At 38.2% G+C, this 144,179-nt stretch overlaps 1 protein-coding gene across 1 annotated transcript; it reads left to right on the forward strand.

Annotated features, from left to right (window-relative positions):
- Nucleotides 1–13,784: 13,784 nt before the first annotated feature.
- On the forward strand, nucleotides 13,785–98,618 carry KHDRBS3 (KH RNA binding domain containing, signal transduction associated 3). The gene is made up of 9 exons (XM_062504114.1): nucleotides 13,785–13,872; nucleotides 38,618–38,736; nucleotides 48,972–49,088; nucleotides 51,151–51,297; nucleotides 57,498–57,637; nucleotides 67,977–68,169; nucleotides 79,839–79,921; nucleotides 95,174–95,232; nucleotides 98,527–98,618. Exons 1-9 carry the CDS (start codon nucleotides 13,785–13,787, stop codon nucleotides 98,616–98,618), a joined length of 1,038 nt encoding a protein of 345 aa, XP_062360098.1.
- The last annotated feature ends 45,561 nt before the right edge of the window (nucleotides 98,619–144,179 follow it).

The raw sequence follows: 144,179 nt of genomic DNA on the forward strand, positions 1-144,179 counted from the left end.
CAGCCCAAAGCATAAACTCTGTCAGGATCCAGAAAATATGTAGAGCAGTGCCTAAGACTCAGACACCCAGTCTGGAAGATGTCTTCTGAGAACAGTCAGGAGACATACTCAAAAGGACAAAAGCTGCCAAAATACACTTGTAACTTTTCTTTATAACAGTTGAGCTGAAGCAGTATCTGTCATTATATTAGCTGCAATATTTACCCAAAAACTGTTGGGGACTAACTTGTATGCTTTGGGAAGATTTTCCTCTCTTGGAAAGCTACCCTAGTCAGCAATTCACTCTTTCACATCCATTCTCCTCTTGCCATATGAATAATTCCTCCTTTTCAACACAGGCAAACACTTTGAATGTACCCACAGGCTACCATGTTTTGCATTCAATAGACATTGGATTTGAACAAGAAATAATCTTGAGGGCAAGTTGAGACTCCAGGATTCCACACTCTAAATTCAAGGCATTAAGCACCGGTGTCAAAGGATTTCTGATTGAGTGGTAAACCCAGCAGGTTATTTTGCACAAGAGCATCACAATGATTTTAGCACAATTTTTTTCCAATTTTTTTTTTAGATTAGACATAATCCCTCACAACTGGTTTTGACTCTGGACTCTGAGAAGGTTATCTAGGATGTCATTAATGGAACTCTGTATGGCACCTAAATTGCAGAAAACACAGAAAAAATGGATTTCTCCCATACTCAGAGTTTTCCACTGGAAACTGCTGACATACCAGCAGTGCCCTAGTGAATCTGATTGTCTTCTCAAAGGAACTAGTTCTTCCTGAAGCATTGCAGAGAAGGCATATGGCAGGCTCTGGCTTCCATTTCTTGGGACCAGCCATCAAAAAAAAAAGAAATTGTGAAAAATCATTGCAGTCCTTTATCCATCTGTCTTTAGTTCATTGGTGTGAGACAATTTCACTCCAAGTTGCTCACACTGAAAGAGTCCTACTTAACTGAAATACTGCCATAGAAAATAGCTGAACAGATCAGCTCTCCTTGGAGGATAACTTTGCTCACTGAAGCAGATGATAGTCATCCACAGACTTACACAATCTTGGAAAAAGCAGGAAGACACGGAAGGTTCATTTCAGCTAAAATTTTGGCGGCTCTCTGTTCCCAATATAAATGTGCTCATTAGAGTCCATCATAAGAGGCCTTCACACATGTTTGAAGTTAAACATCTACATAACCTTTTGCACAACGAGGTCATAGCTATTACCAGTTATGCTGGTACTTAATTTATCTGCTCTCATCCTAGTTTGTTTATAAGAGGTTACCAAAGAACTGTAATGACATTAAATACCATCCAGACATGAAAAGCTTGGTGGAGAACTTCAATCCCTACAGAAAAAAAAATATGGCTAGGCCACAGAGGAACAAGTATTTACATTTTTGAAACATTATTTAAACTACTAGCCTTGCAGAGTAGATTTAATCTGTGAAAACAAATCATCTTATGATAGATTTCTTTGGGGTTAACATCAAGGAAATATCATGTCACCATTGGATACACCTCAGCCATTTAGAGAAGGATTAATATTGTGTGAAATCAATATATTTGTGTCCTTAAACACGATGAGACACCCTAATAATTCCAATTATTTTTATCTGTAGAAGGAGATGGTATTTTTTCAGGGACTTTCCATAAGCTACAAATAAATTCTCCATAGATGATAAAGGGTTCAATTCAGTTGTGCAAGCACAAGCATCTAAATGCTAAGGTGTAGACAGATAGCTAGACATATATATATATATATATATATATATATATATATATATATGCACCTTATGGAAAACATATAAATTATATGTATATATTCTATACAGCTGGAGGTCAGACATCTTATGTTTGGTCCCTGCCTCCCTGCCAAGGGAATACTGTGTCACCTGTATGCTGAAAGAGAGCTCGGTCCTTCCTGTGCACTCAGTGCTGAAGTACAGGTGGTGACCTCACTGCCCACCATTACTGATGGTCAGTAATTTAAACAAAGAAGCCAGAACTACGCCCATGATTGTCAGCAATTTTTACTTGCCCTCTATTCTCCCTCCTTCACCTCCATAAGATGTGCTAAGATCTTAGCTAGAGGTAATTATTTTTTATATATGAAATTTAAGATATAAATTTTTATTTCTCAGACACAGTTCATGCACAACCCAGTCTAGAAATGAGTGTTTTGATTTAAACATCCATTAGCAGGTTCAGATTGACAGCAAAAAGAATTCACTGAGAATTTCTAAAAACTAAGTGACACAGTTATGGTGACCCTGTTATAAAATATAAGAGATCACTGTTTCACAAAGTAAATAGCAAGTCTCATTTTCCTACAATTTCTCTTCTGTTCAGATTCAGCTCACTAAAACTGTTCTCCAGTGGTAGAGCAACACCTGCCTGCAAGAGAGCATTGCAGGAAACTGTCTTCTACAGTGTACTAAAACTACACCCTGCAGACAACAGAGGGGTATAAACAAAATCTGTATCACCCCACTGAATACTGAAAAATGGCATAAAACTGAGGATTCCAACTACTAGTACTACCAAAAAGAAAAACAAACAAACAAAAAAAAAACCCAAGAAAAAAACACGAAGCCCCACCAAATCCCCAAAAAAACACCTGTCTTAACAAGAGCTCAACAGATGATTTATTTGCATGTTGCTCTCACACCCTATTATGAAGGAAATAATGAAACCCAAACCAAATGGTCCTACATTATGTTAATAAAAAAACCCCCATGTCTTCTTTGCAGAAAGAAATCAAAACACAGGCTCTAAACAATCAGACAACCCAGATCAAACTGACCACAACAAGGTTATGGACCCTTGCTGCACTGTAATGCTCCCTTGCTTGTGCCACAGTCTAGAACTGTAAGACACAGTTTTACTACACACTATCAACTCTCTATCTCCTTTTCCCCAGGGTGTTAATAAGGTTTAACTAGCAAAATAACCATTTGCAGTAGAATTACATTTCCCAGAGTGGTTTTCTTTTTGCAAAGCAGTTATTTTTCAATACCTGTCAAGATCCATATAACAGAGAACTTCCTTCTTGAACTTTTGTCAGTGAATGGATTTTAAGACCCAATTGAATCAGTCAATATAGTTGGTATTGTAGAGCTGTTCTCAGTTCAGGGTTTTCAGGTATTTGTACACAAAGGCAGGGGCCCAGTCTTGACTCAGCTTACTCCATTGTTGCATCTGTATAATTTTTTAAATTATAAATTATTTAATAACAAAATTTAAATGAGAAAAAAAAAAATCTAAGGATTTCCTCAGCCCAGGAAATTTTAAATGACATATGGCATGGGAAATATCTAGTGTTATATTGTGAGCTTTTTTGGGGAGGGCCTTAACATTTTTGTAAAACACATAAAGGATTTTTTTTAATATGAGATAATATTTTCACATTTTTAATGCATAATAACATTTATTTAATACAAAATGTCTTCTATTGGAGCTAATGCCCTTTTTGGTGGGTTTGTTCTAAGACTCTGGAGAAGCAGGAATAGATTAAAAATTTCAGGGCTACTTTTTTCTCAGTTTGGATAAAGAAACACATTATAAATATCAACACCTATGTGTGAGGCCTTAGGGTTTTGTGGGTTTTAAGGGTGGACGCTGATGGCTTTTTTAAACCCAGGTTAGAAATTATTCCAGTAAAGAGATCTGCTGTGTCAGCAGATCTGGATAAAAGTAATCAGTACAAAATGATGTATGGGTTTCTTTTCTTTAATAAAAAACCCATACCAAACCAAACAAAGCCCAAAAGAAAACAGAAGTTGAGAGCTCAATGTAAATAAGGAAAAGCTGGCTGCTGCTGCCACAAATGAGTGGTTTAGGCTGCTTAAAGAATCACCAGCAAGGGATCAGCAAAAGCAGGTTTGATATACATTTGCAAAAGCATGACAAAGTTTGATGGCAAGGTTCACTCTACTATTTACTATATAAATAAAGCCCACAAATACAAAATGGTGGAGGAGTAACCCACAGAATCTTTTGCTGAGACCAGGGACACAAGTGGGTAAGGAGGGAAAAGGGTAAGGCATGCAAGGAGGTAACAGAGATCCTCCTGTTGATTCCCAAAGTTCAGAGTGGACACCCTTGCCAGACTTAGCCTCAGACTGGATCAGCAGTTTAGGGTTTAGCACAATAGTACAACCGAAAATATTCTCCATATAGAGTGAGAGGTACTATAGTGGGAGGTAAGTTTAGACTTTTATCTTTCTTTTGATATAAGACTGGGCACTTCTATAGATACCTAGGTTTGAAAAATACCACATAATTGTTCACAATCTTTAGGTTGGGTGAATATAACCAAGTAAGATACAGGATGCATGAAATCACCCTGCATAACCCGAACAAGTGGGATAAACTTTATTGTCTTACAGTTTTGGGACAGAAGCTCAGGTCCTGCAGCGAGCTCTCTCCTGGTGCATTCACAGCCCCCAATGCTTTATGTCAAAGGAGGTGTCTGAAGGTGCAAGGGAAGGCTGTTACTGGGGGCACTGTATCCAACTTTTGACAAGGCAGTTCAGCAGATATTAGTGTTCCCTGGACTCCTTCCTTGGGCAAACTGTTGATTAGATGACCTTGTGGGGTCTGTTTCACTATTCTTTGCTTTGGTTCTGTATCATGCAGCTCACTGTAAGATTGTACTGACTGTGCTGTCAAGGAAAAAAAAATACTCATGTTGATATTTTTCCTGCATGTAAAGGACAACAGCACCTGGCAAAGCAATGCTTTATAAAGCTGCACTTGACCACTAACTTGTTGTGTTAAGGACATTTGAATAGTCTTCCATATTGAAAAACAAGCACGACTTTAGTACCGTTGTAGATAAATACCATAAATCTTGAAATGAAAGCATGCTTCTTTCACACATTCATACTTTTATGCTTTGTCTCAGCCTACCTGAAGTGTTTTTACTGAAATTAGATCTGTTTCTAGGATAAAATTATAGCTGTTCTATTTCTGTGATATCAGAAAAAAGAAATAGAAATGTATCTGGTTATACTTAGCATTGGATATTTTTAGCATTGTTTCCTAATCTTGCTGTGGAAATCTAATGCAATATAGAATGTAAGAGATCACATTATTATACTTATAGCTATAATATAAGTAACCAGGAATAAAAAAAACAAAAACAACAAACAATAATGGATATTAAAAATCTAATTATTTGTGTCGTTTAGAGCATAGTATTTGTTTTATATACAGCCATGAATATGGCACATTTGTGTAACACATTCTGTTTATTGAAAAACAAATCCAAGATGAGATAATTTTAACTGCATATAGTATCATGGGAACAGGAGATTTGTGGCAAAACACCAGAAAAAAAGATCACAGTAATGAATGAAAAAATCAGTAGCTGAGAAACTTACAGCAAGGGACCCATTTTTTCTTTAGGATTGTTATGCTAATTTTTGGGACTTGCTGGAGCAGCAAAGCAGAGATTTTAGGACTAAGGCATCAATTACCAAATACTAATGCTATAAAGATATCATTAGCTTCTCAAGGTAATTTCAAACACCCATTCATACCCTACTTTCCAAGTGCTGCACTTTTATTTGAACTCTGTAAGAGGTAAAACTTTTCAAAAGTCAATAAAACTTAACAGTTCCCTTAAGAAAACAAAAGTGGTTTCTTTGGGAAATATTATGTCCTAATCCTCCACTAATTTGAAAAAAAAGATAATAAACTATCTAGAGGACCCTAAATAAGACCCAGAATTGAGATATTAGACTACTGATGTATTATATTTAACGAAGTGTATGCTTGGATACATTTTAAGCCTTACTAAGCAGTTCTTACCTGAGTTTACGTTTGCGGCTGTTCACTGCCAAAATAAGGCAGTGCATGAATAAAATTCAAACTATTGATTTTTAGTAATTTATTTCGACAAAAATATATTTCTCAATATAAGTCACATAACTGCATTAAGTCAGAATCCCAAATTATGAGGGGAAATTATGGGGTGAGGGAGGGACACTGCATCTAATGAAAATATTCCAGCAGGAAAGCAAAGACGTATTTTTGCCTTAACATTTCACTTTATACATTGATCTATAATGCAATAGCCCTGCTATAATGAAATAGTCTTGCTTCTTACTTTCCTTCATTTTGTGAAAACTTAATACAAAGATGGAAGTGCTGTGATATTTATGAATTCATGGTCAGGACTGTTTTTCCACTTGAGTTCTAAATTAAAAATCTGAAATCAGGCCATTACCACCCATTGAATTCCCAGACATAGTTTATAGAAATAGGTGTTCGCGGGATTTGTTGGGTTTTTGTTTGTTTTGCTTTGTTTTCCCAGTGACTTTTCTTCCTTTCCTCACGGCCATATTTCCTTTAACATTCCCCAAAGCAACAGCTCTCCCAATCCTTCTTGCAGTATCTTGCAGTGCCAACTCTTCTTGTGGTGCAGCACCAGGAGCTGGGATCAATGAGCTCTTTGGGTCCCTTCCAACTCTAAATATTCTGTGATTCTGTCTATATACTGTCTAAAGCTAAAGAACTACTAACTTAAATACATAATATATAGTTTGCTTACTGCAAAAATTTAAAGTACAGTAAGTAAACATTTTATTTCAAAATATAGGACCAAAACACAATGATTAGAAGTTTCAATAGAAATTAATCTAAACTTATGTGACAGATTTAAAGAACAGATTTATTATGAGACAAAATTAATAAATATAGAATGTGACAAAACTCTGCCTTGCTAGCTGAGGTATTTTTTCAATTTATTAATAATTGCCAATATATACACAGCTGAAATAGGTTTTAAAAACAATTGTTCATCCACCTGGCTTTGTGATATTAAAAAATTAAGTAACGAGATACACATGCAACATTCATATGAATTATGGAGATGGTATTGATAGGTAGGTTGAGAAAATTAGCCTTAGAAAACAGACCTATTTTGTGTTATAAGTGCAAATGACATTATTTGGAGTTGGACATAAAAACACAACAGGCTTCTCAGCAACTGCTGGTGGGCTGAGAAAACCTCTGATGGCAAAGGCTGATGATTCTGTTTCTTGACTCTTTGCATTGCCAGAGATACCAAGAACAAGATGCTCAGAACATTTTGTACTGCTTGATCTTTCCACTGTATCCTGGCAAAGAGGGTACATGTATAAAATCCACATTTCACAGACTGTTCTGCACGTGTGCTTGGAGTGGGAGCTGAGTCTTGCTGTCCTACATGGTGAGTTCCTCTTTCTCCTGTTGCCTTGCAGAAGGTACAGAAGGACCATGGCTCCATTTCCAAATAGAGAATGCTTTATGCCTTTTTTTTTTTGTTTATTTTTTCCCCCCATTGCTTCCTTTGGGGGTCTCCTACAGCTGCTGCTTTGCTTCATAATCTCACTTCAAGCATGGAGGCTCTTGAAGGTCCCTCAAGAGCAGTATTACTTTTGTACGCACTTGGGTCTCAACATAGGTCTGTGAAGTTTTTGTGAACTGTGTCCTGGCTCACATCCAGCTTTTTAAATAAGATTTTTTTATTCCAAGAAAAAATGGACATTTCACTGCTATCACTCCTCCCTCTTCAGAGAAGCTTAAGAAATGTTTTTTATAAGACTGCTTTATTATTACTCTGTAAAGTTTAAAAGCAAATGCAATAAACCACCACCACCAAATGCTCTCTATTATATAATAACTTCAGCTTACTCTGACTCTCTGAGGATCTGAGCAGTCTGAACAACGCCATTTTCCAATATATTATCAGAAGGAAAGAAACTGTGGTTTTCATGCAGAATAATGAAAGAAATAGGCCATGGGTAAAAAAGAAATTAAATATTGCAGAAAATAGTGGTATATAGAAAATATTAGTGCAGCAGATTTATTCCAGGGTTGGAGTAGCTAATATTCTTCACCTTGGTTCCACTAGGTAACGAGGAAAAAGGAACTGATATTTTTAAAGCTCAAGTATCCAGTAAACTCATGCAAGCAGACAGGATAACACAGATTGCAAATTTGAATCAAGTTCTGCTTCTTTTTAAAGAAAACAACACCATAAAAAGATAAATGTTGGGAGACACATCATGGTCTTACCAAGACAACGGATAACTTATGGCTGATGAAGCCTTGGTAGCTAGGAAAGACAGTCTGTGAGAGACAAGCTTTTAATGGATTGAATATAAAAAGAAAAGAAAAAAAAAATAAAAACAAACAATTTCACCCTGTAAAAAGCTGTCCTAAGAACAAAAGAGAACATTCATTAGCACACAACACAATGTGCTAGGAGATGTGAAAGCAGGAAGACTACAGGTATAGCAGAGATAAGGGTATACTGGATTTGGCATCACCCACGTTCAGAGCAATAAAAGAGGTATGTGGGAGGACCAGATGCATCAAGGTTTGTAATACACATTGATTGTCCCAGCACAAGAGAGGGTAGTCACAAAATGCTCAAAGCAAACCACTTTTGTAAGTGTACTAGGCAGGAATATAGGAAATTAAAGAGCGTGCAATTTTGCAAAAGCTCCTAGCAGAGGAATTTAGCAATAGTACAACATTCCTTTATAGCTACAGTATAAAATCAAGAAAGGAGTACTAAAAAAGTATTTATATTCAAATATGACACAAGAGAATACGACTACCTAGAAAAGGCTTTTTTTGCCATGATAATGGTATCTTTTGCATCCTTAGAACTATAGGAAGTGTGTATTAGCAAGAACATAAAAGAAAATGACAAAATCTAGATTTTTAACAAATACTTGTACAAAACAAATAACAGGGAGTAAAATCATTGCACCTTATTCAAAACAGGATTTAAAAAGGCCCTTTAAATATGGCAAAATGCTTCAGAGCAGAGAATACAAAGTTCATTAAGATACCTACAGGCACATCATTATGACCAAGGCACATGTGTGTGCAGCTCCAGGACTATGAGCCTGCTACAACTGCCATCAGCAAAATATCTAGAGGAAAGAAAAAAAAAACACTTTGGAAGAAGGCATACTGGAATATAATGACAAAGGTGGTGAGCTCACTGTGAAGTATTGACTCAATTACTGCACTAAAAATCAGAGAGACTGTTCTGATACAGTGTGTTAGCCTTTACGACCTAGAAAGAAAGAAAGTAAAATGGAATGATAAAATTTACCTGCTTCAGATGATGTAATCGTTTTGCTCTACAGGTCTCATACATTCTATGTACGGTGCTCTACCTTAACTTGGCTGATTACCTTGATTAGGTCCAAAAAAAAGCCTGAACTTTGAACTGAGGCAAAAGGTATAAAAAAGAAAGATGTGAATTTTTAGAGAAAAGCTTTTGCAAACAATTTGTCATGGATGTTTTGATATGAAAGGACACTCTTATTTTTTTTTCATATTTTGAAACGTATGCAAGCTTAAAGAAAAAGATAAAAGCCATAGGAATATTAGAGAAAGGAGTGCAATGGTACTTTCTTCATGCTGAATAGAAATGGGCAAGTAACACACTGTAATATTAAGGAAACCAGAACCCACTTAGTAACTTGCTAGTCAGAACTGTGGTGAGTCACATCAATCACTAAGTGTGGTATTTGTGACAAACTATTTCCCCAAACAGACCCTGCTTCTACAGGTCTTCAGCTGTGTGCAGTTCAGTGACTTGAATTCTCAAATAAATGATTTTGTAACAGTCTGTTGTGGTCTGAGATTTAAATCAGGAACCCAGGAGTTAATCAGAGGCAAGAACTGCATTAGAGGCATGTAAAGTGTACCACAGAATTGGAAATTACTTCAGCAGGGAGACAGCCTGTGAGTGCAGTGCCTTCTGCATCTGGAGTGAGGGTGCTGTGTCAACAGACTCCCCTTGATCGGGTGCTTTTAGTAAATCCCAACCACAAGGTTGATTTTGCCTAAATTACTGTCCACTCTGGTTTTCTCCTGTGACAAGTGCTCCATCTATTCAATGATCACACCAAGCTGCCACTTACTGTGATGTGTGTGCTCGTATCCCACAAAGCCAACCCTGTGCTGGACTGCATCCAAAGCCCCGTGGGCAGCACAGTGAGAGAGGGGATTCTGCCCCTCTGCTCTGCTCTCATGACACCCTAGCTGCAGTGCTGCATCCAGCTCTGGGCTCCTCAGGACAGGAAGGATATGGATCTATTGCAGCAGGTCCAGAGGAGGCCACAAAGACAGCCAGAGGTCTGGAACACCTCCCCTGTGAAGAGAGGCTGAGTGAGTCGGGACTGTTCAGCCTGCAGAAGAGGTGGCTCTGGGGAGACCTTACAGCATCATTTTGGTACTTTAAAGGGGGTTTATAAGAAAGATGAGAACAAACATTTTAGCAAGAGCTGTCTCATAGGAGAAGAGGTAATGGTTTCAAAGTATAAAATAGTAGACTCAGACTAGATATAAAGAAATTATTTAAAATGAGTGTGGTGAAACACTAGACCAGGTTGCCCAGAGAGATGATAGATGCCCCATCCTTGAAAACATTCAACGTCAGTTTAGCAGGGGGTCTGAGCAACATGAGCTAGTTGAAGATGTCCCTGCTCATTGCAGGAACAGAGCTGGACTAGATGACCCTTCCAAACTCAAAGCATTCAATGATTCCATGGAAATGACAACTATTTCGTTGTACTTGTAATGTTTGAAACAAAGACTTAATGGTGAAATTACTGCTTGTAATCACTGCTTCTTATGTTGATCCAACAAATAGAGAAAATACAAATTGATTAATTTGTACAAAATCCATATTCCAGACAAGGGGCATAGAGCAGGTTCTGCCTCTTTACACATGGTCCCCTCACATTCTGTTGCTACAAGAAAGTGAATCTCACTCCTGAGACTGAAGATACCAACACATCCTAATGCTTCTAGCACATATGAATATTAATTTTGGCTCCTATAACTTTAGCTCATAGATAGGTAGGCACACTGTTGGGTAACAGATAACTGGTGCTTAAAAAGGAGCAACAGATATTAATCTGACATGGTTTCTGATTGATACCCACCTACCAAACTAACTTCCTGAGACTACCACATGCGTTTAACAGCAAAACAGGCATGTACTGTTAGAGAGAAAACACATTTAAGTAATGCGTTTTAAAAGTTTGGACTCCTGGCTTTTCAATATTCATGAATCCTACAGCTAATACTTACCAGGCAGCTCCTTGAGCAAGCTGCTTTTCAAGCTTTGCATAGATTTCAGCAGTAAGAAAGCAATCAATCCTTAAGAAGATGGTGTTTCCTGCCTTTCCTGGACAGTAGAAGTGATGCTCAGCAGGCTTTTCCCAGCTAGCCACATCCTGGGCTGCTTTCTAGGGTCCAAGGCTCATAATTTCCCATCTTTTCTGCCCTTATTTTATTGCATCCTAGTGAATTTCATTGGAGAAAACAATATCCTGCACTTCTTATGTGCAGGTCCGAATTTGAACAATAGGGTACAACATGGATAATTTTATAATCCCTGTATTATTACAGATTTGGAGAGAACCAAGTCTTCAGACTTCCAGTAAGTGTTTCTCTGTTGAAAGCTGGAGGGAATTGGTATAATTTGGGAAGAAATACTGTGGTTTCTTGAAGCAGCAAATGTTTATTTAATCAGTTACCAGGGAGCATATGACTCTTCCCAAGAAAGGTGCATTGGGTTTTACAAAATTTGCAGTAACATTTCTGTCTGAGGTCCTGCATGTTTTAGTATGATTTTTAGTATATTTAGGCTAAACTGGCAAACTAGTTTGGTTTTTTATTTCTTGTTTTTTTGTGGTTTTTTTTTTTTTTTTTTTTTTTTTTGCTCCAGGTCACTCAAGAAAGATTACACTCCTACATATTGTTCTGTGTCAGAGTTGTATGTGCCTGCCTGTTTCACAACAGATGGCTGCATTTCAGTACTTTTATATAGAAGACGTATATGGAAGGTTGAAAAAAACATTCATTTTAATTCAACTTCTTCCAGCTGCTTGTATGTTTTAGTTGTATCAACTGAGCTTGATGTCATGCAAAAGAATTTTTTAAATAGAACTTTGCAATTTTTTTCTGTTCATTTTGGATCAAGATTTATTCAGAATGGTTGTACAGAGAGCGCAAATCGCGTATGTTTCATGTTGCAACATACCAGACATTGTTTGATGGGGGATTGAAATCTGTGAAATGCAACAAGGAATAAGTCCTTAAAATATAGTCTTTTGGTTTTCAGGGTGAAAGAGCACTTGCAGTTCTGAGAAGGGAGTCTCAACCTCTGCTTCCAAGCTTTGAGTGAGCATTTCTCATGCTGGTTTACCTTTTCAAAGCTTTTTTCCTCCCTGTATTGCAAGGATATGAGTAAGATAAATTGCATTTCTTTTTTTCCCATTAAATACAAAAGTAAATATACGGTCACTCAATTCACACATATAAGAGTATTTCCAGTGGTCTTTTAAGTGCAGATCATCAAAGTTTCTTATTGGCTTTTCCAGTAAACGTTGATTTAAAATGCTACTTTATGGGTTTGGTTTCAGTGATTTAGTAATTTTCCTCTGCTTTACCCGTGTGCTGTGTGATAGAGAAGAGCAGGTCTGGCTTCCTCCGGGCTTCTGTCACCCAAGATTCATTGATGAGACACTTAAGGACTAATAAGGAAGCGATGTAAAGCCTCAAAGCTAAAGAACAGAGTGAATCATCACCTAGTATAACAAATGCTTCCTCTGGAAAAAAAAAAAAAAAAAAGGAAAATAGGGTTGACCAAGGTCTTTTAAACTTTGCTTCTCTTTCCTGTTTCAGAACAGGGTGAATCCCAAACCCACTTACAGCCGCACATCTGGGCAACTCATCAGAAACAGTTTCCTGGCTGGTATTTATAAAGCGGTTTGTATTAAAAGAGGCGCAAGTACAGAACGCTGGATAGAAAACACCGCTGTTCGAGGGAGGGGAAAAAGAAAATCAAATCGCGTTTGCACTCCTTTCAATACAAGATCTGCCTTTTTCCGTAACATCTGACAGGGATGGAAAGGACGCCGTCCTGGATCCCCGACCCCGGGAAGGGCCTAGAAGTGTAGTCGTGTGTCGGAAGGGTCGCTGTGCGGTCTGAGGAGGCTCTACAATTCTCGCCGGTCCAACCACAGCCCCACTCTCGCTCCGCTCCCGGTGCGGAGCGGCTCTGGGAGCGCTCCCTCAACACCAGCCCCTCACCGGCCGCGGAGAGGCGGAGCCAGAATCAGCGACCAATGAAAAGCTGCGGCTCGTCTCTGATTGACAGGCCACACCATCCAATAGGGGCCTTCACTTGAGCAAGGCGGTGACACTTGGGGGGCTTTGTTATCCCCGCCCATTGGACGGAGCCGGGGCGGGGCTCCGCTCCCGGGCGGGGCTAAGGGCGGCTAGGGGGCGTGGTCTTGGGCGGTATATAAGCCTGGTGCGGCGCGTTTTTCCGGCTCAGTGGGCGCAGTGTTTCCCGTGGCGGTGTTTGTGTTGCGTGTGTGCGCGCAGTGCCTGCTACTGCCTAATAACCCCTCTTTTATTGTGTGCGCGGCCCCCGTCTTGCCTAGGTCAGCGGCTGCCGGGGCGCGCCTCTCCCTCGTTTTACCCCCTTGTACTCTTCCGCAGAGTGATTTGTCCGCGCCCCTTGCTCGCTGAGGGGGGGGGGCGTCCCCCCAGCCCGCGCCCCTTTTCTCCCCCTCCTGGCCGGGGGCTTGCGGCGCTTCCTTCTGGATGCGTCCCCGCAGCCCCGGGCGGGAGGCGGCCAGGGGGAAACGCTGCCTCCGAGGATTTACCGCCGCCTGGGACTCGGACCCGCTCCTTCTCCGCGGGCGCACCCGGCGCCCCGGCTCCGCTGCCGCTTCGGGCCGCCGCCGCTGCTGCCATGGACGAGAAGTACCTGCCCGAGCTGATGGCGGAGAAGGACTCGCTGGACCCGTCCTTCACCCACGCCTTGCGGCTGGTCAACCAAGGTGAGGGGCGGCGGGGCGGAGCGGGGCTCCTTGTCCCGCGGTGGGAACGGGCCGGAGTGAGCGCCGGCCGCCGCGGATGCTCATCCGGAGGTTTACCCTTCCCTATTGTACCGCTTGGCGGGGTTTGTTGTGTTCGGGCTCCTGGCGAGGTCCTCGGTGAGGGGTTCAGCCTTGCCTTGCACCGCTCGGCGGGGTTTGTTGTGTTCGGGCTGTCGGTGTTTTCCGGCTACCGGCGCCTTCCCCTTCCCCTGCCGGGCAGCATCGCCCGGGCGGCCGCGCACGCTGGATGCCTTCCCGCACTGCCTCTCTTCCATCGGGGCTTTCTCTGCCATCGCTCACTGCTCGAGTTACACATTATTCCGAAAAGAATGGCTGTGTAAGACGGCTGGGTGTGCTGTGCTCTGCTCGGGCTACACGTCAGTTAAAACCCCAGAAGGTTTTCCTATCTTACCCCGTTCCTGAACAATGAACAGCCGATTGTTTACATGTGTGTGAGCCCTCTTGAGAGCGAGCCGACTGCCGATGGCCTTTCCTCGAAACTTTGCGCTCTGCGGCTAAGATATTAAGGAACCAACGATACATTTTAGTAAACCTTTAAAAAACACAAAGCATATTTTGTTTTGAAATTATATAACTCCAGATGATAAATTACTCCCACCTCTTTCTGCATATGTCATGTCAGATGTGCTTTAAAGTGCTAGCTTTTTGCTTCAGTGGTGCAGTACTGACTATAAAAGTCATGCTATGTGAATTAAAGTATGATTTAATGTACATTTGGAGATACTGTATAATTGGCAGATGACTTTCAAATACAGCTCTAGAGAGACAAATGCTTGATCTAGTGCTTAGGATGCTCAAGTGAAATAAGTGGTGGACTGATCCTCCAATACACCAAACATAGTGACAGCCAAAATTATTTTGGCTTCAATTACAGTGATTAAAAAGCCATGCTTGGTGTACTTTAGATCCTATAACCGGAACAAGTTGAAATTGATGTGGATTCTTCAGTGCATTGTAGGTTTTGATGTGTAATAGGTGCGGATGCCTGTCTCAGAATCAGAAGGGGAATTACTGTTGTCTTGAAATACTCTGGAGTTAGGGGGTAGCTGTCACAGTTTCCACTGTGGAATGCGTATGCTGAGTGGATTGAGGGTCCATGTCCATGGGTGGCTGGTATTTTACGTATTTCCCAACTAAGAATCTGTAAAAATGTCGCTGTTGATTGTAGGAAAACGAGAATTAAGTTTAAAAATTATTTTTAACATTTAATTATTACAGTTACTTGCTGTGTTCACTGTAAATGAAAGAAATACTTCTAAAAATTAAACATTGATATTCCTCTCTAGGTAGTGAAGAGTCTTTTTGCATGTGTAAATTATTCTAAAGAGTTATAGAAGTATGCAATTGACTGTTTTGTGAAGGGTGTTAAAGGAAGTAAATATGTCCTTTTGACTGAGTTTATGGTATTTTTTTGAGGTTCTCATTGAGATGATAAATTGGAGGACTGAAACTCTTGCCTTTCATTATGGTGTCTGCATGTGTACATTCAGCTCCAAAACAATATTACATTGTCAGTGAAAAAATGTAGATGAATATGCATCCAACCTCTGTAATCTAGTAGGTCTCTTGATTTTCTGTTTACTTTGAGAGTAAAGTCTTGGATTATATCTGAAGTGTTTCACATGTTAGGGGTGGGGAAAAGAAAGATTGAGGGTGACTAATCAACTGGTTAACTGTAGTTTAAAATGGAAATTTGTGTAATATCTATGTAAAATAGTTAGTTTAATTGTAGAATCACCAAAGAGCCAGATAAAATGAAGTGACTGTATAATACAAGTGGAAAATATGACTTCAGGAGGGTATGTTTTACAAACACATCCTGCCATGACACTAACTTGATCAGGGACTGTTTTGTTCTCAATTGTATATAATTCTGTGCAGATAAATGAATAACAGTTATTAGTGGAAATAGATATGCAGTAGCTCAGGCTTGGATTTTGTCTGCCAGGTTCACTGAGTATTTTATATATTAGTTCATGTGGAAGCAAAAGAAAGCGCTTGTTTAATTTTTTGACTGGATTTGTTTATCTTTTAAGTTTAAAATGAAATGGGTTTCCAAGTTTGGCTTCTTTTGGGTATCTGTGAGAATGTCTTAGCAAGGGTTTTAAGTGCTTTAAATAACCAGCTTAATTATGTAATAGCATTTTGGTATCTTAGTGGTATTAAATTTGCTGTCTGTATTTACTTAAACTGAAATACTGTACATCAGCTGGCTTTCTTCAGAAATTCAAGACTGATTTGTGAGAGTTGTATGGATAAAGTACAGTCCTTCTGAGATGCTGAAGTAGTTCAGGTGTGTTTACTGCTTAGACAGAAGAGCCAAATTGCTAACAAATTTCCACTCATGTTGGAATTTGGTTTCTCGGGAAAATCCTGGGTCTAGACTTCTGAAATCTGGTAATTATAGTGTTCAAATGGAAGTGGATGAATTTGCATATTATACTTACAATTACACATTATAATTTGTGTACACACAAATTACGTAATTTAAATTTAAAAACTGGAGCTTGACCTGCTTCAAGTTCCTGGTTAACATTTCAGTTAGAATAATGTGGAAATAACTAAGATGCAGTAAGAATATTTTTTTGGGCAGTATTACTGGTCTGTCTTTCTGAATTAAGATATGACAGAAATTTCTCTGCCTTGAAACCTTGTTTTGAAAGCACTGAAATCAAATATCAGTATCCTTCAATGTTCATGCATAGGAAGTCCTGATTTTTCTTGTTGAGAGCTCTGGTCAAGTATTTGATGCCCCGTCTCCTTGGGACACAAATAGAATACCTATGGTGTAATTTTTGTTTTAAAAAGTCACAAACATTTAGCGGCTGCTTAAGTTTTAGAACAATAGTTATCTTTTCCAGGAGATGAGACTTTTTAATTACGAAGATGTATTTGTATACTTGAACATTAAGCCATCCTAAAAAGACAACTACTTTGCCTGTAAACTATTAAACATATTATTGATTGGAAGTAGACTTATTTGCATGTGTAGTAAAAGGTCCATGCTAATAGGATTAATTTGCAGCTGGTACCAGAGGGTGGGAATTGGAACATATTGTCCGGTTATTAGCTTATAGTAACTTCTGTAAATGAAGAACTTTGGGAAAGATGAGATTCTATGAAGGAAGAGCTTAGTACATTAGTATTTCTCTGATTTTCAACTGTCATGTGCTCATCTTTATGCAAAATCTGAAAAATATTTGTCTTGTGGGAGTGATGGTAGTTCTGAAATCAAGCCTTATTTTGAAGGCTGACTTTGCAGTTGTGGTTGTATGTAAATGTACAAGTGTAGTGTTGGTTGTCATGACTTGGTTCATGAGTGATACTCTAAAAATACTCAAAGATCTGTGAGGAAAGTTACTTTACCTTCTTTCACATTTATTTATAGTAGTGATTCAAGACGAGCAGTTTGTGACTGTTGAATGAAGTATGTGAAACTGCAGATGGAAGAAGCTAACTGTAAATAAAACATGCTGATCCTAGACACATTTCTTAGGGAACACGTGAAAACGGGTGCTTGGCAGTGGTTTGGTTTGTGTAGAGAATTGTGTCAATAATGAAAGTTAGGGCTGCTGCCGTTGCTCAAAGAATTCTTGTGCTGACTGGACCTCTGGAATTCTTCCTTACAAGCTCATTTTTGCTGCTTTGAGATTTGAGGTAATATCTGAAGTTGGCAAGGCTTTCTTTAAAATGTCAATGAGATGATGGAGAGGAATACCAAGCCTTCCTATCAGTAGATGGCTGTATGTGCTAACTGTGTGTTGAATGCCTTCCCTGAGCCATGAGTCTAGGGGTGATCAGCAGGGGCTTGCTGTGTCTTGTGTCAAATTTCACGTGGGAGTTCAATAATCAGAGTTGTACCTCACAAATATCAGTGAGGTACAGGGGACTGTACTCACTCACTGCTTTGTGGAGAATATTAGTGGTCTAATATTTTTTCTTCTCTGCGGAAATGGCTTTGAAAAAATGGTTTAAGTAGGAGCTTACCAACAAATTAAGGCTCCTTATATATTAGTGATTTTTGCTGTGGTTTAAGCCCAGCTTGGTTGGTAGGTACTGTGCAGCCACTTGTTCCCTTTCCCCTGCTGGAATCCGGGGAGAATTGAAGAATGATACAACTTGTGGGTTTAATGACTGAAATGAAGTAAAATATAATAATTATACTGGAAATGAAAAAGAGGAATAAAACCTCAGAGAAACAAGTGATGCATAATATACAGTTGTTTCCCATCTGCTGACTGATGCCCAGGTTGTCCTTGAGCAGCAGTCAGTGGCTCTGAGTCAACTCCCCCCAGTTTATATACTGGGCATCCATCCCGTGGTGTAGAATATTCCTTTGTCCAGTTCAGGTCACCTCTCCTGGCTGTGCTCCCTCTGGGATTCTTGTGCACCTGCTCCCCAGCAGAGTGTGAGACGCTGCAAAGTCCTTGATTTAGAGTCAACACTACTTAGCAACAACCAAAACATCACTGTGTTGTCAACTCTCATACTGAATCTGAAGCACAGCACTGTACCAGGCACTAGGAGGAAAATTAACTCTATCCCAGCCAGAACCGGGACAACCTTCAGTAAATCTGTCTAAGTAGTGTTTGATGTTTTTGTTTAATTTATCAAAAATAAATGTGATTGTGTAGTGACATATGTATGTTGTAACACAAGTAATCAGTTTGTCACCGAAGCATCCACTTTCCTCTGTGGACAAGTTTCATGGCACGGTGCAGACACGTGGTGCTGCTCATTCCCAGTCACTGATGGTGTGGAATGTACTTCCTCGGTGTAACCTCAAACTCTTTGTTTTGTTGTTATAGTAGCAATCACAAAAACAATACTTGTTTCAAGTGTCCTGCACTTTGAGGATTTCAAAGCAATTCATGAAGGTCATAGGTGTTTTGAAAATGAGACATGGCTGTAGAAAGCTGGTGGTGTTTTGAAATTATTCAGAGCATCTATAAAATACAGTAAGTTTTGTGCTCCTCAGATTTATTTCAGACAACTGGTCACTTTTGGTTGGCATTCTTAGAAGTTAACCAGAAATAAACTGTTTGGGGTTTAGTCTGGTTACCAGAAGACAACAGTCTAAGCAAAATGTTTTGGTGGAACTGGATATTTTCCAGGCAGAGTGTGGTGAGAAATTTAAATGACAGTAATGGGAATAAATATGATGTGATGGTTATACCATCAAGCTAGGGAAGGCTGACTTGGATTCTGTTTTCTTAAAGCAGCATGAAAAGTAGTAAGTCTTGGAGGGTAGAAGGGATATTTCAGAGTCTGTCTCTCATCTCAGCTACTTGTATTTGGTAAAACTTCACAAGTTCACATTTTTGTTATGGTTACTCTTTGCTTTTACTGTGGTGAAACTGTATTGGAACAGTCAGAAGGCTTCCTAAAAGCTAGATTTCAATCTTGCTTTCTTAAAAGGCTGGGGAAGTGGTTTATCAGATATTCCAGTCATGTTAACAGGGTTTCTGCAAAATGCAGCTGAAGATAATCATACTTTCTTCACCCCTGGGCTCCTCTGTGTTCTGAAGCCTGATGAGCCTAGAGCCACTGGCTATGATCACAGTTAGTGTAAAGCTGACTCCTAATTCATTTGCACACTCACTTTGGCAGTCAATGAGAGAGATTGAATTTAAAGCTTTCAAATGCAGGCGACAAACCTGACATGGTTTGTCACTTTCAATCCTTTTTGACAGCAGCCGTGCAAATTAAAACTGTAGCCTTCTGAGTACTTATTTACTGGGGAAGTCAGAAAGAAGGTAACAGTACTGTTCTTCTGGCCTATGGTTTGTTTGACTTTTCTTGCATGCACTTAAAATTTGTGTGTGACCTTTCTGCCCTCTGACCTTGTTACCTTCAAGTGTAATTAAAAAAAAAAAATCTAGGATGTACTTTGGTTTGAAGGAATCGTGTATCAAAGGTCAGAGTTGAGAAGCATCTATAAAGTATTCAGTGTGGTACTGCTTGACTTTTTAATTAGTATTTAGCAGGGTTCAGTAAAAAGCATGTTTAAATAGATTAACTGGTAACTGACACACCTAATATTTTATGGTGAATTAGCTGACTGTTCTTAGCTGAGCTCTGCAGGAATTCTGCAAGCTTAATGTTTACATTATTAATACTGTTTTTCAAATAGAAGATAATGAAGGACAGGGCTTCTATGCTGGGAATGTGGAATATCTTGATAAAGTGGGGTTGTCTACTCCTGAATCCTGGGAAGGTAAGTCTCACCCATGCCATGGGAACTGTTTGGTAGGGGTGGTGGTAATTCTGGGCATTATTTTAGAGCAATATATTTCTAGCCAGGTGTGATTTTTTTTTTTTTCCCAAGTGTAACACTAGCTAGAAAATTAATATCTTTATGGCCTCAAGCTAAGGCTAGAAGGGCATATGGACTCAGGAATTTAATTTTCTTGTGACATTCTAGTTACACAAGACCCTATGTCTTAATCTTTGAGGAAATAATGGAAAAATACAATGCTTTGCAAGCTTGAGAAGGTCTGTAGGCTTCTCGCTAGTCTGATTGGTGTGGGGAAAGTGATCTTGACTTGTGCTTTGAGACCCTGACTGCCTTCAGGAGTGAATAAAGGTGCGAAGAGGCCCCTTAAACTGATGGTGGAATGTCTGGCCAAGAAATACAAATGAAAAAATGCACAATGCTTTAGTAACGGATGATTAACTCTTAAACCAGATATAAGGTTCAGTAGATTTTGTATGTCTTGACATCTTTGCTTCAAAATGAGTTGCATTTATGGGCGTTTGATCCCTGCTAAATTGTTAAGCTCTTTGAACTGCCAATGATTTGGGCTGCACAGTAGCTGTAGTTCAGTTGTTTATGCCAAGGAGCAAATTAAAGAGCAGTAATTGGAGAGGTAGCATGAAGAAGCATTGTTAGACTGACTGATGTATTTTTGTACCTCAACAGCTGAGCAGTGAATGTTTTGTTCTTTGTGTTTATCCTATCTTAAAATTTTCCTTTGCTTCAACTTTCCTTTTTCATATTTATCGCTTATGGTTTTTATCTTGTGCTGTTGTTTTTCAGCATTTTACCTTATTGTCAAGGTAAAGTTATTAAGCAGCTAGGCAGTTAAATGGATTTCCTTTCTATTCTCCATCTCTAGTTGCTATTTGCTTGATGCCTTTCATTTCTTATTTTGATGTGTTTATCAGACTTTTGGCTGCCGGTAGCAACTCAACTTCAACCAAGTTGCAAGGCAGCAAAAAAAGTCAGTTTAATTCTTGTAGATGGTATATCTTTCACTTTTTTGGCTTGTATAGGTGGTCTTTTATGGGTCTTTATTTTCTAGGAAGGATTTGTTGACAAAGTAATTGGAAACCTAAAAGATTAAAGTCATTTCAGTAAACTCATTGTACTTGTTCCGACAGAAGATTTGTTATAACAACTGCTGCTGTGCTGGTCTTGGTGTAATACAGTGACAGTGAAAACCCAAAGTTGCAAATCCTTTCAGGATTTCCCGATTTTTTTTCCGACTTTAATGATCCATCAGGATTGTTCGGAAGGAATAGTCTGAGGAAGATGCCTTTGTGGTCAAGACAAAAAATATAGGAAAATGTCTTAAGTACTGTGTGCAGTTTCAAACACCACCATGTAAATCACATTGTAGTGAAGTTATAAAACAAGTAGTGGGTATTCAGAGGAGGACTCTGAAGATGAAGGGTCTGGAAGAGAAGGTATTTGAGATGTGGCTGACGTCACTTGGTCTCTTCAGCCTGGAGAAGGGGAGACTGAGGGAGACTTCATTGCAGTCTGCAACATCTGCATGAGGGGAAGAGGAAGGGCTGGCACTGATCTCTTTGGTGGCCAGTGACAGGACCTGAGGGAAAGGCCTGAAGTTGTGTCACGGGAGGTTTAGGTTGGGTATTGAGAAAAGGTTCTACACCCACAGGGTGGTTGGACACTGGAACAGGTTCCCAGGGAAGTGGTCACACCACCAAGCCTGACACAGCTCAAGAGCCATTTCAACAAAGCTTTCAGCCACATGATGGGATTCTTGAGCTGGTCTTGTGCAGGGCCAGGAGTTAGATTTCAGTCCTTCTGGGTCCCTTCCAACTCAGGGTATTCTATGATTCTTCCTCTCACTGCTGCTGCACTTGTTGATTACTTGGAGAGTCAATGTGTCTGTAGCCTTTTACTGCCTCAGATCATTCAGTAACAGTATTCTGGGAAGCAGATGTGTTTGAAAGCAAAAGGTTTTAGATGTTTTCAGCCAATTTTCCTACTGCTTTGGGATTAAAATTGTGATTTTTTTTTTCTTTTTTCAGATATAGAAACAGAAGGACTGCTTTTGATATGGTCATTCTTCCTTTCATGTCTTTTCTGTTTGCTAGTAGTGGAAAATGGTTTTTATTACTGTTTTGTTTTGATCCATGTCCTAATTGACTAGAGATGGTTGAGTACCAATCCTGGTGTGTCCCTGGTGAGAAGCCCAGTTTCTGCTTCCTGCAGTCACATCTGCAGTATTTGAAGGGTTAAGGAGATTTTTATTGCCTTTCTTCTACTATTATGCAGAAATGCTGTGGTGCCCTCTATGCCAGCTTTGGTGATACAGCTCCATGAGGTAAAGCAGTGAAGTAAAAAAATCACCCTTGCCTTCTCTACCCGCTTGTAGATTAATGCTAAATGATAAATTTCACTTCTGTGGAAATGAAAGGCACTGTGCTTCATTATGTCTGTTTGGTTATTTGACTTTTTATTGTGTTTAATGGTATCTCATCTCCCCTCCTGAGCTTGAAGGAAAGCAGATTTTTCTCAGCTGTAGAAACAGCTTGGGTATGGTGCTCTTGATCAATTTGTAGAGTCAGGAAAGTACAGAAAGCATTTTTTCACTTTACTAAGTATCCAACTGCTTCATTACCATTTCCAGCCTATTAATTTATGTTCAAGAAGTCCTGATTCTAAAGAAACTTGATCACAGATTGGTTTTCTGCCTTTCTCAAAAGGGTTCCCCAAAATCTTTGTGGTAACTGGAGATGTTTCTCAAAGCAAAAGAGTTTGTTCTTAGTGATTGATTCAGTTTCTCCATTTAAAGCCTGGTGTGTTTGGGGTAGCTATGCTGCTTCACAGCAGATGATACCTGTAGCTGAAGTTAACACTTGCTCTGTATGTAGAGTTATCCCAGTACTATCCTAGGCTGGATGGTCTGCAAGGTGAAATGCAGCACCTTAATAATAGATCTTAGGGATTGGGAAAGACTATTGTGGTCCAGTTTGTCTTGTGTTACACATATTGGTCTTAAAGATTCTTTTCACTTATCGTATACTCTTGACCTTTTTATTACACTGCGCATCCATGGTCTGGAAAAATGATTAGGTTTTTTTATTGGCCTACTGTATAAAAGCATGCAACAAAAGATTTATGTTTTTAAGGCTTTTATTGTAAGGCTTCTTGAGAGCTTTTTGTTTCTGCAGGCACTTGAGTCTTCACAGAAGCCTGTTAATACCATGTGAAACAAATACTGGGAACGATATAAGTGTTGTCATAAAGTGCTTGTGAGGGTTGTGGTGTTTTTTGGCTGGGGTTAATTTTTTATTCCTAGTAGCCGGTGTGGGGTTGTATTTTGCATTTGGGATGAAAGCACTGCTGATAGCACGGGGATGTTTTCATTACTGCTTAACAGAGCTTAGAGGCCTTCTCTGCTCCTTCAAGGTTCTTTCTGCTCCTCATCCCACCAGCGAGGAGGCTGGGGGGAACAAGGAGTGGGGTACGACATGGCTGGGACAGCTGACCCCAGCTGACCCAAGAGATGTTCCTGACCATGTGGCATCGTGCCCAGCATTTTTAAAGCTGGAGGGGAAGAAGGAAGAGAGGAAGTTTGGAGTTTGTTTTTCCAAGTCACCATTATGTCCGATGGAGCCCTGCTTTCCTGAGAATGCCTGAGCACCTGCCTGGCCATGGCAAGCGGTGAATGAATTGTTTTGCTTTGCTTATGTGCATGGATTTTGCTTTACCTACTATTAAACTGTCTTTATCTCGACCTATGAAGTTTATTTATTTTGCCCTGTGATTTTCTCCCCCATGCTTCTGGGGGGAAGGGAGCACCTATGTGGGGCTCAGCTGCTAGCTAGGGCTGAACCACGACAGAGAACTAATGGCCTCTGAAGACTTTTTCCAGCCTTTTATCATCTGTGTATTTGAGGATCTTGGGTGGTTACATACTATTATTATGGCCACACTTTGGAAAGAGCAGAAGCCTTCCACAGCAGGTTGTTCTGCAAGATTCTAATGCAGCATCTACATGTAGTACTCCTGACAATGTAGCTTATGCAGAGGGGTTTTTGAACGCATCTTTACCGTACAACTCTGTTACGATTAGGGCACTAGTTATTGGAGAAGGCGTTGTGTGTGTTTCATTTTGGGGGAGTTGTAGAGCGTTTCGGGAATTATTTCTGCAGCGGTTCCGCCCGCGCCGAGTAGTGCCAGGAGGGGGCGACAGCAGCCCGGCCCTGCGGGGCTCCCGGGAATATGGGGCGTGGGATTCCTGATGGCCTGCCCGGGACAGCCGGGATAGAGGGGGGCGTGGGATTCCTGATGGCCTGCCCGGGACAGCCGGGATAGAGGGGGGCGTGGGATTCCTGATGGCCTGCCCGGGACAGCCGGGATAGAGGGGGGCGTGGGATTCCTGATGGCCTGCCCGGGACAGCCGGGATAGAGGGGGGCGTGGGATTCCTGATGGCCTGCCCGGGACAGCCGGGATAGAGGGGGGCGTGGGATCCCTGATGGCCTGCCCGGGACAGCCGGGATAGAGGGGGGCGTGGGATCCCTGATGGCCTGCCCGGGACAGCCGGGATATAGGGGGGTGTAGGAGCCCTGATTCCTTACCCGGGAGGGCTGGGATCGGGGCTGGAGGATCGGGTGCCAGCCCCTCGGGAGAGGTGGGAGCGAGTGTGATTCCCGGGAGAAGGGGCTCGGGCGCGGGGTGCCAGCGGTGTTCTCCTGTCACAGCAGCTCGGCAGCCAGATGTGTTCTGTCTGACCCGCATCTCCAGGTGCAGGTGTGTCCCTGTCCTGCTGTCACCCCGGCCTGCAGCCGGGCAATGGGGGAGTGAGTCCGAGGAGCAAAAGTTACGGGACTCTGTGTTAAGATAGGTTACCTTGGCAAGGGAGGTACAAGCTGTGCACATAAGAAAATGAAAACAAGGAATCCATTCACCACTTCCCATGAGCAGGCAGGATTCCAAAACACCTTACTGTGGCTCCAGGAGACAAATGTTTCCATTTGAACATCCTCCCCTTCCTTATTCCTCCGACTCCATATGTCCACCTCTTCCTTCTGCCCCTCACTTTATATGGTAAGGATGATGCCATATCATACACGGGGGTGGTTTTAAACTAAAAGAAATTTGGATTATATGTGAGGAAGAAACTCTACTCTGTGTGCTGAGGCACAGGCATAGGTTGGCCAGAGAAGCTGTGAAAGCCCCATCCCTTGGAGTGTTCCAGGTCAGGTTGGATGTGGCTCTGAGCAACCTAGCCTAGGGGAAGATGTCCCTGCTCATGGCAGGGGCTATGGAACTAGGTGATTTTTTAAGGTCATTTGCACCCCACATCCTTCTATGTCCTGAACTAGCTTTGGCCTCTTGTGTTTTCTTCATGTATGCTTGAACTATTAAGCCTCCTGTCAGTCCAATCTGATGTTTTAGAATAAGCTTTCCCAGACTTTTAAACTTCAAGCTCTTAAGATATTCCTTTATTATCAGCTGATTAAATGGAGAGTATGGGGAAATTACCATAATGGTATTTATAAATTATTTATTTATAAATGCACTTGTACAGTTTGCAGGCTTGAAAAAATAGGCCTTGTTTGAGATCCTAAGTGCTAGTTCAGATAGTTCAAGATGAGGTTAATTAAAAATGCTGGTGTGTATTTCATTCGCATAAGTGGCAAGTAGCTGGCTGTGGGATCAGCTCTATAAAGAACTCTAAGCAAATTATCCTTTAGATTAATGTGCTGACAGTGGAAAATGGATGTGACTTGCTATCTTAACTGGTAGATCATAGTTTTTTTAGACTTCAGTGGCGTGTTGAGCATTGTGCTAACATAATGTATTTTCTGCCTCTGAGTAGGTTGTAGGTCCTGAAGGCACCAATCCCTTATTCCTGTTCATGTGTTCAAAGCAAAGACCAAAGCTTCCAGTGGCTGCCTGGGCGAGGAGGCCGCTTGCTATGATGCCTTGCATGAGGCTGATGCTGAGTATTTATTTAGTTCCTCTAGGCAGTAGCTAAAGTACTCAGCTTGCTGGATAGCCACCTACTTGGTCATTTTTCTGGAGAAAGCACTGAAATTGATAGGAAATAATTGAATAAAAAGTACTTTCCTTTCCCACTTGGATAAGTATAAGGTAAAACTGTAGGGTTAATTTTGTTCCAGTTCTTTCAGAATATTTTTCTTTATATTTTTGCACTAGACTAGTAACTGGCTAGAGCTCAACCCTGTTGGTTGTATTTCAGTAAATCTTTTAGCGGTAACTGTTCATTATTTCTAAGTCTGTGCAAATGATGCTAATCATGTAGGTATGTTGTGTCAGCATCTGTATGAGGTATTTTTTTGGCTCCTTACTTGGAAAGGTTTCAGTGCTGTTATTAAAGCTGAGATTTGAAGCTTTTCTGCAGAGTCATTGGAAAAGAGCTGAGTGGAGGGAATACAGAAAGCATAGTTCCTTTATACAGGTTTGGTACCTTAAACATGGCTTTGCATACTGTTAGTAATGGTTGTCAAGCTGTCCTGTAATAAAACAAATGTTAGTGGTTTTTTTTATTTCTTTTTATTGGTGACTAATTAGCTGTTTGAGCTGTATCAATTATAGTCAATCAACTTTCTGTAATAACACCTTTTCCCCTTACAGTATTTCATCCTCAAGACAGCCATCCTGACACGGGGAAAAAAATTTACATGTACCTAATTGAAATCCTAACAGAATAGTGAATGCAATTTCAGGCTAAGCCACAAAATGAAGAAATAAGAGCAGATGGTCCCTTCAGAAAAATAGATTAAACAGAATAGATACTCCTGGCCAGCTACATAGTTAATCTCATGCTTTTATGTCAAGGGGTACTGCCAATAGTTATTATTCAAGGGTAGAGTAAAATCTGTATGAATGTAGTAAAAAAAGCTTTTCCTCATTCCTAGCTCTTTCTGGTTATTTAGTGCTCTGTTCATATTTTTGTAGTTACGATTATAGCAAGAATGAGTAGTAACTTATTAAATTAGTTGTGCCTTTGCTTTAGAAAGTGATCCTGCAAAAAGAGTGGCTCTGGGATTGTAGTTCCATTTATGATCAACAAAAAATTAATTTTAGCATTTCTGTTATTTTCTGGCTCTGTGACACGCTGATGATTGAGTCTTTAAATCCACATGACAGATTTGGTAGAGGGATTTGTGAATGTGTCTCTCCTGTCAGCATGAGAAAGAGCTTATGTTCCCCATGGTTAAATGTTTTTTCAGACGTATTAGTGGACAGTCAGATTTTTCAGTTCAGTGGAGCACCTTTATTTCTTGGGTGTATGCAAAATAAGACATTCTAGCCCTTATATGTGATTATTCTGTATGTGATTTGACATAGCATTCCTGCTCTTGCTCTGAGGGCAATGAATCCAGATGGGGAAGTGAAAACTTAGCAACACATGACCCTTTCTCTAGGAAGACTTTGTCCTGGGTGCACAAGTATCCCATTGTGACTGAGTTTCTTCCCAAATGCATTATTTTTTTTTTGCATTGTTTCTCTCTAGTAGCAAGGAGCAATAGAAAAATATATCCTGTTAATTGGGTTTGCTGTCTCTATATTACCCAGACTCTAAATTTCCTAAGCAGCTGTATGTTTTTTCAAATGCATTCCCTTTGTCCTCTGCCACATCTAGAGGATAACTTCATTCTGTACTTTTGGAAAATGGAGCATCAACATTTTCTTTCTCGTATAAAAGCAATTTAAACATCACTGAATCAAGAAGTAATGGCACCTCAGGTAGTTTGCATTGGCACTTTTCTTATTGTTTCTTGGCAGACAGAAGTGATGAAAGAGCAGAAACTTGAATATATGGGGCTGTGAAGGCAGGTGGGTATCTGGTTAGAAGCAGCTTCTGCAGGCTTCTAGCACTGCTGTTAAAAATATGACCAGTTTTGTTTTTGCTATCTCACCTTGAATGTTGGTGAACTTCCCAGGCTGTGAATTGTTCCACTGCACTCAAAGGTGTCAGCTGTCTTATGCCTATGACACTTTTTAGTAGTTGATTTTCAGTGTATAATCTGTACGAATATACTGATATCTGCTATTTAAACTATTGAATATGGGAATTACTCCCCTAAGAACACAAATTCTCATCACTGGGAAAGATTTGTGTTCAGTGAAAGTAGGCATTTTGAAGTTAGTTGGATTAAAACTGAAACAGTAATATGTCTAAAGTTAATTTATCAAATAACTATGTGACATAATTTGCCTGCAGTAAAAGTTAGGCATCACATTTTAGGTTTCTATTTAAGCATTTGATTTTAAATTGTCTTCAAAACAAATTAGTAAGACAAGTGAATTTGCAATGTCTTGACTGCTGATTAGTTGCACAGGACATGCAGATTCTTACAGCTATACCATAACCATGCCTGTTGGAAATAATTAACTAATTTTTAACTTGGATGCTAGAAGTTTATAACATCCAATTTATGTTGCAGCTCATACATAAAATTAGCACACAGATTTCTTTAAGCTGTGCTTTCCCATAGGACAGTAGATGTGCAAGCTGCCTTTGTATGTTTTTCCTGCCAAGTTACATTACTGCAGCCCGAGACTGTAATGGGTGACAAAAATAACACCTTAAAGGTCATCTAGTTATAGTCCCCCCTGCCACGGGCAGGGACGCCTTCCACAGCACCAGCTTGCTCAAAGCCCACCCATCCAACCTAGCTCTGAGGTTAGAGGATTAGGGCTGTGTTAACCCAATGCAGGATGGTGTGTTGGAATTATTCCCTTTTCTTTTACATGTGCCAACTAATGTCCACAGGTTTGTTTCCTACTTCTGTGGATCAGAATGCACAAATGCTTTAGGATGCTTTAGGTTGTTACCTTTTTTCATTGCTATTGTGAAAACATTTTTAATTTATTTTTGTTTTAAAGAGTAATATACAACTCATCATGACCCATGACATCTACCTGTTTCTGTGATTTTGTATTCTTTCTTTACAAGAATACTTTTTAACAGCTTACTTGTACATCAACAGTTTGTGCTTTAGTAAACAAAGTTTCAGATGTGGAAGTTTCAGGATTCTGAGAAATTTGCATCAAAGGGCCAGGAAGCTTGTGTCAAAAATCAGCAAGATGAGAAAATTACGAACAGTAGGTTGGAACAAGGGTTACTCCAACAAGAGTTGGAACATGGTTGCTCCAGTGTATGCTGTTTTCAGTGGTTCATCTTTTAAAGGTTCTAAGCAGTGTTTGTATTTGCTTTGAGTTCACTTAATCCGTGCAATGCCACAGAATATATAGATGGTTTTTATCAATTCTGTAGTAAGATTGAGGTTGTACTTGTCCGTAGAGCTTATATAGGATCAGTTGGTGTGAGTTTGAATCATAGCAGGTCTGGTGCTTACTCTGAATTTCACTGAATTAAGTATAAGAATTTAGAAACACTATAGATACTTCCAATAGCTTTATCTCTGTTCTTTTCCCTAACTCTGTGTGAAATACAGACAGAGACAAGTTTTTATTGGACAGAAAATACATTTTGGACAATGTGACATTCTAGGAAGCAGTGGGAAGAGCTGCATGCTGTGTGCATTTTCAGCCATGCACACTGGAGAGGGAAAACAGTGGACTGCTGTACTCTGGGTCTGTCCATATCTGTTTTTCTGGACTGTTTTAGCATTCCTATGATGAATGAATAATGTTAATTTTTGCTGTGCTTTCAGGTAACAAATCATGTCTTTCTATGTTCCAGTATTTCATGAGAAATAAATCTTGGGCTGGGGAAAGAATTTATTAGAATTAGTATTTTTTAAAAGTGCCAAAGATGGAACAAATCTTTCCTTTAAAAAATGGTTTCAAAACTCTTCAGCAAAACAGTGGAAATCAATACAATTGCTAAAACTTGCATGAAAGGATGGATCACCACTTGCAAAGTGCTGGCAGTAATGTTCTCGTGCAGCCCAGGTGCAAGTGCACCTTCCTGGCTGGTGTTCAGCTTGTTTGAGTTTCACGTCTTCTTCTGCAAAGCTGCTTTCTGGCTGTTTGGTTTCCAGGCCATTCTCTTGCATGGGGTTATTCCTCCACAGGCACAGCACTTTGCACTTCCCTTTGAACTGCATAGGACTGCTGTCAGCCCTTTCCTTCACTGCTTCTAGGCACTTCCGAGTGTCATCACAACCCTCTGGTGCTTGAATTGCTCCCAGTTTTCTGTAATGTGCAAAGCTGCTGAAACTGCCCTCTGTGCCATCAGCCAGGTCATTGGTGAAGATGTTAAATATCATTGACCCTCAGAGCTCACTGCTGATGCCTGGCCCCTGGCTGGCCTGGTTGTGATGCCCCTGACAGTCCTTTGAGCCAGGCAGGTCAGTTTTCAGTCCACCTCGTGGTCCGTGTCTCTGTCCTGTGCCTCGTCAGCCCACATGAGGATGGGGTGTGGGAGGCTTATCAAAAGCCCTACTGCAGATGGGATGGACACATCCAGCCCCTGTCTCATCTCATGTTGTTCATAGTGCTGTTTAGTACGTGTGACTTTCCTGCCATAAATTTGTGCAAACTGCTCTCATCTTGTCCTTCTATGCTTGCAAATGGTTTTCAAGAGCTGTTTACTACATCACCTTCCAAGAGATCAAGGCGAGTTTTACCATGCTGTGGTAAAACACCCCCAGATCCTCCTCCCTGCTCTTGAAGATAGGACTCAGTCATCCCTGATGACCTTAAAAAAAAAAGTGGCCTATTGATGATACCAGCCAGCTCCCTCAGTATTTGTGTATGTTTCCTGAAACTTCTGCTTTAGTGATGATTTCAAGTAAATTGTGACTTACTGAAGGTGTGAGTTGTGTTTTACTGGTATTTATCAGTGGGATATGACACATTACTGAATTAAGCATTGCCAGAGTGTGAGGCTCTGCCCTGGCTTTCTGTCACTGGGATGGAGAACCTGGCAAAGCTCTAATTGCCTAAAAATTATTTTTGGAGAAGTTAATACTACTTTGTCTTGCTAGTGGCTACATAAATCTTGCATAATGCTAAGGAAACAGCTGGATACTTATTTGCGTAACTATCATTACAAGAAACACAGGGATGAGTTTTGTTAGCATAGCTGTCTTCTAGTATTAAATATTGTTTTTTTTTAATCTGCTGGCAGATTTTAAGACTGCAGTCTTTGCCTGTGCCTTAAAGTGTGGTCCTGTGCCTTAAAGTGTGGTCTTAATAATGCTCAGATCTGTCTGTTTTAAGTGTCAGCAGCTGGATGTGCAATGGCTGTTGCCTCACCTTGGCAATAGTTTAAAATGTGGTACTTGCAAGTTGAGAGCTGCAGGTTGTATCCATTTTTCCGTTGAAAAATGTGACTTAAGCATTTTCTTGTGAAAGTTGTCAGAGGATTCTCAGAAAGTTTGTAGTACTCTGCAGTGCTAAGTACATGGTAAGGAAGAAAGATTATAGGCCCTCCTTGATGTCTCACCAAAATGTCAAGTGAAATCTTATGTAAGAGCTGCCTGGCTGAGTTCATATGCATAAATGAAAAAGGTGTAACATCTACTTGTAAGGACTCTTGATAAGGAATATTAACTTCATTTTGCCTGAGTCCTATGCACCAAGTAGTGTAAGATACTCTGTATACTGGATTTTATTTTTAAGTAACAGAACAAGTGAGTTGGTTTTTTGTAGTAAATAGATGCCTGACCTTGCTAATTTAAAAATATTCATGCTTAAAGAAAGACCTGCAGTAGATAAATGTACAGTAGGTAAACCATGCAGCTGATTTTAGCATTTTGTTATAGGTTATCTTCACAATGAGGTAAATTAATTTTCAGTGGAGTAGGTTGAGGATATGGGACTGAAGTCTGTCTAAATCTTGTTTTCTTCCTGAGCAGGACTGATTAAACATCTATTAATACCTTGTATGTGATTTTGACAGTCCCTACTGTGGTACTTCATACCTTACTGCTAATATTAATCAGTCTAAAGAGATTTTAGTGGAGTCATTTTTGATGTGAAGGTAATGGGTGCTCAATTAGTTTTGAATTGCTTAAATAAAAAAGCCCATTCAAAATATTTGTCATATTGGTGACTGAAATGTATTTTCAGATCAGTTGCAGATAGTAGTACTTAAACTGTAAAATAGAACTTATAATGCCTGTGAATGCAATTTAAATAAAGATTGGTTTGAGTCCTTCAACAGGGATATTATTATTAATTTGAAGATTCTGAATGCTGTAGACATCATTCTAGCATGAACTGCTTATTTTATTGTAAATTGAAATTAGATTCATTGTCGGTTGCTTTTACAAAATTAAGGTGGCATATGAAAGACAGTTATTTGGAATTCAACTTTGTAATAATCCACATTAGTTGAAACAAATTAGTGTGGTTTTTTATGCATAGTTCATAATCTTAATGCATTACTTTCTATGTCAGTTCAGAATTAGGATCCATTATGGATACAGAACTTGCGATTTTTAGAAAGATTTTTTAAAGGATGAAAATGTTAGCTGAGGAGAACAGGTGAAGTTCTCTGAGGGTGTTAAAGGGGTGGGGGTGGGTGCAGTAATAGATCAACAGCATTAAAAATTGAAAATTCTGTTGCATTTTTTATTTGTGTTTTTGGACCATTCAGGATGAGTCTAAATGTTGCCATTGCACATATATTTAGTTTCATTATTTTAAATATTTTGAGGCTGTTTTTGTTTGCTTGATTACTTTAGTTATCTAATTTTCTCCCCCCCCCCCCCCCCCCCCCCGTTTTTTTTTTGTGAAGATACGTTAATAAATATTTACTTTGGAATTATCTTGGAGGGTGGAAAAAGGGATATTTGTCTAAGCATTTACTCATATCAGGAAATGTTTTGTTGCTGAACTTGTGTGTTTTTCTGGGAGATTGGGGTGCTATATACATTTGAAATCAGGAAATTCTGCATTTTTCTGTGAATGTCTACACAGAGAAACTGCTTTGATGCAGACTAGACTATACTAGACATGTTTTAAGATACTCAAAACTAGGAGGCTAAGGTTGCCTCTTCTGCAAAAATTGGGAAGGTTGTCCAGCTTCAAGCTGATCAAGAGGACGAGGACTGAGTAGTAGGTCTCTTAGAGGCTGTTGTAAGGAAGTCTGTGGGGTTTATTTTAGCAAGCCTTTGGAAATGTATCAAAGCCTCGGTGTGGTGATTCTAGTTCAAGTTCATGCTGTGCAGTGCTATTTTCAGCTCAAAAGATGAGAAATATTGGTTGGAGAGGTACTGATTCAAAGAAATTTGAATCATCCCCTAGTAAGACAGGGAATAAAGGAGTCCAGGGTGAAAGATGTATAATCTGAAGCACAATCAAGGCAATTTAACTACAACAATGAGATTAAGCTCTCATCAATTTAATCAAACTAGAATTACAATTGGGTTCACCATCTTGTGTTACTGTACTCTGGCTTTACAGAACTCCTGGAAGGACTGTGGATAATTATAGTCAGCATCTGGCCCATCAGAATTCCTATGACTTGGCTTTGTTGAGGAAGTTGTAATGTTTTATTAAGAATAAATATTCTTAAAATGTGTCTTCTGAGATAAATTACGGGTTTTTCCCCACTGAAAATTTTCAAGTAAACAGTATGGAATGCTGATATTGTCACTTATTGTCCATTAAGGAAAAACTGGTTTTTTTTTTTTTTTTTTGAAATTCTGCTACAGCTGGCTTGGAGTCCCCCTTTTCCCCTGGGAGCTTGTCTCTTACCAAAGCTTGAATATGTTCTTTAAAGGGGGTATTCATAAAATGCAAACTAATAAATCAAGGTCTGTTTTTTGTAGTACCATGACTTTGATTTTTTTTCTGATGTGAAACCAAAAGGAATCTTGCTGCCAGAGGAGATGGCCATCCAGCTCAGTGTTCTGTTTCTGGCAAAGGTTAAAAGCAGTAAGTTTTCAAGAACTAAAAAGAACAGGGGAAGTATATAATGATACTTAGTCTTCACTTTGACTTAAGAGCTTTATGAATTGAGGAGGGTGTGATTTTTCTAAGTCAACTGTGAAGTTTTGAGAATTCACTGAGAAATGTCATTGCTATTGGGCTATGCTTCATAGTTCTTTAACATGCTTGATTGAGTCCGTCTAAATTTTGATGTTTCCTTTTCTTAAATACAAGGCAATGAAATTGCCCAAATAAAGCAAAATCTATTGCTTCTATTGTGTGATGTTAGTAATTTTCAAACCCACTTGATTTAGGAATATTTTTAAAGGATATTGTAATTCTTAGAATGTTTTCACTTTCAAAATGAATGTGGAAACTACTTCTAGTGCAATTGCAGTGCAGTTCCTTCAATGCCCTGTTCTCTTAAACCATGATCATGTGGATATCCTTGAATGAGCCTTGCATTTTTCACTTGTTCTTCCATCCAAAGCAGGAAAAAGCCAGTAAAAAATTATTTAGATAATGGGGTGTTTGGTAAGACATCTGAATCTATGGAAATAGAGTAGAAACTTTCCTAAGGATTTTCCGGCAAATTGACCTGGTTTGTTTCCTCTGATCTTGTGTAAAGGAAATATTACCTTAAGGATGAATGCAGTAAACATTTCTGTTTACTTTGAGGCTGACATTCGATCTTATATTTATGATATTGATTTACTACAGACCAATAGGGCATCACTGTGCTCTGCATTAAACACAAGTATTTGTATTGGCTTAGCTGAGGGAGCTGGAATCCTGGATTGTAGTTCTGCCGCAGGAGAATTAATTCCAACTGAAGAATAATATGAAACAATTCTACTTCGTCATTATCTGATATATCTTCCACTGTTATTTGGTGAATTAACTGAGGGCTAATAGTTGCTTAGGTCTCTGCTATGATTAAATGTAAAGAAAAAAGTCCATGCAGTTAAATTCCTGTTGCATTAGCTGCATCCTTGGTCTGAGAACATAAGATTTTAATCTCTAGCATCACGGGAACCTTTAATCACATGTTTATTTACTGTTTGTGATCTAGAAAATGGCATTGCTTCATATAGCTAAGCAGTGCAGAATGTAATCTAAGGATTAAGAAAAGGCAAATCTTCCTGTCCATTTGACCTTGAAAATCTGATAGGATTTCCTTTTGTGATCTGGTATGATTTTCCCCAAATTATCTTAAGCTTGATATATGTGAATGATATTGCAAGAGCTGTACAGATGTGAATAAAATTCTAATGCTTAGCTGTATTTCCCGTTCATCTTAAATTTCAAGTGCAAAGAAATAAAAAAAGTGAAATGTGAGATAAAATGTGATCAGTGGACTGCACTTTGTTCGTACAAAACTGAAGTCTTTTACAATAGCAATGAAGAGTCAGGAAGTCTTAAATCAGTTTGATTAGCATCAGAGCATAACAGGAAAAAATTCCTGAATCTTACTTGGTACTGCTTTGGCAATGGGTTGTGGCTGCTTGTTAGTAAAGTAATTTGTCTTTAAAACAAACGGGGAAAAGTGTGATCCATTTTGCTGAGAGCTGATTTGCAGCCCCTTAAGGGGTTTCAGTAGTGTCTTCAAGCAAAAGGAAAGTTATTCAAACAGTGCAAATAAAAGAATAAAGGGGTTTTGCTTAAAATGTTCAATAAAGTGTGTAGATACTTGGGGTCAGAAAACTGATTTTTCAAGTAAGTAATGTGTTTCTTGTAATAATTACTTTAGTGACTTGAAGTTCAGTATCTACTAGAGGAAGAAGAGAAAAGTCTTTTTATATTTTTTATTAGCTCCAAGTAGTCCCACATTATGAGTATATTTAGCATTAATCACGTTGTTGCAACCAAGTCCTTCAAATACCTAATTCAAATAACTTTCTAAGCTAAAGTATTTAGGAAATACAGTTAGCAGTGCATTGATCTATTAAGGAATTTATGCAGCTGGCTCAGCTGAAGAATGTTACTGAGGTAGAACTCTGTGCTTAATTCTTCAAGTGCATTTTAGTGTATCTGAGATGTCTGAAGAGACTCATGTCCAGGTATAATAGTTCTTGTGAAATTTCAGGTGTAATTTCTAGGAAGTTCCTTAGACCACTGTTGATTGATAAACTTGTGGTTCTCACTTTCAGGTGGGCAGGGAGATTGCAGTGTATGCCAAGCTGTGTATTTGAGGATAACAGCATATGACTCAACAGGAGAAAACAGACTTTTAGCTTTACCAGTTCATAAAAACTTGGTGCACTTCCATGTTGAAGGCACTCTTATTTTGTAAGTTTGAATTCTTCAGGAAGAGGTCCTTTACTGTAAGTAACTACAGTGAAAGAGACTCGTAAAGGTCTTGCATCAGGCTGGGTTCAATTGAACTATCTGGGGGTGTTAGTGCACTGTTCTGTCACCAAAAAAAAAATAGCAAAATGCATTAATTGAATATAATACTGAATTGACTTTAATTGTGCTTTTTTGACTTTGAACAAATTTTAGTCCTAACATTAAAAATCAATGCTAAATCAAGTAATATCAATTTTTTGCAACTGCATTTGCTTCAATCATAACAAATGGATGTATTTTTATTACAATTTTATTAACCAGCATTTTGTGTTGTAAAATATTGCTAAAGAGCAGCAGATTTCCAGTTTTAAGCTTTGAGTATTAATATTGTATTGCCAGCAGCAGACTTAAACTTAGTGTTATGTTTTTACTTGTAAACATAAAAACTTCTAAGTACCTAATCTTGTTTATAAAGAGAAATCAAAGAGCTTTGTCACTACTGCCCTTGTTATATGAGGAAGGAGGGATGTTAGATGTATATCTGTCTTTGAATGCTGTGATAGTATTATGCTTTTGCACCTGAATGTGATATTTGCAAACTTCGACTTCTAAAAGATACCAGTCACCTGATTTCTGAGTGGGAACATCACATCCTATAAAATTTCAGTCTTAATTTCACCTGGAAATGACTTCCAAATTAAACTGATGTAACTTTACATCTGTTTAATTGCCCGCACTTTTCTAGTCTGTAATGTGGCATTTCCAAATTTCCATTTTTACCTGGATTTTGACTAATGAAATGTTCTTCAGTTGTTGTTAGCTGGTGGGATAATGGTGATGGAGGCTTTTTTTACTGAGCATGATGAAACAAGGTTGCTTTGATAGGGCTGCTCCAGAATTTTTTCATTGCTACAATCCATAGGAATCAAAAACTTCTTAGAGACTTGACTAGAAGTTTTAAAAGTACAGCTGGGGAATTCTTTCAAGAAGCCTTCAGATAGTCTGAGGCTGGTCTGACTTTCTTAGTTTTCAGCACTGAATAGTAATTTGGATAAATTGCTTATTTCTTGTTTTGTGTTAGTGAAGTTAAAACTTGCATGGAAGATAAGTTTCAGTTATTAAAAAAGATGTTGGCGTCTTAATTTCTGTAGTGATAAATGGAAATGGACTGGTATTCATTAAACAAATCTGCTAATAATGCATGGATGTTTTTCCATAGTTAGAAATCTGTTGGTTTATTCTGTTTTTCGTTGGACCTAATTTCAAACCAGATTGTCTTTGAAAATGTACCTAAAGGTTGGTTTCTCCTATATTTTTGATTGGTTTCTTTTTGTCAATTTTTTATTACAGTCTTCTCTTTGCCTAAGATCACATTCCCGTTAAAGAAACTGCAAGGTCTTGATGAATGTCCTGAATTTGTAGTGGTCGAGTAGAGTAGAAGGGTGTTTGTCATGGTGACAAATTAACAAAATATGCGGAGATGCTTGTGGAGGACATATGATAGAATCCCAAAGAAGAATTTTTGTGGCACTTCTGAAATGGGTTGGATTTTGGAGTGTGCTAACATGTTTAATACTGTAGCCCCCAGCATGATGGACACAATCCAGCAAATACCTCGAGAAATGCTTCACTTTGTCTCTCTGTATGTTCCTCATGAATCCTCTCTAATGAAATGAAATCTGCACACTGGAGAGTCAATATTTGGAGAAAAGTATAATCAAGAGTCAGTTTTGTGTGTATCTCTGGAATGAATAGAGTCATACAAACCAGGGTTTGAACTTCTAAATCCCATCGCTAATAATGTTATTGTTGGTATAGCACTAATCTCAAGACTTTTGAGTATGATCTATGTGCCTCAATTACATTCCTGAAATTCTGGAAGATTAACTTGACATTTGTTCCTAAGTGCACTGTAGAAAGCCACCATTAAAACTGCATACTTTATTTATAGAAGAGAATAAAATTGTTGAATATTAAACTATGTTATGTGGTTTTGTTTTTTCTTTTTTAATTTAAACATGCTTAAAGGTATCTAGGAATAGTGTTCACTACTTGAGCCATATTAAAAAATGTATCATAAGGATTGAATACAGTGTTTACAATGCTAATTCAAGGTGCTGATATAAGCATTAATACAAAAAAGGGGAAACGTGCTTTACCCTATTTGCCTTGTATAACCAATTACATTTATTAATTAGACAATGTCGTATGTATGCCATCCAGTATTAGCTTTGAAATGTAGTTATACTTAATTTGAAGATTCTCAGCTTTTAGATTGTTGCATTAAACTGAAAAATAACTTTTGTCTTTAACAGAAATTGAAAAATTCCAAAAAGGGGAAGGAAAGGAAGAAGAAAAGTATATTGATGTAGTCATCAATAAGAACATGAAGTTGGGACAGAAGGTTCTGATTCCAGTAAAACAATTCCCTAAGGTAAGCCAAATTTTCATATCTGATAAATTTAAGTTCTTATAAAATATATGTAACTAGTATCTTAATTTTTTTTTTGATGTAACATTTAAAACTATTACTCCTGTTACTGATGTACAATCTGTTTGGTAGAAGTGATTCTTGTTGGAATAAATGTGCAGGAAAGTGGTGCTGGTCACACAGAATAGTATGTTGAGAGCTAATAATTGAACCATCTCTTTGGGAATAGCAGGATCTTCCTCTTCAGAATATACCTGATGCAGGCTTTGAAACTTTCTTACTGTAGCTGGAAGTGCAGTTTAAAATGCACCATTGAGGAATTGTGTAAATTTTCTTCTCACCCTCTTAAGTGTCAGCCATTGTTATTCATGAATGAATTATAGCTTGACTGCTAAATTATGCAGTCTTCTGAAGGGGCAGAGACTGTTTCATTAATATCTTTGCCCACCATGAATTCTTAACTCTTCTTTACTGCCAAGTATTATCTTGCACTAAAATATCACTGCCTGGAAGCATTTATGCAACATTCAGTAGGCTGTGAAACTTCATTATTTTGGTACTGCTTAAAACTTTAAGGTGAATGTTATGACAATCCGATTATAATTTTTAAAATTTGTTTGAAATAGCTTTTTATTCGTGCTAGAAATTTTAGGACTTTCTGCTCATGGAGGGAAAACAGTCACCATTCCTTCCTGTTTAGGAAAACAGAATATAATATAATCCTTTACAATTATATAAACAATTTTATAATTGTTTTTTTTCCTGCACAGTATCAGTGTTGTTCTCACAGGCCTGTGCAGTGTAACTTGGAGGGATTTCTTTAGTGCTGTTCAAAGTTTAATGAAATGTTCCTTGAGTGAGTGCAAGGCTGCACATCATGTGGACACATCTTTGGAACTCTGTCTTAAGTCATCTTTATGACTAAATAGAGCTATATACAAGCAAAGAGAAACATAAAGATTGGGAGGTAAAATATAGGAACCTCTTACTCCACAGACAGTGTTTGCAAACAGGATGTTTTTCTTCTAAATGTTGCGATGTAGATACTTGAGCTCGGCAAGAAAGGCAAACTGGCTATTAAAAAGGGAAGCTGCCTTCTGAAAGATACTTCTACTTCATATAGTGTCAACTTTCTTTATAGGGCTAAACACTGAAATTATTTAGGATAGCTGGCAGGAAAGCTCTTGCCATATTTTGAATGGCTAGAGATGTTCAGCTCTTTGGTTCTGACCCATAGAGACACTGAACTGGGGTAAAGCCTGGTGTATGCTATGGAAAGAAGCCTGAACTTATGTTCAGGCAAATCCAAGGGTGCAAAATAAAACAGCTATGCAGAACAGACATGTCGTGTGAGTTCCTGTATGTACACTAGGACTGCTCCACAGAAAGCAAAATATTGGTATCTTTATGCACATAAGTCTCTCTTCTGCCAGAGTGACTAAAATCCTAGGTACTTAATAAGAAAATTTTTAGCACAATATTTGGGGGCTCAACTTCTATTAGAAATTTCCATTTTATTACATATGGATGGATATTTGATGAAGGTTGCTCATTAAGGATTCTGTAGCGTCAAAATGAAATAAAATTTCTCTCAGTATAGAAGTAGTCTGGAGGTGAGTATCAGTTTGGAATTATGATTGGTACTCTTCAGATATCTCTGAAAAGCAGCTGCCCTAAACCACAAACAGGCACTTGAAATTTGGGATCACTTAGTATTAGAGCGGTGTTGTGGTTTTGAGATTGAATAAATTATGATACATTGTATGAAGTGACATAGCTTCCAGGTGGTAAACTGAGAGCCTTAGGGTGACTTGGGGTGTTGGTGGAAGAGAAGCTCAGCATGATCCCAAAATGTGTTCTTCAGCCCTGTAACCAAAGGTGTACCTGGGCTGCATCCAAAGCCCTGTGGGCAGCAGCTGAAGGAGGGGACTCTGCCCCTCTGCCCTGCTCTGGTGAGAACCCACCTGCAGTGCTGCATCCAGCTCTGGCATCCCCAGAGCTTAGGACATGGACCTGTTGGAACGAGTCCAGAAAGGTCCTGAAGGTGATGGGGGCTGGAGCACCTCTGCTAGGAAGATGGGATGAGAGATTTGGAGAAAGCTCCAGGGAGACCTTACAGCATCTTCCAGTACCTAAAGGGGGCTTACAAGAGAGGTGTAAAGAGACTTCTTACAAGGGCATGGAGTGATTGGACAAGTGGGGATGTCTTTAAATTGGAAGAGGAGAGATATAGATTAGACAGTAGGAAGAAATTCTTCACTGAAAGAGCAGTGAGGCATCTGGTACAGTTGCCCAGAGAAGTTGTGGATGCTCCATCCCTGCAAATATTTAAGGCCAGGATGGATAGGGCTTTGAGTGAATGGAAGGTGTCCCTGCCCTGGGCATGGAGGTTAGAACTGGATGATATTTAAGGTCTCTTCCATCCTATACTTTTCCTTTATTCTATTCTGTGGAACTTAGCAAAAAAATATTGTGGTCCTCATAAAAATCTGGACTTGGTGTTTGACATAAATGCTTTGCGTCTCTGCACTACTGTTCTCTGTGTACATGTGCAGTTTCCTAGACCATTTTATCTGCAGTAGGTGTTGATATTGCTGTGTGTTGTTGGGAGAATTCCTCAGAAAAATAGTTAAAAGATTTGTTTCTCATTTTTGAGTTTTCTTTCTGCTGATCAGTGTTGGTGACAAATGCTTCAGAAGAAAGAAATTCCAGACTTAAATATGGATGAAATTTGAAAAAAAAAAAAATCTTCTGCCTGTCAGTATTGAATTCAGAGTTCTGCGATCATTCTGGCATGTTTGCCTGCAGTCCACACTAATGCTGTTACCTACTTCACAAGATCCTAAACAGACATTACACTTTTTCAGGAGATGAAGTTTTTATTGGGTCAGTGACTTGAGAATTAGCTGCTTGAAGCAGAAAAAATCATTATAATAATTGATATATCTCTCAAACAAGCTTTGGGTTATCAGTTTGGGTTTAGTCTAACTAACTTTGGTAACCAAGAAGTAGTGAGAAAAAACAAGTTTTCTTCAAGTTCATTAATGGAATAGTCCCCTAAATAAAAGATCTTGCTTTTAAACTAGATCCAAAAAAACCCAAGTTATTAAAATTGTTAAATCCTTAACAAGGTTAAATAGATGAAAATGAAACCAACCATAAATATAAGTGACTTTTGCTAACAGAAAAAATTCCTTTGTTTTTTTATTCCTTTGTTTATATTTGCCCGGAATGACTCTAGGAAAGAAAGATGGCCTCTCCTTGTTTATGTATATTCATATTTCATTAATCCTATCCCAATGTTTCGTTATACAAAAGGTTCTGTGAACCAAAACAACCCATCAGTGATCTGCCCCCAAGCATGACAGCTTGCTGGACCTGAAATGTATAGTACCTTGCCTTTTCCTTCCTCAAAACTTTTCTGTAACTCTGACTCCTTGAATAATCATAATCGTCTCAACACAGGTCAGGCAGTCCAGGCTCTGATCAGATCAGCCTGGTATGGTAATTAATACTTGCTCAGATTTCCTGTTCTGCCAGATACATTCTCATGAGCCCATGGCTGGGTCCTGTGCAATTACCTCTGACAGCCCTGGAAGGTGACAGGTTAAGTGCAGCAGACACTCTCCAACTAAAGTGGAAAGCAGCTGGGTTTCTGTTGGAAAAGAATCTGGTAGACCTCATGTTCAAAAGTATGTATTGTACTTTTTTTGAGCATCTCTGTTTACTGTGAAAAAACATAAGTTTCTGGTCTTCTGCTTAGTGCACAAAGAGCTGAGTGTTCCTGGTGATGTGTTTAACTGGCCTCCTGCCTAAGAGCTCTTGGTTCATTCTGTGATACAATAGAGTTATATCCTTCAGCTGGGAAATTTTGTCTTACTCAGCCCTTGGCAGTACTAGTTAACATGCTTAATGTCGTGCTACAGATTGTTGGTCTAATTCTTTTTCCCCATATTTGGACTTTGATAGAAGATGATAGAATGACCAATTTCTACTGAATTTTGCTTGTGCTATGAAATAACACAATATGGGTAGTCCTAGGAGTTACGTTCAGTTTCTCCTTGAGGCTGGTTGGGCATTTGAATAAATTTCCTTGTGTTATTTGCAGACTCCTGTAAAAAAAGTCCCTGATTTAATGTCTTGATATGGTCACAGATAACCTTACCTGGTAAGACAAAACCTTGTGGAAACTCATTTATAGATTGCAGGTCCGGTCACATCTTTTCAAAATATGATCATGCAGAGTCTTAGAGGATTTTTGGTTTGGTCTAGTTCTGCAGATACCTCCAAGAGGCCTGAAGTACTGTGATACAGAAATTAATCAGAGGTATTTAGGTGAAACTTGAATAAGCTTTGGTAATGCTGTCTGCCATTCTGTTGTGACTGGGACATCTACTACAAGTAAGGATTAAAGTGGTCGGGGCTTTTATGCAACCTTATAGGAAAAGGGCTAACTTTTTCAGATAGAGCTGATTTCTAAATCAAGTTACCTATAGGTAAGAGTCCATGTGGATTTTAGATGTCTAACCTGCAGGTAGTGGAATGATATCTTGTCAGCTTAGGACATTGAGGTTAGAGCAACTTGCTATTGGATCTGCTGAATACCTCATCTGACTCTGGGTCATGTGTGAAAATGTGACCCTTAAACCTGTATTTCTGTTGTGTTTTATGCTTGAAAATAATTTTCAAACTTGCACAGACTTGAAGGCATAAAGGTGAGCTGGCCACTCAAGGAGGGTGCTGATGTGGTTGTGTTGGTGGAGGGACTCTGGATCTGTCCCAACTCTGCTGTGAAGAATCATCACGTGTGAAAGGTGTTTTAGAGCATTGTTGTGTACTCATGAGGCAGGAAGGTGTTATCCCCCTCTCATACATTTAATGAATATGCATTGTGAAGGTCATTTAGTTTTAGAACCCTGATTGTGCTTTGACAGTTTGAACTTGGCTGTTCTGAATTAAGTGAATATAATAGTTTCTATGGATGGTAAATGGAATCATGATGGTTTTCCATAAGATGGATCAAAAATGTGGGGAATAATTATTTCCGTTTTGACAGGCTACCATTTTAAAAGTTGCTCATAGATCTACATTTAAATATTAGGTAAATCTCAGAAGTTAGGAAGAAATGGTCTGTTTTTCCCCAAAGCGATACTTTAAATATATTTTCTCAAACATTACTGGCTTGTGTAACTGGTATCCATCTTAGCCATTTAGTTCAACTTTTAAAGTGAAATACCTGGTTTAAAATGTCATTGTCTTATGCAATATATCTGTCATTGTTTTGTGAAGTCATGGAGAGATTAATATTTTAATCACGTGAACAGTTAGCAATTTTTCATAAAGGATTTTTAAAGTAGAAATGAGAAAATGTGTTCGCATAACCAGAAATGATATGGAGGAACAAGCATTAATTGTAGTAGCAGGGTAACTTTTGAGCAACTTTAGAGTAAAATTGACCAAGCTTTCTGCTGTGATTAAATGTTTAAAGACCATTATCGTGTTACATGGAGGAGAGTAGTTTGTGGTAGAATATTGGTGCGGGAAGCACTTACCTTACTATAGAAACTATCTTTCTGAGATGAATAGGAAAAACCTTGAAGTTTGCCTTGTTTCAGGTCATTCAATGGGATAATGCTCTGAATTTTAAATTAAGTTTTTTTTTCTAGTGACCCTGTCACAAAAAAAAAAAAAAATGCAGAAAACTAATATGTTAAGAAAGCTTTCTATGGCTTTAATAACAAGGGAGTGCTTAAAGATTTACAGGAAAGCATTTGGTCAAGCATTTATACTTTCACTAAGTGTTTTAAGCTGGATGAACCATTCTTAGCAGACTTGCCTTGGTTGGGGATAAACAAGGATTACTTTTTCTATTATATCCCGTTTCCTGTAATATATACATTTAAAAATGCTGCAGCACTGGCATTAATTCCTTTTTGGTTTTTTTTTGTTATATAGTTCATATAGTAGATCACATGAAGAGAATATCATGTTCTTTGAATGTTCTTTGTAACTGTTTCTACAGAAATGTTTTCAGGGAATAGTTTCAAGCAGTGATGTGGTAAGGAAAGAAATCTCTAGACAACTGTTTAGGTCATGTTTTGATTTGGTGATTGTGAAGAAATGGGTGCTATGCAGTGATGCCCATAATTTCCATTGTATGATAACTGAAAAAAATGGTTCTTAAAATTAGGATTTATGAATATCTAAGAAAGGAAACAATTTTCAGGCAGAAACCGTATAGTCAATTCTTTAGTTCTTTCTGTTGTGAAAGAGGTTTTGTATGTAAGATGCATTTTAAATTGGACATTTTTCTTAGACTACAGGATAACCTGTAAAGCAGAAACAGATACACTCTTTCAGAACAGTTAACTGGTGTTTCTCAACTAATGGACACCATATTCAGGAGAAAATGCTGTGTCCCATGAATTTGAGGAATGCCTGTTGTACTGCATGGTGTTTCCTTACCCACAAAGTAAACCAGAGGTTACAGGAGGATGAGCTTTCAGTGATCACAGATTTTAGGAGTAAGAACACCTCTCAAATCTTGTGTTCTTTTGCTCAAAGTAATGTATTACTGGATGATATTTTGTTCAGAGGGTACCATTTATCAATAGCAGAGTATTACTTGGTTAGATGCATAGCTGAGGTGCTGTTTCTTCCCATTTTATCTATTTTATTTTCTCCCAGATCTGTTGATCTGATTCTTGATATTGTTTTTGCAAAGTTGACTGTAATTTTGCTTGAGATACCATATTTGCCAAATCCTTCAGAGCTGATCTAGAAGCAAATTTGAGTTGGGGACTTTATATCCTCTTTTATATGCCATTCTCCATAGTTTACTGGTACTTTCCTAATAGATTAGAAACTAATTTAGTGCAGAGACAATTCCTGGTTTGAAAAAGGTGATCAGTGTAGAGTGACATTTATGGTTGACTCTTAAGAGCTCATCTGTCTAGTAGAACTGAAAACTTCACCAGCTTGCACTGGAACACAGTGTGACTGCTTTAATACAATGTTAGGCTGAAGGTGGTGAAAATGAGGATTATTTTTGGTATTTGCAGCAGTTTGGAGATGATTGTGCTCTGTTGAGTGGGGCAGGTAAAGAGGGGAGTCTGGCATGTCTGATTCTGATCCAGCACTAGTGAATGTGACTGGTCTCACTCAGAGCTGCTCAGATGTGTTTGTTACTATCCAGTGCACCTAATTCAGGGATATCTTATAAGCTTGACTTCAGTAATAAACCTGAATTTGCTCTCGAGGTCTTGGGGTAAATAAACCCTAAATATGGAACATGGGGAGCACCCATGCAACTTGTATGTGAGCAATCTTCTGTGAGAGCTTACCTGGATCTGCCAGGCTTACTTGCATCTGTAACACCAGCAGATAAACAGATTTTGCTAATTTTGTAAGTAAAATTAGTTTTACTGTGTGCTGGATTTGTACTTTTAGGTTTGAGTCCTTCTACTATTTGATTGAAAGCAGTGTATAAGTAATAGTAACTTAGTGACTGATACTTGGTTTCTGTATCTATGCAATATTTAAAAAAAACCCTTTGATCAGATGTTTCTATTTTAATGTAAAAGGGAGATAGACCAATAGTTTGAACAAAATGCAGGACCTGTTAAAAGTAAATAATCTGTTTTCTACTGAAAGGATTCCTTCAATATCATAAATGTATTTTATATATGGAATAGTCAATTGAAATGTTCCAAAGCCTTTTAGTTTTGTTATGTGGGAGCAAATTGCTTTACAACTGCTCTGTAAGCCATATTTTGCTAACCTTTGTTTGTGCTTTTACACTGCACCTAGACGTACTGTGCTTTCAAATCAGCAGAATTTCAGACTTGCAACACAATCTTCTTATGCTTCAGACTTGTCAAATCAAATATTTGGAGCCTCAGTGCACAGAAAAAGAATAGTTCAGTGGATCTCAGGATACAGACAATGCATTTTCATGTTCATTAAATATGTCTAGAACATGTCATCTGTGCAGTCCTTTTATAGCTTCTGTAATGTCTGATTTTGGCACCAGAGATTTCATGGTTTTTAAAATAGGAAAACTTTTGGAGGTATTAAAGTTTGGTAGGTCAAGTTTTAGATTTACACAGCATTAAGGTACTTGGCTTTAACTAAAATAATATAGCTGCAGTAAAGAGTGTTTATTTTTGTTCCCCGTAGCTTAAAAGGCTGTTATAAGTAGACATAAGTAAAGCTTGAAAAACTGAGGAGGTGTTCCACTACATGAAAGCTTTATTTACTTTGACCTTAACTATGAGCTTCCTTTAAGGAAAAGCTGGATAAGGAGTAATTGACTTCTCAAAATTAAAATTTGTTACAAATTGTTTCAATTTGCTTGCTTTCCTTAGTTATACCTTCAGAAACAAAAAAAATCAGAAGTCCAAGTTAAAAGGAATCTCAAGAGAACATCTGTGCCTTCAGATGTTCAACCTTCTGTTGAAATAATGATTGTAAATTAAATTGCACAGGACCCTCTCAGTGGCCCTGAGTCCTGAATATTCTCAGCAAGGGAAATTTCTACCTGTATCTGTTCAGTCTTTCTGATTAATATTTTTCTTGACTGTATCTTAGGACCTATATGGAAAAATGGACAACTCTAATTTAAAAAAAAAAATACTAAAGAAATTCCCTGAGAATTTTAGGGAAGACTGCTTCATAGAAGGCCTTGCATTTAATAAATTCTATGGACTATAGTAATCCATAAGCCATTTCCTCAATATTATTACGTCAGGTCTACATTAGGAATTGAATTTGCAGCTAGTAAGGGGAATAAATTGATATTTTCCTGTTTAGTTGACTTTTAATGTTTGCTTTCCATTTTGTCCAAAGCTGAAAGAAGTGGAGCTGTAGACTTTCTCCATTGTAGAGTGAGTGCAGCTGGGCCTTTGCTCCATCAGCACTTCAGTGTAGCAACAAGAGATTTAGGACTGCCATTGCCCCATTGTTAAATCCTTTCAAATAACTCCAGATGAACAGGGACATCAGTGCAGCCCATCTTGGCTCTTCAGAGACACGGTAATAGAAAGACAAGCAAAAAATTTATGAACTGTTTTGTAAATTTGAGGCCACAAAGCTTAGGCCTGCTTGCTGTTCAGCATCATTATATTTTATTTCTGCCTTAATCTATCTTTCAAGCATGATTATGTCACTTGTGCTCAGTTGTTGAGTACCTCAGCCTTCTGATCTGTAGCAACCAGTTTTCCATCATGATTTATCAGTGGGAATAAGGGTAACACCTTTAACCTTCCTTTTCTGGTTGGGACACCTGACACCTGGAGAAGCCCTTCTCTCTGTTGCTCTTTGTCCTTTGCCACAGATTCAGTTTCAGCTGTGCTTGGGCCTTCCTCACCCCAGCTCTACACAACCACATTTCATCTCTATAGTCTTCGCAAGGCACTTGTCTTAACTTCACCTGTCTGTGCATTTGTTTCTTGCCTTTTAGTCTGACCAGCCTGCCCCTACTCTGCCATGCTGGTCTCTTGCCTGAATTCTTGCTGCTGGGAATCGCTAGCTCTTGTGTTCAATAGAAGACTTCCTTAAAGATCTGCCAGCTCTCTTCCACTCCTTCATCCCTGAGGGCAGTCTCTCAGGGCATCCCACTGACTAGCTCCCCAAAGAGCTGTAACTTAGCTTTCTAAAACTCCTGAACTCCTAAAGTTCAGGAGCCCAGCTTCACTCCTTGCGTGATCCAGATCTAGTGCATGATTGCTGTTGTCCCCAGTGAGCTCATTTGCATTGGTGACCAACAGATCCATTAACCTCCCCTTGGTATGTGTTTTACCTGGGCCAGGAAGGTATCCCACATGCATTCCAGGAGTCTCCAGGCTTGCATGCAGCTCACCTTGCCACTTTTCCAGCAGATGTTGGGCTGGTTGGAGTCCCTCAGCAGGACAAAAGCTTTGGGCATCATGCCTCCTGTCCGCTGGAGCAAGAGGGCTTTGTCAACAGGCTCTGGATCTGGCAGCCTGTAGTGGACATCAAGTTATCCTTGAGTTCAGATACTTCTGTGTTTCTGGAGCCACTGACATTCTATTAATTGTACTATATGATTGTACTTAATGTTTTTAAATTTATGATCTAATCATGTGCACCTACAACAAAGTGGTTTCAGCAAAATATCCCTTTTAATTTACTTACTGTTCATTGCTTATTAATTTGCAGTTAAAAATCCAGTGAGGTTAATGTGTTTTTTTGGTTTTTCTTTTTTTGTTTTCTTACAGTTCAACTTCGTGGGAAAACTTTTGGGTCCACGTGGTAATTCTCTAAAGCGTTTACAGGAAGAAACACTGACAAAAATGTCTATTTTGGGAAAAGGTTCTATGAGGGACAAGACAAAGGTAAGGCCTGAGTATGTCAGTGGAGTTTTGTTACTTACCTTAAATTTCTGAGGAGGGGAACAAACCTTGTAATAAAAACTGAAACAAATCAAAAGCATAGGAAATCCTTATATTGATTATTGGTTAATATCTCTCTTTGGCCAGTCAAGCCAAAATTCCACATGCAGTGGGCAAACCAAGCCAATAGATGTCAAATAGTGGAAGACAGACAATTTTATGGGAGCTTAATTGTTGTCGAAGAAGGATACTGGAATGGAAACAAGTTGTGGCTTTTGTCTTGGTCTTCAGGGGAAACGAAAGAAAACCTGAAATGCTTAATGTGTTCCCAAGGTTGTGAGATGTATCCAGTGAGTGAGTGAGCTCATTTTCATTTGTGTGCTGTTATAAGAGCTTTAGTGTGTAGTATTTTCATAGATTCACAGAATATCCCAAGTTAGAAGGTACCTGCGTGGATCATCAAAGTCCAGTTTATGGCCTTGCATGTAATGGAGAAAGTAATGGAAGCATTGCCAAGTTGTGTTACAAAACTAAAATAAAATACAGTAATAAAAGTGAACTTAGCAAAAAAAGGACAGAGTGACTTTAAAAGTTTGATTATGGGAATGATTTAAAAATACAACTGTGTTGAAATTCTCTTCTGTCAAAGGTGCTGATTGAAATGCTTTTCTACCAGGTCCTACACAGAAAATTGTGACTTCTGTTGATTATTGCTGTTATCAGTGAACTTGATTGACAAACACAGAAAGGAAGTTTCTTAGCACTCTGTTTTCTGCACAAATCAGCTGTACAGTGATTTTTTTCCTCTTTAGGAGAAAAGGACAGGGAATGCATGGTGCAAATATATACTAAAAATCAGTATATGGGGAAGTCAGCTAGCTTCCAGTGTTAGTGGCTCATATGTTTTGAGTAACTGTGCCTAAAGTATTTAACTGATAATCAGCTGCTATTAAAACTAAATATTTGTGCTGTGATGTTTATATTAGGATACTTTCTATTTTTAAGATCTCTTACTTGTATTGACAAAATAATGATTTTGCTGAGAGTCTAATCCTGCTGAGTGACCTTGTAATATTCTTGCTCTGGGTGCTCTGACAGCCATCTAGACTGATCATTTTTTGGTTTTTTTTTTCTAACATCCTCATAGTTAAACACAAGTCATGTTGATAAGAATGTTATTCATGAGAAGCAGAAATAGATTGTCACATATAAACCTCAACGTGTAATTAGGGGTGTGCAGGGGAGGAGATTTCAGCTATCATTGGAACTTAAAATTTTAGTAATCTAAAGGGTGCAGTGCTTACCTGGTGCTTGCCAAATACTGGAAGCTGCAGGGTCAGGCCAGCAGTACTTCTCATTACTTGATATAATGTTATCTGGTAAAGCAGTGAAATTATTTCTAGTGCTGGTTTCATCCCTTGGACCTGTCAAGTACTCACAGGCGAGGAGCAGCTTGAGAAAAGCAAGTGCTGCCCTTTTGGTCTGTGAATGTTTTGCATGTGAATGTCAGTATTTGAGAAGTGAGCTCTGCTTCACTCCACTGAATTCAACTTTGCAGTCATTGAACTGGGTTTGGTGAAGGAAGATGAAAGAAATAAGCTTGCTTCTGAAATAGTGAACTTTTTTTGCTAATGTTCTCTCATCTCATACGCCGTTAGCTTTATGTACAAATAGCACAGTTCTGTGAAGGATGCACCCATTGGATAAACACTTCAATGAGAACAGCACAGGAATACTGAGAGCAGCATAGTAATACTGAGATTGAAATAATATTGGTTAAAAGAAGCTTGTTCTTCTGGAATATTAGATCAAACCTATTTCTGTAGACTTGGAAGGAAAGAGTGTCTTCTTCATGAAACTAGTGCACCTGGGAAAACTTGGGAGCATTCCTCCTTGTGCTACAGTTTCTGTATGTAAAGCAGAAGCTGTTGGCTCTTACTTCATGTTACTTCTTCAGCTGCAGAAATCTGAACATGAATGAACAGTGTCTGCAAATTCCTTCAGCACTTGCATTACAATGTTTCAAATAAGAATGTGTAAAACCAATCTTTTTCTTCTCCCCTAGGAGGAAGAGTTGAGAAAAAGTGGAGAGGCAAAGTATTTCCACCTAAATGATGACCTACATGTTTTAATTGAAGTATTTGCTCCACCTGCAGAAGCATATGCCAGAATGGGACATGCATTAGAAGAAATCAAGAAGTTTCTCATCCCTGTTAGTATTTTATCTTTCATGAGAATTCTGGTAGTCTTGAGTGAGAAATGTTATCTCTAAAACTGAGTAAGCTGGTCTAGTAATGGTATCCTTGCCCATTGCAGGAGGGTGGAACAAGATGATGTTTAAGGTCCCTTCCAGCCCAAACTGTTCTATGATTCTGAACAGGGCACAATAGTGGTCAGGTCACGTTGCTCGATTCCCTTTTTAAAGTAAGTGGTGCTTGTCTAATGCTTTGCATTCTGATACAGGCAATTTCTGGGTGAATCTGCAACTGTCCACACAAATCTCATGACCTGACCTACAGTACAGGAGAAACTTACTCTTGCTTAACTAGTCATATTCAAAGTATCACAGACTACAAATAATTGTAAAAATCTGTAAAATGTGTGCATTTTGTTTTCTTGGTACATGTGAAGCATCAGTTCTGTTTAAGAATGAATGCATTTGAAGCTATAGTATTCCTCTCACCTGCAATCCTGGTTTAGTGTTGAGTGCTGGGAATCAATACAGGTTTATCTTGTATCTTTTTGTTTTATCACAGTATTAATGATACATGAACTATACTTGTTTTCTGGGGTGTATTTCAGCTTCCATTGTATAGATGTATAAAATGACATCTGGTTTCCAGTACAATTTTGTACTCCACGTTTGGGATACATCTAGGTAAAGGGTTCCTAATGTCTCCTGTAAGAAGATAACTTCATCTGCTCCTCATATAAGAACTATCCATACTTCCCTGCAATATTAAACTGCTTTTAAAAATCCAGCCTCTCCTAGGAAGCTCTGGAGCACTTAAGGTGATGTTTCTGTGTGTGAAGTTCCCAACTGTTTTAGCTCTTGAGTGAACATTTCTTCAGTCTTTATTGATGATCAAAGGAATAGTGTAGAAAGTAAAGCATTCTCAAGTCCATTGACTTCTGTTTATTTTTACTGCTGAAAATGTTACCTAAGGGTTTGTCTTCATTTGTGTCAGATGTGGGAAGTTTGGGGACCTGGCTAAGGAGAAGTTTCCTGGGGCATGTATCTGAGTGGCATCAGCTTGTAAATGTCTGAGTGGAGCCAGTGTGGCTGTACTGGGGACCAGCTGGGGATGTCTCTAGCACAGCAGTTGGTTCTGATGACTTCGCAGTGCTCCTGTATGTATTTGGGAATTACAGTTTGTACCAAACCTAGTCCACACCTATGATACCACCCAGAGAGCAGTTGGGCACCAGAAAAGGCTCCCCAGGGAAATGGTCAGAGCACCAAGCCTGACTGGATTCAAGAAATGGACATTACTCTCAGGTACATGGTGAGATTCTAGGGGTCTCCTGGGCAGGGCCAGGATTTGGACTTAAATGATCCCTCTTGGTCCCTTCCAACTCAAGGTATTTTATGAAACTAAGTCTCCAGGTAACTGGAGCTGTGTGCTCCTTGAGTGTTCCTTCTGAACTTGTTTAAGTCTGGATGAAGTGAGATCATGTGCCCCAGTACAACAATGTGGTATGAACCAAAGCATGATAAACAACAGCTGTCAGGAGGTTCAGTAGGAATATGTCCTGATGTAAAATAACTCTAATGTAGATGCACTTTAAGATAGTTAAAAAACAAAGATGTGCTGGGCATTATCTTCTCATCTTATAAAAAAATCAAGCATCACATTGTACATTTGTCCACAGGTTCCAAATTGCTTTTTTTCTTTATGCATATGAAAAGAGGTGAATGAGCATACTGCTGTTCAGACCTTCTAACTGCTCAGACAGGGGATACTCAACAGAATATTTGTAGGAATGCTGGGCTGTCATAATGTTGAAGACTGCTCTGTTAGCATGATTCATGATTTAATGGTGTGGAGAGATAAGGGAGAATTAAGTTCTTGGCTATTCTAGACAGCAAGCGGCTGCCTTTTTTTAGCTAGAAATACATTTAATTTGATAAATACTTACTGCATGTGCTGGAAGGAAGGATATGTCTGATCCCCATGCCCCTTCCATCAGAGGTCGCATTTTTCTTCATTGAGCTTGATTTCCCTAATGTTGCCATAAATGAAGTAAGCTTATCAAAACCCGGTCATTAGTGTGTTGAGCCAACAGAATCACAGACTGATAATGAGCAGTTCCATTGACTGGTGTTTATACACTTTTCCATCTTTATTTTTGATCATTGCATCTTTATTATACTAAGCTGTACTGATGCTACATAATCTTTCTTGAACTGTGGGATCAAGCCAACACTGTCTTAATTTCCCTTTGGCTTTTCATATGTAAGCTTATCAGAATTGCTCTAAATGCCTTAATCTCTTTCGCCTGCCCCTCCTTGCAGCAGCCACTGGAGGAATAAGGAGCAGCTTTTTCTTCTCTAGATCTACTGTTTGGTTCACTGCTGCCAAATGCAACTTTTTTATTTATTTTCTCCCTCTGGGTCTGTTGTTGCTTTCTTAAGAAATTAGCTGTTTTATTTCAGGAAAGATGTCCTGCTGTGAGTATATATGATTATGATCGTAATTTGCATTCTTCTTACAATGTAGAGTCACTATGACTTCCTACAGCTTTAGATGCTAGACCAAATTTATGAATATGTTTATTGTTCATCTTTCAGATCAGTGCTGAATATAACATCACATTTGGAGCAAGAATGCAGAATACAGAATATCTTTGTGGCAGCTGACTATAGCAAAAACACCTCAGCCTCTTATTGGATCTTCAGATCCATGGGCAAGCATCCTTGCATAGAAGTTTAACTTCAAGCAGAGGCAATGGTGTAGTTTCATTTAAACTGTTGGCACAACTCAATCCAAAACATAAAAACCGTTTTTGAGGGTATTTTGACTGTACTTACATTGCCTTGAATCCTTTCTTCTGCAGTTAGAGTTGCAGCTTCTGACATTAAGTATATTCTTTTATCTTTCTTTAAATTAGCCAGTCCCTTTTTTTTTTTATTGCCAGACTCTTTGGTCAACACTCTTGTTTGAGTATTAGATTGGTGGGTATTGTGCTTGGTACTGGTTATCTCAGAATTGCTTCTGTCAGGGCAAAGAGCCAGGTACTTTCAACCTTGCCTGCACCTGCTATATTATACCAGGGTTTCAAGGCCAGGCTGGATGGGGCCCTGAGCAACCTGGTCTAGTGGAAGGTGTCCCTGCCCATGGCTGGGGAGTCAGAACGAGATGGTCTTTAAGGCCCTTTCTATCCCAAACCATTCTGTGACTCCATGGTTATGGCAGTTTTGGCCACTAGAACTAAGTCTATTTTGTGTAATTTTTGAGTAGTGGCAGTCATTTCTCTTCTGACGCTAATTACCCTTTACTCTTGCTTACCAGTTTCTTGTTTTCCTTAAAGCAAAGTATAGAAATGTCTTTGAGAGAACAATCTATATCAGTTATATGACAATGTATTCACAGAATATTCTGTATTCAGAATTCACAGCCTTTTTCTGTAGCCCATCTGCATATTGGTTTGTAAGATGTGATGAAATAGCTTTTAATGGCATTTTGAAGAGCTTGGTGGCATTTGGAAGCTCTCACAGACTTTTCCTTAAGCAAGCTGGCAAGTAACTGTGAGGTGTAGAAAGGTGGCTGGAAACCTGATAATGGGTTGCTCACTTGTCAGGATAAATATCTACTTGAGTGCTTTGCAAAGCTGCAAAGGGTTTTCTAGGGATCTGTCCTAACATGATATAAATAAATAGCTTTGCTAATAGTTTGAGTGATAAATTGAAATAAGGTCTTAAGCTAGAGTGATCCCAAGAAGAGCTGCTGCCAGTGTGTTGATCTGGCTGGGTGAAAATCATAGGTAAAATTTTAAAGAAGATTTAGTTAAATCATGTAAATATGGGGACTTGTGGGATGAAAATCTCTTGCATGGATCTCGATGTAAATGTACCCTCCATGGCTGGATAAGACTGTAGTTAGTCAGAGTAGTTAGAGTTTATTAATAAAATGAGAGTATACCTGTTCAGTTGAAATTCAGCAGCAGCATTTGACTGAAATTCAAGTGTTGCCACTGCCTAAGCTGTTCAGAGGAGGGATGCAGTCTAAGGCATTTCAATGTCCACCTTCTAGGTGAAAAAAAAGATTGTCTGCTTAATTGGACTTGAAGTGTGCTGTTTCCAGCAGTGAGTATTCATAAATTGACCCTCTGCTACTTTTAATTGAGGAATCCATTTCAGAGTCTAATGGATTGACACTGCAGCTTATCGTGGCTGCCTTGTCCTGGCCCTTCACTCTGCATCCTCCTGCTGCCTCTGGCCTGTGTGATAAGGGCCATGTTTTCTGTTCTGTGCTGTGCACAGTGGAGCCCTTCTCTGTGACCTAAGGCTGCTGCTGTATCTGGTAATGTGCTGCAGGAAAATGAGAAAGCATCAGGGAGAAAAGAAAAGGGACCTAACACACACAGTGGCAACCCAAGCACATCTTTGCTAAGGAATTAAATTGATAGAGTATAAAATGATCAAAGGTATTTTTCCAGGGCCCAGATCTGAAAAAGATGTCTTATGAAGAAATTATAAAGGGCTTCTGATACAGGCTGTCAGAACTTTTGATATTGTATATTGTTGGTACAGCTTCTTGGCATTTTCTGTCAAGATCAAAATTTTGTTTTATACAGGACATGGAAGTTTGCATTTGTAGCCAGTTGTGCTCCAGCAACAAATAAAAAATACAAAGTGGGTTTCTGTACAGCAGCTGGCCAGAATAGTGTACAGTTTCTTGTTTGTAGTCTACTCCCTGTGATGGATTGGTTACATATTGGGTCCTGGCTATTTAATAATGGAATCTGTTTCTCAAAAGCTTAAATAATGCCATTTGAAAGAGTTATTTCAGTCTTCTAGACTTTTTTTCATATTTGCTGTTTGGTTTCTGCTGCAAAATAGAGAATGATCTCAGGTGGCAGCTGGGAGTTAAATTGCAGAACTTATTTAAGGCAGTTTGGACAAAATGCTGTTACGGTGCTGCTTCTTTTAACAAGAGTAACTTTGTTCAGCAATGGCATAAAAAGGGCAACTTTTTTATTTCCATTTATAGAAGTCTAGGAGAAGCAGAATATTTCAAGAATAATTGAGAGATTTGAATTCACGGAAGTTTTAATTTCCTTTCAATACAGTGTTATGTTTCAAAGTCTATAAGACTGCCTGACAATCTTTTGGTCCCTATGTAGTGAATAAATGCAATAAACTCAGATTTGCAGTGAGATGCAGATTCTTTGTTTTGTGATTGAATTGTAAAATGGGTGGTGTTAGAACAAACCTCCCTTCTTGAAATGGGAGGATTTGCAGAAGAGCTGTTTTAGCAGAAGTATCCCTTTGTTCCTATGGGAGCACCTATTAATATTTTGATACTCAGTACGGATGCACCTTGGGTAAAATAGTTATCTTTAATTCACCTTTATGGCTGCATTCAGCTTGGCTCACTTCAAGTGGAGAAGAAATGATAGAAAAATACTTATTACTCTTATATCTCAAGAGTTCAATGCTGGGTCTGTTTTTATTCTTGCGTGCTCTGCTTGTTTCGGAGGTTGACTCAAGGTCCCTGAAAATTGTGCTTGAAAAGTACCATATTAATTTCGTGTGTAAAAACCTGAGCTTTCTTTTTACTAGACCTTGAGAGTAGAGGATTTGTGCAGACAGAAATAAGCCATGTGTCCTTGGCATTTTCACGATTGCGTATTATAGAATTTACTTTTTTGAGCTCTTGTTACATAACAGTGCATGTGTGTATTAAATGAATTCCTGTGTTTATTCTATAACTCATGACATTAAAAGTGTGTTTTCCTAATCTGTTCCTTCATTTTCATGTGCTTTTCTCAACAGTGTATTCTCTACTCTTTTTTCAACTCTTTGTCTCTTCTTTTTCCTTCTTTTAACACGCAGTCATTCTACAGCTGGAACTACAAACCCGATCTCAGTTCAGAATATGGGATCTTGATTTTTTTTTCTGGTTTCCTCCTATCTCTGCAGCGTTTAAACATTGCCATTTTAATGGGTAAAGCTACATAAAATATGTGTGCAAAGGGAAAGAAAAACATGCCCAAGCAAAAATGTCCGTTATTATGTAGAATTCTCTAACAATGTTTGGACTCAATATTATTCCTATCTTATTGTGCATATTAAACCTTTTTGGTGGAATGTTCAACTTTAAGAGAGAGCTTTCAGGAGCAGGGTTTGCTGAGAGTGGTGGGTAGACAGTTTAATTTTTTTTCTCACTCTGCTTCCACCTTGTTTAGGACTACAACGATGAAATCAGACAGGCACAGCTTCAAGAATTAACATATTTAAATGGTGGCTCAGAAGCTGCAGAAGTTCCAGTTGTCCGTGGAAAAGCATCAATTCGAGCAAGAGGAGTACCTGTTCCTGCTTTGTCCAGGTATGTGGAATTTCATTTGAATGTACGTACTTCAAGCTTCTCCCTTCGAAGACAGTTTCTCCCCCAAGTACAACAGTAAAATACATGAAAGATTCCCAAAAGAAGAGCAAAAGGTCGGGGGAGCAACCTCCATTGGTTGATGAAAGTTTAGTTCATTTGGACTGAATTAACAATGGTCTTGTGGAACTTAAATGCTGCATTTGTAAAGAAGCAGTGCACAGCACAGGAGATGTTCAGTCCTGCTGTGAGCAACTTGATTTTTCTACATTGAGTTGCTCCTTAGGTACGGTCTGTGTCTGGGCCCTATGGAGTTCACAGCAGTAAATCTGTCTTGCTTGATTGATGTGAATTTCAGGCAGTGTCTCTAACTTACACAGTATACTTTTCTCTTTTATGGTACTACTAAGTTTTCATGGTCATGATGAAATGATACAGAAGTACTCTGGAGGTAGCATTTGGATTTTCTTGTCTGAATGACACTTAACTCTGTGAAAGGTGGCTTTTGTTTGATTTGGGAGTAGGCAAAGTCCACTGCTTTTGCTATTTTTCTTTGTTGCGGGAGATGTTTTATTTTTACTCTGGCATTCCCCCATCTTCATTGCAGTACTGAGGTGACAGTTTCAACTCATTCATGAAAACAAAATCTAAGCTAAATTCGTAACTGTTTGTTACAGAGTACAGGGATTGTGGCTGCAGCACCTAAGTGACTGTTAATTTTGGTACTCTTCTGTGTACAGTTCTTGTTAATGCGTCTTGAAACTTGCTTTTCTGAATGAAAGTTGTAAACTAATTTCTTGTTTCAATGCATTTCTCGTAAACTAATTTCTGAATAATACCCTGAAGCATTTTGCCTCAGATGACAAATCAGATTAGGAGAAGCAGTACTAAGGAAATACTCCATTTGTATAGATCTGCTTAGTTACGTGTATCCTGACAATGATTCAAATGAATTGCAGAGTTCATCTTAATTTAAATAACTTATTCTTACTGTGGGTTGTGTCCTGGGAGAAAAAAAAAAATAAATCATCAAATTGTTGTTCCTGTATTTTGTAATTTTATGTAAATATATATGTATATATGTATATTCTGCTTTTCTTGATTTTTAGTGTTCTGAGTAGTGTTAATTATATACCAAGGTTCATTCCTTGGCACTGGAATCAGTCATACAAGAGTTCTGTCAAATTGGAGACCTCGTTTGATTTTGGAAGTTTTTTTGGTTTTGTGGTTTTTTTGTTGTTTTTGTTGAGTTTTTTTTTTGTTGTTGTTTTATTAAATATCTGTATGTAACTTTGCCACAGATGCCTGTAATGGTTCGGCTACAGATGCTCAGTACAGATATATTTGCAGTACTATTTCAAGTTTTATTTCCATGTCCTTCAGCTAATATTTCTGGGGTACAGAAGCTATTGTTTTGTCAGACCCTATCACCAAAGCTTGACAACTAATATACACTGTTAGTACCTAGTATGTGCATATGTGAATAGTTTTTTAGAGTACTGCATTTCTAATATCATTAGTTCTGTCCTCTGGATTTTGGTAAAGTATTTTTTTCAAATCTGCATTTTACACAAGAGATACACTATTGCAGCTTACAGAGCCCTGCATAGTTGGTGTACAACTACTGAAGTGCCTTCAGGGTAAATTTAAATGTTATTAGTGTTTGTTTTGGAGATGGCAGTAAAAGGTTGTGTTTTTTTCATCAGCATTTTTCACATATATTCTAAAGCAAAGTGAAAGGGTTTCTGTTTGACTTGTCCTTACTTCAAGGCTTGTCTTAAACTCCAAGACACTTTTCTCTCAAATTGAAGTGCTCTGTTACCATATTCCTTAAGTGAAGTTCAATTCTGTTGCTACTGAGATTGTACAGCCACTGCACTGAAGATCTCAAACTCAGTTAAAATGCTCTGATTCTTTTTTTAGTAGAAATGGATGTCAATGAATAATACTTTCGTTGAAGCAAAGCTTTTAAGGCTTTGTCTCAGTGTTGGATAAAACAGTTTCAATAGGCAGCATCCCTGAGCTATCCAGGAGAAGTTGAAGCAAAGCCTCAGAAGACTTGAAAAACGAAGTTTAAATCCTTGATCCTAAACTTAGTTGTAATCTACAGAATGGTTTTATGGTACCAGCCTTAATACATGAAACATCCTATAAAGTGTGTTTAAGTTCTCACTTTTGAAACCTTTTTTACTCCTGAATAGTTTTAGTTTAAAAAAAAAAATAAAATAAAAAAAAATAAACCAGGTACTGATTTTTGGCTCCTTATCAGACATCTGAGAACTGGATATATTATATCTGATCAAATCTATTTCTAGCTCCATAACAAAATTTTATTTTGTAGAAAACAGTACATTTATGTTTGCATGCAAAACCTCTAGCTTATGTGCAGACATTCCTGCATGTGGTAGGTAATTTCCTAGTGGTTGTGGTTTGGCAACTCTGTGTTCTTTTTTCTGGATTATTCCTTATTAACTAAATTTTTATTACTCTAGAGCCAAGTAAGGTTTTGTGGGTGACTGGATGGAATTTGTTCTGGAAGAGCTGTTTGTGTTTTGCAAGCTTTACATTCAGGAATGTTGTTTTCTCCATCTGCTTCCTATAGCTATTTCCTTTTCCCCCACCTTATCCCAAGTTTTTTTTCCCCTAATACCATTAAAGATGACCTTCAGATGTAATCATAGCACTTCTATTTGCTGTAGTGTTCATGCTGAGCACTTAAACTATTTTGACGTAACCCCTCTTCTGTACAACAAGAAGGGAGAAGGGTGAAAGTCTGTTATTTATTCCTTTGTTTTTATTATGATCTTAAATTATTTTCTGGAGGCAGCTATATAAAATGATCTTACCAGTTGCTTTTTAATTTATTGCTATAGCAAGCTTAGAAGGATCCATGGTGTTTAATGTGATGCTGTTAAGATATGAAACTAGAAAATGTAACTCTCTATGAATCAGTGGTTTTTTAGTGCATTTGTATTCCCATCCTGAATCAGTGCATTATAAATGATAGCAACCAAAATGTGAATTTTGATTTCTGATTAACTAAAGACTTAAAATGCATATGTTAATCTTCTAGTGGGAGGTGTCCCTGCCCACAGCAACAGAGTTGGAATTTGATTATCTCTAAGGTCCCTTCCAGCCCAAACCTTTCTGTGACTCTATACCTGTTAATGTGCACCTCTAAGGAGGCTTTTGTAACTAAAGCAGCATTTCTCTCTAAACTTCACACCATTTTAAGAATAAAAGTAAGATTCAAGGATCATTCAATTGTGACTCCAACTGGGATGTTTTAGAAAAGTGAAATTCTAGAGGATGATAATAAAAAGTTTAAGAATTTGCCTAAAAGGTCCTTTTTACGCCTCGGGGTACCGTGCGGGGAAGCATTTAATTTCATTTATGGCTAAAAATCAGGGCTAGAATCACAGAATGGTTTGAGTTAGGAGGGACCCTTAAAGACCATCTCATTTCACCCCCTGCCATGGGCAGGACACCTTCCCCTAGACCAGGTTGCTCAAAATCCCACCCTGGCCTTGAACACATCTAGGGATGGAGCATCTGCAGTTTCTGTGGGCAACCTGTGGCAGTATTGTCTCACCACCCTCAGATTTCTTCTTTATGTCCAATCTTCGATTGAAAGCTGTTGGCCCTCATCCTATCAGTGTGGATCCTGATAAAATTACTCTTTTTCTTATAAGCAGCTCCACTTAGTTATTGAAAGGCCACTGTAAGGGTAGAGCTGGCTGAGTTCACACCCCAGATTGGGAGATTCTATTTGAAACAATAGTCTCATTAAAGAAATTGAAGATTTTTGGTTTATGCTTTCAAGAGGGTGTGGAGTTTATTTTTTTGCTTTCGCATTTATTATTCATATTTCAGTCTATGCGTGGCTGGGGTCCTAATCTTTGAATGTCTGTCAATGTCTGGGGAAAAATAAAACTGCTACAGAAGCTGTGAGATAGAACTTGCTGTCTTATGTGTTAGAAGATGAGCTGATGTGGATCACTGCTTCAGTGTGCTCACAACTTCCAGCTGCTTTTCTGCCATGCCTGGAATGAACTGGTTTCTCTTCTTGAAGAATAACTTTTTCTTGAGAACATGTAGGTAGTGAAGTGTAAACGATTCTGTAGCACAAAATAAATATTGGACAAAGCCAGTTCAGGGTCTAGGCCAAGGGCAGATATTATTAATGTTCATTGTGTTTTGTTTTAGTTTTGAGATCTCCCATTTTCCACAAAATTGAAACATGAACATATGTATTACTGTTTTAAAAATGCAAATATGAAATGAAACTTGTGTAAGCATGTTTACTCAATGGTGGGGTTTTTTTATTTTCAAAAAGGTGAAAAGTCAGGAATCTTGAGTTTTGAGCTGTAGCACTGAAATAACAGGTCTGTTATTTTTCAGATGTATAATATAAAACAAAAATGTTTACTGCTTGAGGAACATTGAATGTAGCTGGCTGTGTTCAAATGAAGGTAATATATCAACATCTGGTAACCAAATTTGTTAGATCTATTTATTGAACAGTGTAAATTCCTTCAGATACATAGAATTATGAATGCTAAAAATAAAGAATTTCAAGTGTTTCCTCATTGAATAATAAAGTGTTCGAGAATCATTCCTAAATTTTGCAAGTATTTTTATTTTAAAGCTATTAATACATTTCATGTTTCTGGGGATAAATAGTGGAAAGGATCTTCTTATCATAAACTGTTCCAACTTTTTTTTTTTATGAGAAGTGAAGGAAAGCTGTGAACTGACTCTAATTCTAATTTCATGATCAGAGTAATTTTAGTAACTCAGCCATCCAGTGACTGGCTAAACTTGAAATAAAAATCAGTGTGATTCTAGAGCAGAGAAAGTGCTAAATAAAATTATGAAAATGGCTGTTGCTGAGAGCAGCTGGAGATGAGTGTGAGATGCTGTGCCTGCTACTGTGTAAAAGGCAGTAACTTGGTTTGCTGTAAATAAATCCTAGAAACACTGTGGTGGGACTACTAGAAAGTAGAAATATCAAATGTTATTGGTAATGAAGGCCAAAGAGGAGGTATCTAAGTTGTGTAAGTTGGTAAAATACTATTTCAGTGGGAATCAGTGATTAGATTAGTACTTGTGAACTACTTCTGAGTGTTCTCAAATGTTTTGAGTCTAACATTGTGTAGCATGGTTCTAAGTGGTATTGGATTTTGGTATTAGATTTTCTTGAGAATGTTTTTACGTACAATAAATTCAGGATTCAAACAATGAGATGATAATCATAAAATTCAATACTTCAGTAATACTGTAAGTGGACAGAGTAAGGTAGGCTTTGCATTTGTACGTTTTTAGACACAAACCATCTTCTGTAATTAGAGTGTTTACAAAGCATCTTTTGACACTTTGGTTAGAGGCTTTTTCTCCCCTTCTTCAGTGTGTTTATAGTTTTGTAGAAATTGTGCTTCAACTTCGTATTTTCTTTTTCCTCATATACTGAATTGCAAGTATAAGTAATAAAATAATGACATAAGAGGAGAGTTAGATTCCAGCAAAAACAGCTTTCATTACAATATCTTCAAGGGATGATGTGGTATGTGGGTTAAATTAGATTATTCTTCCCATTTTGTAGTGAAATAAAATATATTAAATGAGTTAACTGGGATTTGCTTTACTTAGTCTAGTCCATGGTACCCAGATATAAAAGCCTTTTTTAATGCAGAGCCTACAAGATAATTACTTAACTTCAGGAGTAAAATTATTCAGAAAATACAAATTTAAATTACTTGTGTTTAATGGAGAAGGGTTAACGTCTTCACTGGATTCACCACTGCCAGATTAATAAATTCAGGAAAATCAAACCCAAAGTGATTATAAAGATGAAACAAATATTTCAAATTTTCTTGAAGCAGTAATAAACTGGCAATAAAATGTTTCTCTGAGAGCAGAGCACAATGGACTGAAGCGCACAGATGTATTTTGTTGTTAAAGCCTTTTTGGAAGTGACAGTAACAGCACCTGGCTAGGCAATAGGATTTGCTGAGTGTGTTTACTGCTAATAATTAAGTACTAGTGTGTGCATGATAGAAATTGCAGTCAATAGGTACTTAAAGTTTTTTTTTTCAAAAACGTAGCAAAAAGAAAATCAATTGCTACTGTCCCCTGTGATGCTCCAGTACTTGTGTACTGCAGTGTTGTACTCTGAGGGGATATTGTCAAGGACCTTTTTATTTCACCTTTACTGAAAATAGGACTCTCTAACCCTGTTCCAAAGTATTTTCACAATCAAAGTACTCAAATTTGGAGACACATCTGAGGGAGGTTCAGTGCTTGTTTGTGCATGCCATCAGCCTGGATATGTGGACTCAGCACTGTAAGAAGTTTCTGTGGGTTCTTACTCCTAAGGGATTCTTATTGAGGACATTCCAAAGATTTCTGACAGGGACAGAGATGATGTCATGGTAGAGAGGAGAGAAAATAAGGACAGAAAATCACCTTTCTTGTATTTCAGGATATCAGCTGGTGGCCAAGGCTGACAATGGGCTAACAAACCACCCTTGATAATGTGTTACTTGTTACAAAGGTTTTACAAAGAAAATAAAACTAGTTAGCAGTGGGCTAGCAAAGACAAGGAGAGTTGGTGGCATCTGAAATTTGGCCTGCAGAAGGATGTCCTTGCGCAAAGAAGCGAGCAGTGGAAGTTGTATAGGAACCATGAGAAGTCTGATTTAATGGTAAGGCATATCTGAATGTGATAAAACAGATCTCGGATAAAATATGTAGAATAATTGTTCTAATCATTAGCAGTTGCACAAAGATTCTTTAATTTATAGGCGAGATAGTTGTAGAAGAGAAAGGGTAGAGAGCAGACCCTCTGTGCAGTTTCTTCAGAGGCTTCAGAAACAGATGGATACCCCTCAGAAGCAGTTGATTAGGAGATGAAAAGTCCAGGAAAGGATGAAATTCTAAAATAAGCTTCATTCAGTTTTGTTTGGTCCTGTGTCTGGTCACCAGAGAGGAGCCCAGCACCTCCTGTTCCACTGCTCCCCTTGAGGAAGGGTAGATTGTGCTGAGGGCATCTCTCAGCCTTCTCCATTCCTCTGATGTTTCTGTTGGATCCATCAGATAAGCCTCAGTTGTCATTTATAATATGAAGTGCCTTAATCTACTTAATTGTTCCTAATATGTGAACAGTTCTATACTGTTCATCATCTTTGACATAGTTTCTGATGCACTTCCAATTATTTTATGTTTGGGTTTTTTTTTAATTAGGAAAGAAGCTGATTTAGGAAACAAGTCTGTGAGTACACACGGCTGAATAGGGAAGTTGTGTGTACACTCATGTTTTCTAAAACTGTATTTTTAGTGTCCTGATCTCCGGGCTAATCTTAATTCTAGATGTTCTATAGGCAGTCATAGTGCAGAACCTATTAGCTGGTGTAATGGTAGGATATATAAATTTATATGTGTCTGTGTATTAACTCCCAAGTGTCCCCTCCTGTAAGATGGATTTTTTTAGCTATTTTCTTTTCTAAAACATTCAGGTTGGGATTCAACTACCTACTAGAGTAAGCATCTGAACCTCTATTGAAGTTTATTGAAAAATAGCGCTCATACTTCTTTGTTCCTTTTGTTCCATAATTTGTCTCTTAAAGCATTGGCAGCACTATCCAGTGGATTACTGTAAGAACAGCTCTGCACTGAGAAACATGTTTGGTTGTTCTTGGTTGTGCAGCAGAATCTTAATGTGCATGTGCATGCAGACATTCATATATATGAATTTATCTGCACTGGTGATTGAGGCTACCTCTGGAACCTCTTGTTTCCTGATTCTGGGACAATTGAAGGACTTCAGTATTCTTGGAACTGCTTTTCTGAGTATTTTGTTTTATTAGGATTCTTCCTCTGAGGTTAGAGTTGGGTTCAGCCTTTCATGTCATACCTCTTGTAAAACCTCTTCTAGCCTTAGTGAGCTCCTTTTGCCCTTTCTCAGGCCTTTTCTTTTTTGATAACTGTTGTGTATTTGCTGTCTTCCCATAGAATTGCTGTTTTCCTGCACCACATATGTACATTTTATTCTTTTAAAAACTTTAAAACAAAATTTGTATAGCTGTCCTTTTCAAATGTTGCAAAGGTGTTTGATGGTTCCTGTTTAAGTGGTTTCTCAATATTTTGAGTCTGTTCATTGTAAATGTCCATCAAGCTTCTTTAGTTCCCCTATAACTTCTCTAGAAATAATTCTTAAATTAAGCGCGTATACAATTTACAATATACTGACTTTAATACAATGTAAAAGAAATAACAATTTACAGTGTCTAAAAATGTCCTCTTAGCATCATAACCTGATACAGCTAAAGTCTGTGTGATGCTCATTGAACTCTCCTGTCACTGGGTTTTCTGTCTTGGTGCTTTTCCAGTCTCCCAGCCTGGTGCAGTAACCATGAGAACCACACATCTCAGATCAAGAGATTCTGTAGGAGGAATGAATGAAGTTACGAAAAGTTAAGATCATAAATAATCTCTCATAATACAAGAAAAATATTATTTCCCACCTGTCACCATTCCAGTCCTATTAACTGTTTTTGGAAATGCAGAAAATACTTCATCACATGGATCTGGTTTTCTAATATCTTCTCAAGAAAAAATCTATGCTTGCTTGAAAAACTGTATCTTTTTCTTCCCTTAAATGTTCTTCCATGTTTTTCAGGATATCCCATTTCCTGCTTTCACTTGCACCTTGCCTGAAGGATGCTGTCATGATTATGCCTTGTGATTCTTGAATCTTTTTACTGACCTTTTTCTTTTTTTGACTTGGTATTGATGACAGTCGATGCCTCTAGGTTCATTTCCCTTTCTCTGGCTTCTCTTGGAAAGTATCACATTTGCTATTTCTTTATATTGCTTTAGCAGGCTGTGTCTGGGAATTTTACTGCTCACCCCTGCCCCCACTACTGTGAGGTCAAATAAGCAACTGGTACCCTGTCCTGAGGAGGCATTCTACAGATTAGCCAAAACCAAGTAATAAGCACAGTTTTAAATCACTTACTCTCTTGGCTTGTTTGAAATACTTTGACTGTATTTTGATGGTAATTAAAATTAATAAAAATCAATCCTGGTTGTATCTTTAAATTTTTTGAATTCCTCATTCAGTGATGCAGTTTTTGAAATACTACTTATTTGTGGTGGAATGATTGCCTTATTTTCTGTTTTGTTTACTGATGTGGAATTATATAACTTGTATGAAAAGGGATAAGAAATTGGGAGGCCAAATCTGGATCTTTATAATACTGTTCAAGTTGAAAATTTCTGCTGAAATCAGGACATTTTTACTCAATTATGGTTCTTGAGATTGATTAAATAATGACTTGGTAGGTAGAAAGATAGGGTAGAGCTTGTGCCTTTTTTCCTTCTGTGTATCTGTTAGAGTGTGTAAGGGTCTGACTTCTTTGGAACAATCCTATTTGCTAACAGCAGACACTCAGACTCAATTATAGTTCATCGGCTGAAATTATCCCCTTAAAAAGAAGATGTCTATTAGCAATGTTTTAGACTGTTTAAAAGAGAGTAAATGATGCAAATTTCTCACAGATTGGGCCTCCAAGTCTCTCCCTTTACTACAGAGAGGCAGGAGGAAAAGCCACTTCTAAATGGATCAAATGTTTTTTGAAAACTGGTTCAAGTGAAGTCTCATCTTTTTCATCCATATGTTAAGTCTCCAAAGTAATGGAATGCAAGTCAGTGCTTGTTATCCTTTCAGAATTTTTTAACCAAATATACTGTCGTTTAGTGTTCTTAAATACATGTAGGACATCAGGTTATATCCTATAATCACCCTGCACATCTTGCTATGTTTGGATGTTTCCCGAAACAGATGAAAATCTCTTCAGAAGCAGAAGAAAATGTAATTTTTGTGACCCACTCAGTGTCTTGCACCCAGTCTAATTTTTGGGTTGTGTTCAGAAGCTTTCACAGGATCAGAAGGGAGTGGCAGCTGTGCAGGGTTAGAGTAAGATATAGCCTGACACCTTCAAATGAAGCTGTTGTTCTGTGCTTGTGATTTCACATACTAGAAATCAAATTCCAGTGAATTTGACTGGCTCCAGCAGATTGTCTTGGGTGTGTCTGGGTGCGTGAGAATGACTCAAGTCAGAGCAAGGTTCATCACTTAATCCCATGTCTAGTTTCTATCTTCCAGCATTTTTTTGCATAATGCATAATCGGATTTAAGCCTACAGAGAAATGACAAACTCTAAATCTCTTTTAGACTTTTTCTGGCCGTAGCAAAGCGAAACTTCCATGGAGCGGGGGAGGGAGGTGTTGGCAGGGAGGTCTGGGAATGGTGTTTAATGGTGAGCGATCCCTGTGTTCGCAGGGGCCGTGGGGGAGTGCCTCCACCCCCAGCAGGAGTGCCCAGAGGTGCACCAGCTCCCAGGGGAGTCCCTCCCAGCAGAGGACCAGTGAGTCGGAGCCGGGGACTTCTGGCAGCCAGAGCACGAGGGGTTCCTCCCCCAGCAGGGTACCGGCCCCTGCCACCGCCCCCGGCCCAGGACACCTACGGGGAGTATGTAAGTGGGGATGGGGATGGGCATGGGCATGGGCATGGGGTGGTCCTGCCACAGGGCTCGCATCCCTACAGAACTCTGCACAGTCTCTCATTAACACCTAATTAAGTCCTACACCCAACATCTGACAAATGTGGGCATCTCTCTATACCATTTCAGACGTTAACTGTTTAATTAATTAATTAAAAAAGTCATCTTATGTGTGTACACCACCATAAAGACATTTACAGTGCATTTGGCAAAATAGTTATGTACCTCTTAAATGTTTAATATTAGGTTTCTGCTTTCCAAAAAAAAAAAAAATTGAAAAATCACAGTGTTGTAGACTTTTTAATTCTCAGCTAAAACAGAATAATATTCTAATCCTCCTTCCCAAGCCTATCTTTGTGGTCATATAGTTGTTTAATTATTAGACAAGTAAAATATTTTTATGGAAGCTTCAGAACTAATCCTAAAATTTTAACAATGCACACTGTATCTTAATAAGCCATACATATTCATCTTGATTTTATTGTATTAAAATTAGAATCATATCAAAATACTTCTTATGTTGTATATGACAAAATTATGCAGTTATGAATTGTTAGGGAAAATTTAAATTGAACTTAGAGAGCAGTAAGATAGAGAAAAAAGAACATTAAATCAAAATTATAGTGATAAAAATGAATTTAGTCTTAAAGAAAAGTAATACCTTCAAGGACAATGCTTTTAGTGCTTTATATATACTAAAGGTTTTAGTGTGCTCTCTTTACAGCCCAGTGTGTCTGGACTTAATCTCTGTTGTTTAGACTAGCAAAAAAGGAGATTGTGTTTCTGAAAATATTGTTGCTATTTAGATATTTTTAGATTTTTTTTTTTTCCTAAACCTTTCTTTCAACTACCTTAATCTCTCTTCCTTCAAAGATCTCCACCAAAACTACCTGAATCAAATACCAGGGTTTTGTTTTTTTTCCTTTTGGCAGAAACCCAGCTTTTGTAGCTTTTATAGGGAAGAAGTTTAATGTTAATGTAAGCATTTATGCATATAACTGAACAATTCAGAAGAAGTTAATGTAATTCATTAATTTTGAGGAAGAATGCTTTAACAACATGCCTAAATTTCCCCTGGCTATACTTGACTAGTCAAAGTAGGTACTGCACATAAGTGGTTCTCTCAAAATGCCTTCAAAAGAATCAGTCCTCATTGAATAGTGTGTTTCCAGGACATGCATTCTAGAACACATAGAGAGATGTATAATGTAAACCTCTTTGAGTAACTTCATATTTATATATAATCTGCTATTTATGGCATGTGTCTATAGAAGTGGTGTGGAAGTAATAGCTGTTTGCATCAGTATCCTGAATTATGCTTCACATCTGGGAGAATAATTAGAAAATAGCACTGTATAGAAAAATAGTGATGTGCTAAATAACTTAGAAAAAGAATTTTCTTTAGAACTGAATCACTTACCTTTCAAAAAAGATACCTTAGCTGGGATAGATATAGATAGATAGATAGATCTGCTACTTAAAGCTGTAGTTGATAAAGCCATCCTAGGTGGTCTTTTTTTTTTTTTTTTTGGAAGAACGTTTAGCAGGGACATAAGTCATTGGTGTATTGCAAGTTCAATGTTAAATTTGATGCTTGGTATTTAACCTGTCCATTTGCAGTACATTATCCAAGTGCCTTAACTATGTCTTTTACAGGTCAAGGGAGCATGGTAGGAGTCATGAGTAGTATTTCTGTGCCTCCTTTACTGATTCCTGTTTAGTTATATCTAATACTGAACATTAGTTTGCCAACCTGAGCAGAATAAGGTCTTGTTGATTGAGAAGTGTTGTAGAATGAGAGCATCAAAAAGACTTGGGGGTACCATAAGCTATTTTAAGCACCATCAAAGCTTTGGAGACAGATATCCAGAGAGGTTACAGAGAAACATATAGAAGTGTACTGTGCTTTTGTGGCAAGGTTTTGATAGCCGAGGAGTGCAGGGGTGGCTTCTGTGAGATGCTTCTGGAAGTTTCCCCCATGTCCAGCAGGGCCAGTGCCAGCCAGCTCCAAGGTAGTTCTGCTGCTGGCCAAGCCAAAGCCCAGCAGCAATGGTGGCACTGCCTCTAGGATATGTATTTAAGAAAGAGAGGGAGGAAATACCCAGTCTGGAGCAGTCTGCTCCTATCGGACTTCATCCCATGGAAGGGACCAACAGCAGAGCTGTTCATGGAGAACTTCAGCCCAAGGGAAGGGCTCACATTGGAGGAGTTGGTGTTGGCTTGTCCCTGTGGGAAGGATCTGATGCTGGAGCATGTGAAGAGTGGGAGGTGTCCTGTCCCTGAGGAGGAATGAGCAGAGACAAGGTGTGAACTCACCACAGCCCTGTTCCCATCCCCCTTCATTGTTACAAAGGAACAAGTATAGAATTTTGAAGTGAGGTTGAGACTGGGAAAGAAGGGAAGAATGCAGGAGAAGGTGTTGCTAAATTGAGTTTTTAGTTCTCATTATCCTATTCTGATTTTATTGGTAATGAGCTAATATCCCCCAGCTGGGTCTGTTTTGCTTGGGACAGTAACTGGTGAGTGATTGATCTCTGCTTTTATCTTGAGCTTTGAGACTTTTGTTATGGTTTCTCTCCCCATCCACCTGAGGGAGTGGAGTGACAGAGCAGCTTTGGTGGGCTCCTGGTGTCCAGTCAGGGTCAACCCACCATAAGACGACTTTCTCCTGAGGATTGGAAAGTCCTGAGGATTCATGAAGCTTTTCATTCCCTTAGGCTTAAAAGCCTTCACTTTCTACTCATTAAACTAATGTGAAACTAATGTGCAAGTCCAGAAGGAAGCAAACTGTGTATGGATGGAAGCTTTGAACCACTCACTCCTGCAACTGAATATTTCAAAAGTGATTTAAGGCTTTCAGTATGTATAGTCCTTGCCCATTTCCTCTGTTGAGTGCTATTAAATCTACAATGAATTACAAACAGCTTCCCTTTTCTTCCACTCCCTTTGCTAACTCTATGTAGTCTGTGGAACCAGTGAATTTTTAACATCTATGACTAACTTCAGTTCTGCCTCCTGCTTATCCTGATGTCTCTCCTTCCTATTCTTGATTTAGTAGCTGTTTTTTTAAAGTTACCATCAAAATGGGAAGGGGAATGCCTGTTTCATTCTGAAAAATTGGAAGGGTTACTTCTGGAGGCAGTATTTCACATGGGAAAAATATCACAGGCAAAAAGTCGTTAATTTGAGATGCATTTTTGTGGGCTGAAGATCAAGCCAACTGTGTGAACATTGCTGTCCTGTGTTTAGAGCCCACAGGGAAGTGTTCCAAAACCTTGGCCAATAGAGAAGACTCAGAGTGAGCTGCCTCTGTCTTCTATCAGCTTCCAGGGGTCTTTGCACTAATGGTCTTTGAATTCTTTGGCTTTCTCTGCAGGAGTCACGCAGCACACTGGACTACCAACAATATTTGCACACCTTTCCAGTTCAGTATAAGTAGTTTTCCCACTCCACTGTTGCCACTCTTACTCACATATGAGTCTCAACCACAGGAGTCATTCCTCCTGAGTCCCCACCAAACTGTTAGTACCATGATGAAGCTCTTGAAGCCACTAAATGACAGTTTCTTAGCATTTTTTCTGAAGACTGACTCTTTTATAGCTGTAGCATCAGCTGAGACAGGAAAAATTCCAGCCTCTATAGCCAGCCAGCTTTATAATCACTGTCCTGACCTCACTGCTCTGGTTGCTGTGATAAACTTGCTCTGAAGACTAACGGGACTCTCATTTTTCTTTTCTCAACTGCTCAGGTCAGGAGAAAACATGTTGTGACTTGTGAAGCATGGCCATTACATTATTTTTGTAATAGTTGAATGAGGGAAGCAGTACTGGGTATATGCTGCATTTCTTGAAGCACTTACAGATGGTTTCAGGAGCATTTGTCTCTTAATTAAATGTGAATTTGTCTCTACTCATTGAACTATACTGTGTAATAGATAAAAATATTTTTATGGATTTTTAAGCTGACAACTTATTCCACTAAGATAAGAAATAGGAACTGTATTTAAATGCCACCTGAAATTTTCAAGCTTTTCCACAATTTTTCAATAAGCAGGGAATTAGTAGCTGTGTAAGGTCAATTCCTTAGCATATGCTGAGTCAAACATAGGTTAGAACAGAACTGCTCAGTCTCAGTTACTGTCTCATAACATTTGCTGCTCTTGGCCTCATCCTGCTGTTGTCATCTTTGCAGCTTCTAACCTGTGAGGCTTTTTTCCAAATTAGCAATGCACCAGTGGTACTGAAGCTTTTTAAGAGTAGATTTTTATTTGATGCTTTTCTCATTTTACAAAGGCAAATATTTTGCAGATAGTCTGCCAGTCTTTCAGTTCTGTACTTTGCATGACTATATTTGTGATGATCCTGTGTCAAGTCCTGTTTTGGCTGCTTAGTCGTGTCAAATGCAAAGTGAGTTTTATCTCAGTTCATAATCAGATATTTAGGGATTAAGAACTTTAAACATGGATTTAAAACCTGTTGCTCTGGCAGTGTGGAATGTCTACACTAAATAAAATAATTCATCAGTCTAGCATGTTGTGGCCAAGACTTCCTTCAACACTGCTTTGGAAGACCGTGAGATGTAAATATTTCTCCCTGTTTTGGGGAAAATTTGTGGCAGAGCTTTATTTCTTGGCCAATTTATTGATGTTTTCTGGTGGTCAGACAAGGATTAACTCAGGGGCAGAGTTTTCTGATTCAGTGACCACATGTATAATTTCTAGCAGCTAATGCTTCAATAACATTGCTTTGTGTATTAAGAAATGGAACTAAGATAGAATGTCTACCAATAAGAGACCAAGGGAGCCTTTCTAAGGTTAAGTAAATTGTAATTTGAAAAAGATCACTATGAAATATTTCCAATTGGTTTTCAAGATTATTTTAACTTGGATACAGATACAGGCCACTCAGAAGGATGTACAGAACAGTTGGATGTATAAAAATTTAATGATAACAACAAACTTCAAAACCTACACCTTAAAATCTACATTTAGTTGTTTCTTCTTTCTACAAAGCCATAAAGGTTACAGATTTTTTTTAAGATTCATAGTTCCTGAAGTATTCATTTGTGGATATTTCCAGAAATGCATTGCTATAACTGATGAATGAAGCAGACTTCAGATTCAAGATTGTAGTTCTCACACTAAGTCTGTATTGTGAGACTATAATTACTACTGTATGTGTACTGTGAAGTACATGTGTGTTACTGGTATTACAATACTATGTGACTATGCTTGTCCTGTTTCCCAAGAGAAATTAGGAGAACCCAAAACATTACCATAACCTGCTCTCTAACAAGATTTTGCCCAAAATAATGAGCAGATGGTGTTGCTCTGTCTCTCTATGTGAAATCTCAGTATTCTTCTGGTAGTGGAAGGCTTGTAGTTCAAATTCCCGTTATAGGTATTCTTGTTCCCTTGGTTCTCTCTGGAGATGATGTGCTGACCACCAGGATGCTGTCCCAGCATAGACAGTGCTTTCTGTCCTTTTGGTTTTATAGGAAATCCTACAGACTTGGTAAGCCTTAGGGAAAGTTGATTCACAAATATTTGTCTGGATGGTTAAGAAATTAATTTCATGATCCAGTGATTATTAAAAATATGAATGTAGGTATCCATTGGAGAAAAGAATGATTGCAGTCCTACTGTTTATGGGGAAGAAAAATCCCATTCCATCGGAAAACCTATAGCCTGTTATTTAGTTCACTTCCTTAGAAAGCCAGTGCAAATTCTGATTTAATCTCCGGCCTTAAGCTTGAATTCCCTGTCTCCCTATTGAGATCATAATTAATTCAGATTTTGAAAAACTGAAAATTAGGATTAATGTGGAAGCAATTTCTTGGAGCTATTAATACACTGCTGATTTTGCATGGTGAACAGTTTTTAAAGTAGAGTTTTCTCATTAACATTCACTTGCTGTTTGGGGTTGAAGAAAAAAAAGAGAAAAGTCTTTGTATACCATATAAAAAAACCCCAATTTTTTATTTACAAATAAAGACTTCTTGAAGTTGAGGTGGCAAAATATTAGTGAAAGTAAGGGCTAGTCAGATGACGTAAGATGACAGAAGACTTTGAAAAGAATTTAAATTCTTGGATGAAGTTCAAGTATAATTCGTGTCACTTTGCAAGATTTACACCATGTTTTAATTTACCTGAGTCTTGTGAATGTTGATAGCTTCCTAATGGCATGCAGCATTTTAAATCAGTGAGTTTATTTGCTTAATTGTTTTGAATTTGAAGCTTTTTATTTGAGTTCCTGGAAAAGGACTTGAATTAGCTTCAGTCTCTTAAGAACTAGAGAAATTATCTTTTGTCCATGTTGTCTCTATTTTCCCCTTTGTGTATAAAGTTATAGTTTCCATTTAGGTATTGTGCCATTTTTTAAGCAGTTTACTCACTGGCCTTCTGGCATTTTAGAAGTGCTACCACTGTTCTTAAATTCAGGGGAATTTGTGTAAGGCTTTTGGAAACCAAGTTCATAAAATCAAAGCATGATTTCTTGGCTCTTTCTTCCCAAGACAATACTCTTTTTCATAGTAAATAGGACAAGCAAGAAGAAATAAATGTGGGGGAGGGGGAAAAAAGATTTCATATTTTAAGCCCTTCAATTCACTGATTTGTTTAATTTAAAATCTTTTATCTTCTCTGGGGTTTTCAGGATGAGATCGAGAGAGAATGCAAAATGTTTCTATTTGCCCAGGAACTGGGGCTGTGGAAAAAGTGGAGTGTTTTGGAGAAAAGGCTGAAGAGCTTTCCCCCTTGCCTAAATTGGTGTTCACCTATAAAGTTCCTATAAAATTCTTTTCCAAGTATTTTAGTTGAAGCTGCTTATCTGAAACTTGGTGTTACTGAATGAGTCCTCCTGATTCTGACACTGCTCCCTGCTGTTGTGTATCGAAAACCAGACTTGTTTTGGTCTGATAGTAATTTGGCTTAAATGTTGTTGTCTATATTCATTAGCAAGTCCTTAGGGTTTTTTTCAGGTGCATGAAAAAACAATCCACTGCTTCATCTCTCATTCTAGGAAAACCTTATTTGTTCTGGTTGGATATGCACTAGGCTCCTTCTGGATGAAAACAGATGAAAATCTCCAAAATAAGAGCTTACAGTCTGTGCATGTTTGCTGCTAATGTCCTTGATGGTGGCACTCAGACTTAAGATGGTTGTAGCTACCCATATTTGTTTTGATTGGCCCATATTCTCTGTTGATTAAATGAGGGGGGATGTTATTCCCACATAACAAAATGGCTGTTCCTTCTCTTTATATTTCTAATTTGCCAGAAGAAGTTCATTCCACTGCACTGATGTTGTTTTGTGTTCTCTCCTTCAAATTAATCTCTGCACAAACTTTTTTTCTTAAATTTGATAGTTTTTATCTAAAAGGAATATGTTCCTCCAGTGTTCTGGGATAAAGTACTGGTGTAAGTATTTCAGAGAATGATGAGGAAAAGGAAACTGGGTAAGAAAAAAACATTTTAGCCGTAGTGATAACGGCCTTATTTTTTTCCTTGGATGGATTTCCTTAGATGGGAACAACTGGAAAATTGATTTCTTATTGATTTCATTATATTTTTTCCCAGTTCTGCAAATGGCCTTTTTGTAAAAGGCCACTTTTACCCTCTTCTTTCTTCCTGTTTCTCTGTGCTGCTCTGTGAAACATTGTTCATTTTCCGTAAAGAGGGTCCAAACAGTAGTCTGTCATTGTCACTGCCAGCAGATTACAATTTAAAACCACCATTTCCTGTTCTCCACTTGCAAGGGTTTGTTCAGAGTACTGCTGTAATTAAAAAGCACTGATGAGCAAGGTTTAGCATGATTTATAATGTTTTGGAGAATGCAAAGATTTTGGCAAAGATTGCTTTTATCATTTTTTGACCCATGATAGTACCTTAATATATTTGAAGGGTGCATATTTACACATTGCCTTTGATTCTGTTAATGAAAAATGTCTGTACTTTACACAGAGCAATTAGAGCTACCAGTACTGTTCTTTGGATTTTTATTTCACCTGTGGGCACCATCATTGAGACCACTGCAGGCAGATGCTCTCTTTAAGTAGAAACACTTATAGATTGGCTTAATAAATGAATTTATTAATAAAGCTGTGAGAATTTACAGAGTAATTTCATATTCTTTTTGTATGATCTGTGTTCTAACACCAGCTTTTCTGTTACTTTGGGAGTTGATTCTTAACCCTAAGGTCAAGACAGTTGCTCTTCATACCTTCCTAGTGGATACTTCAAATGCTGGGTGATAAATTCTTGTAGTTTAAAAGGACTTCAGCATTTTCTGGTTTTTAACCCCTGCATTTCTGTTGTAAGTGCAGACTGTTCAGCACACTTTGTCTTTTGATCAGACTAGTCTGAGAAGAGTTAAGTATTCTTGGTTATCCTGAAAAGTAGAATAATGAATAACAAAGATAAGGCTTCTGTTTATGGAATGAAGACATGATCTGGTGTGGGCTTTTGGGTTTTGAAGCGGTAGGTGAAGTATGGATTTTCCATTTTCATTATATATGTGTAAAAATGATAGTTATTTTCATTTAAGTTAGCATGGTATTTTGTAGCACTAAAACATGCCAGATGGCCAAGGATATTTCATCTAAATACTAAATAAAGTCAAAGAAAATATTCACTGAAGCCACTAGAGGTCTGATTCAAAACGAAAATACTCGAGAAGTATGGATTTAATTTAGAATGTAAAAAAATCTGTCTTGGTTGACCTTATTTGTAACCTCCTGAAAGAGAAAGTTTTCAAATACTGCATGACTAGGAGCAAATACTGTCAGACCTAGTTCAGGGAAAGCTCTGAAACATACTTCAGCTGCTCCTGGTACTTCAAAGCAATCGTGCAAAGCAAAGACATACTTCGGAATTTGAATCTCTTATGTCTTAACAAGCTATTGAGAGCAAACCTATTTTATTTTTGGAGCATGTTTCACATATTTATCTTGTTTTTAGTGTAAGCGTTGAGATTTATAACTGTAAACATTGGGGGAAATTTCTTTCCTGTGAGGGTGGTGAAGCTCTGGCTTCACAGACTGCCCAGAGAAGTTGTGGCTGCCCATCCCTGGAAGTTCTCAAGGCCAGGTTGGATGGGACTCTGAGCAGCCTGCTCTAGTCTGGACACATGGAAGGTCCCTGTCCATGTCAGGGGATGGAACAAGATGATCATTATAGTCCCTTCCATCCCAAACCATTCTGTGATTCTGTGAAACACATCAGTAAAAGATAATGGATCTATTTAGAAAGATTACTATAATCTCAAAAGCTCAGGTTGACAATTTTAATTCTGACAGGAGATCCCCCTACAAACTACAAATCAGATATCCTTCCATACAAGGCTTCTTATAGCCACCATCAACAATATCATAATGCAGGGCTTAATTCCAGCAGTTGCCAAGTTATTAACATGTGAAGAGGTGAATAGTAATGAATCCTGGGGAAAAATTCTCTGGAAGAAAATTTATAGTTTTCTTTTTTAATGAAAATATAGTTGTCTGATACAGAATGGACCTCCCCCAAATTTTCCTTTTGTTCTGCTGAACATCTTATGAAGGATCTTCTCATTTCAAATCCATTTTTTTTCCTCTGTTTTCAAGAAGTCGTAGAAACACCATGACTTCAAATTAGTCTCTTACCATCTTTCTTTCATGATCCATTTTTTCAGTGAAATAGTTAACAAAAATGTGAATGAGAAGATGGATTGCTCAAGAGGTTTCTAATAATTCCTTAGGGGCAAAGCTTTCCTAACACATTAAAAGGTTAAGTTCAGTCCTCTGCTGGATGTGCCCAGTTTGAAGTTTGGAACAGTCTCTTAGGGATGGCTGGTTCACAGCTTGGAGAGTCTCTGAGGGGAGACCAAATGTCATGTAAATGTTCTGGAACAGAGCAAAGAAATAGGCTCAGGCAGCTTCTGCTGTTGGTCAGTGTCTGTATTGTTAGCAGATGTCTGTGTATTGCATCAATAAGTAATAAAATGCCTGTCTGGAAGAACTGCCAGGAGGCAGTGGGGTTGGGGTTTAGTCTGTGGCTTATCAAGAAAAGCTCATATCTGATGGGCAAGAAAATTTTAAGAGTCTGGTTTAATTTTTAGTTTCAGGGCAGTGAATTACTGAAAGAGAAAATGCATTTCCTTTTCAGAGTGGCTATTTATTAATGGGTCTCCATGCAACTGACAGTTGAAAGAATCCTAGTTTCTTCTTCCAAACCAATGAATAAACTCACTCAAGCGTGCTGGCAAATGCTCACAGACACCCTTCTCCTGATCGCTGCTGGGAAACAGTCATGTGCACTGATCTAGCAGTGCTGAAGCTCTGTTGATAGGCAGGTTGCCTGTTTTCCATATAAGCAATTTCAAATGACTAGAAAACTTTCTAAAAACTCATGGGAAATGAGGTTTCCTATCAGTTTTGTTGAGGATGTCACTGGTTTCTGCTACAGAAAGCTGTCAGATTCCCATCACTGAAGATGTTTTCTTTAGACAATCCATCGTTTGTTGTTCCTATCTAAATTGATACTGGTTGTTGGTTTTGCTTTCTGTCACTGCTGAAAGATTCTTAAACGTTCCTTTTAGTGACAATGTTGGTTCTCTCATGAGAGAGATCCCTTTAATTGCCAGGGCTGGATACTCACTCAGAAAACACCAGTTTTATTTACACACACACACACACACACACACACACACATGTATGTGAAGGATGATCCTCCAGTCTTGAAAGTATCTTCTCATTATGTCATTCTCATCTGGCAGCATACTCCTAAATATCCATTGAGGTCTTTGGCATATTTAGACAGGATTTAGATATTAGGATTTCCTAGGAATCAATGCAGGGGATGAACCATTTCTGCTTTTCCTGTGTTTAGCTCAGCTAGGTGTATTATTGGACAAAACAGTAAATTATTGGCAGTTTTTTTCAGATTTCTGTAGCTCATCCTTCTCTGTGAAAACTCATAATCACTGTCACTTTTTTATCCTAAACTTTTATGTGGCTGGGGTTAGTAGTTTGTTCAAATTGGTGTTCAAATACAGCACTGATTTGGGAAGAGTGTTACAGTGTATACTTAAATAGTGTGAATAATGTGGAGAGAAGTAATAAATCATTACTTCTCGTTTCTTGTTCACTGCTGAACTCCCACAAGTTGGAGAGTATTCAGAGGGCATTCAGAGTAGAAAACTAACTTCTTACTACTCTTATCTCTAGGGAAGTTCTTTCCTATCCAAATTTACATAGAATATTGAATTTATTGTCCAGAAATAAGTCAGCTTATTGACCTAAGTCAGTTGTACAATATTTATTCAGATGTTTCGATTCCTGAGGTGCTTCCCAGAACTTTTTTGAAGATCAGTTGTTCACTCAAATTCAAGAACATGGAGACATTAAATGTTTGTACTGTCATCTGCACAAGCCAGTGTTAAGTAAAAAAATATTTTCGAAGCACATTGCTAATAGCTTAAAATACCTTTAAAGATATTATGGTCTAATATTTATAGATAGTAGTAGTCTAAGATTCAGGTTTTGCCACTTCATGGTGTACATATATTATAAATACGTTTCAGGAGAGTGTTTTTCACACATAGAAGCAGGTTGCTGCTCTGTTTCTGGAGTGTGCTTGAAGTTAATATTGCATCTTTTATATCATTTCAGGAGTATGATGATGGCTATGGAGCTGCTTATGATGAGCAAAGCTATGATTCCTATGATAACAGCTATAGCACTCAAGCACAAAGGTAAGTCTCTAAATCAACTGTAACTACACTTGCAAAATTCTGTGGTTGGCCAGTTAGTTTTACTTACAGTTTTTAAGTTTCATCTTAAACTGCAAAAAAATTATGCAAAGATTTTGGAAAAAACCCCCATGTTACTTGCCTTTAATATCACCAGTATAAAAGTTAAATTTATGAGTGGCTGAAAAGAAAAAGAATTGAGAACTTCTAACAGTTCTAGTCATGCCAAATCCTAAGTCAAAGTCTTCAAAAATTCAGGAAGTTTAGGAGAACTTAATTCAGATTCATTATGGGAGGGAGGAGTGGGTAAGGAGGGGGGAGTAGAAAAAAGATTCATAGAAAGTATTAAATTTTCTTACTACTTTTACTAAGTTATATTCCAGTATTTTACTTGTATTCGACTGTAAGAAAAATCCACCTGGAAGTTTGTTTTACTCCTCTTTGGAACTCCTTGTGACAAATTTGAATGTCTTGCTATTTGTTTTCATTTTCCCACTTAATTTTCAGCAGTATTTTTAAGCACCTTTGTTTTATTGGGTTTTTTTTGTTTGTTTGTTTTGTTTTGGTTTTGGTTTTTGTGGGGTGTTTTTTTTTGTTTTTTAATTTTGCTTTCTTCAAAGGAGTCACTATTTGGCAATTCCATGAATAACAATGTGACCAAACAATAGGAAACATGCTGTGAAGTACAAACTACTTCCTTTATGTGGTTTTAACTTCATGGCAAATAACTTAGGTGATCATCTCCACTTCTGGGTATTTCCAATGTGCCTGTCTGGAAATGGAACTTCTGTCCACATTTTACTAAGTTGTAATTTATTTTCATTCTTTTTCTCTCAGACCAAGCATTCATAATCTGCTCAATAGTAGATGTTCTAATGTCTTTGACAATTTTATGGCAAAGTTATGACCTGCCTCTGAGGTAGGGTTACTGAGGCTCCTGTTAATAAATCCCTCATGGTGAATTAAATTGAATAGTGTGTTTGAGGCAGATTTGTTATGCCTTTTGCTAAATACGTAAGATTTACAATGCAGCTTCATCTGAAATTTTGTTGAATGAACAGTTCCGTACTGTTCACAGCAAAGTTGAGAACAAAGCTGTTTACACCTGGCATCTGCTCTGCTGTAGTGTTGTCACACCCATCTTCAGTTTTGTTGTGTAAATGAATATTTTTCTGTGCTCAACAACTTAGTCAATGTGAAAAGCATACTGGAAAGTTCAAGTATCATTATCGTTAAGAACTGAAGTAATGAAATTACCTTTTGTGTCTGATAATTGGCTCCGACAGACTCTAAGCTTTATAAAAATATGACTTAAGTAATCTAAAGTGTAGAACATTCAAAATACGAGACTCTATAGAGTGTTACATTCTGAGAACCATCGATAGTAATGGATTTTTTTTCCCCAAAAGACAGTTGCCAAAGTAGTCCTCAGCTTTTATGTTGGCAATTCTGTGTTCTGCCTTCTTGCTTGTACTCTTGGTAAATGGGTATATTGCACACAACATTTGGACTTCATTACAAAGTCATTTGCCTGAGCCAAAATTAAACATTACTTGGATTTGATTTTTTTTCTACATTAAGAAGGTTTTCACTGAAATTTTCTTCCTTTGAACTAAAATTAGGAAAAAAGCAAATCTCCCAAGGAATGAAATTGCTCTTGTAAAGGATTAATACATAAGAATGTGTATAATATTCATAGATACATGTCCACGTGCTTAGCTGTCTAGGAGATATTTCATTAAATGATTGCTTTACTTTGTATTTTACCTGTAGTTTCACAATACCTGTATTGTTAGATTTTTAACTAATTTATTACCTTCTGATGATTACTTGACTTTTTTCCCCTAATTTTATTAAGCACTCTGTGGTAAAAAGAAAAGAAATTATTCACTTGCACGTTTCTCACATTATATCAGCACTCATTTTCTGGCATATTTTCTGGCTTGGCAGAAAGATTTTTTTAGGATTGTATTGGCAGGCAGAAGGTTATAACTATAAACAGCCATCTGAGTTACCTAGACAAGCATTCCTGTCTTTAAACTGAATATCAAGTAGTAGCTCATTTTGCAAAATATCATTCTGTAAGCACAATGAGATACTTGTCATATTTAGGTGCAGGTGCATTACAATGCCCCTACTATGAAGGAAATTAAAGAATAGTGCATTGTTTTCATAGTTTAGCCATATTTATTCTTGATTTTTTGCCCTCATAAAACATTGAGAGAAACTGCATTTGCACATGGAGAGCAGTGATGTGTTTAAAATGCTTTTGGTGACCAGCATGTGGAAATAACTTACTCTTTCCTTTTCTAAATTGAAAATAGTAATCTTGAAGTAATAGTATTTCTAGTATGTCTTCTGATACTGATTTCTCTAGAAGTACTGTGATATTGGTGATACTGTATATTAAAGAGGAAATGTAAGAAATAGCTAGTAAACTGAGTTGGCTTATCAAATTACTTGTGGTAGTTTTTTGGTATATGACTAAATTTGACTGCAGGAATAGGGCTTAATGCTCACAAGTGTACAATGTGTGATATGGTGGAAACAGTTAAAATTTTCACTTTTGTTTTAAACATTTTGCTTATTTAGTGATTCCTCTGTTAAAAATAGAAACTTGCAGTAGAATCCAAAATATTTTTAGGAATTTTGGAGATCTCTAAGAGCTTGCATGACAGCAGATCTTTTGCTAGAGGTGCCCAGGAGGGCATTGTCCAAATTCAGTCTTCAGCACAGCACAGTATGACAATCCTTGATTGCTCTTTCAGTCTGGATGTTTCAAGTGTATTTTCCAGAAACGGCCAAATCTGAGTTGGAGTAGGGTGAGTGACATGTTTAGATATGAAGAAAAGGAAACTGTATTTTTGTGTGCATTAAACGAGTCAGGACTTTGTTCTGCAAATGAGCTATTCCATTCAGTGTACTAACTGCTTGCTGATCCCAAATTGTGAGTGCTTAGAAGTGTCATAGTATTTTATTTGACATTGTGTGAGACTGTATCCTTTCTTGTGCCTGGTAATCTGAAGTTTGAGTTAAAACCTGCCACAGCACTAACAGAGAGAAACATGAGAGCTTTGAGTTCTCATCTGTCTTAATTCCCTGTAAACTTACAAAAAATGTTCTTTTCCTTTAGAACATTTTATTATCCACTGTTGCTTGTTCATGCAGCAAAGCCCCAAATAGTGCTTCAGGATGTCCTTTAACAGAATTATTTTTTTATGGTTGAATAGACTTAAAATATCCCTTGAAGCTGTACTGCGCTTTACTAGATACCTAATTGATTTTTAGAAGATTAAATTACATGTATAGTTTTTTGCAGAGGGATTGTCAGATAATTTTATAATTATAGACTGGGATGTTTAATCAACTGTATTGTTTAGTCTTTTTATTTAAAAAAATAAAATTTTAAAAATATTTTACAATTTCTGAAAATCAGAGGGTAGCAAATGCTTCATAAAGTCATAGAATAGTTTGGGTTGGAAAGGATCTCAAACACCATTCAGTTCCAACCCCCTTCCATGGGCAGAAACAACTTCCAGTAGACTAGGTTGCTCCCAGCTCCATCCAACCTAGCCTTGAACACTTCTAGGGATGGATCATTCACAAATTCTTCAGGCAGCCTCTGCCAGAGCCTCACCACCCCCACAGTAACGAATTTCTTTCTAATATCTAATCTGAATCTCTCCTCTTTTAGTTTGAAGTTATACCCTCTTCTCCTATCACTTCATGCCCCAATATGCAGTCAGGCTTTAGGGTTGCATGACATGCAGTCAAGGGCATGTCACATAGTCAGGAATTCCTTCATAAAATTCCTCATATATACATATGTATTAATTTCACCTGTGCAGCTGTGTGCCAAAAACCCTTTCAGGATCTTATGGTAAAATATGAATTGTAATTGTGAAAGCCAAACTCATGACTCCTGGTGCTATTTGCCTATGTCAAACACGTGTAGACTTGTCACGAGCATGTATGCATCCTTATGCAGCTTAGCTGACTCTTAAAGGACTTCCCAAGCCTGTCTAGTATTGTAATTATTTACTTGTATTTATTCCAGAAGGTAGTGGGTGCTTTAATGGCCTGGTGTTAACGCTAGACCAATTTTATTATGAAAATTCACCTAATACTACTGTGGAGGAATCAGGAGGATTTAGTTGAATCTTCATTTAAAAATGTAGTTTAAACATTTTCAGAATGAAAAAAAAATCTAGTTCTTTTAAATCTCTGAAATAGGCTTCAAATTGAGCCAAAGTGCTTTTGGTCCCTTAGTGACTCCATAGATGATCTGCACAAGTGTTTGTGAAGACAGTAATATGGCAAAGGGAAATGGATGCTAATAAATCAATTGTCGCTGTCAGTTCACTGTTTAATGTTCTCTAGAATACATAAGATTTATCACTGAGGAATTGTAGAATAATGGTGGTGTATGGAAACAAAGTCCACCAGGGATATGTACTACATCATTCGGATTTAGCGCTGCCATCTGCTTAATGGCATTGAGATGACTACAGAGGTACTTGTGATCAACCATTCATAGCAGTGACAGATGCTGCAGAGAGTTAACATGCCAGGGAACGAGCTTTGGTGCTGAAATCCAGATCATGTGGCAAGGTTGCTGAGAAAGGAGGCTGGGTTTGTTACCTCTCCAGTAGCATTAGAGGGTTTACTATTGAGAGAGAATGGCTAGCACAGTTACTGTAGAGCAAAAAAGAATGTGGACAAACCCCATCTGTCTGCTTCACCCACTCAGAAGCTTCAAAGAATTTCTACAGGCTTGTCTGCTAGCATTTTAAATGGGATACTTTTCCTAGGGGAAAAAAAGCCAAACTTTTTTCTAGATTTATTTTTCAGCCTACAGCAGAGATCAGAAGCCTAAACTATAAGGGGAACATTTTGTGTAGCTGTATGCCAGTGTCTGATCAGGGACAAGAATGAGTCATTTATGTAGTAATGTCATTTTCTGTTTAATTACAATGCATAATTTAAAAAGTATTTTAGATCTTCAGCTGAGGCGGTCTCACCTTCACTCTGTTGCAGAATTTAATCTAAACACACACATAAAATTGGGGAAATTTGGACTCAGAGAAACTGTTGGATTTGTTTAAAGTTTTCTGTATTTTTCTGTGGTTTATGTATTTACCTATTAGTGCTACAGATTTCTCTTGGCAACAGTCATTTTGCTATTGGCTTAAATAGCTTTTCTCAACTGCTCTTTGTGCATATCTAACAATAATTACTATCACTTCCAATCATACCAAAATGTGATAAATTCAAATCCCTGCAAGTTTCTTGTGAGCCGCAGAGCCACACAGTTAACCTAATCTGAGCTGAGGGAGCTGGCAAATTCTCTTCAGTACACCTAAATTTATTCAGTGCCACTAAATCATTCTCTGGCTATTTTTGATGTGTTGGGAAGTAAGAATTAAATGCTGCAACTTTGTTAGATGATTTACTTAAATGCATGAAAACATAACTGCCCCTATGGTAAGTCCTAGGCAAATAAAACTATGGTGTTATGAATTATATAATTATTCAGGTTGGAAAAGACCAAAAAACATGAAATAAAATTATCAATTACCCAGCACCACCATGTTCACCACCAAACCATGTCCCCATTCACACTTCTTTTAGGATTTTCACTGTTTCTTGGGCAGCCTGTTTCAGTGCCTGACCACCCTTTCAGTGCAGGAGTTTTCCCCCAATATCGAGTGTTTCTTACATGGCAGACAACCTTTATACAACTTCCTTTCAGGTAGTTGTAGGGAGTGATATGGTTCCCCCTGAGCCTCCTTTATCACTCATTACCTTATTTACCATTTATTTCAGAAGTGACTGATTGAAGACAGAAAATTTCTTTGTAATAGGGAAGATTATGCACAAAAATCCTGTGCTGTGAAACATTTGAGGAACTTTGTGTTTGGTAGCTTGTGGTGGTTGCCTAACAATGGAGAAACTGGATGTTGGGTTGAAAAGGACTTAGAACAACATCTTGAAATTGAGCAGTGGCCATTGTTCAACAGATGCCTGAAGAATGCAACAAAATTGGTTTGCTAAAATCCTTCAAATCTCTTAAGTACTGCTTTTTATGTTACTCCAGAGGCACTTTAGTTATAAGAGAAGCTAATATGTAGCTCTTGGAAATACCCTACTCATTTCCTACTAGGAGCTCAAGTTTTCAGGTGTCTTTTGAAACTATGCTTAATAGTCACACAAAAGATGATGACATTTCTGTTTAATAGGAGGATTTTCATGAAGGGCTGAGCATATGGATTTGAAATTGGCTTATGGAGATATTGCTGTTGGTATTTGAAAGTTAATTGCCAACAGTTTGTTTGTGATGCTCAGTGTTTTAAATTTGCATTGTTGAGTTTGTCAGCAATCATGCATTTCCAGGATGTATAAATATGCATTATATGCAAATGAGTGTCTGTTACTGTAGTTTTCCAAGATGTAATTCTCTCCATTTTAATTCTTGTAGCTGTTTGTATTTCATGCTTTGACTTATAAATCAAATCAGTCTGCAGGAGTTTGATTTCTGAGGGTTGTGCAAAGGGCTGGCATTTTGTGTTGCTGTTGTTTATGAGCACCTGGGATGTAGCAGAGTTTACTGAAGGTTATAATTCTGTAAAATAAAGCCTTAAAGCATTAGCATAAATAAGCAAAAGTAGCTTTTGAATGAAAATCCTGACATTGGTTTCCTGCTTAATTTTGATACTTAAATTATTGAAAGAGATTATTTACTGCAGTTTTTCACATCTAATTTTTCAGGTTTAGATAGATGCTTTCCTTTTGATTACATGTTGAGATGCGAGGAGGTAAACTATTCAGAAGTGCCTCATTAGCATAGATAGTTTTAATTGTGAATCTAGTGTATTTTAATTCTTTGAATTGATTTATAGAAATCATGTCTGAAATTTCAATAAAAAGGAATAAGGCTAAGATGATTCAGCTGTAGTGATAGAAAAACACAATTATATCTCATGATTCACTCATAAAACTGAAAAGGTTATTTGAATCCTCATGGTACTGGTAGATGGCTTCACTATTTTAATAAATGTTAAGTTTACTCTTCATCTGTACTAATTATAATCAATAAAATTAATTTGTTCTTCATGATTTTGCTATTAAATTCAGCTGTGTCTGTGCCTCTATATTTAGGAAACAAGTAAAAAGGCATTTGAAAATATATGTAGAAAAGTAGTAGAGAAAACTAATATGCAGGTGTTATAGTAGTACAAATAGTAGTAACATCAAATTACAAATATTGAGGAATCAAGAAAATTCCTTATTTCATAAAACTGTATTAAGTTTGCATGATTTGTTTAATTTTACTTAGGTGATTTTACAGCATCTTAAAGTGGGTGGTTGAATTCTACAATACAATTAAAGAGGATTAGTAGTTGGTAGGATTTTTGATTTTTTTTTTTCCCTTGGCTGATTACACAGTGAAAACACGAGGAGAGGTCAAAAGTGGATTTTCCAAGTCCAAAGTAGGGAAAAAAAATCATTAAGAGGGAATATTTTTTTAAACATGAAGTGCTGTATTGCACCTGTTAGTGTAACTTGTGGAATCAGTCATTGTTTAAAAAATCTTAATTATATGAAGGCTTCAGATTAATTACAGTTTGTTTTAACAATAAGGTTCTTTAAGCTTGGAGGATGGAGGTCAAAAGGGAGAATATCCAGTTGCCAGGCATTAGCAGGATGCTGTAGAAATGTTGCTGGTTATATGGGCCTTGGAGACAGAACAAGGATAATCAATCTTACAAATTAAAGTTACTCATTTAGAAAGGACTTCTCAAACATCTCACATGATAATTAACTTTCCAGCAGATTGATTAAGAGATACGAAGATAGGAAAAAGAGACCACATATTCTCTTCAGGCTAGAGAAAGGACATCTTAAATTTACATTTGCATACTAGAGAATGCCATAGATAGATATACACACACATATATATATATTTGGGGAAGACTTTTTTTTTCCCTGGTGTGAGATGAAGGAGGGACTTACTGGAAACTCACACTTGGAAGCCAGTGCCTATTAGCTGAATGAGAAATCAGGCTGCATCAGCTCAGAACATATTTTTGTCACAGAACATGTTTTTGTAGATGAAGATATGTCACTGTTTTACTCACAGTCAACACACTTTGGCTGCTTACTAGCAGTAATTGAAAGTTGCAGTTTTCTCTCTAAGGACCCTGTTGTATTCAGTTTGCTTTTCAAGGGAAGAAAAATCTTGCTTCTTTTTGTTGGTAAGGAAATAACCTATTTAATTGAGCAACTTAAAAATGGGATATGGTTGCAGGAAAACTTTATAATGGTCTTAATTGTTTGTCCTTTTAATTTTTTTTCAGTAGAAATATCGAGGGCTGTAAATTGTGCTTTTAAGCATGATTTTGATATAGTTCAGGTATTGATGGTGAAAGATAATGAATTAGTAAGCATCAGAACCCCATTTATCTTGGTGTAATTCTATCATGAGTGCTGTGTGTAAAGCACCTGAAACATGCATATGGATAGAAGTAGTGGAGCTCACATGAGGCCAGGAAATGAGTCTTTGCACTTAAATGGATTGAATTGTCCTTAGGAGGAAGAGTCCTGCCTTGTACTTGGAGATCCAAGGTTTAAACCCTGCTGGTGCAGAGTATGTTAGGGAAGTACTGAAAAGATCTTGAGCATGGTAAAGCTTATGATTATGCAGCCCTGAAAATAACTAAACCTAATCTTTCTTTTACCAAACTTACTCCTTGCTGGCACTTCCATTATTTTTGAATTATATTAAACCAGGATGGAATTAAACCCTTTCTGTCAAATGTTCTTTAATCTCAACTGGTAACGCCCCAAATTTTTAGAAAGGTGTTGAAAGTTGTACTGTTCCTTCAATAAATTAAAAAGATATGAAGGCATTATCGATATCTTCTGGAGAAGTATTTGTGATGATGGAATGGTGACAAACCACCTGTGCACTTTTTGAGGACAGTGTGTGAGAGGCAGCATTGTCTTGCACTCCAGTCTGTGACAAGTGACATCATTTTGGATCTCTGACAACACCATATGCAGAACTTGGGGGGTAACCAAGAATTAGCTGGAATAATACCCTAGGTCTGTCCAGTAGTACAGTGAATACTCTTAAGGATTTTTTTGACTGATACCTCTCAGGTCTTCACTGTTTTCTGCTGCTTCCACTGCCCAGAGTAATCTTGTCTGTTTGGAGAGAGGGGGAAGAAAACATCTTTTTCTGATGTTAATATTGTTTGATGTCTTTTTTTTTTCTCCATTTAGCAGCTGAAATAGGATTGCTACACACCTGGATAGTTTAAGACTTCAAGTTTAGATTCCTCTGGTATCAGTTCACAGCCTCCTTTGCAAAGCAGACAGACAAGGTGTAGGGTGTCTGGGATTGGTTCTAATTCAACAGCCAAACCAAAATGCTGAATTTCTGCAATCTGGGTTTTTAGTTGTTCTGTTGGCACTTTCTTATTTAATATAGTGATTTTTTGACATTAATGTAGTTAGCATTCCTCATGTTCAGGGATGCATTGTTGTTGTGTTCTATTCATAGTTTCAAGGTAAAGCTGTTGCTCTTGCTGCTGCTGCTCCTCCTGAGAAACCTTACTTGTACCACATGCTTCAGTCACCTCTTTTAATTGCTATTTTCCTTTCCTCTTTTGAGAGGTGGCACATGAGAATATAGCGGACAATACCTAATTGAGTTGAGACTACAATAACTGGACATTTCAGATGGTAAAATTGCTCTAGGCAACTGTGTAGAGTTCTGTTAGAAATACCTAGATAGGTCTGTGCCTGGTAGGTAGCACCAGAATGCAGGTGCCTCTGGGGACATCTCACTACTCAGAAGTGAAATTTCTCATTTCTGCCATAAAAAGTAGTTCCAAATAGTGATAGCTAAGAGGATCCTTGAGAGGGCATGCTGGTCACCTTTTAGGATTACAGGTAAAAGATATGCTGTTTATATGATCCATTTGAAAGTGCAGTAGGCTATAATTCAAGGAAGATTGTGTCATTTTTCTGTATTTTATAAAGCATTCACATAGGGGGTCTCGGTTGACAGATACAAACTGAGCTGTAGGGGTAAAAATACGTACTAAAGAAATCTCTACTAAGTAGTAGTAGAACTGGGTATTAACTAAAGATCTGTCTGCAAGGTCCAAGAAAAGGTGTGGTTCTCCTCCTGGTACTCTGGATTTCTGCTGTCCTGCTGTAAGCTGGGTTCCAGAATACAGTGTTCTAGTGGTCATTGAGGACAGCTACTCAGTGTTCAAGACATTATAGAGTTACGAGAAGCTTCACTGCAGTGATTGTTGTCTTGGATGCTCTTCCTGTTTGCTGTTGACAGATGATTTTTGTTATCAGAAGTAGCTGAGCATGAAGATCTGACAGGAATGATGGAAGGAGGCTTATCCTTATGGAAGAGTTCTCTTCATATGCGATCGTACTGGCAGGGTCTGTCATGTAAGAACTGTTGCTAGAGAGATCCTCATTTGCTTTTTGTTTTGTGTTGTTCTGTGTGTTCTATGTTATTCTGTGTTTCCTCTGGGGGGAAGCACAAAGGGCGGTGCTTGTTGGAGCTTCTGTTGGCCCAAAAAGAAACTTCTGTGTTTGCAAGGGTTTTAGTGCTGCTTTCTGAAGCTGCCCTGCTTTCTGCCTAAAGAGATCAAAATTACTTGTGATACTCATGTGAAAAAGAAAAAGCTGAAATTTTGCTTAGTTTTTCCCTAATAAGCATTAGTGGAAACTGAACTGTTGGCCAAGGCTGTTTTTCATTAAAAGCCAAAGAAAGTTACAGATCACTTGGTGCATATACCAGGCTTGTCAGTGCTTAAGTCTGGGATTTTCCAGTAAGCTAGAAGCTTTCAGTCAGAGACCTTTTAATCTTCACTTGGCAAGCAGGCTCCCTGCCACACTGCTTCTGTTTCAAACACAGAAATCTCATAGTAGCCATTCTAAAAGATGTCTATATCAAATAGAAAGAGCTGTGGCAATCACATGAAATAAGTGCAATATATTTTTACTACTTCTGTGCATTTCTGAAGTGTTTTTGGACTGGGTGGTTAATCTGCCTGATTTAGGATTATCCCAAAAATAACCTAGTGACCTCTTCTGATACGGAATCACAGGATCAAGGTTGGAAAAGACCTCCCAAGTCCAATCTTTGACCAAATACCACCATATCAACTAAACTGAAGTACTCAATGCTACATCCAGACTTTTCTTGAACACATCATCCATGGATGGTGGCTCCACCACCACCCTCAGCAGTTCATTCCAGTGCTTGACCACCCTTTCAGTGAAGTTCTAGCTGATGTCCAACCTGAATCTGCCTGGTACATCTTGAGGCCATTTCCTCTCATCCTGCCTTTAGCTGCCTGGTAGAAGAGACCGACGCCCCAGGAAACAGTCTCCTTTCAGGGCACTGTAGGGAGCAATAAGGTCTCCCCTGAGCCTCCTTTTCTCCAGGCTTATACCCAAACACACCCATCTCCCATCTCCCTCAGCTGACTTTCCAGACCCTTCCCAGCTCTGCTGTCCTTCTCTGGACACACCCTGGCACCTCAATATCTGTCTTGTCTGTCTCAATGAGAGTTGGGTTGAAACTACTGTTCTGTTGATATCTGACCTAAGAAAATATTCCATTGTCTCGAGGCAGAATAAACTTATAGTTAATAAAATATAAAAGGTAAATTTCCTTAAGACTTCACCATGTCAAGCAATTACTCCTATTTGGTTTTTATAAACATTTGTTCTATTATGGCTCATCAATGTATTTTCAGAAACAAATCAGCTCAGTAGAAATTTGAGGTCATTTTCATAGGGCCTTTGAAAGCTTCTGTTGAATATCTCTAAATTGAAGTATTTTAAGATACTTCTCATAGTGATTCTAGAGAAAGGGCAGGAAGCTTCCCAGTCCTCTAGTTTGCTAAATAAAGCTGTAGAGAAGCATTTCTGCTTCATCAGCACTGCTGTGCTAAAATCTGAACTTGCTCCTTTGTCTGAAGCATTTTCACTGAACACAGAAAACAGGCTCTTCCCCTGGCCTTACTTACACTATTTAAACCTCATTTCACACTTCCTCTGAACAGTGTAGGATTACTGCCCATCCCTCAACAATTAGAAGCAATGCATTTAAATTTATTGTTGTTTTCTAATCCTTCCATAGCGTTAAGTGGTTTCAAGTTTTTATGCTGACATGAAAAATCAAAGCAATTTTTCTTTGCCATCTCTCTTCTCTCTTGTCAGCCCAAAGCCATTATGCTGGAATGGGAGTATAAAAGAAGTTAGAGGGGTTATAAGCAAAAGGTCTGTGTGTACAAAAGATCTGAATCACAGCTGATTCTTCAGTGTTAATTGCACTTGTACCATTTACTTGATGGTTAGGAAGATGTTTGACAACTCAGCCAGATACAGCATGTAATCCAACTATTTATCAAAAAAAAAGTAGATGCATAGGAAATGAGGAAAAATAATGAAAGTGGTTTCATGAATACAATTCACATCTGAAAACAAAAGAACTCCAAGCAGAGTCCATGTCTAGTCTTGTTGAGTTAACTTGACATGGATTTGTCCCTTTTTTTTCTCCTTCGTGAGTCACATGAAATAAAGAAGAATATTAACTGAGTTTGTGGGGGCTTTTTTTTCCTTTCTTTGAGACAAAATGAAAGGAAGAGAAGCAACCTGAGCTCCCTGGTTAGTGGAAGGTGTCCCAGCCCCTGGAATTAGATGATGTTTATGGTCCCTTCCAACCCAAGCCTTTCTGTGATTCTATGAAAAGGCCTTTCCTTGCAGAGTAAATCCATTAAGGGAAATAAAAAGTTTAATAGTCTTCAGTCAGGCTGCTAAGATGTCAGAGAATATATATAAAAGTCTAAACACAAACCATTATTTTAAAGCAAAAATGTATATCATAGCTTCTGTCCACAGGAAGAATTATTTAATGTAGCTACTTAAGTCTTTGCAGCAGAAATGACCTCAGTTATCTCACTTATCTCAGTTAATGAGTTAAAATGTACAATTTAGAAGTCTAGTATTGCTGTAGGGTGTTTTGAATAAGTTTGCTTTTTGCAGGCAGTTGCTTTGAAAGGAAATACAGTTGTATAAACTGTAAGTTCATACACAGTATGAATTTTCTGTAATTCTAAAGGAACTCAAAAAAACCTGTTATGTCAGTCTTGGTTGCGGACACCATGGAATATTCAGACTCTAAAAAATTAAGCAAAAAAATTATCTTTTAAATGTTTTGTTTTTGTTTTCACCCAGACCTCCTTACAACCATCTCTATGTACCCTTTTCTTTGAGTAATGAGGTTTTCTAGTCTGAAGCTTTGGGTTTGTTTAACACAGAGCTGACTGGAGAATGTTGGCATTATTGATAGAACATGAAGTAGAACAGGGAGCACTGGGCAAGCTTACTTCCCATTGTACCTTGTGCTTTTCAGACAGAGTATTAATTTCGAAGAGTTTGTCTGTTAATAAAGATGATATACTTTCAATATAAGTGAAAGGTTCCTTTCATTCTGATGTTCATTTGTTTTGCAGGTTGTATACTGTAAAATGAGTCAGTTTTTTGTTCAATAGATATGCTAGATCTATGAAATGAGACCCCACAATGTCATTCTGGCAGGATTGACAGATACAGGGATATATATCTTGACTGCTTTAGATTTCTAAACATGATCACAGTCTTAATATATATAAGTGCTATGTGGAAGGATAGTCAATGTCAGTTTTCAGTTCATTGTCAGAATAAAGACTTTTATTACTGGCTGCAGTAGGGGAAAAATACTTTTTATTCAAACTTTTCTGTAATTATGGGGTCTTCATCACCTGAGAAACCATAGAGGAAAGGTTTTGTGGAGGAATTCTTTGTGGGTCTTCAAAGTGCAGTTGGTTGCATTTTTGTTTAGGAAGCATTATAGCAGCAATGAAAAGTACTCATCCAGGCTTTTTAGATAAGCATTTGCACACACCAAAACAGTATTTTTTTTTTTCTAGCCTAGTTATTTTGAGGGGTTTAAAATTTTAAGGGAAAAATAAATAAAGAAACCCAAACTAAAACCCAAAAAGCAACTCAAGTGCAACAAAGTCTTTTGTCAGTTCAGAAGTAATTGTGATATGTTGCTTGTTTTATATAAATCCTTCACCTACTAATTCATGTAAAGGCTATAAATTGTTTATTTTCACTCTGGTGTTTATTTTGTTAGCAATCACTCTAATGTTAGGAACATTTTGTCAATATCAGTAATTACTTGCTAGTGATCATATATTAGTGATTTCCTTCTCACTCAGGAGGTGATTCTATGAAAAGGTCTTTCCTTGCAGAATAAATCCTTTAAGGGAAGTAAAAAGTTTGAGTCTACTGATCTGGTAGCATCATTTCATACAGTATTTTCCAAATATTGTCAGCCCTGAGTCTGGTTGTGGTTAGAAAGAAAAGAATTATTTAGGCATTTGCTTTTCATATCCTGTGTAAAAGACTGCATGTAGCTAGAGTTGCATGAAATATGAAAGCATAATGGAATTATGTGTAACAAAGGTTGTTCTTCAGTTTCCATTTAGGGGTCTTAATACAGATATAAAAACCATTATGAAATGGAGGACTGTTTTAGGCCGTGATTATGGTATTCATGCACACTTTTGAATTCTAACAACTACAGATGTCAGCTTTTAATACAGCTTTTTTTTTTTCCTATTTTCATTTCTTCCTGTTAAAATGATAGCCTTTATATTTGTGTTGTTCTGTCTTGTTTTGAAGACACTGGAACTTCGGCACACACAGCACCTGTATAACCCTCCAATCAACAAATAGTTTGCCCTTTATTGCATTCTTATCAGTGAATTTGAAGTTATAAAATTAAATTCTAGGTAGCAGAAGGCAATTGAAAGGCATTCATAAGAGAAATAAATTGGTTCAGTGCCTACATCTCCTTTTTTTTCATTCACACTTTTAAGATCTTTAACCTCCCCAACTATAATTTTAAATGGAAAATTCCCACATCGACATTTATAATGTGGATGAGTAGCCCAGTGATGAAAAAAAAGAAATTCTAAATTAAATTAAATATAGTTTCTAATTAATAAACAAGCAGGATGTCAGTTGTCTCTCTCACATGGATACTTACCTTTCTTAGGGCATGTCCTATATCCTTTAAGCTTTCTTTTCAGATTTAGAACTTGTAATAAGTATTTCTTGTCATGTTTTCTTTCTTGCTCTCTCCACACCCCTCCTGCCCCGCAGTGGAGCAGATTACTACGACTATGGCCATGGACTGAGTGAAGACACCTACGACTCCTATGGTGAGTGGCTTTGTGAGCTCAATCCCTGCACAGTAGACTCTTGAAAAAAAACATATATATATGTAATGAAAGGGTAATTTCCATGAGGCAAGGCTTAGTCCAGCAGCAGGTAATGGCTGCTCAGGGATTCCTGAGATGTCACAAAGCTCCTCGTGTGCTTACTGAGAAAAATGCCCTCTGTGGTCCATTAGCTAATGTAGTCATGGGAAACTAAAACCACAGAAGTTGAGGAAATAAAACTTAAATCATGATACACTCAGCCTTTTCATGTCACATTCAGTGAGATTTAAGGAAGAAAATGTGGTTGGGGGACCTTTTCCCCAGATCTTTTGGCCACCAAAAGCAAATACTTCTGGTGTGGCGCAGCTTGCATTGAGACTTGGTACAAGGTAGGAATCTGCTGAAGCTCCCAGCTGAATTAGGGCCTAATTGAGTGTGTTTTAGCCTTGTATGGTCCTTTTGTTTTAGTTCATTTTCATGCATCAGTCTTGAGAAATCAAGCAGGGAGTCATTATGTAAAGGTTAGGGAAGTACTTCAGGTAGCTTATAGACATGAGGGCAGCAGGTTACTCTGTATAGAGACAAAACATTGCATAATGAAGCAAAAAAAAAAAACATATGCCAGTTCTAAAGATCACTTTATATATATATATATATGGAGGTCTGGTAGTGACAGGTTTAATTAAAGAACTCTGTTACAGGTTAGCAGCATAAAGCTTTTATAAGGCACCTTTTCTTAAGGGGTAAATGTCAAGTCTGTGGATAGAGATCAGAGAAATGCAATCTAGGTCTCTCAAATCTCAAATGTTTGAAGGGTTTTTAGTAACCTGTGTAAAAGTTGTGATTCTGAGTCCTGAATGCTTCAAGAACTAGAGGTCTGCTTGAAATTTTCTGAGGTCTGTTTCTTTAACTCCATGTGGTGGAGGTGCTTTCTGTTTTGAACTAAAATGACCTTAAGTTGTGATGGATGCACCTAATGCAGTAGTTTGCCCAATGTATCTGCTTAAACTAATTACTTTGCTTAAGGAGAAAGGCAGTTCTTCAAAAGAAGAGGCCACTTGTAATTCCTCTGTCCCCCAGCACTTTCAGTTTGTGTTGATAGATATATAGCTTAAATCTTTATTTCAGCATTAAAATAAACTGTTTGCCATTATAAACCTGGTATTTCTAAGACTATTTCATTAATGCAAAATTGATGGGGGAAAAAATATATGAAACTGCTTAATGTAGGTAGACTGACAGGGAGAGATATTGATTGCAGTATTTAAGGTTGAAAATATGGATTTTTCACTGCTTTTGCATTTAAAATTGGTTTTCTATTTATCAAAGCATCCGTACTCAGAATATTAAGTGATGTATTTATTCAAGTTGAGAGAAAGACTATAAATACCTTCAAGAATGATTTTGGGTTGCAGCCACTGTAGTTTTTGCACATATAAATAGTTAGACACTTCATTTCTTAAGTATATCCCTTAAAAGCACAGTTAGAGATTAATGACCATCTTCACTATATGTAAAGAACTTTAGATGCCTCAAAATAAGAAACACTGCCTAGTGAGTAGGTACTTGTCTAGTGCTGGCTGGGAAGAGATTTCTCAGGAGGTATCTGAACTTTTCCTCTGGGAAACTCAGGTGACAGTTGAGAGGATGTAGGAAGAATATCAGTGGTTTTAGGATTTGGAGCCCTGAACAGCACCAAAATGAAAACTGAGAAACAATAAGATAACTCTTTCCCCTGCTGACTTGTTCTTTTTCAAGCAGTTGGTATTCCCCTTAAATTGTAGCCAACACTTCTCATTTAAACAATTCTTGCACTAGTGTTTAAAAGCTAGGATGTTTTTAATTTCTACTGCTCAGCTGCCCATACTGTTAGGCTCAGAGTCTTTTTTTCAATGTAAGTCTTGTTTTCTGTGTGATGAAGAAGCACAAGAGGTTGTTGCCAGATGCCCATGGAAATGTCCTGAGATGAAAGTTTAATTCTTTCTGCCTTACACCGAATTTGAACCTGTTCCTATCACCACCTAGGCAGATGTCCTGACCCCCTGGGGACGATTTATAGCCTGGACCCTGCAGGCAGCCATCTACATTATTAAAAAGTAGTTAGGATGAGGCTTCTGCCAAGGGACTGTGAAACTGAAGCCTTGACATATGGGATCCTTGTCATCTAATTTCAGATATCTCTTGTCAGAGCAAGTTACCTCAGCGTTCAAAGTGCAGGGGGTTTTTGAGGGTTTTTTTTTTTTTTGTTTTTTTTAATGTCTTAGAAAGACAAAGTGATGTCTATGTTTTATTCTACCATACATTTGGGTTCCATTTTAGTTTCTGGATTGCATTGGGTTCACTGGAGCACCTGTTCATTTAGGGCAGGGCAGATCTGCAAAAATAAGTATGGAAACACATCACTGTTTTAAGCTGTGTTTCCTTTTGGGGATATTTTTTGTGGTGCTTTTTTATTTTTTTGTTCTCTCAGATGTGACATAGTACTCTGATTTATTTACATCATTCAGGTGTACCTAAGTACTCAGTTTCCTTATACTCTGTGTTTAATCCTAAATTTTTCCTTTTGCAACTGCCTGGCATACTAGGTCTGACTCTCATTTAGGATAATAATTTTTGCTGCTTTTTTAAAATATTTGTTACCATTAAACGTGGTAGGATTATGAATCATTAAATATAGCACAAGCTTTTTTACAAACTTGTTTTATAGCCAATATTCAAACAACCAATGCTCCTTGTCCTTTTAATATATTTTTAATAATCTGCTCTCCTATTTCTTGCATTTCATAGGAGGTGTATGTTTACCTCCAGAGGGATGGAATATTTGCCCTAGGATGTTAAAAGCCAAAGGTGTTTGTAGTGATACTTGAGGCTTGGTTTGCTTGTTTGAATTAGGCCTAAATTGGCACTGATGCAAAGAAACTTATTTCTGAGGGCAGCTTATTTCCTTATACATAATTCATACCTTCCACTCATTTCATCTCATTGCAATTATTGGTATGTCTGCTACGGGAGCTGACATTTCTGTGCATTTGCAACGAGCAGGTCCAGCTGAATTTCCAGAGACATAAATATTTTTGCCATTAGCCTGTCACGTTCCCTGTTCCTATGTGCTGAGAAATCCCTGTGGGATAGCTCAGATAAATGTGCTGTACCCAGATTTCTTGTTTCAAGTGTTAGACTTGTACACCTTGGTTTCTATAAACAGAATGTGGCTGTTCGATTCACAGATAAGAAAATTGAGTTCTGCATCTGGGAATGTTGCAAGGGCTCTGACCATATTTTCTTTCCTTGTAGGGCAAGAAGAATGGACCAACTCACGACACAAGACACCTTCTGCAAGGACAACAAAAGGAGTCTACAGAGACCAGCCATATGCCAGATACTGATTGTACTGTCTGATGTTGTGAAATACCCAATCTCCACCAGTCCTGTATACTGTTCAAAGTAATTTTTTCTATGAACAATCCCTTTTTATTAACTCAAAGTGCATAAAAAAAATCTGAATGGATGGACTGAACTTAAAACATTTTGTTGAAAGAACAACCTGGACAGAAAGATATGTAAAACAAGGAACTTTGTTATTTCCAAACTGTGTTTGAAAAAATAGGTGATCAAAAAATAACCTTTGATTAACTAGTGTTAAACAAAAAATAGGTTTACTAAATACATTAGTCCATTCTTTTTAACATAAGCGTAACCTTTTATTTTAAAGGTTTTCAACAGTTTAGTTTTTAGCTTTTATTTTCAGCCATTTGCTAGATTTTCTCTTTGCAAACATGCGTAAAAAGGGAAGCAAACTACAAATGCGAATAATGTGGTATTTTGTAACTCAAGTCTTGAAATGTTCTGTAGTGTTAAGCAAAGTTTTACCCTTGCTTGATACTAAATAAACTTTTGAAAGAAAATCAGTGTGTGTGAGATTAATTTTATGCTTTATCTTATAATAAAACTTCATAAATAGTAGTAAACAGGGAGAAGTGTTTAACAGTGATCAGCATAAAAGGCTTATATTAAACACTGTGCAACTTCTTTTAAAACAAAATGGTTTAAACCTAAATGTATCTCTCTATATACTCACAATAGATATAAATGCTGTTTAAAATATCCAAATGGTATGGATCTGCTTGAGTGCCACATTAAATCAAAATACTTTTGTTAAAAAAAAATGGTTTAAAATAGCAAATGAATTTTCTGGAAAAAGATGTGACTAGTTTTCACTTTGTTGAGCATTTTTTCACTAGTGCAACTTTGGAATTTTTATGAGAATTTTGGTACGTTAATGACCACCTCGCTCCGTGCTGGAAGCAATAAACACAAAGCTTTTAAAGACTTTCTGACTTGACTAATTGAGGTCGCTTTCGTCAGAGGCAGAGGATGTGTAACCCTTAAAACGGTCTTCATTTGCAAAGGTAAATAAATCAAATAAGATTTTAATCTCACTTAAGTTATCTTAATATAACCAATAAAAACAGGGAGGCTACAACTTAGAAAGTTTCATTTTAGAATGTAGGAAAGCTTGTGAGGACACCTAAATTCTCACTTTAAAACGTTAATTTGTATTAGTCATCTAAAAAGCCTTAGCTTAGCTAGTTAAATTTGGACAAACTATTCCCTATTAAACAACTGTAAAACCTCATAACCAACAGTTTGTAATATATTATTTTTCCACAAATTCTAGTAACTTAAACATTGCAAATGTTATCTAAAGCTTTTTTTAAGCATTGTTTTTACCACTTATAGTTTGATTTATGTCGTTTTCGTTAGTTTTTATTTGAAACTCTTCAAGATTTAGTAAAAAAAAAAAAAAATCTTTTTTTTTTCTCTCTTGTCAGGAAACTCACCTCCTTGGACAGCCAAAAGAACAAAAACCCTAATCTTCTGATGCTTTGGTAGGTATCTTTACTCATCTGTGAAGTTATTAGATAGATAATGGAACTGTAGATCAGGGTCTTAATTCTGCACAAAGCTTTAAGTTAGGTGTCACTGTCTGTGTTCAATTCTGGTTGGAAAAGTAATAGTTTTAAACTTTCATTAATCGGGACCGTAAGATGTCACAGTATGTGGACACTCTCCTGGCAGTTTATTAAAGAGTGTACGTGACTTTGAGAGCATCTCAAACAGTTAAGTGTTTGATTGGAAAGTGGAAGCTAAAGAAACTGAATATAATTTGCTGCTTTCAAATAGGAATTTAGAACTCTAATCTGGTCAGCAAACTTGTCTAAAATATGAAAAATACATTCTGTAAACTGATTTTCAAAGTCAAGCATTTCTACACAAGTAGCAGACTGATTTATGGCATTAATTGAAGGAGAACAAATCCATTAAGAAACATTAGCTAAAGAATAGCTGGCTCTACTGTTTTTGGTCAATTCAATATATAAAGTAAGAAATAATTTAACTGTATTTATGCTTAGATGGTGTACATTTTAAATAAAAACAGATATTTTTTTTCTACTTGAAATGGTAGTTCTTCCTGCTAACCTCATGATCTCAGTGCTTTTAGTTGGCAGGGCTCAGATAAGTAGAGCTCTATGCTGTGAAATATTGCATAAGTTGCACTGCCTCTGTGTACTGCAGTAAATTTAAGAGGCTGCTATCACAGACTGAAGGAACCTTTTGTACCTACAAAATGGCTTTAGAACTGTTTTGACCATTTTAAGGGCTTAAATCAAAGGACTCCAAGAGTGGGAGAGCTTGAAGAAGATTTCTCCCCTTTGGTGCTCAGAGGGCAAAGATTTAATACCAGCTGCTAAAATTGCTGTGGCAAAACTGAATATATAAATATCTTTTGCAAATATTTATAACAATTGGTTCAATCTCTCCTTCTGGTCACATCCTAAATCACATAATATGATGAATTACATAGGAAGTGTTCATCTGCAAACATCATGTATTATATTAAGTAGACAGAATGGAACTTCAGGGGTTGAAACTAAAATGCCTAGTAGCAAGGGTGGCTAGTAGATAAATAAGTGAATCGGAAGTGGATTCAGTGTTCTGTATTGTTTATCCAGCTCTCTTTTATTTAATGCCATATTTTCTTACTGCCTCCAGTGTGGAGGATGAATGTGTGATCAGCATGTGTGATTCTTTGCCACTTTACGCTGAAGTCCTAGAAAACCTTAAATTGTTTTAGATTCCCTTTGGGTTGGAAAACTGTGTCTCCCTGATAGTAGAGACTCTAAGTGCACCATTTAATGATTACCATATTAATTAAGTCTTCCTTCTTCCATTGCTCTACATTGATACATCTTATTTCTCCAAACAAAATGTGTTTTCGTGCATCTTAAAAGAAAACTGTTGGATCAATTCTCATGTCCTATGTGTGCACAATAAACTACACCTGTTCAAACAAATGGAATTGGATATTCTTCCAATTTTTTTTTGTAGTGGAAAACTTTTCTTGGCATTTCCTCAAATAATATGCACTAGCATTGTTCTGCTGTTGCATTCTTCTTGTGGGTATTTTATTTCTGTAGAGTAATCTCTTAAATTAAATCCATTGGATTTTGAGCAGACATAAAAATAATCTAAAAACACCTCGACATGAAAAAAAGCCAATGTAGAAGGCAGCCTTTCTTCCATTGTGACAAATTTAGAAGTGTTTTCTCTAGTAGAGTTCTACACTGTAACACTGGACTGTTACTGTACGTTACTGTTAAAAAAAATAATGTTAATAGTCATAATTAGTCATGTCACTAATTTGCCTTTATTGAATCTTTCTGTAAAATTTCCACTGAATTTCAATGATGGCAGTTTCTGCAGTGCTTTTCTAGGTCTACATATGTTTATTATATGCATACTTGTCTGCTTCTACTTGCAGTCTGACAGGCTTCAGAGAATTCATGATCTCTAGTCTGAAGACACATACAAATAAAGTGTATTTTGCTCTTTTTCAGGAACTTCTGCCATGTTAATTATGGACTGCTTAGAGCACTGTACTTACCCGTGTGCTCAGACAAGACAAGAGTATGAAAATCCTGCTCAGCATTTCTTGTATGAAGGCCTTAAAGTGTATAACAGCATACACTTTTTAAACTAATTGTATATTGAAACTCTTAACTGTATAGTGATGCAACAATGTTTTATTTGGAGCTCAATAAAGAATTTCCATCTAAGTTCATGTTACAAAGCAATAACGCAACCTCCCGTTCTTTAGTGACTCCTTTTAGCCTTATGCAGCAAGTGTAAGAGAGTGTGTGAAGTCTCATGACTAGAACTTAAATGCTTTTGGAAATAGCTTGTCTAATGTATGAACAACATGGATAAGTTGAAATGAAGACTGGTGTTTTCTGCTGAAGCTTTTCTTAATAGCTAATTGTAAACAAATCTGCTCCAGACAAGACTCTTTGGTAGACGTAATGCTCCAACTTCCATTTCCTTCAAAAACTTGTATAACAAGAAGGTGTTTAATCCCTGTCAATTATTATATCAATAAGGAGTAATTCCTTATTCTGCTGCTTATTCTCTTTCACTTGGTGTTTGATGCATAGAAACCTTTTCTCTAATATGCAGTCACAGGTTTTCTAGTAGTAGTCTTGGATGAGGCTTTTACACCTTGATAAATCTTGTATCCAACAGTCATGTTTCCTCAGTGCTTTCTGTTTTATATTAATTGTGAATGTGATAATTTGTAACAGAAATAAAGTTCTGATAATTTATTTTCCTGTGTTCTTTTTCACAAATACTGCTTGCAGAATATGTATGCCCCATTCATCAATTATGGTTCCATCACAGATGTATTTTTCTTCAAAAGCATAATTTGGTTCTGTGTTGTTGCTGCTTTGAACATAAACAATACCAATTGTCAGTTTCACACTAAAATGCTGCTTCTTCAACAGGTTTTCATAACTTCTAATTCTACATACTGACTACTGAAAAATAGCTTTGAAGTTGTGGGGATGTGGATAAAAATAAGATTTCCTATTAACTGTGGCACCCATCAAATTATCTAGAGTAAGGCAATTTTTAGTACACTTTAGAAAACTGAGCATTAAAAAGTGTATTTTTAACCTCTGAATATTTAAGGTGAGCCTGTCAGTTAATCTCACCATCTGGAAGGGTTTTCCCTGCCTTCATCTCTCACTGTAGTAAAACTGCATTTCTAAACTGTTTTCTATAGCCAGCAATAGTATTTATTTAAATAAGTGAAAGCATAATCAAGAAAAAAAACTTCTTTGAATAAGCACAAGAGATGTAGAATAATGATTCCTTCAGACTGACAGACAGGAGCCTCTGGTGTGGAACAGCACATGACATTTTAAATGCAGGCCAAGTATAAAAACTGTAAACTATATAGATACTGTGTGGGGAATTTAGATAAGCAGAATGCAATTTCACTTTCTGTAATTTGGACACCAGGACAACGAGCACAAGCTCATTTGAGGACTGGTATGAACTATTCAAGGAGTGAAGTATCACCTTCCACTCTGGACTCATGAACAGCAGGGCTGCTGAATGGCAATGCTAAAATATTTCACTAGTATGACTTATGACTCTCAAGGCTATCTAGCAAATGTGGCTTTCCTGGGGTTTTGTCTGATTGTTGAGTGGCCTAACAGGAACTACTGGGGTCTGGTCAAAGTGGGCTGGCTGTGGCCATCCAGCTCGGGGTTACAAGTACTTTGCTTTGTTTCACTAAGAGTTTAAGGACTGGCTGTCTCTGGCCTTTGCAACCTGGACTTCCAACCCAAACCATTCTCTGAACCTGTGGCTCTATTTCTGCTGGGTTTTATCATCACTAGGTAAAAATTTGAGTTCTTGTGTTTGTGTTTTGAGTGAAATCTGGGTCTCATTTGTCACTCACTTCAAGAGCATGCCTGCAGCCTGTGGGACACTGGAACAGTCCTGATGATCTGTTCCCAGGTGCCAGTTCTAGGTGACATCAATTTACTTCAAAGGTTTTGAGCAAGGACATGAGCCTGCTGCTTCAAATGAGTTGTCCAGTCTGCATCATAGCCTTTCCCATTTTGTCTGCTCTTTTGGGGATGACCCCACGATGAGGTATATAATAAATCTATGAAAAGATGTTTGTTCCATGACTATGAATTAGAACAAATTTTGAGGTCAGATATTTTTCTAAGTGATGTTTAAGAACATACAGTTCATGTTGGAACTTAATCCTTCTGGTAAAGAAGGAAGTGAAAATTTAAAGATTGGAATGCAAAGCTCAACTTAAAATGCATGTATAATGATTTAGTATAAATAAAATCAAATATTTTCTTGAGTGGTTCTGCTCCAATTTCCCCACACAGATTTTGCAATATTTTTAAAACTGTTTTATAATTGGATTTCTGTAGTAAGTTCACAAATGTGTGCTAAAAGGCCAAATTTGTAGAATTTCCAGGTTGCCAGTGCCCAAGAACACCAGCATTGCTGGCAGCTGAAGTAAATGCACACCAAGAATTCAAATGTCTTTGACTTTATAACTTTTTGAAAAAGACTAATTGGATGAAGGGACTGAGAATTACTTTCACAAGCTCAGCAGTTTTGTCTGAGACAGCTGCATTTGTTTAATGGGGAGAAAAACCCCTTTGGTAATGGAAATTATTGAAGGTATTTAGTATTAAAGCAGATATTGTGAAGATAAATGTTTGTGCAGCCTCAGATACTTCATTGTGCATTTACCCTTGTCTTCAGGCAGGCTTTCCACATGATTTCAAGTCAAGTGAACATCTCTGGCAAACCCAAATTTTAAAGATGTTTAAGCTGTAGCCAAGGGCTGAAATAAAGCTGCTTTGCTGTATAGTCCTTTTTTATGTGTTTTTCCCAATCAGTGGGAAGGTATTAAAAAAGTGTGACACTCCTAAAGATAGGACATTAGGAAATAAAACTTAATGGACATTTTCACTTTTTGGTCAAAGATATACTTGAAACATATTAAAATAATTTATATTTAGTAAAGGTTTATGACAGAATTTATCAGGAATTTATATATGGAGTAATCAAAAAAATCTCATGTTTATTCAAGATAGCCACTGAGCCAGAAGTCCTGACTAAACAAGTTTCTGCTCTTATTACACAGAGAAAAATCAAATAGAAATCAGTCCTTGGAGTATAGTTTCTGCTTTTGCAAAGCTAAATACTAAACCCGTCCTTTATGCTTAGAACCATTTGCCATGAAACAGCAAAAGAATTTTATCTTCATGTTCTTACTGAAATTTAGAACAAAAAAAGTTTTCGCCAGAAGCAAAATTCTGGCCCCTTTGCAAAAAAATGGGAAGTTTTGAGGTCTTTTACTGACCTCCACAGAGTGATTTTTTTTTTTTCTCTCTCTTAGACAAAACATAGTAAACTGCTCCAAATGCTCACTCAAGCAGTAACCCAGGAACTCAAGTTTTTTGCCTTCAGTGGTGAAAGAGTCAGTGCTCTTGCTGTTGATCTGGTTATGAAGATCAACACAAAGATCCTGATGTCCTAAACATCTCAGGGGGATGAAACACTTTTTATTCATTTGAATACCTGCCTTGTTTTCATTCCTCTGTAAAGAGCTGAATTTTCTTAGTGTGGGGGTAGCTGTTGTCTTTCTTACTGAAAGAAGATATGTAGACTACATCTCAAAATTAACTATTCTTATTAGGATATTTAAGAAGAAAAGAAAAAGAAAATACATTTCTCCTTTAGTTAATTCTTCTGAAAGTGCAATTGCCAGTTCAGAAAACCATGGATAAAGATGTTTTTGCCTCAGACAGTGAGATTGCTGCAGGATTACTGCCAGACCTGTATTCATGGACTCTGGGCTTTTGCTAAATCATTTTGCCATGTTTATATTGTAATATAAATCTTTACTATTTAGAAAATTCAATAGACCTTTCAAGATCATTAATTACAGTTTGAAATCAAGTAAGGCTATATAGACTTCTGCCTGCATGCGTACTGGAAATCATCTGACTGATGTTGATTACCAGAATTATCCACATGTGAAAGCTGACCTTAATCTTCTTAGTAGAAGCTTACAGATTCACAGAAAGAGTTGGAAGGGACCCACAAGGATCAAGCCCAGCTGTTAAGTAAATGGCCCCTACAGAGACTGACCCCACCACCTTGGTGTTACCAGCACCATGCTCTGACCAACTCAGCCAATCTCAATTATAAGAAACTAATAAGACTGCAAAAACCTGCTTTCAAAATTCGAGCATATACCATGCATAGTTTCAATATTTTACAGCACTTGAGGCTCTAACTTCAAATAGAAGTTTGAACAGAAAATTCCCTTAGATATTTAAAATACTCCAATGATGATTTTCTCATACAGCTTACTAATAAGAAAAGTGTGTTTGGTTTTTTTCTTTATTCACTTTAAGACTATTTTTTTAATATATCAGAAATAGGATCACTCTAAGACTGACAGAATTAATAAGTCAAGAAAGCAGAGCTGATCCTCAGGCAGTTCTCCTGAATGAGCTACAGGATGAATGCATAACGGATTGTGCAAAATTTTTTGGTGTGTTTGATGGTGAAACACATTTACCTTATTAGATTATTTGTGGGCTTGAGGAAATGAAAATGTAAAAATTAATATAAAACTGTTACACAACAGGAAACTGATAAGTGGTTGTTAAAAAGAAGGCTAAATACTAAAAGATAATTTGGATTTCAAAATCTGGAATTGGAGAGAAAAGCCACCATGTTCTAGAACATTTCTTCCCTAAGCTATCTTGGGAAGCTGTGCAGTAGGTGCTGATTTTTTATTCAACCCCCCCCCCCCCCACACACACTCAGTTTAAACGTATTTAATGTTAGGAAGTTGAAGTGATATATCCTGGTCCAGAGGGGCAAGATAAACACAAGTCACAGTTATGGTGTGTAATAACTTTATTTTTTTTCCTCTGCCTTTATGTAACTGGTCTGGCATTGAAATTCCTCACATAGTAGGAACAGCAGCACTAATTTTTGGTGATACGCTTCAAAGATATAAGCGTACAAGTTTCGTAAATGCCACAATCAATATTCCTTTGAAAGGTCACTTTGTGTACTGAATAATATTTATAGGCATGTGTACATAATTTAACGGTTTCGGTAAGGGCCCTTCAGAAGAATAATTCAAAGGACAGAAGGTGATATCTTACTGTGAGAGACTTAAAAAGCTTGATTATGCTTTATAATTGCTCGCACAGGGAGAAAATAATAAGTACTAAATTACTCTAATCTAGTAGTGAAAAAAAAGTAAGAACTAATGCTGAGTAAAAACCCTGCAGTCTTAAATGAGGAATTAGGCTCAAATGAGAGTGATTAACCACAGCAGCAAGCTACATGAAAAGAATGGGCTTCTCTTGGTTTTCCTACGTAGCAGCTAGATTGAATGATCTAATAACTGTGTCTGGGCTTGAGAGTCCTGGATCAATGACTGTTGTATCATAATTCTCAGTTACATTCTTTAACTGATTTTCAGACTAGTAATACTAGTAATATGTGAGAGTTAAGATGTTCAAAATTCCTTTCATTCTCAGGGGTGAATTCCATTTCTGTCTGTATTATCTATGTACTGCACATCCTACTGTCTTTGCAAACTGGAAGGGTATTTTCTGGTGCTGATATACCAACAGAACTCTTGTTCATCATGCAGGCTGCACCTCGAAATTCTGGGTATTGCTATGATAACTTCACAAATTACACTTTTTAAAACACACCATCTACTTTTTGAATTAACAGAAGGCTCTTAATTTTGTTAATTTTGTTAAAGAAATAGGCTGGATTTTTTTAGTTCTGACTTACGTATGTACAACTCAGATGAAAAACTCTTGACTGTTTGCCCAGGCTCCCCTTATCATCGACCAAGAGGAACAATCTCAAAGGATAAATCAACATTTTGAGAGAGAAATGCATTGAGCTCAGGGGACTGTCTCACTGGCCCTTCCCCTTTGACTCACGTGGATGATTAAACTTCTTTGGATGTTTGAACCTTAGATGTCTGAGGTAAAGCATGATGAATGTCACTCGTATTTCTGTTCCAAAACCGCCTTTGTTGATACCTTAAAGACAACAGCAGGGAGCAAAGAAAGGCAGACTCTTCTTTGATGCTTCTGCTCCAAATATTTTTCTGTCAGCCTTCTTAGTAAATGCATTGATCAGGAGGTTTTCATGCTCAGTATTTGTTTCCAGAGCCTTCTGTTAAACACAGCCAAATGCTTTTGGTTGTGAGCATCTTAAACTTCAGGATTAGGTAAAATATTGGCCGAGAGGATTTGCACAGGAGGAAATTTCCCTTCCAATTCAGGACATTCTCTGAATCTGTATTCTTGGGGCTATCCTGTGCAGGGACAGGAGTTGGACTTTGGTGATCCTTATGAGTCTCTTCCAGCTCTGGAGGCAGGTCAGAGAGACAGAGACCAGGGGAAATCTGGTAGTTCAGTGATTCTATGAATTTATGGTTATGCTGTAAATATTAGTCACTGTTTAAGAGAAAGCTTTAAATTCTGAAGGAAAACCTAGAGACCAGAAAAAACAGATTAATTTCTGTGCATAAACACTTAAAACAATGTGAAGTAAGAGTTTTCCTCCTTCAGTCTAGTGTTTGAAATACTAGTATCCAGTATCCCCACTAATAACCATTAGATGTTACACAGAAGGAAAATAAAAACCTCCAGTGTACTTATCCAGTTATCCAGAGCTGTTTAAATAACATTATCTATCCTTTGGAATATGTGCAGGGTATCTTTTAACTAGGAAAGAGAGAAAATGCAGCACTTCTGCTAATGAAAATCTAAGACTTTATACCTCTGTGGCTCATAATACTTAAGGAATTCACTAACTTTCAAACACTGTTCTATTAAGGAAGTGGTGATGTAGGTAGAAAATTTTTGCACTATATAGAAAAAGAGTTAAAGTAAGCCTGAAGTTTAGCATTGGTGAAATATTCCTTGGAAGCTGAAATTTTCTCAGAAAAAAATATGGTTTTGCAGAAAAAAAAGGATTTGGAACAGAGTTACTGTTGTTATTTAAAAATTTCTTTTGAAAAAATCTATCTTTTTGAGGAATTACTTTCTTTCAGGACCGTGTACTAGTCAGCATTTACCCAACAGCCCAATTAAGGTACTTGAGAGGAGCCTAAACCAATACAGGTCCTTCCTTCTTCTTGTTTAAAAAAAAAAAAAAAACCAAAAACAAAAACAAAAAAGCAAAAAGCATGAGAAGGAGGTTAAAAATACTCTGCATGCTTTCTTGCTGTTACTTCTTCTTCTCAAATCCATCAAAGTAAAGGAATAAAAGAAAGATGTTTTCATATCTTTATTTCTCCCTCAGCCAGCAGCCCTTAGGACCATTACAACTTTTATTCAATAGTTTGGAAGCATCTGCATAGCAGATTTATTGAAGTTTGCGTGTTTCAGGTGTGTCAGACCCAGATAATGTGACCCTAAGTCTGGCTTGTAGCTGTTCTAGGCTCCTTTATAGACAGGTGTGGTCAAAAGCCATTGAGGAGAGGGGAGCAGTGTGTCAGGTGTGATTTGGTTACCCTGGGAAACATCAGGAACTCTGCTCCTGGGCCAAGAGCCTCATTTGGTTGCCTCAGGTTATCTCACACCTCCTTACTGACTCATGGAAATGGCTTTTGAAATAATTGCAGTTGTTAATAGAGTTAAAAATAATTTAACAATTATTTAACACACTAAATATGAAGTTGGTATTCCCTCCTCTGTCTTCTGTACTGTGCAAAGACAGACTTTAGGTGAGCCAATTAGAAATAAGTTTACAGTGATCAGCATATGTCAGCAGGAAAGAGTATTTCCTTATGCTACTCCACCACCAGTCCTGTTATTGTCCTTCACTGCTGAAACCTTGTTCTGCTCATTCCAGTGAAGGACTGTGTAAGCGGAAATACTGTTAATCAGTTGGTGCTTGAGGAACAGTGCTACAGATTAATTATCCCTGCAGATCTTTTGTTCTACTACAGGTATTTCTAGAAAACAAGGCAGAATTTTCATAATATATGCAGGCAATTATTTTTCAAGGAGCTTCTCAGTATTAAAGCATCAGAAAATCTAGCAGACTGCAATATATTATTCATTTTGTTTTCAGAACCTACCGAGTATTTTAGGTCTAGTGAGCAGAACACAACTCTGCATTAGTACAATGTATCTGTGAATGTCTTTTTCCTATGAGCTCCATGTAAGAGGCATTAAAATTTTAAAAGCCCAAAATTAAAAAACGTGTAGTTTAGGACATGCTTCATGATGTATCAGTATCTTTCAAAAGAACAATCAGAATGTTAATTCCCTGGCCACAGTATATTTAGTTATAATGGAAACAGGCTGGAAAGATTTATAGCTTTAATGTAGACAGCTAATCATCTGAGTACAAGCATAGGCAAATTCAAAATTTTGTAATAAGGGACATTTGCAAATCAAGGCTGAAAGGAATAGAAATCTTGAAAAAAAAAAAAAGAGAAAAAGTGGAACACTCTGGAAAGGAGATATGATCAAATCAAATAGAAAAAAAAAACTGGAAAAAATATGCAAATAGACTGACTAGAACCAAATGGACTGAGACAAAATGAGAAGCAGTGAAAAAGATCGAAACTTTCCAAAATTATTCCCACTGACATCCCAAAATCAGGCAAGAAAGGTAAAAAAGAAACAACCACAGGAGTAGTAATTGAAGAAATTAAATGCTTCAAAATGACGAGAGAAAATTCTGAAAAAAGTGAAAACAAAGAAAGTGAAGGAGATGACATAAAATGCATGGAAATGCCCCAAACTTGTCCAATTGATCTTCATTGGAATCACAAGATATCATTTCCTTTCCTGAAAGGAAGAATTTCAGGAAAGGAAATTACTTTTTGAAAGCAGAGAACAAAGTAAAACAAGCACTCTGAAAAGCAGATATGATCAAATCAAATGCAATCAGAAAAAAAACCCCAGAAATCTGCAAATGGAGTGACTACAACCAAATAGGCTGAGCTGAAATGAGAAGCAGTGAAAAAGAATGAAACTTGCCAAAATTATTCCCACTGACATCTCGAAATCAGGCAAGAAAGGTAAGAAAAAGGCAAATTGAAGAAATGAAATGCTACCAAATGACAAGAGAAAATTCTGGGGAAAAAAAGCGAAAACAAGAAAAGTGAGTGAAGTAGCACAAAATGCACAGAAATGACCCAAACCTTATCCAATCGATCTTCATTGCAATCACAGGATTTAATTTCCTTTCCTGACCAGTAAGCTACTCTTTTAGTCTTCTTCCTAACTGGTCAGGGCTAGAAATAAAAAGAAAGTTTCACTTGTGTGTGGAGATGTGGATAGGGAGTGATCATTCAGCAATTGCCATCGCAGTGTTATCTGAGGTTGATAAGCATTGTTTACCATGAAAATTTCCAGATCGATGGTTTGAATGCCTCCTTTGTTTGGGCTGTTGGACCCTGTGTCCATATACAGTGAATGGGAAGAGCAGAACTGACTCACAAATTGCTGGAAATGGTTGGGGATTTTTGGGTATAGATCAGGTCCCCAGTGAGACTTGGCAGCATCTGCTCAGCTCTGTCTCCATCCTTCACTTAAACCTTAACTGGATATTAGGAAAATTTTCTTCACAGGTGATCAAGCACCGGAGCACTCTTCCCAGGGTAGTGATAGAATCACTGTCTTTGGAAATGTTCAGAAAATGTGTAGGTTTGGTGCTTGGAGGGGGGAGAGAGAAAGATTTAGTTCTGGGCCTGGCAGTGCTGGGTTAATATTTGGTCTCAATTTTCCAACCTTTACGTTTCAATGACTCTGCAGACCAGGACTGTAGGTTAGTTACAGTGTGCCACTCATCCACCCAGACTGCTCAGGCAAGAGCTGTTTGTGCAGAGCAGCTCTGGTGACCTCTCAATCACCTCTTCTCCTCCTGGTTAGAGCAGTGATGCGTGAGCCCCACAAGAAGTCCCTCAGTGTTCCTACTCTGGGTGCCTTTTGCATTTACCCGTGCTTTAATTAGGTGTAGCAAAATTCCTTTATGGGGAAATCCATCCCCACCTCCTAAACCTTGTGAAGCTTTTCATTTGTCTCTTGGATTTCCAGCAACAGTGTTAATTTTCACCCTGCACTTCCCCCTTTAAGAAACAAGTAAACTATATTGATGAGCATCTAATATTCATCCAGAGTCAGGCATTTATTATCTCATTTCAGTTTCCTGTTGACTCAGTAGGTGGTACAGATTTTGAGTCATATTTGGATTGCTACCTTTTTTGTTTGTTTGTTTGTTTTGTGTTTTGTTTTGTTTTGTTTTGTTTTGTTTTATTTTTGGGTTTTTTTGTTGTTGCTGTTGCTGCTGTTGTTTTTTTCACTTTTTTCTTTTCCTTTTTCTTCCTTATTCCCCTTTTGAAAGCAGCCAAAGTTATTGGCACCAACAAACTCTTTCTGTAACCAGAGATTGCTCATGAATGAACTTGCATCTGCTGTAGTGACATCAGAACAGCCCTTGCAGCATCATCAGAGAAAAGGACCCTGTGAAGTGGTGGTTGCCAGGCTTCAAATAAGATATCAGACTTCAGACTTTGCCACAGAGGAATGTTTAAAGGCCCTGTGCTACAGGAAGCCTAATTTCCATCCCTGTCCCGAAAATCTGAAAGGGTAATGACTGCACAGTTTGTCTAGAGAAGTTCCTGGTGCTGCTGTGCTTTCACGTGCAATTTTTCCTTTCCTGTCAAGTTCCTGTGTGGCATCACTATGTGTTATTACACAGCTGCTTCTCTTTACCCCAGAGATAGCAGCATTTCAGCAGAAGACAAAGCAATTGCTGTTCTTCAAGCAGTGAAATTCCCTGTGAGTAAGGAGCTCCTAATCTTCTCCTTATTTGACTTTAAAATCTTTTTCAAACATCTGCAGATTTAAAATCTGATGTTTGGATATTGGTAGGGATGCATCCTTAAATTATTATATCCTTGCAGATGACTACTTTTCACCTCCCCCCCACAGAAAAAATATTTTTCTGATCTCTTCTAGATGAAAAAGAACAGACTTTCAGGCTTACTAAATCAGACTAAATAGTGGTAATTAAATATCAGTATACTAGAGGTCATTTGTATTTGAAACTAAAAAAGTAACCTTAAAATCCTACCAGATGTTCTCCTTCTGCCTGTTTCTGGGATGAGTTATATTTTATTTGAGTTTGTGTTTATTCCTACTGTAGTTTTGTCGTTGACTTCCTCCAGTTATATCAGAAGATCTGACATAAGTGTTTTGGTAAAATTAAATAATAAGTAAACAATCTATTAAGCAGACAAGATGTTAATTAAAAAGTCCAAAAAAAACAAAAATAACCCCACAAAACATATTCATACACCAAGTATCTATTTTTCTTTCAAGAAGGAAGATGTATCATGTTGGCAATTTCACATAACACAGAATGAGGACCATGAAGTGACCCCAATGCAGCTTGTTCAGATTAGCCATATGTGTTGCAAGCACCTTCCTGTCACAGAGAAAAGTCTAGTCATGAGCTATTTCTGGTTTTCAGGATTAGCCAAGCCAAGCTTAGAAATGGTTCCTGCAAAACTCAAGGATGCTAATTTTTCCTGTCTTTGTGTACAGCTTACCTAAAAATAGTCTTCACACAAAGATTCTCTGGTCATATATGAAATTCACTTCCCTGCCATGCAAGCTCCATAGCTTGCCTTCATTTCAGCAACTTTACCTTTTTTAAACTAGAAAGCTGAAAGAATTTCCACGATGTAGAATAAATATTTGACATGATAGAAGGGTTGTATCTCATGAACGGGACAAATCATGGTCACGACTGGGTTGGTGATGAGTTGGAGTGCTTCTCTAAATGATGGGTATCAGATAATGAATCCAAATGAAGCAGAGACATAAATTTAAATAGGTTAATTAAAAGTAATTCAGTTTTGTCTGAGATTCTCTGATTCATAGAATGATAAAATGGTTTGGATTGGTAGGTACCTTAAAGACCAACAACCCTGCCACAGGCAGGGACACTTTCCACTACATCAGGTTGCTCCAAGCCCCATCCACCTTGGCCTTGGATACTTCCAGGGATGGGACATCCACAACTTCTCTGGGCAAAAGAGCTGAACAGGCTGTATGAAGCAGTGAAAGGGCAGGAGTTTCCCTTTTAGGCACCTAACAAAGTTTCTTTTGGTTCTGGTTCACAGTGGTGGATTCTCCAAACCTCGGTTTCATGTCTGGAAATCAGCTGCTAAAGCTCAGTGAGGTGGTGCCTGGTTTGGACACTGAGCTTGATTTGGGGTATTTAATCTAGGAAGATTTAACTGTGACAACCAAAGCCAATTGCTTTTATTCCTCAGCCCTTCCATCTTATTTCTCACCTCTCACATTATGTATGGGACATGCTAAGGAATGTGTGTTTCTGCAATGTGTTCACCTATGTACAGAGAGACACATCCTGCATTTATTTCCTCTATAACAAGAGTTGAAAAAGTCATTCTAACCCCCATTTGAACCAACAGTAACATTTGTACTCATTAACAGCTGTAGCAAGCAAACTGGAGGGAAGAGCCACACCAAGTGGAGTACAGAATACCCAAATCTGATGCCCTTTTTCTTTGTATTTTATGAATATAATTAAATCCTTCTGGAAATTATAAGTGCTAATCTGATAACATTAACTTGTACTGCAAGAAACTATTAAGCCTTAGCTAAATTACTGTGCTATGATTGCAGTGAGTACAGCACAAGGAATCCCAGTCCTGCTGCTGGTGCTTTTATTCATAGGCTCAAATGTCTTTCTCCCCCTCAAAAAATTATTTTCAAAACTGTATAAAAGGATCTCAAACTTTGTTTAAAAGACCACATAAGACATTGCCTGCCCTTCCTTTCCTTGTGTAAGTATTGTGCTTCTTCCCGCCCTTAACAATGTTATTTCTGGGGTATCATAGCTGATTTTAAGGTTGAATTTTGTAGTGTCTAGCTTCCAGCTCTTGTTAACAATACTAAAATAAATATTAGGGTGTTTGCATAAAATCCTATGGAGTGAATTAGCCCAGACCTGCTACCAAGTATTTTTATTTTACACTTGAAAAGCATAGATGATGAGAATATTACATTCTGTTTGACTAGGAAATGAAAGTCTAGAAGGTGGCACAGTGATATCTTTTCTAAGATTTCATAGCATGTCACTTCACGAGTGCCAGAACTGACACAGCAGAGAAAGTATTAGGAAGTCAAGTAGAATCCATCCCAAACAACACAAACACCATAGGGAGAATAGCTATTAGGAGAATAAACTGTTGGGATAATACAAAGGAAGGCTTCAGGGGGGAAAACAATCAAACAACAAACCAGTCAAAACCTACCGACAAAAAACTATCAAAAACCAAAGGGTGAAGATGTCTTGGAGTGTAAAATTCCCTGCCCTGTTCATTAGCCAGCACATTCCCAGGCAGATGGATGCAAATGCTGTGCTCCATCACAGAGAACAGCACGGGGAAAGAGGGAGCAGCTCCACTGCTCTGGTGGGACTGGGAGCTCTGCTTAGCAAAGCCAGAGCTTTTGGTCCTTTTAATAAAATGACAGTAATTTGATGGTAATAAACATTAGGCTGTCACCGTAGTGTAGCAGTTTGCAAATAATGTTGACATTATCTTATGCTTCATGTCAGAATGTGGGTCTGCTTCATCAGCTGATTAATTGGGAAATTGGATGAAAGTCTTTAAATCTGACAAGAGGAGCTTGGATTGCACTGGGAATAAATTTTGTTTTCACCTGTTCCTTTTAAGCCCTGGTAGTGCTTTTTCATCTACTTTTGTTGTTTGGGTGTGGGGTTTTTTTGTTTGTTTGTTTGTTTGTTTTCAGTTTGGGTTTTTTTGAACATTTGTGCAAAGCTGTGACAAGGTCTACATAAATGATAATGTCTAAACTACTGGAAGTGCCATTGAAAGTGGTTCTGGGTTGTTTTTTTTTCATAGAAATACCCATTTCTGAAATAGGGAAATTTTGGTTATTTTGTACTAAGATGTTTTTGGGGGGTTGGTTGGTTTTTGGTTGGTTGGTTTGTTGGTTTCTGTGTTTTGGTTTTTTGTTAAAGTGATTTCATCATTAACTTCTGTCTCCCTGCTGTCACAGATTTTTGTTGTTCCTATGTAGTAGTGATCTAATACAAATGATGATTGGCCTTCCAGAATTCATTTTAGAACTGAGTGAATTATGGAGACAGAATTTTGCCAGTGACTTGCCAACAATTTCCTTTGTCATTGCAGCCCATCGTTGTGAGCCAGGCAATCTGTCACACCACAGCAGTCCCAACCACATTTTTTCCAAATCTTAAACTTGTCTTTCTTTCAGGATTTCCTAGAAATACATCTAACCCTAACTGACAGGCACCAGGATGATTTGAGCTTTGCATTCATTCCATAACTGTGTGTACAATTCAAATGCATTTCTTGCCCCTGAAGATGAGGGTCAGGAGCAGGCTACTGGACATTAATAGAGATGCCAGACAAAATAATCGTCTTCTTTTCAGAAGGCAAAATATCACCATGTAGTATCCCCCTTGTATCCCCCTTCAGAGGTGTTTGAGCTTTTCCTGGAAGCACATCTGGCTCATACTGGCTGCTGTGTGTTCTGAATGTGGAGGATGATGGATATTCCCACCTGTCCATTCTCCCAGATGGCTCACACAAATAGTGTCCAGCACCCACATGCCAATTCCATGGGCTCAACTGGTGTTCAGGTTGAATGGGACCCCAGGAGACCTCTATTGAAACTTCCTTCCCTAAACAAGTTCAGCTATGGGATCCTATAACATGGCTCAATTTGATCCATTTGGATCTTGAAAGGCTCTAAGGATGAGAAGGCACAATGTAGCTGGGCAATCTGCTCCACTGCCTGGCTCTCCTCATGGGGAAAAAAACCTCTTTCTATTCAGTGTGAGACTCTGCTATCCTCCCACCACACACCACTGGGAAAAGCCTGGCTCCATCTTCCTGAGGACCTTGCTGTAGGCTCTGCTGTAAGGTGCCCCAAGGACACCTCCTCTCCCTGCTGAACACTTCCCATCCCTCATCCTCTCCTCTGGGGCATTCCAGCCCTGATCACCTCAGAGTCCTCCACAGAACTTGTTCTGGGTTGGTGATGCATTTTCTGTATTGATCCATTATAACTTAGTTAAGTCAGCTGAAATACTAATTAATCACTTAAACCCCAACTGCTCAGACCTGTTCTGTGAATGTAATAACCTGCCCTTTCTATCTCTGAATCCCATAGCAAGAGGACAAGATTATCTTTCTTTCAGGATGACAGATTCAAACATATTACCCAAGTTGGACAAAGGTGGTCTAGTCATCCAGGGACAGACTCACTTAGTCCTTTCCCAGCTTTGCTGGACTGGACCTCAAAAATCCATTTGTTTTGGCTAGCATGGGCTGACGATGATTGAATTTGGAATGAGTGTCAGTAAGTACTCCCAAGAGGCACTTCACACCCTCTACAGGAAAGTCAGCAGCTAGTATTAAAAATCAATTAGCATTTTCACAGCACAACCTTTGCTGTACAATGTACAATGACCTTTATAGGCCAGAGAAGAGTCAGTTTAATGTACTTACTATATAATGCCAGGTGGTAATGTCTTCCCTCACTTAGGTGGCTCATGATTAAACTCAATTATCTCAGCTACCAATTGACCTTTAGCCATCTCCCACTATTTAGTGAATGGAAGTTGGTAAAAGCTAACAGGGTAGATACATCATGTAATGTCACTGTCTTCTTACAACTGGGAGGGAGGCATCTCTTGTATGCAGTGATATCAAGCAAATTTTGTGTTCTTCCAGATAAAGGAGAACTTGTTGAGGGGCAACCAGGTTACTTTCGTGTCCTATGTGTACATTGTCCTTTCCTCTTTTCACTCTCATGCTTAGTTGGAGGTGTTCAGTAGATAAATATTTTCCATTTAGCAAGAGTAGGAAGAGACATTTATCATACCTGGCTGCTGGGCCAGTATACCAGAAGAGAACTTACCCTCGTTATTCACCTTTGGAGGCTTTATTCAAAGTACATCCAGTAGTTGATACCACACAGAACCACAGTGCAAGAAATGGCCTTTGCAGTAACTTTGTTCATCTCCTTGCTGATGCAGTAGCTTCCCATGATCCAGATATTTGCTAGCCCTGGAGGTTTGAAAAAATTGTTCTGAAGTCAGTAGTAAAATGAAGTATCACAGTAGAGTTTCCTCTCATGTGCAACTAGATTACTTCATCTCACTTACCCCATTTTTAAATCCATGCCTGGGGAAGACTAGTTGATATTTCTAAAACACATATAATTTTTCAATCTCTTCATTTCAACCTGAGGAGGAATTTGTCATTTACAATTGCATTTTCATTGGGAAAGTTCGAATTTTACAAGGCTGCAGCATGTATGTGGCAAATTTGCTCATCCTGATAAGACTTCTTGACAAAGTGTTTCTGTTTCTTGTAAATGTTCCTCACATCACTGTGTCCAGGATACCAGAGTTTGAAATCTGGTTTAAATGAAAGCTGATTTGGGCTCTCTCTGTGGAACAGGCTGTGGTTAACTCTTAACTCCAGTAAAGCAAACACAGCATTTAAAGAATACTTTTTTTTTAATGAATCAGCACAACTTTGTAAATAATTGAGTATTTTGCTTCTTTAGTTCTTCACCGTGTTTCCTTTCTATTGAAATACTCTGGAAGCAAGGGAAGGGCAATTTTATCATGAACCATTCCTATGGGCTCATCTTTTCTTCTCTTGTTGATTTTCACTCTGCTCACAATTTGTCAATGTCTAATTTTTTTTTTTAATTTTTTTTTTCCTATTGCAAATGTCATTTGGAGCTTTCATTTGGCAAAGGTCTCCTTAAGATATTTTCATTTCCTCTCCAGGCTCCAAAGATGCCAGCATATGGCCATGAAACACCATGACTGAATTACTGTCTCTTTTCATGGTAATTAGTTTAGACTTTTGGACTACATCTATCCTGGTTAATTGAATGGCACCAGGGAATGTTCCCAGCAATGGGAACTTGATAGACTGTCCTGTTAAATGGTTCCTGCTATGATTTTGGCCCCATTCAGCTGGCACTCTCCCAAATACATCCTAGACACAGTTGGGGAGTCAGCACAGACCCAGGACCATTCCCAGAAACCAGTTTGGATGCCCACCCTGTTTCCAAGGCTGGGAGAGTATAACAGTACAGATATAGGCAAATCTGTGCCAAAGAATGATCCCAGACACATGCAGAATAATTATCTAGTCATATTGTAACCCAAAAGAAGGTTTGGATTCTCCCTTTCTGTCTTCATCTGGAAAGAAACACTATTACTAACTTAAAAAAAAAAATCTATGTGTTTTCTAAACATGTATAGCACATAGCTTGGGAATCACTACCATTTTCTGTGACAGCTGAATTAGTGCTGTTCATGAACATCTCTTACCTTCCAACCTTTGATTGTACAAATACATGCACATATTGCATCTGTGTATGGGACCTGCTTCTCAGATGAATCAGGAATAAGCAATGAAAGGGCTCCACTGCTCAGGATCGTGGCTTGTTGCAGAAATTAGGTGTTATATGATGGATCAGAAAGAGAATATGGGGATGGAAGTGAGGATTTCTTGCTTATCATGAATACTGAACTGAACTGAAGAACTAGATACTGTCCCTCCACCCAGTGCAGAGCTCCCAAGAGATGCTCCACGAGAGACCCGGAGCCAATAGTTTAGCCCAAGGTGGAAACTTTTATTTATGACACCTCAGAAAAGTGGCCATTTTCTGTATCTGCTGGTTGTAGACAAATTCAGAGTGGGCTACAATGAAGCAACCGTGACTCGTTGTCTTCCTTAATCAAAATGGGTGGAGAAAAAAGAGGCAGGAATTATGTCTTTGTGAAACAATCATATATGGGTGTGTCTAGATTGTTTTTCTGGGGTGTTCAGGTAGTTCCTGTGGGATTTCCTGACCAATCAGATGGCACATGTCTTAATGCCAAGACCTTTCCTTCTCTCTGAAGACCTTGAGGCAGTTCCCTTCCCATGGCTACAGCATCACATATCACCTTTTCAGGAGACCATATTCCCCCTCAAATAGGGATTTCTTGCAGTGAAAGCCTTCCTGTGGTGTGCATCAGCCACACATTTATACAGATGTGGCACTGACACCAAAAGTTGGTGTTGGCTTGGAATGATTTTAATCTGATTGCGAAATATCCCAGTTGCAGTGGCCTGACAGGAAATTTGAAGCAAAACCTAGAATTTCACATCAGAATTAGAAAGATCCTGCAAATAATTTGGAATGTGCGGTTCTCCTTTACATCAAATGAGGAGACATTCTTCTATCATTAAAAATGGAACAAAAATAGTTCTTCATTTCAAGCTGCTATTAATATTAAAACACTGTGAAAGCAACCCTGTGCTCTAGAGATGTACAGTTCAATGTCCCCAGAATGTAATATCAAGGATAGCAGGTATTATTGATTAAGTTCATTATACAGGGTACAGTATTCACTTTGGAGAGTCACTCAATACTAGTTATCAAAATATATGCAGAGGACAGGTAAAGGTTATGAAATTGCCTGGAGAACCGAGCTCACAAAGTGAACTCTCAGCTGTGAGTCCTGTGCATGACTTAGTACTGCTAATAGTGCAAGTATGTGCATATTAGAAGCCCTATTGATCATCAGGAGCTACACTTCAAGTCAGAAATAGCAAAGGTGGTAAGACAAACACAGAAAATAATAGCCCATTAATCTGGGTAACGGAAGCAAACTGTGAAGTTTGAAAGTCAGTGGTGGAAAAGTTTTATTTTACTCAGGTAATGGCTAAAGAGTAGAGAAGAAGGAAGAGTGGTATCTTTCTTCTGTGCCTGAGATTTGTACTGCAGCAGGTACAACTGAAAACCCACATATTTACTTTTTAATGCTGTTGCTATTGTTCCCAGTGTCCTTAATATCTCTACATATATAGGTTTGTTTTTACCAATTGGCAGTAACTTTCACTAAAAGCAATTTACTATTTGGAGGGTAAATATAAGGGTTCTTTCTCTGAAACAAAAATTTCCTAAAACCAGAGGCCATTCGATTAATACTTCACTTCTTTTACCACCTTTCTTTGCATTAGAAACATTTATCTGTAATGGCTACTTACCTCATCTTGTTCCAACTGATCTTCCAACTCCAGCTGCAAGATCTAATGTCTTATGAAAATAACAAATTAATAAGAGCTCTTACACACCAACTAAGAATTTAAGATTAACTTCCACTTTAGTGGAAACCAAACCACTTCCTTAACAAACAATAAATAAATAAACAACACAAAACATCCCTTCTCTAAAAATATTAGTGTCAGTTCTTAAAGTTTTGCACTTATGAAACTGCACAGAAAAATCAGACTATCTGGGAACTTTTTTATACATTATAATTTTAATCTAAACTGTAGCATTTTCACTTACCTTACATGGCCATTTCCAGTTATTTGAGGTGACAGGGACAGTGAGGGAAGTGAATTGTGTCATCTGGGTGATGAATGTGGATATCATTCAGGTTTCCTCTTGCCAGCTGAAATGAGAATCCCCTCCTCTCCCCATATGGATGTGGTCAGCCATCCACCTGCAGCTTGAGGCTGTTACACCCACCCAACCACACCAGCCTGCACTGCCCATGAAGAACTGGAATTCCATTTTTCATTGCTAAAGGGGAAAGTTAAGGAAGGATGGCCTAGGAAATGGAAATCAGCACACTGAGCTCTGTGGCCACCTGTGTCTGACAGGCTTGCAGGTTCATTTAGCTGATGGAAACACATGATTCACTGGATTACGGTGAGAAGATGGAAACTTGAGCCCACCTCAATCCTGTAAAATTACGTTTTCCTCATGGTGTGGCAGCTTTGTCATCTTTTACTGTGACTTATGGGAGATAACAGACACCCTCTGCGGGGAGGCTACTCTAACTCTCTTATTGATTTTTGCCAGTCCTGTGTGCTTGTTTAATAAGAAAAATGTTGCTCAAAACTGAGTGTGATAATCTTAAATATGTTATTTACTTTTTGAAAGGTGAGGTGGATTATGATTAATATGGTAAACAGCTCAAACCTGATAGAGTCAATGCTTCTTTATATCTCACAGTGGTCCAATCCTGGAGCAGAGGAGAAAGTAACAGTCAAGCCTGAATTAAGCATTCTCAGCTTTCATGTTTGTGGTTTTGATTTATTTATTGATGTCTGTGTATAGGCCTCCATTCAATCACAGGAGGTAATGTTATCCTGCTACATAGCTGGGGATGAAAAACTCAGTTATCTGTGAGGTATAACCTCTTTCACACTTCCCCTGCCCTTTTCTGGGGTCAGTCAGCACTGGAACTTTTGATGGGCAGCTGAAAAACTTGGTACATATTTTCCTGTGAGTGTATCAGACACACTTCTTACAGGGAATACGCGATGGTTCCTGTCTCTTGTTTGGACTGTGAGGCTGTGACAGGCACCTCATGGCACCAGCATAGCCCAGGAGAAAGGGTACAGGTGAACCATACCAACCTGTACTGATCCCCGTCCCTCTCTCCTCTTCATTCCTCCTTGCTGCCCGTTTTTACTGAAATCACATCCCACCCATGCACCAAGACCCTCAGCAACTCCCTTAGGAGCCACCCTAGATGGGACCAGGCCCCCATCAAACACCTCTTGCATCCCTCCACTGGAAATGGGGAGAGAAATGAGTTCATCCTGAGACTGCAGGAGATGCAGCTTCTCCTCGGCAGGGGAGGGACGATGGATCCCAGCCTGGCAGTCCTGCCCTTGCTGGCTCTCAGAGGGGTCTCCAAGGCCCCTGTCAGCCATGAACCTGTCATTGGAGGCTTTGTGGTGTCTTTCCTGTGGAATATAGAGCAACAGGAGCTCTCCTTGCTATTGATTAGCTACAGCTCAATAGAAAGTGTTTTAGGTAGAAGAGCTTTACTGGAACCACAGTTGCTCCTGGTGCTGCTGACTCCCAAAGACAGAGCACTGCTCATTACACTTTCCTGAGCTCATCTTCCTTTCTCTTGCGATCACTATGTACATTTGTCATGTTGTGCAGGACCCTACAGACACCAGTGCTTGCTTTGATTTTCTTCTTGGCATCCCAGCTGGGCACTGATAAGTTGTCCTGTCATTCTGAACTACTGCTTTGTGTTGATATTTTTTTACACAGTGATACAATATTTCCCAACATCTTACCTTGAAATTGAACTGGGTCTAAATGGATGGAAAAAAAAGCCCATTGGTAAAGCTCTCTTGTTAAAATGGAAAAATAAATAAGGTATTGAATAAGACTTTATGTGTTAATTCTCAATGGAATTTATCTACAATGTGGTGTGGTTTACAGTTACAATTTTAATCTGATGGTAACTTCTCACACTGTCAAAATGTAAGAAGCTACCTGCCAACTTTAATAAACCATCTGCTCAGAACAGCAACATTTCTACCATCTTCAAAACAGGACTGGAAAGAACCTCAGTCAATCTAAAAGACCAATCAGTAATATTTTTTCTTATTGATGCAGAGAAGAAATTCTGATATGTTTTGTGAATTCCTACCAGGAACATTTGACTCTTCAGTCAGGATTCATTCTGCATAAGCAAGCAAGCACAATGAAGTGAGTAAGACATCCGTGACATTATGTTGAAGTCATGAAGAATAATGAAAACCCAGAATAACTCCAGATTACTGGTCAACCTTCCCAGAAAACTGTGATTAGAAACATCAGCTGCAGGGGGAGGTTTGTGTGCTCCAGTTAGCTTTCTTTTCTGCTTTATAAAAGGAATAAAATATACATCAGAATAGCACCAATACAACAATGAAACTGAGGAATATTTTAAGTAGTTGAGTATTGGTTTAGTAAGTGCTGCTGTGAGCAGTGAAATGTATGTGCTGAAACATCTGCTCTGGCTCTCATGTCAATATAATTGTTCGCATTAAGTGTGTTTCTATGGATGGAGAATCTATACCATACCCATTCCATATGGATTATTTGGTGACTAAATTATAGCTGAAGTTGAGGTTCCTTGGGGATGACACTAATTTGGGTCTTCCTTTATGTAATTCATCACAGCATGAATAAATTTGGTAATTTAAATCTAGGTTCCTTCCACCAATCTGAAGGTAGAAAAATTTATTCCACTTCCCTACTCTGACTTTTCTTGCCCCAGTGACTTTCCCATTTTGCAAGTATTTACTCCTTGACCTATCTGCTCCTTTATCTCACATATCTTCAAAGAAAAAAAATGAAAAGAAAAATAAAATATAAGCAAACATGAGAAAAAGCTCTTTTCCCTCACAATTTCTCCTCCTTGTCCATCTCCTGCTCTTATTAATGTTACTGCCTAAAATCACAATCTGGAATTATTTGCTACAGATAATCCCACAGTTCTGTTGAAATTCAGTTCCTTAGCAGCGTTCAAATTTAGGTCTCACTCTTTACCAAATTAAAGGCTTTTGTAGGCATTGTGACATTCCTGACCAGGTTGTGACCAGCTCCTGTTTTCATAAGCGAGAGCCTTGCCTGTCACCCCGTCATGTACAAGATGACCTTCTCCTCTCTGTGTAATTCACTGCTGCCAGGAGTGACCTCCCAGGCTACTGAGACCACATCATCCCGCCATGACGTCTTTCTGTGCTTCCCTCGGGATTCTCTTCTCTTATTACAAGAACACCAAAACAAAGCACCTATTTGCCTGATCTGAACCAAGTGAACCGAACTGAACTATCTCCCCAGCCTCTTTCAATCAGTATCACAGTGTCAGCTCCTGCCTCTGCTCCACCCACGATCCGCCAGCTGCCACTGTTTGCCCTCTCCCCTAATGCCGTTTGTTTCCCATAACAAATGGCAAAATTCATGGCCTCATCCTCTTTAAATACCCTCAAAGTCCATCCTCATCATGAGCCCTACCAAGAATTTAACACTATGCAGCCACCCCCACTGCAATCTGGATTTTTTTGCCTTTGTTTTATTGGTTTTCCCACTTCCACGCCTGTGTTCAGTTTCAACTACACTGGAAGCAGTTTTGAGGTAGAGCCTTCATTGTCTGCCTGGTTGGAAAGCAGTCATGACTTCTTAGTGTGAGAATTTTTTTCCCCAAATGTCCCAAGTCTAACTTAATGTGGTTTTGCATTTTATATTTTACAATGTTTTGCTGTATGTTTTTAATCTCAGAACACTTAGCTTCATACTGGATAGACAGTCACCCAAAAGACTGTTCTAGATGTGTAACAGAAGCAGCCCTACATTCATGCTTCCCTTGGACTCTTCCTCAAGCTCACTGGTGCTTTCACATAACTCCCATTTTTGTGAGAAACTGCCCTGTCAAGGCTCACAAGCCTTTTTCTTTTGACCTTCATTCTTTTTGTTATCAGATCCTTTCAGCCAGTGCCTTTTCTTCTTATCCCTCCCTAGTCTGCCTGAATGACTCATCTGTTGTATCCCTTTTGGCATTTACCTTCAGAGTTGTCTGGGCTGGGACTCTGTTGCTGTGATTTAACTTTATAGCATCCCGTCCTAAGGGACTCAGATCCCCAGTGATGGTCTTACAGCACTCCTGACTTCCCAGTGATTCTGTCTACTGTGGCAGGCTGCTCAAGAAGTACCTGAAAATATATTAAGCATATAGCACAGTAACATATCCCAAAAGAATCTGATTTAAGGCCAAATTTTTTTTTTTTTTTTTACGGTACACTTTTAAATTCAAGTTAAGGACAAAGTGTCAGCCTAAATTTACCATCTTTGGTTATCTCCTGTCACGGTCTTCATCTTGTTTTAATACAGCTTATTTAGACATGCAAAAAATTAAAGTAATTTCCTTCTACTAGAAAGAATTTATATTTCTTTATTTTTAATAATTACCTTATTGCTACTGAAAAGACAGACAGGCAGCTGGGGAGTCTGGAATAGTCTATTCCAGAGTTTATCAAGCATAGTGAGCATGCCATTGACAGTGCTCAAGCAAATGCAAAAGCAGAAGGAAAGGCAGCTGCACCTGGTGGTTTCTTCAGAGGTGTGTCTGACCTGAAGGTATGTGTGCTTCTGCCTAAGGACCTGCTTGATCATTAACGTTGGTAAGGCACAAATTGCAGATGGAGAAAGCATTGGGTTGGAAGTGGTGTCTGAATGATGCTCATGAAGACACAGCTTTGTGGTCTTGATGGTGGGAGGCTTGGACAAGGGCATGGAGTTTCTTTTGCTTTAAGGAAAGGGAGTGAGAGTACCGAGATGGGGGTTTGACTCAACATACATGTGTAAATTGTCCAGAATGGAGCTCAGAATGGACCTACAGCTGTGCTGGTTTGCAGACAAGCCAATGCTGAGAAACCTTTGTTTAAGGGCAATGTTCTTTCAGAGTATACCACAAGCTGTCTGGAGAGTTTGAGGTGATTTATCCCCCAGTCTCTGTGTGCTGGCTTCACCAAGGTCCTGCTCTCTACCTTGCACAAGAGATGATGCTGATACACAAGAATTTAGGGGAAGGCTGCTATCTGCCCCTGTACCATGAAGGTGGCATTACATTAATTCCAAGAAGGTAAACAAGGAGAGGGGGAGCTGTCACTGGGGAATTTTAAGGCAATCTGGTGTGAAAGCTGCCTCTCACTCCTGCAGGAAAGAGTTCTTCAGAAGCACCAGGAGAATTTAAATAACAGGGAGACAGAACAGCTAATATATTTAATGCTAGTCAACATTTAAAAATAAGGGAAAAGATATATTGAAAGAAATGCCATGCAGACACACAAAAAAGACAGCTATTTTTAAATATCCTTAGGAGTATGAGAGACAGTGAGTTTCACATCATGGTACTTTTCAGTGTCAAAACCAAAACGGAATTAAATAACTATGCAATGTCAGGAATTACCCCTTCTATCTTAGGTTTTATTGTCTTTGAATGACTTTTCAAAACAGCATTTTTGAGATTATAGCCATTCCTCCCTCTAAATCAGAGTTACATAAAGTCTGTTCTGCAGTTGTTCCTTTAAGCCTCAGCATTGTATCTGTGTATCCTGTACTGACTGGGTCATTGTGTAATATCTGAACTGTATTGAAGTCAAAGGAAACCAAAGGGTGGGTTAGAGAAATTTGCATCAAGGTTTTTGTGTCCCCCAGGTCACCATCTGTGTGCTTGGTGACAATTTCAAGGATTGCACCAGAAATGTGTCACTTGCTATTTAATACCTTCATTATTGGCAGAGAAATTTCCTCTTTGTATTTAGGGATTAGCCAGAATAATGGAATTACTATAATAGGATGAATCTTCACAAGAGAAAGTAAGGCATTATTTCCCAAGTTATTACTTTTATGAGTGGAAAATAGAAGTAGCAATAATAAAAATATTATTATTAATAATAATATTTATAAGATTAACAATAAGAGTCTAGTAAATTATACAAGATGTGGCTTCTTTATAAAAAGGCTCACATGAACCTTTATCCAAAAAAAGAAAAACCAAAAATCACCAAAATCCCAAACAACCAAAACACAAACAGAAGTAAAGAAAAAAACCCCTATATATTTTGATTTAATTATTCTGCAGACAAGTGACATAACCTGTTGAAAAATCAGTGTAGTTTGAAAAGTGACACAATCCATAAAAACGACGGTCACAATCAAATTTCTCTGCTCTGGTCATAGGCACATTCAAATTTGTTCTACAAGATACAGTACAGGAGGTCCTGGAAAGCAGAACTTCTTTCCAATTTCCATGACATTGAACCCAGCAGATTGATGATTTAAACAAGCCATCTAGATTTCCAACTAGGTATGCAATCAGAATGTAAATGCACTGGAAATTTTTTTATTCATGCTACACTGGATTTATCTCATTATGAAGACACTGCAATGTCCTTTTCTCAGGATCAGTGCTGAAATGTCATTCTTGCTAATGCTTTGCATAAAAAAAGGATATTCTACAAAACGTGAAGTTGTCTCTCCTAGCAGGTAAAAGAATCAGCCCTGATGGAGGATAAAGTAATAAAGGATACAACACTGGAAATATCAATAATGTCTTTTGCTTTGTGTGTGTGTGCAAAGGGGTGGGAGAAGCTTTTTAAAATTACTTAATTAAACATGAAGAAAATGGGCATGCTGGCAGCAGCTGTGAGGCAAGGATGTCATGTATGGGACTAATCTCAGTTCCTGCCCATACAGCATTTTGAGGACTATTGCCTTATAATGGCTAAGAAGATGATAGAACCACAGCATGGTTTGGGTTGGAAGGGACCTTAAAGGTCATCAAGCTGCAAGCCCCTTGCCATGGGCAAGGACTTTCCACAAGGGCAGACTGCTGAAAGATGGTATGAAAGATGGTGTCTTGTAATTGCTGCTACTGATTGGAGAAAGATTGCAATGGGAACATATGCTAAAATTACAGCAACAGTGATAATACTGCTTTTCTTTTTTTTTTTTTATTTTTTTTTATTTTACCCTTACCTGCCCTCTTGCAGTACTTGTAGTTATTGTTTAAGTAAAGGACTGACATCAATCAACATAACAAAAGTACTGTTAATCCCTACCTAGACAATCCTACATCAGTTTAAATCAAACTTATTTCACATTAAGGCAGCTAGGAATGGTGCCTAGTGAGATGCTAAAGCTGCTGTTTTGCAGTCCACAGAGACCTCGATGGGAGGTTGCACAGACTCAGCACAATCAGGTGATGGGTGTTACCAGATCTGTGCAGGGACTCAGATTGGGGCCATTTTACCTGAGATCTGTAATTCAGTCTGTGAAATCCATCTAACTGGTACAGGGCAGAATAAACAAACAAACAGATAAATTACACACGTGCAGACATTACACTCCCCAGTTTAGTCCAACCCTCTTTATGCTGTGTAGAATATGGACCTGATAGGGCAGCAATTGGAAATTAAGAGATGACCACGTATGAGACCATGGGATGACACTTGTCTGGCAATACCCACAACAAAATGATGCCTGTGTGCCAAAGCTGGTCCCCTCTGCCCCCAGGTTTTTATTGAGGAGTCTGGGTAGGGAAGTTGGTGACCTAAGATCTGACATTCTGAAATTTTGTTTTACTGCTTCTCAAGGGGGAAAAATAAGAACTGAATATGTGACATGGTGTTGAGCCCTGACTCTGGAGCTGTGAAAACCCTGAGAGCACGGTGGTCTGGTAACTATCAGGCAGGGAGTTTGGGCTCTTGAGGATCCATGACACAGCTCCATGCTCAGATCTTGTCCTATCTGGCAGGTAAGATGTCAGGAAACAGAATTATCAGAAAATTTGGCAACATGGTGGACAAGGAAGTGGGCTGAAAAGTTAGAATTAGACAAAGCTGTCGGGAAAATTAATAATCTCCTCAAAATTGCACAGTTTTGGATTCCTAATTCCTAAATTCTTCTAAGACAGAAAACTTCAGCCTTGCTTTGGTTACATTCTTTTTAATCTATACGGTAGGGGAAGAAAAAAAAAAGAAAAGGAATTCTTCTCCTTTTGTCCAGCCATGGCCAAAGAAATCATATTAAATGCAATTATTGCTCAGACTGGTGTCCTTGGTGTTAATGGAATAAAGCATCCATTGTCTTTAATGGAAGTAAGTTCGGACTCATCAGCTGTTTTCCAGTTTCTGTTCACTGATGTATCACCCACAGGAATTGCTAAAATGTTGCTAAGAGGTAGATTAGCAGAAGGGAAATGGAGATGAGATCCCATATGGGTGAGCTTGACTCACCAGAATATATAATCATGTGTTTATCTGCTTTTGCTGGCTATGGAGCTATTCCAAAGTCTTTAAAAGGTTCACCTAGGTCCTGATTAATCAAGGTAATCAAGGAAGATAAATCAATTAATCTATCAGATTTTTGTCAATGGTGATATTAGTAGAAAAGAGGAATTGAAGACACAAGTTGTGTTTCAAACATCCTAACCCTGAGAAGATGCAAGAAATACCAATACTTCTTGTTATGTACAAAGTGTAAAAAGAGAAGTTTTGTCCTTCTCCCTAGAGACAATTATGGCTCTTTATTGACCATGAAATTTTATGTCTTTTGTACTTTTGTTCCCCCTTGCTTTTGCATGAAGATTGCAGCCAAACCTCAAGGGCATGTAGGCAGATCAAATACAAAGAGTAGAATTCCTTTTCCTTTAATGATAGGACAGTGTTTACACATGCAATGTCATAATAGAGGGCATCAGAGTGCTGAATTCTTCACACCTGATTTTGAAGAAAAGAGGGGTCCATGCAGAAGTTGTTTTTTATTGTTTTATGGACACTCTCTGCAGGAGGCCCCACCTCTGCTGTTAGCTGTGTTCAACTTTGATGATTCTCCACATTCTCCATGTACAAGATTAATTAGCAATCTCACAGAAGGTTCCTGTTTTCTTTATTTTGGTAATACATCCATCTGTCAGTGAAGACTCTCTAAAATCTTCTGCATCTGTGAACTGTCCATTTTCAAATAACCTTTTTAACTGTGGATTATCAATCACTTTGTATTTTACTTCAGACAGATTAGGACCTGTTATCTTCCTTTTACTTCAGATATAGATTAAGACCTGATATCTTTTTTTTTTTTTTAATCAAGTGTGGTTCAGTATAACCTAAAGATATTTCTAATCACATTTATGTTCTTTAAATTTAATGCTGAGATTTCTCAGTGTTCCTAGAAATCCAAGTTGCTCAGTTATAGTAACGGAATATGTTTGTGTATATATATATATATATATATATGTATGTGTATATGTAACAACTGCTATATAATTACAACAACATTGTTGGTATTTATCAAACTTGCTTAATGAAATTTGCTCACATCTCTTTAGGCTTCAAACTGGCATGGGTCAAAGTGATCTCCTTACCCCTTCCTTTTGTCCGGAGAAAAGCTCTGCTAGAATTTGCTGTGTTGCCTCAGCTGGCCCTGTGCAGGGAGAGGCTGAGGTGCTGCTGATGGAGGCTCTGCGCAGTGGTACCCGGCCTTCCATCTGCTCCAGGTTGTTGCTAAGGAACGTCTGCTGCAAATAACAGCAGCACCTTCCCCCACCTGCTCCCACGCCGGCTCCAAGGGCTCCAATCCCTCTCCCTGACTCCACAGCCCAGGAAGCACCAGATGCTGCAGGATGCTGTGGAAGTTTTCCTCTCACTTTCCCTGCCCCTTCCCTCACTCCTTAAATCCTCCAGAGCTGAAGAACCTGCTGCCAGCCTAAGAGGAAGCCACCCAGCCTGTTCCCTCCCAACCATGCCGGTGTCATTCCTTACAGAGAGTTCTCCCTTGGTCTCCCTTCCTCTCCTCCTCCTCCACGGTGTGCGAAGCACATCACGATTCAGACCTTCAGAAACAAATGCTTTATGCACAGATTTACAGAGAAAAGGTGAGAATTCATGCAGCAAGTTCCCTCCTCTCTCTCTCCACAAATGCATGAACTAGTCCCTTACAAGGGCTGTGACTTGGATCTCATAATTCATGTATGCTTGGAGGGAAATGAAAAAGCATGTCTCTGACTAGCCTCATATTTTAATGATTACTCTGTTTGAATTAATTATACCCTTTTTGGTATTTTTTGAAAGGTTTGTGGCTGATGGTGTGAGATATGATTTTACAAGAACAGAAGAGCCGACCACTCTTGTGATTATGAAATGATATACAGTTGAGAAAATATTCTTTATCTCTACAGAGAGCTAAGAAAAAGTTCATAGGCAGAGCACCCTACTATGAATAATCGTCTTATTTCTAATGCCACCCAGTCATGCAGACTTAAAGATAAGTACAGATGAACTAAGAGAGGCTGAAGTTATTAAATGTAATGGAAATGGACTTTAAATTTGGCGAATCAAAATTTTGGATTAACTTTTTCCTTTAATATGCTTAAATTGCCACCATAGCAGTTCCATTTTCCTCATCAAATCAGTTAAGTGGGAGATGAAGTGATGCAAGTTCTGATCTATCAAGGAATCATAGCCTCTGAGAAGAAACAACTGAAATATGGAAATGGCTACTGCAAAGCCAGGCCTTGTGCCAGGGTGAAATGGAGACTTTTATTCCTTAGAAATTCTTCTGAAAGGAGGTCTGTACTTCCAGTGAAGCAGTGTTATCCACCGTAATCTGTCATTTCCTTCAGTTTCAGGTCCTCCAAGCCATTTTATTCATAACTACGTGCAGCACAAAAAGGGTCTTGGAGCACCCAACAGCTGGGAGAGGAAGAGGTTTGGGGGGAACATGATCTAGGCTGAAAATGTTATAGGAAACTTCCCAGAGCTGCTGATGTTTAATGCAGCCCATTGTATGGGTGGAACTGCTGTCCTGGAGGGACTGGGAAGGCTGGAAAACTGCTTCTGAAGGATTCTGGGAACCCTATGGACAATGGATTTTGTCTGAAAAGATGGTCTTGGGAGAGCCTGCCAGGTCTCTGCTTGCCCCCCTGGCCAGGGCTGGGGGCTGCAGCTCTGTCCTGGACCTGGTGGTCTTAGTAGCCAGGGTTGCGTCCAGAGATTCACAGCTCATGGGCAGAACCACATGGAGTGAGGGGAAATATGGGACATCCCTGGCTAGGATGGATAAGTTTCTCCTGATCTCCCACTATCTGTGACACATGTGAAAATACTTTTTTAAATTTATTATTATTATTACTACTATTTACTTTTTTTGGTACAATTTTAGTACCTCAGCAGTAACAAAAGAAACCAAACCAAACCACACAAAATAGAACTTATTTCCAACCAGGCACAAACCAATAACATTAAAATTGCAACACTTCAAAATCAAATCATCTTCATGAGAGAGACTCCACTAGAAGAATCACAAAGGTTGTGGGATTTTTTCTTTCATCCCCATGTGATTTCCTTTCATTTTTAGTAGTACATTTGTTAAAACCATCCCAAATTAACATGATAGTGCAAATTTAAATTATCATTGAAACCAGCAGAATTATCTGAATGCTTTGGCCTTACATAAAAATGCTTCTCTATTTAAAATCAATTTGGTCTTCTCCATGCTGTCCGGAATTATGATTCCATGAAAAATAAAGTGTGTGAGTAGCTTGCCTCAGGTTACTATCCTCATGAGTCAAATGTCCTCATGTATAAGCAGGTTTGGGGGCTACAAATACTGTGGTTCTTCCCTTAATTGAATCAGTGGGAGTTCTGCTAGTAATTTTGGTGGGAAATGGTTTTTCTAATGAAATGTGTCATATTTTTAGGGCCTCTCCAAATCTGCAGGAGGGTTCCTTTCATCTTGGAAAAAGGTTGAGCCCAGCCTTAAACTAAACAGGAGTAACAAGTCACCTCTGTAAGCATTTCCCTCAAGAAAGCTCGTACTGTAGAGCATCTTGGTTTAGGTACTAAAAAATGTGAAACAACTCAAAGGGAAGCATCTCTGCCAAAGATTGTCATGGGGAAACCCCACCTGCCCCAGAAGGGCTGAGACATAGATCCAGAGCACTGGACAATACTGTGAAGGGACCTCCAAGCTGGTTTGCATGGGTCATTTTTGCATCCAGAGCAAGACAGAAACATTTATGGTGCTGAGCCAAAGCAATTTTGATTTCTTGGTCTCTGCCCTATGCCATGAGGGTGCTTTGCAGTCAGAGCAGCTTTCAAATCTCTGTCCTTCACCCTGTTCCTTTGGGAAGATCTGTGCTTTCTTAGTCACTGGGAGGTGATTTTCCTTCTTTCCCGTTTTGCTTATTATAGCTTCTGTTATTTGATGTTATCAGAGAATAGGGGATTGTCATTTGAGTTGGTTATATTTTTTTCTTGAATTCAACCTTTTAATTTTCTTTATGATGCATTGATTATTGATATGGCAAAAAGACTTGTCTATTTACCCATTTGTTCATCAATTACATTTCCAGGTGCGCAGAGATATTTGTGTCCAAGAAAAAAGGAGAATCCCAACTACAATCACACAGAAACATGAAAACTGCAGCTAAAATATCAATCTAGGTGGATGGTGAGGATTATTTGACTGTTCCAGATCACACCCCATAACAAACCAGGGCTCTGGCTTTTGTTTTTCGTTGCTCTAATCCCTCTTCCTCGTTTGCAAAGATACAAAACAAAATAATTGTGTGTTAAGTCTGCCAGCTCCTTATTCCCTATCCCTAACTAAATCCCCCTAATATTCATGCTAAGAAACTGATTATAGGGTGTGCTGTTGGTTGGTGGTTTTTTCCCCCCTTTTTACCATCTGTCTGCTGTGAATTCATCTGAAATCCCTGGCTTCACCAGCTAAAATGTTCTCAGCAATGCATTTTTTTCTCTTCTAATTATCCTTTTAATTTTCTTCTGCTCAACTCCCACACCTCCTCCCCCTTACCAGATTGTTTATATTTTTCCAAAGAGCTTCTGAGAATTGCTTATCCTGCTCTTTTCACCCTTTCCCTGCTCCTTTTTTCCAGAAATTACTCTCTTGTACCCTCCCTTGCTGTGATCTTATAGGAGTGAATGTGGATCACAACCTTCACAACTGTTTCTGACAAATTGCCCCATGGAGAAATAATCTGTGGTATTAAGAGCATTTTCCTGTTACTCGGACCTCTCTGTTCAGCATTAGCAAGTGGGACAGATCCAGGGATTATGAAGAGGTTTGGTACAAACGAATAGTAATTTATTTGTGGAGAAAATACTTCATCCGATGACATCACCAAGCTTCACAAGAAGCTGATAACTGAGAATTGACTCAAAACATGGCTGTAAAGTAGTATTTGAGTGGCTGGGAAAGTGCAGCCTGGAAAGAAATCATGGGGCTGATCCTTGGAAGAGAATAGGCATGGAAGATTTAGTAATGAACCTATCTGTCCTCTTCCCAGCTTGGAGGCTTGATCTGGACATGGATGCAGACAAGTAGCACAAGGAATAAGTGAGACTGAGGTGTCTGGCTCTGAAATCTCATTCCCATTATTTGTTTTCAGGTGTTGTTCAAGACTGGTAACATTTTAAATCTCCTGTCTCTTCAAATTTCCTCATCCTCAGCAGAGCCCTCTCTGAGCCCCTACCTCTTGTCTAAATGTAATCAGGGAGGAGGAAGGAGGCAGCACAAGGCTGGTGTCTCCTGAGGAGCTCAGTGCAGTTTTTAGATATTCCTTAACATGCAGTGACAGAACTGGGTTTCCCAAGAAGCTGTTGCTGGTGGTTTTATGTAATAGCCAACTCCATAAATGCATTTGTAGATATCTATAAAAAAACTTTGTTATAGTGTCTGCATATGAACTCCAATGCACATCATGTAACATATACAGAACACAGTACATGTGAGGTATTCATACACTGAATATGCTGCCAGTTGTACAAAAATAACCATATTAATAGAATATAATTATGTGTTTTATATAACACTGTTGTGGTTTAACCCCAGCTGGCAACTATATAACACACTACCACTCGCTCCAGTCCTCCCCTGCTCCCTGTGGGATGGGAAAGAGAAAGAGAAGAGTAAAAGTGAGAAAAGTCGTGGGTTGAGATGAGGACACATTAATAAGTAAAGCAAAAGCCATGTACCCAAGCAGAGCAGAACAAGGAATTCATTCCCCACTTCCCAAGTTCAGGCAGGAGCTGTTCAGCTGTGCCCAGGGAAGCAGCTCTCCATCATCCATATCAGTTGCTTGGGAAGACAAACACCATCACTCCAAATCATTCAAGATCATTGAGTCCAAACATTAACCCAGCGCCAAGTCCATCACCAAGCCTTGTCCCCAAGTACCAGATATATGGTGGTTCCACCACTCCCCTGGCCTTTTCAAAAACTATGACAAGGGTCTTGGCAATGGCATCAGCCAACTCTCAATGCCCTAGTTTGTATGTCCTGTGAACCCATGGACTTGAATGTGTTCAATGGGCTTAAGTGCTTCCTACACACATCTGCCTCTGGAGAGATCAACATTGCTTTCCCTCAAAATCTGCTGGTGGGATCAGGGGTCTTGGAGGCCAGAGAAAAGACCTTTTGAGTGAATTTGGTAGAGTAGAAATAAAACTTTGTTTTTCAAGTCCATCTACCTCACACCCAAATATTTCGTTCTAACATATCCTCAAACTATCGCAGTTTAGTGATATTTCATGGAATTACAGAATCATTAAGGTTGAAAAAAACCTCTAAGATCATTGAGTCCAGTCATCAATCCAGCATCACCACCATGTTCACCACTAAACCATATTCTCATGTGCCAAACCCACAAGTTTTTGACATTGAATTATGTCCACCTAAGCTGCTGTGGTGAGCCCCAAAAAGATAGTCCAGAGCTTTTCACTCTTCCTCAGGTTGATGTCCTCTCCTCTGTTCCCTTTCCCTTGTGGCACCATGGCTCCCTTGATAGCTGAGCTGTCCCCATGATTCACGTGTCACTTTTTTGAACAGTCAGTTTTACCATCTGAAAAACAGAAAGGACATATTTTTTTCAGACAGTTTACTTTAATCAAAAAACAAACAAATCAATAGAAGTAAACCAACTCTCACTGGCGATATTTTCACTGTCCATTATGTTCAAGCACAGGAATATTCTCTGAGGTTAAATTCACTCCTGTGAAAACAGAACAGTGCAACAAAGACCTCGTTCTTGGCCAACCAGTTGGAGACAGGAAGCCACAGGAATTTTTGCTGCTGACAGGGGACAGACTAGCTTAAGCAGAAGAATAGAGGACAAGAAGGCAGCCCCCAGACCTGGACTTCTTACATGAACAAAGAAATGCAGCTGAGGGGAAGAGATAGGCACGATACAAGACACCAGTTCACAGTGATGCAGATTTTATTATAGTACATCTACTGACCCTGAATCCTCCTGCCAGCCAGGGATGCTGCAGTATTGACTGTGCAGTCAGGTTTGCAGCAGAGCAAGGACCCTGACTGCACAGCTGATCAAACGAGCCATCAATCAAGTGATTCACTTTGTGTACTTAAACCTCCTGCTCAAAGTCAGGTTATAATTCATACATCTGAAAACCTCCCAGAGCAGCTGCCTTAAACTTAAGGCAAGAGATGCTAAAGGAGATGAAGCTGCTGAAAAATTAAATTGCCAGTTACTAATAATAAACATGAGAACTCCTTCACCTGACCTCTTTCAAATGACATCTCATAAAATCATAGAAATGAGGTTTTTTAACTCGTTGGGGATTACCTTTATAGCAATTCAAGGAGGAACATTAGAAGATTACTGGAGTAGGAAATTGCTGACCATGCAAAGAGTGGGCAGTGAACATGGCTTTAAAAGGGACAAGACTAGCCAGGTGTGAAAGAGAGGCATTGTTTCCTTCTGTGACTGCATAAACTAAAGGCACTGGGGCTGTCTGGATCCAAGCTTGGATCTTGATTTGTTTATCTACAAAGTGGTTTCTAGTGCCACGTGAGATGGCTTGATGAGTCTGAACAACTGCACAAGGAAGTCTGAAGTGAGACAGTACTTCATAGACTGACAGTCTTCAAGACCAGATGCTGAAAGTCAGATTGTGAGACTCTGGGAGATCTCAACTGCACTGTCATGATCAGACATAGTACACATTTATAGTACAGATCACTCAAGTTAGCTCAGGTGACTCCTTCCCCTTTCATAGTCTGTGACTAGCAGAGGGGAAACCTTTGATGTAACACTACCCCTGTGCACAGAGCATCTGCTGCTACACTAGTTTAGGCATTTTTTTTTTTAATGGAATAAGGAAGGAAATTACAGTAGTGTTGCAATTTAGATTCTGGAGTGTGATTCATGTCTCGGGCACAGGCTTTGCATGTATGTCATTGCAGTGCTTCTCTGCTCACCTCCTGTACACAAAATGGGCATAACTGCATTTTCCCTGCTTTATAAAAGTGACCTGAAGTACGATGTGTTAATCAGGAGGAGAAGCTCTGACTACCAAATAGAAGGCATTGCCATAGACATGGGGCTGATGTGCAGTAATAGCTGTTTTTGTCAGGTCAACTGTATTAGGGTCTTAAATGGAATCCAGTTATTATGAATAACACTACAACTAATATTCAGACAGCTCCTTAATGTTGCATTCAGAAGGAACAAGGAAATAATGCCTTTCTGGAAAAAGCTTTTTGCTTTCTTAAAAGACAAAAGGCCTAAATGTTTTCACCAAATATCTGTGTTTTCCAAATTACAAATCTTGTTTTGGCAGAGCTGATGTGCTAAAGAACCTCAAAAAAATATGATAGGAGTATGCCAAGGCCTCTGCAAAGGTAGCATAAGCTACTTGTTAGCAGCTCTTTAAATAGACACCCTTGTGCAGATTGGGCTAGTGGAAGAATGTGGAAAAATTTGGTCCTTATGTCCCATGAGTGAGCATAAGGGAACAATTAGATATCAGGATGTTGGTTTTAATTGTTGTACTTACATAGATTTTAAATCAAATTTACAGAAGCAGTTTATCTGCAATGAACAGCACAGAACTGAAGTGTCAGAGTGTAAGTCAGACCCCATAAAATGGTCTTAACTGCTGCCCCTAGGAATATACATATTTTTGTCTTTCTAGAGTCAAAGCTACTCTGGAAGCTGATGAAGCAGTTGTTTGCAATTGGAACAAATTTCAAAATTTTGTTCAGGACATGGGGACTTCTCCTCTGACATAGCATAATCCAGGGATATTCAGGGATGCCTTTGTTTCTTCCTCAGATGTCTCCTTTCCTCATAAGGATCCCTCTCTGCTACAGAGTCTGTGAAAGGGAAGGCTTAGAATTGGGTCAGGCCTTAAGATCCCATGTCATGGAATCATAGAATCATTTGATTGGAAAAGCCCCCCTAAAATCCAGCCATCAGCACAGCACTAAACCATGCCTCTCAGTGACACATCTTCATATCTTTTCAATATCTCTGGGGATGGTGACTCCACCACTACCCTGGGCAGCCTCTTCCAATGCTTGACAACCCTTTCAGTGCAGAAAATTTCCTAATACCCAATAAGAACATTCTGAGTCTGTTTCCTCTTGCTTTTGGAGCAAGAAGGATTGTCTTGAACATCTTTGTTTTGGTTCTTTGTTCAGTCACAGACTTTGTGTTCCATGAGGACAGCAGACCATGAGGACCAGGAGTTGGAAGACTGCACTTCACATATGGATTCTCCTTTGTCTGGTCAGAGCCCTGCTACTCTGCAGCAACTCGAAATTTGCTCTGTGCCTCACTGATACCCATATCAGCTGTGCTGTAATGCCTGCTGCAGGTGTTCCTTTGGTGGCATGGGCAAAATGCATAAATAAACACAAAGGAAAGAGATAAAAAGACAGTAGCTCCTTTGGGGACTTTTATTCAAGGGAAAACAAGGTAAAGATTTTGGTGACTCACCTCACATCATATTTTGCTCCCATGCAAGAAAGGTGTAATATATCAGGACTGCATGTCTATTTAAAGTGTTTTCAGCTATTGCTTCCAAAAAAAGTTGGCTTTTATGTATTGGGGGTCATATCAAATTCTATCACTATGTCAACACTGGATTGCCAACTGTCATGAAATATTGAAACCTGGCAAAAGAGAGAACCTATCAAAACTGAATGTCAATAAAATCAGTAGAGAAAATAAAATGAATGTCAGTAAAGGCTTTAAGATAGTTTCAGAGAAAAAGAGAATTTTGTTCCTCTTAATTTGGTCTTATTTCCTAAACTCAATTAATATTTTAATACGTAATTCAGATTTATTGGCTTTTTAATAGTTTGTACAATAGATTCAGCACAAACAAGCTATTCAGTGCTCCACTGTAAAGACAGGTGGGAATCCAAAATTGCTTTAAGAACATAATTTCCTGATATGGAGAAGCATTTTTAATGTGCTATCTGTATTTATTGTGCTTTTATAGTCTGAAGTTTTATTAAGAAAAATGTCAGGAGAGTGAAAAATAAAATGCAAATTTTTCCCCTAATTTTGTTGTTGTTTGATTCTCTAGGCCAGAATCTTCTTTCTTGCTTCTGTAAGTAGATCAACAAAACTCAGTGGAGATGCACAGATATAAAATCAGTGCAAATATTTTCTGTGCTATGCTGTGTGATGATCCTGCCTCTCACCTTCTCTTCTAAAAACCCAATATTTTGATGTAAAATCTAAAAGCTCTTCAGCAATAATTATATTTTGCTTTTGCATTTGTGCTTTCCTTAAGGTTCTTTCTGTGTCAGCCTCCATTTCATGACAGGACAGATCGCATAGGAAGACCTAGGGGTTTTTTTTAGATATGGTTAGAGGATCTGAGAGCAACATTTCTATGGCAAGTGCACCAGTCAGTCGTCTCTTGTGCTATTAGGAATTGCAGATTAATTTTGGAAAGTTTTTTTTTCTGCCAAATGTGAGTTCCAAGAAGCCTTTCCCTCATGGGGAAACCCTTTATGGCTGTCAAAATTAGGCAACAATGTTCCTAGAAGGCTTTAAGGATGCAATTCAAAATTCAAGCCAGGTGAAATATAGAAGCCTACGTCTCTGCTAACAAACTGGCTGTGGAGAGAGCTTGCACATTGCAGATTGTGCATGTGGGGTTAAATTCCCTGCTCTAAAACACGTGTCGACGTTCAAACTTCTTCTTGGTTCACATTGTTCCCTGGACCAGCCCGAGAAGTTTGTGTTTCGAACAACGCTGGAGCCCCAGTCCTGTGCTATTCTGGTCCTGTTTATTTCCTGTTTTGTCCTGTTTTATTAATCAGGATGTAGCCAAAGAGACAGATTGGGAATTAAAAGCACAGGCGGGGATCAGATGATTCAAATTTCATCTAATAAAATATCAAGACGCCTACTGAACACTGACCAGGACCTTGTGCAAAAATCAGCAGTGAAAAACTAGAAACCATTTTCAGCTAGTGGAGAATTTTTATTTTCACTGCCAAGAAAAGACTCTGTTAGAAGATAAGGATATATTGGGTAAAAATGAGAAGTTCAGTAGTGTAGTCTGATACCCTTCCACCATGAAACACTGCAGAATATAAGAGCAGGGAGATGCAAGACCTAGAGTCAACACAGGTGCTTTGGTCCAGCTATGTTGTAGTAATCTGGATCTCAGATCAAAGACAGACCTAATGTAAATTCTTGGAGCTACCACAACTGTTACTCATACTGCAAAACAGAAAACTAAAGAAGATAGAATAAAGTAATTGTAGAATCACAAAATGGTTGGAATTGAAAGGACCTTACAGATCATCCTGTTCCAATCCCCTTCCATGAGAAAGGACACCTTCCACTGGACCAGGCTGCTCAGAGCCCCATTCAGCTTTGGAAAGCTCCAGGGATGGGAAGTTCACAGTCTCTCCTAGAAATGTGCTCAGAGGGATACAATAATTTATTCAAGGTCTAATCCCAAGTCACTAGCAGAGCAGGAAAAAATGTTGCAAGCTGACTTTATTCATGGCATGCAGTAGCATGCTTTTAGAGGCAGATCAAAACTCGATGTGAAAAAAAATGCCTCTGAAAGCACCATTTTTCTTTCCTTGTCCAGGTAGGGGCTAAGCTACTACAACTTGGAAAGAAAAAGCTTGAAATAATCCCTAAATAATGTTTTCAGAAATCCCCATACTTCCACCTGTGGCACATAGAGATTACAGACACGACTCCTGGAGAAACTGAAATTTGGCTTATAGTTAACCAATCAGTCTACTGCAGTTCTAGGTTAGTTTTACTTTTTTTTCTTTTCTTTTTTTTTTTTTTTTTTCCTTTTTTGTACTTACGTTGTGCTGGCTTACGTCTAAGTTGAAGCAACCCTTTTGGATAGTCTAAGAAATATGTGTTTCTTTTTCTCTAAACCTGATTCTGCCTGGCTATATAACTATGGATTTCCTGTGTATGTACTGTCTTGGTTTTCAAAAAGCATTGTCTCTTGTGTTGACAATGAAGCCATCACAGAAGGTGAGCTCACAGATAGCCTCAGGTAGGATATTCTTGAGTCCTGTTGTATACAGACCTAAAAAATCTTTTCAAACTCAATCTACTTTCCTGTCAGTTGCAGCATTCCCCCTTACCCCTAGTGCCCAGCCTCAGTGTCCTAATTTCCTCCCTGACTGATTGCATGAGTCTTTTTTCCTTCTGCTGCTGTTGTTGCTGTCATTGTTACCCTTGTTATTTGGGGAAGTGTTCTGCAGCTCTGTTAAGCATCCTGAAGCCAAAGAAAAATGTGTTAGGAAGTCACAACATTGGGGAGGGATTCAGTGGGGACATCTGCTGACAGTTCTGTTAGGTCAGCAGCCCTTGGCATTCACATCCTGATAGTCCTAAGACCTTAAAAACTGCAATACTGGAAAGCTGACAACTTCTACTGCCAGAAATCTGAGGATCACTTGTCATAGCAAATGCAGGCACGGCTCCTGAGCAGAGGGTGAGAGCTGAGCCCAGATGTCTCTGCGTCCCTTCACCTATGGAAGCTACAAATTGAAAAGGATCAGACTGCAGAAGGGCTGGTCTGGTTTTTATTTCTGAGCCCACATCTGTGTCCAGCACTGGATTCCCCTTTGCCTGAAAGACTTTGCAAAGTGCAGGAGATCAGCAAAGCCCCACAGAGATGGCTGGGGATGAAGCACTTGCCTGGTGAGCAGAGGCTAAGGGGGCCCAGAGAAGCTGTGAAATCTCACCTTGGTCAGTTAAAACATCAAATGGATGAGGTGTTGAGCAACCTGGTTTTAGCTGGCCTTTCTTTAAGAAAGTGAACCAGGTGGCCTTCAGAGTTCGCTTCCAGACTTGATTATCCTGTGCTTCTTTTTCCACCATGAGGAATTGTTGTTCCAGAGTTCTAATAAAAACTCTGGCCACTGATGTGTTTTATGTTTTTTGGACAAAGTTTAAAAAAGGGATAAAAAAGGGCTTGGAAAGAATTTAATGGTTAGAGCTGCTGATCAGATAATGGAAACCATTAACAAACAAGTGTTCTGACAGTGAAAGGGACCAAAAAATTTTCAAGTGTAAACAAAAATGAAATATAATTGATTCTTTTGGAAAAATGGATGAATTTTGGGGGACTCAAAATTACGAATGATGATGAATAAATAAGTTATTTGAAAACTTTTGTTTCCAAAATCATCAGAGTAGTTTTTTTTTGTTGTTGTTGCTGTTGTTGTAGTGGGTTTGGGGGTTCATTTTTTGTTGTTGTTTGTTTGTTTGGTTGGTTGGTTTTTTGTTTGCTTGTTTGGTTGGTTTTGTTTTTTTTTTTTTTAGCTTAAAATCTGAACTTGTAATTTAGAATTCAGTTTTTCAGACTTCAGAGGGAAGGCTCCAGTTCCTTTCTTTTCCATCTGCTTCTAATATACAAAGGCAGTAACAACCTGTATATAGTAAGATGTAGAAGAAATATCTCTTGATGTCACATTATGTGATCACAGAGGGTTTGCCAGAATCTCTGAGAAAGCAGCACCAAAAATTTTTAGGGTTGTACTTTGTGAACCAGTATAGCAAGACTTCACTCACCCAGAATGAATTGCCTTTCCCTATGGCCAAAGTTGCCTCTTTGTTCCACTACTGATTGCAACCATTTTTTATCTTTTCAATCTCCAACCTCAGAGTTAAATTTTTCAGGTTTATCCTCTGCCGGAAGGATAAACCACCTTCAAAATAATTCCCACTATTTTTTTTAATAAAATACATATTAGGTAAGAAACCAGGACCTCTTTTGACCATTTTCTCTTCCTTCCACCACCATTTATTCTTATCCAAACATTTTGATTTAATCTGCATATGTGGCTGATGGAATAGCTCTTAGATTGAAGCTGGACACTTTTTGTTTACATTTTATTGTCCTTCTTCCATTAAGCTAAGGACAATCTGACTCTATTTATGCTGCCTCTGAGCTTTTCTCTTTCAGTTCTTGCTGAAATATACTTTCTGATCCCTGCATGGCAATCGGGGTAGCTTAGATTTCAGAATGGACTGCTCCCAGAAGAGTCCTAAAAAGCCCTCAGGGTCCAGCTATTGTGACATCCATCATTTGTTCATGAGGTGGCATATGCAGGACCTAAGCTAATCCATGGTTTACTCTGTAATGGCTGAACACAGACTGCAGATGGTACTGACTTTATTAAAAGATGCAAATGGGATCACTTTTACGAGTTGCAATAAAATGTCTATTACAGAACACTACTGCACCTACTTTTTGGTGTGGTTGGAATGGCCATGTCCCCCTCCTGTGCAGGGAAATCAGGGTCTCTTCA

The sequence above is a fragment of the Cinclus cinclus genome, chromosome 1 (genome assembly GCF_963662255.1).
Source record: "Cinclus cinclus chromosome 1, bCinCin1.1, whole genome shotgun sequence".
NCBI classification, from domain to species: domain Eukaryota; kingdom Metazoa; phylum Chordata; class Aves; order Passeriformes; family Cinclidae; genus Cinclus; species Cinclus cinclus.

Excerpts from the sequence above, each read along its gene's own strand:
- KHDRBS3 (XM_062504114.1), top strand. The coding sequence starts at position 13,785 with ATGGACGAGAAGTACCTGCCCGAGCTGATGGCGGAGAAGGACTCGCTG. Across the intron at positions 68,170-79,838 it reads AGGACACCTACGGGGAGTAT|GAGTATGATGATGGCTATGG; the intron begins GTAAGTGGGGAT and ends ATATCATTTCAG. Across the intron at positions 79,922-95,173 it reads TATAGCACTCAAGCACAAAG|TGGAGCAGATTACTACGACT; the intron begins GTAAGTCTCTAA and ends CCTGCCCCGCAG.